General features: G+C 40.5%; 5 protein-coding genes across 7 annotated transcripts; 2 read left to right on the top strand and 3 right to left on the bottom strand.

Moving 5' to 3' along the window:
• Window positions 1–2,508: 2,508 nt before the first annotated feature.
• On the bottom strand, window positions 2,509–29,077 carry porb (P450 (cytochrome) oxidoreductase b). Of its 2 annotated transcripts, XM_085245352.1 has the most exons (16): window positions 28,957–29,077; window positions 25,422–25,606; window positions 11,492–11,540; window positions 10,794–10,922; window positions 10,393–10,545; window positions 9,495–9,619; window positions 9,244–9,333; window positions 8,897–8,995; window positions 8,578–8,694; window positions 8,319–8,437; window positions 7,671–7,852; window positions 6,376–6,525; window positions 5,976–6,243; window positions 5,572–5,717; window positions 4,803–4,888; window positions 2,509–4,050 (listed from the first exon to the last, which is right to left on the bottom strand). In XM_085245352.1, the coding sequence occupies exons 2-16, from the start codon at window positions 25,595–25,597 to the stop codon at window positions 3,906–3,908; spliced, it is 2,034 nt and encodes a 677-aa protein (XP_085101478.1). In that variant the 5' UTR covers window positions 25,598–25,606; window positions 28,957–29,077; the 3' UTR covers window positions 2,509–3,905. The 2 variants fall into 2 exon arrangements, with proteins under 2 accessions (XP_085101478.1, XP_085101479.1); XM_085245353.1 differs by lacking the exons at window positions 25,422–25,606; window positions 28,957–29,077 and adding an exon at window positions 21,701–22,216.
• Window positions 11,494–21,666, bottom strand: LOC146559422 (uncharacterized). The gene is made up of 2 exons (XM_085245354.1): window positions 17,801–21,666; window positions 11,494–16,915 (listed from the first exon to the last, which is right to left on the bottom strand). The coding sequence occupies exons 1-2, from the start codon at window positions 18,058–18,060 to the stop codon at window positions 16,645–16,647; spliced, it is 531 nt and encodes a 176-aa protein (XP_085101480.1). The 5' UTR covers window positions 18,061–21,666; the 3' UTR covers window positions 11,494–16,644.
• A 525-nt stretch (window positions 29,078–29,602) lies between the features above and the next one.
• On the bottom strand, window positions 29,603–41,194 carry LOC146559423 (transmembrane protein 120A-A-like). The gene is made up of 12 exons (XM_085245355.1): window positions 40,982–41,194; window positions 40,704–40,822; window positions 35,507–35,623; window positions 35,350–35,409; window positions 35,053–35,148; window positions 34,874–34,963; window positions 34,733–34,798; window positions 34,570–34,631; window positions 33,889–33,981; window positions 33,140–33,204; window positions 32,330–32,398; window positions 29,603–32,180 (listed from the first exon to the last, which is right to left on the bottom strand). Exons 1-12 carry the CDS (start codon window positions 41,048–41,050, stop codon window positions 32,067–32,069), a joined length of 1,020 nt encoding a protein of 339 aa, XP_085101481.1. The 5' UTR covers window positions 41,051–41,194; the 3' UTR covers window positions 29,603–32,066.
• A 3,577-nt stretch (window positions 41,195–44,771) lies between these two features.
• Window positions 44,772–71,158, top strand: gdpd1 (glycerophosphodiester phosphodiesterase domain containing 1). Of its 2 annotated transcripts, none has more exons than XM_085245357.1 (11): window positions 44,772–44,954; window positions 60,408–60,557; window positions 60,960–61,002; window positions 61,342–61,477; window positions 63,028–63,073; window positions 63,270–63,391; window positions 65,135–65,224; window positions 65,566–65,699; window positions 68,060–68,119; window positions 68,331–68,382; window positions 69,366–71,158. In XM_085245357.1, exons 2-11 carry the CDS (start codon window positions 60,422–60,424, stop codon window positions 69,498–69,500), a joined length of 954 nt encoding a protein of 317 aa, XP_085101483.1. In that variant the 5' UTR covers window positions 44,772–44,954; window positions 60,408–60,421; the 3' UTR covers window positions 69,501–71,158. The 2 variants fall into 2 exon arrangements, with proteins under 2 accessions (XP_085101483.1, XP_085101484.1); XM_085245358.1 differs by lacking the exon at window positions 44,772–44,954 and adding an exon at window positions 56,334–56,410.
• A 661-nt stretch (window positions 71,159–71,819) lies between these two features.
• ypel2b (yippee-like 2b) lies at window positions 71,820–86,069 on the top strand. Its single transcript, XM_085245359.1, has 5 exons — window positions 71,820–72,145; window positions 79,681–79,912; window positions 80,563–80,606; window positions 80,968–81,076; window positions 85,936–86,069. Exons 2-5 carry the CDS (start codon window positions 79,796–79,798, stop codon window positions 86,023–86,025), a joined length of 360 nt encoding a protein of 119 aa, XP_085101485.1. The 5' UTR covers window positions 71,820–72,145; window positions 79,681–79,795; the 3' UTR covers window positions 86,026–86,069.
• Window positions 86,070–108,259: the final 22,190 nt, after the last annotated feature.

A 108,259-nucleotide genomic window follows, 5' to 3' on the forward strand; every position in this document is an offset into this window, starting at 1 on the left:
ATGTCTTTGTCTGTAAAAGCCTTCGTTGTACTTGAAATATGTAGTGGTGAGGCAGAGGTCTAACAGTGTGCAGATCTGATCGGGTGTGAAGTTGGTCCTGTCCTCCAAAGAGCTGTCTTCTTGTAATCGTTTTCTGACCGTCTCCACGGCCTCCGTGGTGAGTAAAGTAAAGAAAAGAAAGAAATAATAAAGAGCTAATACATTTGGAAACATAAATCTGTTGGACTGGTAAACTAATATACTATACGGTATGAAAAATGACAAACATGAGAATTCTGTGTGTTTTCCTTCTTATCTGCAGACTAACAGTCCACAGGTTTGGTGCTCAGACTGATTTGTTTTCTGGAGATGGAGGAGAGAGAGCACAGAGGACAGCAAGGTGGAGGAGTGAAGGAGAAGGTGGTGCAGCTCAGTGTCCAATCAGGAGTGAGCAGTTCTTTCACTGCCTTCATTGTGTTCAACAAAGACAACGGCGAGGCGATCCAAGGACCTCTTGTCCAGAGAAATATTCCATCAAGTTTTTGTTTTGAGTTTTTGTTGTTTTTTGTTTTTTAAAGCAAACACTAAAACTGTCACCCACACCTCTGAAGATAAAGATTACTAATCATAAATAAAGGGAATATTATGACGATGAGGACACTATCAGAGGTAGTTGTAGAATTATTTAACAGAGGATAGAAAAAAAATACATTGTGTCAAGTTCCCTGGTTAAACGGGCTGTCTGTGTAAAAAGCACAAATGGCTGTTTGTCTTGGTGTATTGGTCTTTTGCCAGCATGGCAAACTAGATCAATCTGCTGGGACATCTGATTTTAGGACAATCACTTGCTTTTCCAAAGGACACTGACAACCAGACGTTAGATGCCACAGCCCTGGCCCACGGTATCCCCCCCCCATGCATGCGGTGGGCCTTCTGTAGAAAGAGAGCAGCTTAATGAAGGTGACAAGGTGAAAATAGGGTGATTGATGTGCCGGTGCTGTGAGGGCATGTATAACACCACCTGCCCAAGTGTTGAATATAAGGAGGCTTTGAAGAATCTACAATAATTGTGTGTTGTTTGTACATGAATCACAATGTGTTACTTCAGAGGAGTGATGTTTTCAGGGGGTTTTTTTCTGCGCTGCAGAAAATTGTAAAACTACTGTGAACTTGGTGGATCTGTCCAGATCTTTGACTGGAAACTATTTCTATGAATGAGTGGTTCAAAAATGTGTAAGTGAAAAGCTGCCATATTTCAGGTCCCAAAGTCAAACGAACACTGAGGGATCACTGAGAGCTAAAAACGGTCTAACTTCTTTCATCTTTAATAAAATGATCAGCGTTGCTGTTTTACCGGGTTTAACAATTAAGTTTAACATCCAGGCATCCAAGAAAACAGAGTTTATTCAATTTAACTGAGTTAGAGGTTTGCAGTAAGTTAGCTCGCTAGTTTCCACCTAAACATGATCATCATAAGCAGTGTTACCAATTCATACACTGGTTTATCATCTAGACTTTTTGTCTCATGCAGCACCATGATCAGGTCCAGTTTTTATTTCATCTTTGATTTTTCAGCTGCTGTGCCTGAGCAGCCTCCCAGAGACCCTTTGTTGCAGTTAGTCTTCCTCCAGAAGCCATCTGGCTGCTTGATCCAGCTCTGGCTGCTGCACCGGGAAAGAGCAGTGAGGAGGTGGATTGATAAATGAAATTCATAACAAAAATTCATAATGGACTTTTTCCATTTAGGAATAATAAAAATCAGCTTTCTTTTTAATTGCTATTAACTGACAGTCAGATAACCAGCTTTTAAAAACATATTCATAAACACTTTGCAATCAACAAAATTTACACAGAGGTTATAGATGAAATAAAAAGTATCACGTGTTTTCGTGTTTATAACTCTGTTATTGTACATATTCTGTGTTATACATCATAATCATTCCAGTCTCTCTCTTTTTTTTTTTTACTGTTTTAATCTTTATAAAACTCTTATTTATTTATTTATTTATTTATTTTTATGATTTCTGCTGCCCTATTGGTCTGGTCTCTCTTGAAAATCTGAAAATGTGATATTCATAATAAAAGGATTTAAAAGTTTACTGCCAAAAAATTATTAAACTTCATAACAGAAATGTGCTAACTGGCTTGAAATAGATTGAAACTGTTATGAGATTGCTTCAGGGAGCAGACATGACACCGTCTTTTAGGTTTCGCCATCACTTTGTATTACACTCGACTCCAGCTACATGACGCACAGCTGGAAACACTTCCCGCAAGACGAGCTGCCCGAGATTCACAGAAAATGTTACATTTTTGTGATTTATATCGTTATCAGGATGATAGAATTCTTATATCGGGATATGAGATTTTGGTCATATCGCACAGCCCTACCTGAATTTGGTTTAAACAGAGTGAATCACACCTGCTAAAAGGTGTGCAAGGCGCCTCAGGAATCCTTACATACCTCTAATGACCCCCCCTGAAAAAAAAAAAAAAAAAAAAAAAGAGAAAGAAAAACAAAACTCCAAAAATTATTCAGTCTTTTTATTAATTAAAAAAAGCAAGCCTCCATATAATCAAATGATTACATTGTAAAGAGGAATGATAAAAGTGACAGCACTGGGTAAAGTGTCTCAGATGAACTTTTCTTTCTATCAAAATATAAGCAAGAAAGAAGGAATAAACATACAATGAAGTATCCCGACTTTACTGCCAACTCCATACATAAGGCATCACAAAAAAAGAAAAAGAAAAAAGGCACTGCACTTCCACTGCCTGACTGACCTCAAACTCCCCCACACCTCCGTGACGAGCTCTGACGGACTGAAACGGGAGAACACGTTTAATGTTCGGATACGTCTGGCCACCTTCTGCGTGCAGCGGCGCACGTGTGGTCAAACAAAAAGGGGGAGAGGCGCAGAAGAGTATAAGAAAGTCAAACAGAGGTGGTTATCGTGTTAGAGTTGCCAATGCCACCCAATGAACCCACAATCCTCTGCTTTTAGGTGAATATCGCAGAAAACAACAGTCCCATGGGAGGCAGGCTCTAACATACAAAATGCTTTAAAATATCACTGGTTAAAAATATTTATTTTCTCTATGTAAAAGAAAAGAAAAGCACATAATCTCATGGTTTTTATATATGATAGTCTCCTTTTTTTCGGTGCCTCTCGAAATGTTACCATTCTTCTTTCAAATGAACAGCAACGTCTGCATAAAAGGCTAACCCCCTTGTCAAAACACAAAGGTAAACACACAATTGTACCTGCGATGCCAGTTTGTTACACCAAATAAAAACTTTAAAAACATTTTAGATATTTATTGTTGCTAGGAAACGGCTACTGAATCAGCTCAGAGAGAAAAGTCAGCGTCCATTCATGTCTCAGCCTACTCTGAGTGTTTGCACTGCAACACACACACGCACATGCACGCACGCACACACACACGCACACACAAAACTGCTGTGGTGTGACACCTTAAATCTGAGGCTAATAAAAAAAAAAAACAAAACATTTAAACAAAATCAAATGACACTCTTGTGCATCTAATACTCATGATTTAAGAATTTAGAGCGGGTGGGATTCTAGACCAATTCGTTCATTTATAAATGGGAGGCTCTTTACACTCCCCGGAAAGCACAGGGCTGAAACAATTAGGATCGTGTGAGGATCTCAAAAAACACAAGCTGTCTTTCCACAAACCAAAGTAAGGAGGTGGCTCTATTGGTTTAGTAAGATCTACTGAGGTAGAGTTTGCCTCATTTTCTTCAGTTAGCTGTCGCTGTCAAGGTGAACCAGGTTGAGTACGAACACAAGGTTTAAAATTGATTCATTTGTTTCTTTAAATCAGTCTAGACCAAGGCAGACGATAAAAAACGTTAAAACTACTACTGTATGTGCACAAAGTGAGGCCAGGTTTGAGGCTCTTTAACTCCAGACATCCTGTGAGTAGCGTCCCTTGGTCATCAGTTTCTTCACGTAATCTACAGCCTGGGTGCGCGTCATGACTCCCACCTGCTCCGCAATCTCGTAGAAAGCCGTCTGCACGTCTTTAGCCATGTTTCTTGCATCTCTATAACAGGAAAGAAATGACAGTGAGCAATGCATATAAGACAAATAAGACAGAAGTTCTTTACTGTACTTTCACAACTATTTCACTAGGAGGCGCCACATTGCTAAAGAGAATCCAGGCTTGCATCACTTCCATGTAGTGCAGAATTCCTGACTGGCTCCACAGTGTGAAAGTTCACTTAACGAGCTAACATAGTGTTTGTTAACAGTCTGAATGGCCCAGGGGAAAAAGCTGAAGGTTTGGGACCTGATTGACCTGACTGACCTGAAGGCAGCAGGTCAATCAGGTGGTGGGCGGGGTCACCTGTGATGGCCATGGTTTTCCTGAAACAGGAGGATTTGGTGATGGCCACCAGAGTTGGCTGAGGGCAGGTTTAATTACCCTCTGCGCAGCCTTTCTGTTCTGAGCAGTAGAAGGTCAGCTTATTCTCTGGACACTGAGGAAGTGCAACTGCTGCTGGGGCTTTTTAACCAGGGAGTTTGTGTTGTGGATCCAGGTGAGATCAGCAGAGATGTGGGTGCCCAGAAACCTAAAGGTGGACACAGATTCCACCTGTCGCTTCGGTTTTAAGGACGTTCAGCATTAGGTTATTTTCTGAGCACCAGCAAGACAGTTCTCCAGCGCCGCCCTCTACGCCATCTCATGTCCATCAGAGATGAGCCCAACCACAGTGGCATCTTCTGCATACTTTAATATCACACTCACTCTCTCTCACACACACACACACGTAACAACTGAAATCTGGTAATTACCCGCAGATGTAGATATGAGCGTTGTCCGTGTGAATCAACTTCCAGACATGCTCCTTATTTTTGGTCAGCAGATGCTGCACGTACACCTTTATTTTGGAAAAACAGAAAAACAATGTTTATATGTGTGCGTCAAAAACCTGCACAGAAAACAGTGTATTTATCTACAAACAGCTAAACAACCAGACAGAACTGAATGCAAACAATTTTCTTGGTAATCTGGGCTGATCTGAGTAAGACTGTGCTGTGATGAGTTTAATCGGGAAGGTACTCAAGTCTAGAATCCTGTTTGTATACGTTTGTAAATTGGATATGGCGAAAGGGACATTACACTGGAAGAGAGGAAACGTTCACAAAAATCATTACTGTACTGTATCAATGTGTAACGCTTCTTTCTGTGTCCTGTTATAGTTTTATGTTCTCTCCATGAAAGTAAGTGACATCTGTATATTTAGAAGCAGCTAGTATTATGTTAAGGTGTTGTGGATGTTGGCTTGTGTGTAATGGAGCCATTGTGCTCGCCGATCTGATGCCATGTCACGTGTCGCGTGGGTACACTAGGGTACTGAGACTGATGCTAACGGGGATCCCGATTAAACTGATAAATCAAATGATTTTCTGCTATCTTAATTTTTCATTTTACCAAAGAAGCAGTTCACATCAACTACTAACAGACAATCCAGGTACATTTCCCGATTTTGATGTAACAAGACATTGTCAACAGAGGAAATCTGATATAATGCACCACTCCGAGTCTCGTAGGCAGCTGTACCTTATGGTCCTGGTCTCTGGAGAAGGCAACATTCAGCTTTGTTAAGACTCCGTTCTTCTCTGAGCCTTCGAGCTCCTCCTGGTAGATGTAGTCCTCGTTCTTATGTCTGCAGCCGAAATACAGCACGGTCTCTCCAACCTCTTTTCCTATAATCAGATGACAGCCACAGAGCAAAGCAAATGTTAATTAAAAATGTTCCTCTTCCTAGCTCACTGCGTGCGTATGAGGCATTTAGGGGACATCCGTACATAGATACTGACAGAAAGTAACCTTGGATACACTCTCCAGGTTTGCACTAGTGATAGATGATAGCGCAACATGCTAATATAGATAGAAATTCCTTACTATAACTAGTTCATTCATCAGTTTCTTGTCAAGGTTAGACGACATTAGTCCATAAATACCTTGCTGTTTGAGCCAGCCTCTCTCCTGGATGAAGCCCATGAAAGGAGCAATTCCAGTCCCAGGGCCGACCATGATCACCGGGTTGGTGGATTTGAACGGCAGGCGGAACTGAGACTTGCGGATGTACATGGGGACGGTGGACTTGTGCCCATTGTCCGTGACCAGTTTGTTTTTCAGCCAATTGGTCGCAACTCCCTTGTTGGTGCGGCCAGTCTTGGTCTCGTACTCGACCACGACGGCGCAGATGTGGATGCTGTTGGGATGAACCTGCATAAAAGAGAAGAGTTAATAACAGCTCGCTCCTAAAAATCAGACTGCTTATTCAATTCCTTAATAAACGTTAAAACAGAAGTATATGACTTTAACTCCTTCTATTGACTGCAGAGGAAATGGATTTACTTTTGAAGAGGAGGCGATGGAGTAATAGCGAGCCTGGAGACGGGGCAACAGCTCACACAAGTGGTCGACAGGAGGCCTCAGTGATGGCATATCCTCCAGTATGGCGAGGATGTTTCTGCTGGCATCCAACACCCAGCTCTGGTAGAGGGCCTGCAAATAAGCAGAGAACAATTCATATGAGCTTTGTGATCCAGCTTCTGTTACATTAACTTGATAACAGCTACTCTAACACCACCACTAGACCTGGGGGGAATTTTGCCATGTGACAATCAGCATGAGAACGGATTCTTAGCTAGTGACAAACTCAGACACTAAAAACGCGGACTGAACAGAAGACGAACACTGCCGTCTGTGAGAAGACGTTGGGGAGGGCTTAATCATGAAAATGAGATGGCCAAGGAAGATTGGGACACTTTCACAAGTGAAAATATAACTTCGTTTGAACCAGACGACTTGCAAATCATTACCACCCAAGAAGCTATTATACAAACAGCCTTATATACCTCTCTCTGTCAGTGTCTTTGAACTGCTTTGTTCCGTTTTGACGTTTTTATGCAGAATTCAATAAAATTTGAATTATTTAAAACAAAACAAGAGTGGGGTCAAATTGGCCATCACATGCAATACATTTCCTCGAGTTACGCTGACATAGACTCTTTCAGACTGAAGGCAATCTGTCTGCATTTATAAATTAGGCAGCAATCATTTGCAAACCTTCGATAATCTGAGAGTGACTGCAGTCACACCAATGCAGGAAAACAAACAAACTACGCTATTGTCCAAGTGGCTACAACTGCTCGAGTCTTTTGTACTTCTCTGTTAAGTGCTTTAAGTCCCGTAAAACTGTGGTGGTCCACAACCTTTCAGTACGAGGACTCTGACACAGCAGACACGGAAAACAAAAGGCACTGCTCACCCCGCGCCCCGTTAACCAACTGCGCTTGTCATATAGCGTGCTGGAGAACGTCCATGTATACCGTCTCCCAAGATCCGTGGACTGCTGCTGAATATTTAACTCTGGACGGTCAGGTCCAAGCTCTTTAATTCTTTTCTTCGACCGACCAGGCTTCAATTAAAACTCAGCCTCAGGCCCTCATGACTGAAAAACCTTTGGTCTGTCCCTGGACTCCCGCTTGTCCGGCATCCGCACAAGGAAGTCAATAAATAATTATATCTGCAAGAACTTAACGCAACGATCTTTGATTACAAAATGGATTCTGGGAGGCACGTGCAGGCAACCACACATGCTGTATGCCGCCACTGCCCCGAACCACCAACTACCACCCATTACTGACCTTGCCCTCGGGTGAGGAGGAGGCCATCTTGCGCATATTCTCCTGGTCTTTGGGATCAGAGGCGTACTGCGCCAGCTCGTAGAGGACGTTGGTGCGAGGCGGGTGAGTGATGTCCAGGTAGTGAGTGAGGGCCGTGCGGTAGGTGGTAGGGCAGGGGAACGGATGCTTCTTGTTGGACTCCTCTGAAACACAAAACAGCAAGGACACTACTCTGAAAACACTTTAATGGTCAACAGCTAACAGAAAAAGATTTAAAATGTATCTGGGCATCTTCAGTGGATTTATGGGTTCATCTTTCTACCACACTAGTGGTAAAATAGCTTTAAAGTGTGGTTATAGGCCAGTTTTTGTTGTATTAATAAACTGCACGTGGTCTGAATGAGCAAGTTTCACATTTGTAGCCTTATTACTCAACTTTCAGTGATAACGAGCAGTCTTATTCACCACAACTGACCTTTATAACAACAGCTAACTTAAGTATTTATACTACCGCTAAATTACTGCTATTACATAATATAACAGTACTCCTGTCACTCAGACATTAAGTGAGCTGATACAGCAAGTTTGAATATCAAGGGTAGATTTCACTAGACTGTGGGAGGGACGAGCTGGTAAGGTCAAGGTGCTTTGGGTCTGTCAATGCCATACCATCAAGGTTATTAAGAGAGATAACCACATCAAGGTCAACCCCAAGTATCTGTCCCAGCTTGTTCACCAGCGCAGAGTCGTTTGTGGGAAAAACTGCAACGTGGTCTCCGGACTCGTATCTGAAATGAGAATGAGAAAAAAAAAAAATTCTGACTTTGAGCTGAATTCATAAAGCTAAAAATACATCAGGGCTGTGCACATCGTTGCATGAAATCAGGGAGATAAAGGTTTACTAAGCAATGATCCCATCCAGCCTCACCTGATCTTGGAGCCTGTGATGTCCAACTCCAAATGCATCAGATGTCTGTCACCAGCTTTATTTAGTTTGCGGTTGACAGTCACTAGAGCCAGGAAGGGGTTTTTGGAGTCAAAAGGCCTATGAATAAAAGAGCAGCACTTAAGTATTAAAAAGATTTATTTCTAAGAGAGTAAAAAGTTTAGGGTTGGGGTTTTTTAACCACTAGAGGGCAGAAAGGGTCACTTGTACCCAGTCTGGAGTTTGTCATAAATGCAGGTGAAATGCTAGCAGTGAATGATCGGTCTCCATTGCAGTGATTAGTTTCTGCTACGATACTCACGGCTTCTGGACCTCAAAGCTCTTCAGGCGGCCGATCTCTCCAGTGTACACTTTGTTCATGTTGATGTCAGTGTGCTCCTTCAGCTCGTACTGCCGAATGCTGAGAGACAAAACAAACTACAGTTTGCAAGCTGTGCACACGCGGAGACATAATTCAATATGGAGTGAATCACAGCAAGTCATCCTGTGTTTTGTCTTTGTAGTTTCTTTTTAGAGATGCAGCAGGACAACAGCAGGCAGGACGAGAGAAAGGTAAAAATGTCTCAAGGCAACTGTTGCACAATTGCAAAATCAAAAGTCTGAAATAATGAAATGATGATGCATGGCACAAACTGTCCCTGAACTCACCTTGATTCATCTCCTGAGGCTTCCACTCCAAAGTGCTCGCAGACAGCCGGCCAGAACTGCTCTCTCCATGAAACAAAGTCCTCTTCCAAACTAAGAGCCGAAAAAAGCATTATTATTTTAAAAAGGTTGATAAAGTCTTCAAATGTGCATCTTAAAGGGTCTAATCTATCTCAACCCCCAATAAGTGCTGCACCACCCAAAAATGTGGAGCTCACTTCTTTTAAGGCACGGAGGATCCATCAGTCACTTACTTGCCATCGTCATCTCCCATACCAAGATCAAAGATGCGTGTTGCTCCCAGCTGCTCCAGCCTTTTGTCCACATACTTCCCCATTGCATTGTAGTGTTCATACGTCTTGTTGCCCAAACCAAAAACCTGAAAACAGACCGGGACACAATGAAGAGTGGCCAGTACCCGGCTTTGGTTCAGTGCCACAAAAATAACACGCTCGAAATAATCCCGTGCAACTGTGAGATCACTGCAGATGTCCGACCGGTTTTCTACTGATGAAAACCAAAACACAGGAATGTGCAAAAGTCTTGAGTCACACCTCACTTCTTCGTATTTTGCAAAGAAAATGGGAAACAAGTGCAGGAAGTGATCATCAAAAGTCATGACTTCCAGATACTGTTCATCTGCTGTGGATAGTTTTTAGGCATGCCACTTCCTATTTTGTCCTCCACTTGACCTGCTCCCTCAAATTGCACACATGGCAAAATATACACAACAGTGAAAACAAGAAGTTCGTTACAAAAAAAAAAAAAGTTTTTCAAATTTTTCACTCAAATGAGGACATCGAGTCCCAACAATAACACAATGTCACACATGAACGGCGTGACGCAAATCCAGGCTGTGTAGCTGGTGACTCAAATTCCAAGTATCATCATCGTCGTCATCATCTCCACTTATTATTCTTTACTTTACAAAGGTCAGTTTATAACCTGACTGGGCTTTCCATCTTGACAGTGTAGCACGACTGGTAGGAAGTAACAGTCCAACATACGACAAACTTCACCGATCTTGCCCAGCGTCCATTTCACTCTCTGCGTTGTACTTTTTAAAACTTTACTTTCAACAAAGAAGTTCTCCTGAAGTCGCTTTTAATTTGACAGAATTTACACGCACCAAAGTTGAGCATAAAAACTCACAGTGTAGTTTAATCCGGAGAGATCCTCATCATCGTTTTCCTGCAGCCAGTCATAAAAGTCCTGTGCATTATCAGTTGGGTCTCCTTCTCCGTAGGTGGCCATGCAAAAAATGGCGAGTGAGTTTGTAATCTCAGACAGACGGGACAGTTCCCCCTGCAACGAGAGAGAATCGGAGACGCTGAAGTTTAAAATGGATGCAAACACTGATTCTCAATAAGCAGAGATTACATCCAACTGTGACTGGAACAACTGATGTGATGAGGTGTGTACATGTTTTATTTATCTAGGAAAGAGAAGGTTCACTACAAATCGTTAAAATCAAACATTTCATGTTTGAACAACGCAGAATAACTGCATTTATCCTCACTGTGCTGTGCATTTCATTCACTGGCAATACTTACCATGCTATACTCCTCTGGATCAGCAACCATTCCCTTCATGCCGTAACGCTGAGCGTCTTTGGACAGCCTGTTAGCAAATTCCTCTGCTGTACCCGTCTGAGACCCGTAGAACACAATGATGTTCTTTCCCTGCACACAAAGATATGTACTCATCATTTACATTACATAATGTAAATGCATTACATCACGAAGTATGTAATCTATTTAAATCTACATAAAATGCATCCTTAGACCTGCGTTTGAACTATAGGACTTCTGCATGAACATCCCCATGTGTAAATCTGTGCCATAAAATAAACTGCCACCTTCAGGACTGCTGAGACAAAAACAGGGGCAAAGTTAAACCTCAGTGGGGGCCAAAGATCCTTCCTGCCACCACGGTGGTATCTGAACTATTCTCTTCAAAAACCACATCAGCTAAACCCCAGCCTTTGCTCAGCTCTGGCTACAAAACAGTTCCACAAAAGTCAAAACATTGTTTGGAAATCAAGAGCTTAATGTGGTCACATCAGCGGGGATACCATTACAGTTATTGTATGCTTCATCCACTCCGCAAGAAGGCAACAAAACTACTCTGCAGGGCCCATAAAGATAATTATTAGCTGGTGAATAACCACAACATTAACTCTGCAAGTCTGGAGCTCACGCGTCTATACAGTGTTATTTTAAAATATATCTGATAAAGTAGCATTACTTACGGTTTTCTTCATTTTCTCAATGAAACTGGTCTCTCTTGTGGTGGGTGTCCTGGAAGAGATAATGAAATATTACAATTACAAATAAGCAGAGACGACAATCCTTTTACAAAGGTTGAAGACCATTTAGCAGTAACAACCATTGCAAAGAAGTTGATGGAGGAATTACAGCAAGTTTTCTGTCCTCCAAATGGCTGACAGCTGGAGAGGTCAAAGTACTTTTTGTTTTTTTTAAGCCTTAGTTAAATCATCAGCTGCCCACGTACTCTAAACCTGAACTGAATCAACATTCACGAGCATGACCTCATACATCTAATAGGTGGGTACAAAGATTTGTGTAGCAGCCAGAAGCTTTGGATGTTTGGGACATGAGTGCAAAACCTGCTGGAGACAGGACATTCATACAGTCAGTGGCCCCTTTGTTAGGTACACCTTGCCAGTAGCTAGACCTGTTTTTGACTTTAGAACAGCCTCAATTCTTAATGACATGGTTTAAAAAAAAAACAAAAAAAAAAAAAAAAAAACTGGAAACTTGCGCACAAGTGAACTCACTGTTATGTTCAAGAAACAGAAGAGCAGCTGAACAGGTGTACCTAATAAAGTGGCAGATGAATGTAGGTTTGCACATTGAAAGATTTCCGATGTACCATGTTCTGCCTTAACCCTTGGATGCACAACCTACCAGTACCTACACTCTTCCACGAGTCAAAAATGACCCCAAATAGAAACAATGCATTTTTCTATAAACTCTGTTGTTATTCTTCAAAAGCTTTAAAACGAAGAGTTGTGATATTTTCATATTTGAGGTATTCCTCGTAAAACATGATTGTGACATGAGGCCCTTTGCATTTTTATTTATTTTTTCATTAATTTTAAGAAATTGCAGTTTTTGTATCACTTTTGTATGCTTGCTCGGCATATACTGCAGAAGCTGGGTCTTCTCTCTGAAAGGCACAAGTTGTTCAGCCACTGTAACACAATCACCGAGCATGAATTTCTGCCTGCAGTTGACCAAGAACAGGTCCCATATGTAGCAGAAAGCTGCCATGTGGTTTGTTTTCAGTCCATAGGCTCTGGTCCTCTTGTCATCAAAGTGCAAGAAACTGCAAATATCTTTAAATCTTTGAATTGACATAGTGGCCTTGTACAATGGGTTATGCAGAGGACTCCCAAAAAGCACACCGACTGGTACATCCCAGTTCGTCTCATTTCCTGCAAGGATGGTCAATCAAATGAAGGCCAGGAGCTTATGTTTGATTACATTTTTCCGCTCTTTTCCCCTGTCTGTGGCTACTCTTCGTGCCTCCATGTTTGTGCATGTCAGCACCTCTTCTATTATGTTATCAGACATGAACATCTTCCATGCATCTATTGGGGAGACAGTACTAGACCCAAGTGCAAGCCCTGGCCGACTAATTCAGAATATTGTGGCTAGAGCAGTAAGAGGGGCTCATTCTGTTAGACTAAATATTCATTTCCTCATCAGAGGACTCCTCTGTATCTGACTGGCCTTGTTCAGTGGGGGGGACAATAGTCTTTGTCCTCTATATCTGAGATGTCAGATTCTGAGTCAGTGCCTCCGATGGGCTCTTCATCCCATCCGTCCTGGATCATTTGTAGGCCAAGGTCCACAGCTTGCCTCATAGCAGCCATGTTACTTTAAATATTAAAAATAAATAAATAAATAAATCAGAAAGGACAATGTTTGAAATGCACAGGAAACTATAAACAGGGCTGCACATAAATGGTCCGCAGGTGCGCATTTGCTGTCAAAATAAAAGACGCGTACCAGATAAGAAGTTAGGATGCTCGTTTGTGTACATTAGATGTTCTGGAGGAGGACAGACATTTGTTCAGAACTCTTAAAGATGTCAAAAAAAGCAAGCTCCGTAAGCAATTACTTTGGTGTTCCTCCACCACAAAAGAGGCACATATTCTCTGAATTTCCGGGAATACTTTTATTTTGACAGCGAATGCGCACCTGCGGACCACTTATGTGCAGCCCTGACTATAAATCATGTATGTTACTGTGTAAAAATTAATTCCTGATCCATCAGAAGTGTAAGTGGGACAGTCAGAGTTGCTAAGAATGAAAGTGCTTGGGGTCATTTTTGACCCCACTTGTGGAAGAGTGGGGTAGTGATACAAAAACTGCATTTTTTTTATAAATTAATGAAAAAATAAATAAAATGCAAATGGCCTCATGTTACAAACATATTTTATGAGGAATACCTGGAATATGAATAAATTACAACTTTGCATTTTAAAGATTTTGAAGAAAAACAACCCATGGGGTAGGGCTGCCACGATTTGTCGACTAGTCACGATTACGTCGACTATCAAAATCGTCGATGACTGATTTAATAGTCGACGCGTCGTTTGAAACTTTGTACGATCACAAAAGACGCAGGAATAAGTGGCAGGATTTAAGAGTGTAATAACGGACTGAAACAGAAGATGGCAGCATTGCATGTACAAGGATGTCAGCTACCGTTAAACCCCGAAGAAGAAGAAGAAGCAGCTGTGTCCCAGAATTCATAGCGCGGCCCAGCGCAGTTTCCAACAATGGCGGCAGCTAGTTAGTTTTAATGTTACTCTTATTATTCTTTCTGGGTCACAAAATAAACGTTTAACATATTTTCAGGCGAGAATGTAGCTGTGTAAACCTCAAATATCTGCTCAGTTTATCAGGACACCACATATTTTCAAAAGCGCTCCGACGTTTTCGGAGACATCTGTTACCCACTAGCTCGTTAGCGAGCCGGGGGCTAGGCTCACTAGCGCCGTGAGAACACCGGACTCCCCGCAAATCGTTTTCAAACCCACCGCCGTCTTTCGCTACTCAGGTTAAATATATATGAGTCACTTAGATAACTTAAAATGTTATTGTTTGGCTTTTTTTTTTAGTATTTTATTTGTTCCTGAGTGAATCAGTTTGTCTGAGATTAAAGTTATAGTTTTTACACAGCTGAATAAACATCAAGCAGACAACTGATTATCAGAAGTGTGAGATGCTCCAGAATATACTCCAGTGTCCTGTTATATTTTAGATAGCAAGGAGTTTATTAATCTTCACCGAAACAATCTGCAAATTTCATTAAAATTCAATAAACTATCATCTTGTCTTTATTTTTAGTTAGCACAGACCTTAAACACTTACGGTGTGTTCACACCGAACGCGATGGATGCGAATAGAGCGTCAGGTTTACATGTAAAGTCAATGGAAAGGCGCGATGACGCGCGATTGCGGGTCCCGCGAAAATTCGGAAGCAGATTTGCGTCGCGAAAACGCCAAAACGCGTGAAACGCGCGTCAGTGTAGCGCGTCTGGCGCGTTTGACGCGCGAATAAAACCACGCGCGTGAGTTTTTGTGTTGCACTTTGTGCATACGCGCGTTTCGCGTCTACCGCTCGAGTTGGAAAAATCTGAACTCCAGCGTCAAATCGCGCCGCGACAACCAATCAGGAGCCTGGTGACGTGGCTGTTACCTAGGTCAAAGGGGCAGATCCAGCCAAAGTCTTTCATACTTCAATGGAGGGGAAGGCTAATCAATGCAGTAGCAAACAACTCGGAGCTGTACAACACCAGCTGCTTTCAGTACCGAGACAGGAATAAAAAGGACCGAGCTTGGAGGAAGATATGTGAAGAGATCGGGCAACCTGGTAAGTTCATTCATTTCTCTTTTGAACGTTTTCACTGACCCGGGAAGCCGCACAAAAGCTAGCAACCCACCGCTATTTTCCCACTGACGTACAAATACCGTTCTGCTTTTATGCATGTTGTCATTTAGGAATATATTTTATTGTTTATTAATAAACAGCACACAGTGGTCCCGCTGTTCATCCGTCACTGCTTTGCTTTTTCGCTGATTTTTTATTGCACAGTACAGCATTGCATTCTGCAGCCTGATTGACAAATCTGCTCCGTGCCGTGTCTCCTGCGCTTGCCAAATTTATCACGTTTGGTTTTGATAACCATCGCGTCCAATAGAAAAAACAGCACAAAAACACCCATAACTATGAGCCTCATTCGGAAATAGACACCTGCACCGTGAGGGAAAAAGGCGCACGAAAGTGGCGGGCAGATGAAGACAAACCGCGGCATAATAATACTTTTACGTTTTGCAATCTACAAAGGTTTGCACTTTGAGAATCAATTGTGAGAACTGTGACCAATGTTCATGTGTGTGGGGAAAACAGTGTATAAAGTGCGTGACCAGGGGCTAGTTATTCTGAGAACCCCTGCTGCAATAAATGAGGGACCACTGTATATACTTTCTCTGATTAGATCCAACCTGTTAACATTTAATACTGTATTGATAGAACCAACTGATTCTGCAGCACAGCATCCCCAGTCCCTGAGCTCCTGCTGCTGCACCCACAGATATGTACAGCAAGCACTGATACCTTTTTAGTCAGTGGGATTCCCTTTTACTAAATATCTACAACCAATCTGATTATATCCTGTTATTGTTTTTTTTTTTTTTTTCAATGTTGAAATTAAAATCTAGTAGCAGCCTTCTCATTTCTTTGTGTTTTGTGCTGTTTTACAGGCCCACAGAGGAGGACGGCTCCGAGGCAGATGAGGGACGGGTCCCAGGACGGTCCATCGGCGGTGGAGCTGGCCATCCTGGAGTCCCTGAAGAGGCCACACCAGTCTCCAATGGAGCATTTCCTCCTCAGCCTTGTTCCTGCTCTGGAGAGCAGCTGGTCCTTTTTATTCCTGTCTCTCTGTAAATTCTTATATTTTATATATTTATGTTTAATGTTTTTCTGTTTGAGACTTTTAATATTATTTCAAATAAATGTTTATAATGACTAATGTCTCAGTTCTACTACACAGCAAATGTTGGCACACAACTTGACACATGTAGAATTTATTTCATATTATACTAATGACAAAATATACTGATACAGTGGGATGCAGAAGTTTGGGCAACCTTGTTAATAGACATTATTTTCCTGTATAAATCGTTGGTTGTTACAATAAAAAATGTCAGTTAAATATCATACAGGAGACACACACAGTGATATTTGAGAAGTGAAAAGAAGTTTACTGGATTTACAGAAAGTGTGCAATAATTGTTTAAACAAAATCAAGCAGGTGCATAAATTTGGGCACCACAAAAAAGAACTTAAATAAATATTTAGTGTATATCAATGTGTGTGTCTCCTATATGATATATGGGGTGCCTTTGTCTGGACGTGCTTCCCATCCAGAGCTGCACAGCACAGAGGAAAGTTCCAGCGCTCCTGGGATCCCTCTGTGATGGACCGCCAGTCTCCAGGTGAAGGCACAGCCATGAAGTCGTCCACTAGACAGTCCCAGATGGACGTCGCTGCCTGGGGGGTGATCTGGCTCACCGTGGACACACCGACTCTGAAACTGAACGCGATGGTCCTGAAGGAGTCCCCGGTGACAAGGAACCTGGACAAAATTGTTCAAAATCAGTATTATGTGTACTGCAGTTACAAAATACATTATTCAAATTCCAAAATACTTTTGTGATGTCATTTAAATCACAAAACTTAAATCTTACATAAAACATTTTGTAATTATAAGGATAATTACAAAATGTATATTAGATAATATCTAAAACAGTTGTGTTTTGTTTTAACTTTAACATATCATAATTTGATTGGTAGCAACTTTCACAACTACAGTGAGCCAATCACTCATAATTCCTAAACATGTCAATCAGGTAGGAATGAAGTAAGACATTAATAGAAATAAAGAGTTGTATGTTGACATGTAGCCCTTTCCTTGCTTAAATCATTAATATTTTTGAAAAATTAATCTGTGATGAGACAGCTTATCAAGATAGAACCATGTAACTAAAGATGAACCAAACTGTTCAGTTTTATCTAACTCTGTTTTAATAAAGGCTGGTGACCCCTGCTATAGAGTCTGACAGCTGCAGGGATTATATACAAATATTCAACTATCCCAGAATTAAACCAGGTCTAAATAAAAAGGAGTGAGTATCACTACAAGGTTAACTCAGTGGTGCTAATGCTACAGTTTGATATCAGCAAACACCGAGCGCATACATTGATGTGACACCACAGCCATGCTATCATTGCAAACACTGATAACAGCATAAATCGAATTAAATCGGGACTTGATGAGACCTTCTGAGTATCACTAGAAATATTATAAAGAGTCGTCTCTGTACCACAGTTTGCTTTCAGTAAACACCGACAGCATTCACTGTTAGCATAGCACATCCATGTTAGCAGTGTATAACTGGATGGATTAGCATATTAGCACAGATATCAATAAAGGACTACCGTATTAAACACTTTTACTAACCTCAGGCAGACGGACAGGCGCTCTGCAGGTGGGATTGAGCGTCTGTAGTTGGTGTCTAGGCGGGCGATGCTGGGACCGACGAGGGAAAGCAGGTCCTCAAACTGGCCGACGGTGATAGCGCTGGAATCGGCCGTCATCCAGGCGCAGCTCCTGGAGCAAGTGGTGAAACTCACCAAACTGCTCATGCCTCTGGAGGACCTGATGGACCCAGGTACGGCGAGGACGTCTTTTACGCTGCTGCTCTGCTCTCCACAGTACATAGAGAAGGGAGACTCTCTCTTCAAGCGCTAGCTCGACAGCTGCCATCTTGCAAAGATACCGGTCTGGCACAACTCCCTCCCACATTCCTCCCACATTTCCGGTTCACGCGCGTCAAAATATCATATTTTGACGCGCGATGGATTTTTCTTGGACACGCGTTGAGACGCGAATGTACACGCGTCAAATTAGGGGCGTTTGGGGCGTTTTATTCGCGTCCATCGCGTTCGGTGTGAACTAATGATAGTTATATAAGAGCAGATGCTGCTGGTGCAATAAGCTGTAGTTTTACGTCTAATGGATGATGATCTGATTAGTCGACTAATCGCAAAAATAATCGGTGACTAGTCGACTATCAAAATAATCGTTTGTGGCAGCCCTACCATGGGGTCATTTTTGACCCCACGTGTGCATCTAAGGGTTAAAGGATGACTCTCGGAAGAGGATTGGTCCAGCATGATACACAAACATACGAAAACAAATCTGTAAGTATGCTGCCCTGCCCCGAGTCAAAAATAACATCAACGCAACACAAAAACAGGCGGAGAAAAAAACAAAACAAAAACAAAACTAAAAATATAGGATCCCACATGCTAAGGAGAATTTGGTTTATCATCACAAATGAGTCGAACATAATGTATTAAAATGACTTATTACAGCAACAGAATTTGAATTTAGTTTGAATTTAATTGTATTTGCATCGCATATTTAACAACAACAACAACAACAACAGGTGCCTCGAAGTGCTTTCTATTGTAAGACTCTACAATAATGCAAAGAAAACAGAAAACCCCAAAAATCACTTGACCCCCTTTGAGATTTGGCAACCGTGGGAAGGAAAAACCCCCCTTTAAGAAAAGCCTCTGGGAGGCGCGGCCGGCCGGCATCTAGACTGAGCTCGTCACTGAGCAAATATTACCTACGGAAATAGGGAACGATTATACACTTAGAGCCTACAGGTGGATACTGGGGTAGTGGAGGTGTTGGTAAAACACCCAACAACGCAGGGTGGCAGAACCACTTAAATACTTTGAGGAGAATTAAGTGTGTATGACACTCAGTGCAGCGTCACTTCACTCGATTACTTAAAGGCTTCTCATTTCTGTTTCATACTGACTATTTTTAAAGATGGGGATTTTTGTTTTACTTAAGGACACATTTTTTAGCTTAGTAATGCATTTACTGTAAGCTGACACAGTTTAAAAAGAAATGTTTCGCAAGTCTTCACCAGTCTCAGTTGATGCAATCCTTACATCAGTGAGAAGGCAATTACACAAGCATTGCTCAGACCAATCATCTGTAGACCCACAGATGCATTCATTACACAGTGCTCAATATATAATGTGTTACAGCAGATGATTTAAACTCTGGGTTCATATTCACCAAGTCAGTCACTAATGGACTGAAACATTTAAAAAAACAGCAGCACGCAGCAAAATGAAAGGCAGCACAGCTTCATTCAGCATCAAAGCCCTGAGTGGACATCTGCACTGATAAAGGAATACGCAGGCCACACATGACTACGAGCATAAATACTAATGCAAGATGAACACACTGTTCGATTTCCATGATTCAGGAGGACAAGACCTACAGCAAAGCCATTAACGCTGAGCAGCAACATATTGATTTGACAAACTCTATGACGTAAGACAGGTTTCCAAAGTACACTGTACTCCCAACAAAGGGCACAAAAAACCCAATACAACCTCAGTGAACCTAACCCCTGCAGTGTGTGTGGGATTAACGTTGAACGTGTAATTATATATTAAAGGAGAAAAAAAAAGTTTTTCCTCTGAACCAAATTGCTGATCAAAATTAAAAACAAGCCTTTGCACTGAAGCGAAACCCTTCCTGACAGCTTCAGCAGGATCCGTTAGACGTGTTATCAGTTCTGAACCACCCGCCAAAAGGAAGGATTTCTGTGTGAAATTGCAAAACAGCAAGGTTACGGGAGTTCAAAGTCAATGCAGCGCCCGGTTACATTATAATACATCAGATATACACACGCAGCAAAGGCTGTGACTATGAATCAATCTCCCCACCCTTGTAGCCTAAAACACAAATGATATCAGATAAAATGAGACGATCAGGATCAATCACCAACTGGTGTGGTGGATTTACTAGCCAGCTGAGGCGTAGCCTCAGAGCCTCGACCATATTTTAAGGATGGCCGTAGACACTCACTGCATCACTTTCAACCTCTTCCTTAACACAATGACGATGACTTGATCCAAAGACCTGCCACCGATTTTCACTCTTCAGTGAACATCTCTCAGGTTCGGTGTCAGGTCTTTGCTGGATTTGCTCCATAAGAGATGCTGTACATCTTGTGTAGATAGGTATTGTTTAGACACACGTCTTTTGTTTTCCCACTTACCCAGTACTCTCAGATTTTTAACACAATGCAGAGCACATGTGCCAATTTTTAGCTCTTTGAGAATCTGTCAAACTGTTATTGGCATTTTGTGCAGAGTCAACTAAAGAAATGGGAACAAAACTGGTTCTTTGTGAAGATGTCTACCACATGTAGACAACACTGGCTCATCCCTTATTATGCTTACAAACAAAAAACATTCCTCTGAAAATGGTCAGAAACAGACACTGGATTGAAAATGACCGAAACCCCCCCAAAAAATCTTGAAAAACCTGGACAACTATCGCCTGAGACGACAACAAAATAAAATGCAAGGAAGTCTGGCTTCTTGAGCCACGGGGCGATTGTGGCTCAACAGTTGGGAGTTCGCCTTGTAATCGGAAGGTTGCCGGTTTGAGCCCTGGCTTGGACAGTCTCGGTCGTTGTGTCCTTGGGCAAGACACTTCACCCGTTGCCTACTGGTGGTGGTCAGAGGGCCCGGTGGCGCCTGTGTCCGGCAGCCTCGCCTCTGTCAGTGCACCCCAGGGCAGCTGTGGCTACAATGTAGCTTGCTATCGCCAGTGTGTGAATGTGTGTGTGAATGGGTGGATGACTGGATATGTAAAGCGCTTTGGGGTCCTTAGGGACTAGTAAAGCGCTATATAAATACAGGCCTTTTTTTTTTTTTTTAACCATTTCTTGTGTCAAAACAAACCTCCAACCTGCTGCTCAGTAATTAGCTGCACAAATAGAAATTAAGATAAAGAACCAATCCAGGAAGTTTTCCCCTGATCTTGATCTTATGACGCCACAACCAATGAATGACATGCATTTCCATTCCTTTCTATTTAAATGTGCCAGTAACATGGAAACCGAGCCGTATGCAAAGTTGATATAAAGAACTAAAGCAAACAAGACTGTAAATGTGCAAGTGACCTGTGCGGTAAAGGGAAAACAAGAAACAGAGCAGCCAATAATCAAATTGGACTCGCAGTCAAATAGATATTATCTCCGTCTTACATAACCTCCAGAAACAACGTATAGCTTCTTATAGCACTCGCTTTAACGTCTTGAAACAGACAGCTAAGCTTTGTGTGCAGAGATTTAACTGAAAACAAGCTACTACTCAGTGCTTACAAATTACTTCCAAATGTGGTCGGTGCTATCAGCCTAATCAGCAGGCAGCCAGTGGCAAATGTTACAAAAAATGTTACATCATCCTTCAAGTAAGCAGTATTAAAAACACACTGCATCATGCTTTGAAGCAGTAAATCAAACATGTCACTGACCTCTCAGCAGCATCTCTCCTGTCCTCTGGCAGGGAGAAGACGCAGCCCATGGCATGCAGCCCTGTAGCTCACCACTGCCACTAGCACTGCTGGCTAGGTAACACCGGGAGCCGCCACGCTCGAAAAAAATAAAAAAAATAAAAAAAATAAAAAGGGCAGGACGGTCCAGAGGTGCGAGATGGAAAAGTAACACCAGCCCAAAAAGTCAGAGAGATATTTACAGGTTTGTAGAGCGGCCCGACTTCCCCTTAGACGCTTCAAACACAATCTGAACTCAGCTTCTTCCTGTACTGCTCTGTGAAACCAGCAGCTCTACACAACTCCACAGACACACACATGCACGAGCACAGCAGCTTACAAGCCCTTAGAGTGTCTGGCAACCGCTGAGAACACAATGGTGGGAAACTGACTTTCCCATAAAATCCAGCCGAGCTGCAGACCCACACGTTTGACTCACACACAAACACACTGAAGCGATCTCGGGCTGAAAATGCCTTCCTGCTCATCCCCGCCCCTCTTCCTCTCCAGCCTCAGAGGTGTTCGGAGCAAAAAAGTCCAATCTGAGAATTTGGCTGGTTATCAGAGCAACTCTTCAGTGGACCACTAAAGGAGAAAAGAGAAGGAGGAGGGGGGGGGCAATGAATGGTATGTTTTTCCCCTGAAGTATCCCCTACCCCCACCTAACAGGAGGAGAGAGGAAGGGGGGGGGGGGGGATGTCATTTCCATGGCAACCTCATTTATCATAAAAGGATTTCATTTGTGACATGGCCCTCCAATGGTGGAACAAGCTCAGAGCGCACCCACACACAAACACGCACCCACGACGAGGGGAGGGTAAGAAGCAGCGGTGGGGATGATTTAAAAGAAAGAAAGAAAACTAACTGTGGACAAAGAATGGATTGCTTGTCTTCAGCCTCAACTTTCCACCTTTGGAGAGGGCTCACAAAAGGGAACTTGGCGCGCCTGCCTAGTTCGTTCTCCAGGGAACTTTCAAAATGGGTTCAGGGCCAAAAACAAAAGCACAGGAAAGAGACAAAACTACGCCCCCTTCATAGCAGTTAAGCAATCGCTGCCCCTTTAAGGGGAGGAGAGACCAGCTTTGAGGGTTTTAGGCCCGCCCTCAACAAAAACATGTTCTCCAGGGGTCATTACCTCCTTTCCAACCAAATTCCTGCTTTAACACAAATGGTCAGGATTTCCTTTTGCTTCATTTTCTTATTTTTTTTCCCCTTCACCAAAAAATAAAGTAAAGAAAAATAAAGCTTATGCCTGGAAGTGGACGAAAAAATAAGAATAAAAATAAAAAAATGTGGCCAGTGCAAGGCAAGTCCAAGCCTCCATTACGCCATCATGGGGGAGAGCAGAGTGAGTAGTCTCTACAGAAAATGAATGAGCCTTCCCCAACAGCTGTGGTCGGATGGAATCACTTTAACTGTGACCCTAACTCAACTGGATGTAACTTGAGAGGAACGCCCACTCGTGGTCTGCACAGGCTTGTACCTGGAGTGAACAGAGTGGGGTGGGGAGGGAGGGCTCAGAAGAGAAGCCAGACAGAAAGCCTGGGTGAGTTTATGGGAGGACAGAAACTGTGTGAAAGGAGAGGGTGAGAGAAAACAAAGGTCACGAGTAGCGAAACATTTACTAGAGAGTCCTCGGCTGCTCTACAATACATTTTTTCTAGGGGTGGGTTTTTATAATCGATTCATCGATTAAAATCGATTCATTAAAATCCTGAATCGATTTTTTTAATATAAATTTCTCTCTCTCTCTCTCTATGTGCAGATACCGAGTACACAGCTAATATCAGATTAAAGTATGTGAGGAAGTGGCTGGAAATCATCCTGTGAGAGGAAACATCAGACACCTGAACTACAAACCAGGATAATAGCTTATCCAGACTTAATCCTGGGTTTCCTGTACTAGGAAGGTGGTTCCCTTCTTAGCAGAGTATATCGCTATAGAGCCCTCCCGCTCTGGAGTAGATTATGTTGCAGATTAGAGAGCAACAGGTATGAAAATCCCACCTGCAGACCAATCAATTCTCTAGAAAACAGAGTCACTATTCGTAGAAGACCCCTCAGAAGCCTGCGAAGAGAACGTGTCAAGTTTTTCAGCTGCATCTAAGGTTTGTGTTTTTTCTGTTGGCAGCAAACATTTGATCATTTTATTTTACTATAAGTATATGATCCTACAACAGGACATCCAAACTGTACTTGCTGACATGTCAAATTTGTATGTAGAGTAAGCCCATTTGATATATTTACTTCCAAGCCCTTAAAAACAGCAGCGAGTCTGCAATTAAGAGAATAAAACTAAAACTGTCAGGAGGTTATGTCCTAAGTTTCGGTTTATAATCATCTGGAAGCACCACGTTTTCACTTATTCTTTTATTTAAAATATCTGTTAGCCCTTTCATGCATGAATTATAACAACCTCAATCAGGATTTTTTTTCTTAAGCAAAGTTAAAAGATATATATATTTTTTTTTACTTTTAAGATGGGACAGTAAGCTTCAACGTTTAAATGTATGCAGTTTAAAGTTTGAGACATCTAATGCGCAGCCGTCACCTTAGAAATCAAAAGCAGCACAGACAACGCACTCTGCCATAAAATAATTAAACAGAATTAAAATGCTTATTTTATTGCTCTGTACACTAGCAATTCATCTCTTGTTCTTTTTACAACAGTGTTGCAGTTTTTTTATACTCTTTATAGATTTTTAATCACCATCTAATAACATCTCTGGAGCAGGTGGCGCTCATAGGGATCGTTTTCTGCAGAAAATGAGTCATATGTGAAACACCCCTTAAAAGTGATTACTTGGTGCAACACCACCCCGGTCATGTGAACGTGTAAAGGTAACCCTGGGTTAACTTAGTGATCTGATAACTGGCTTCGTTCTACCTTAATTGACCAGGCCTTATTTGGATCAAACTGAGAGTCAGTGAATGGATCGTGTATCGACCCATTGTAATTGACAACCAATCAAGCTTTCTGGGTCAGCATCATACCCACTTAAAATATACCTGAAGAGATGTAATAAAAAAACTAACTAAAAAAGAAGCCTATGTTTAATCTTCATTTTCACTGTGCATTTGTAAATTCATATCAATCTTTAAATGTTTAGAATTAGGTCTAAAAAACAATAAGTTACTAGATAAAGATTAAAAAAACAAAACAAAAAACAGATGGCATATAACACAGATAACTTATGCAATATAGTCCAACACATTTTTTGCCAGGTTAAGGTGATAAGAAGCTGAAGTCTGCCAACACAAGACACATGATTAGTTTAAAGACCAAAGGTTTATCCACCAGCACAAATCATCTGTGTGTCCCAGTAAATGTCCTCGTTAATGAGCTCATTCAGCAAACAGCATCAGACCCAGTCCCTGGATACATAAATGCAACTGCAGCTAGAAAGAGCAGCAGCTCTTGATGAGGACCTGCCTACATATGACGCAGCTTGGCTTCTGAAAGCAAACTTTGACTCACGAGTGTCCAGCTGTACAGTTTAAATGTGCATCTACGCATGAAGATAATTTACAATACAGCACCATTACCTCTACAACAATTTAAAACTGTGACTGAAGATAAAAATAAGCTATTGAGCAGATCTACTAAAGTACCCCGACTACTCCCGTTTATGAGCTTCAACTCGTTAACCTCATGTCATGTGTTCGCGTCCCAGATGGAACCTGAAAGCTGATGGATACTCACGGTGTGTCGAGCTTTTTGAATTCGGGAATGGGCTCAGGCTTCTTACGGGACATGAACCAGTAAACTACAAAGCCGACAATGACGGAGAACAGCAAGAGGTCCATGGTGCTGAAGAGAGATGCCTCTTCATCCACTGCGGGCTCGGTGTGGGTGGTCTCGGGGTCCATGTCTGGCATGTGGGTCCTCTGCGTGAGGAAACACAGAACACAGCTAAAGTGAGAAAAGAAAAAAAAACAATACAAAAAACAAATAATTGACTATTTTTCCTGGTCATAAATTTATTTTTTATGTATTTGGGGTGGGACATCATTCAGTTACTGTTCAACACACCACAGATTTCACAGATTTAGATCCAAAACAGCCCATTAACTACAGGCCCATGGTTTACAGTGAACATGTCACTGACATGAAGATGCTGCTATCGATCTGTGAAAGTCACATTTTAAAACAGGCTGCATGTTAAACTCCAAATAAACAAAGCTTATGAAGGCTAATGCACACAGACAACACCCTTGCTAACATATGTAAGCAACCTGCTATGCATTATAGCACACAATGACACCTTGTGTTCACACAATAGTAGACAACTACGATTTGCATTTGGCTCAGGATACTCTGGCACTGTAAACCACCGCCTTCGGTGCATGAGGAATTTCTTGTCGTGCAGCAACAGCACCGGCTCTTTTCATACCGAGGTCGAGAGGACCCAATGCTCTGAGCGTTCAGGTTTCAGTTTGGTTCACAGACCGAAAACAATGACACTAAGCTTCTTTGATCCTCCAAGAAGGCTAATGAACAGCTAGCCCTGCAGACATTCACTCAGTGCTACCATGCACACTAAACTACACCAAGTCACTGGTTTATTAAGCAAACTATTTCATAGGTAGCTCAGCCCTATCACAGTGTGTACAGGAGTCACGGTGATAAAAGTCACATGACAGCCCAACATAATAAAAAACATTATCAACCAATTCCTAAAAAGGATTTTTTACAAATCTTTAAAGTATTGTAGTGTGATTGCATCTAATTTAATCTCAGATAAGTTCATGTGAAGTTAGGAAACTTCCAGTGAGATGAAAACATCAATTACATAGATAAATTAATCAAAAACTGATGAAAATTCATCAAAGACTAATGAAGATAAAATGCTCCAAATGATCCACACCCTTTAAAAACACTTGAAAATATAAACAATCCACATATATGGATGTTTTCCAAGATATAAAAATATATAAATCTTTGATTGTTTAAGTAGAACTAGCTAAAGGTCTTATTTTAAATAAACTCTTTCAAACCCTTTTAGTGAACAGGTTATTCAAACAGGTAGCGTTATCAGAAGCCAAATGTCACTGAGACTATACAGAAAAAAAACAAACTCCACAAGCAGTATCCAAGTTAAACACCCCAGAGGCACCCCTCCAACAACATAGTGACTTCCTGGGAGGATCAGAGAACTCAACCTGAGAGCAAAACCCACGCCTTCTCTCAACGTCACAGTGAGTTACATAAAGGTCGATTTATCACAAAGAAAACGGTTACCTAAAAAGCTACTTTCAGCAGCGCACTTAGTGACAAAGTGTTGCAACGGCAGGTAGCTACGCATGTTTGGCAACTTTTTTTACTTTAACTCCAGCTTCCCTTCCTGATGCAAGCCAGGAGAAATTTATGTCTCCTCCCCAGCTTAAACTTATGCTCTTTCACTTGTTAGGTGTGTAAATCCCTACATAATGGAGCCACATAGAAAACTCATGCCAATTTGCTTCAGGCTAAAGACACGAGAAAACAGTGACAATTCACCAAATATGACTAATAACTCATAAAATCTCTAAACATCCACGCTTACTTGTTCCTTGCTCATTTCTACAACTGCTGAGTAAGCGCAATGTGGAAAATGAAGTTACACATTTGGATGAACCTATTCTCATATTTAGTCTAAAAGCTTTACCTTTACTCCCAAAAAGTGGCTGCTGCCCACTCCACTCAGTGTGTAAGGGGAAGGGCCACATATGCTGACCCAACACTCTTACCCTCAAGTTACAACACAAACCGGTGCCAAGCCCGGTTGAAGGTTAATACCATGTATTAACCTTCAACCTGGTAAAAAGCCAGACAAAAAGTAATTTTAAAACCAGGGATGTCAAACTAATTTTACATCATGGGCTACATACAGCGACTTCAAATCAGCCGGACCTGTGAAAATCCCCTTTCTGTCAGTGTAAAGAAGTTTAATCCATCATATAGGAAAAGTTCAACAGTACATATCAGTTTTTCTACGTGATAAAGAAATACTGCTGTCTCTTTGGGCTCAATTCACAATACATAAATAAAATTAACAGAAAAAGTTCTGTAGCTAATCTCTCAGAATGTTTTATTATCAAACAAGGTTTTTCTAAATCTCAAGTTTGTAACTGTGGATCTACTGTGAAAAACAGATAGTAGGAAGGACTGAAAACGGAAAAGTTAAAAAACTGAACCTCCACATTTTGTGTCCTCCTTCACACTAGTGGGCCAGATTGGAGATTTGCGGGGCCGATTCTGGACCCCTGGACCTTTTATTTGACACATCTGTTTTTATAAAAGAATGACGACCTAATCTTGGTATTTATTGTTAGCTTTACTTTCCTGTGACAGAAAGAAGACATCTACAACTCACAAGGAGCCAGTTCAGTTATTGCGTCATCATAGGTGATCTTTTTACACAGTAACTTTCTAATGACCTGTAATGTAGTCATAAAAGAAAACCTTGGGTAAAACTATATGAATAACGCTTTTTATTTTCCTATATCCTCACCCATATCAAACACATGTGCCCTAAAAGATCATTGACTTAGATGATTTATGTGGTTGTTTAAAAGTACAACCACATAAAGTGAGTTGTTAATTTGGGGCAAAAATGTCCAACAACACCAGAAATCTGATAAAAGCGAAGCAGTTCAATGTGGACATCACTACGGTCCAGCTCTTTCACCTAAAATAAATATGCGTTTCAGTCACGAAAGCGTTATCGGCTGTGGGACAGTCCAGATTGACCCACGAGTGTGTGTGTAGTACCACACGTAATGTCACGCTACACACCGGTTATACTAGTTATGAGTGTCAGTTAGCTCCGTTATAGCAGACTTAATCCCATTTTACACATTACAAATTAATAAATAACGATAGAAATAGTAGCCAGCGGAACCGGGCTCTGACTATGTTCTGGAGAGTGACAAAGGTGGCTGTAAACACATTACAGAAAATACCGGTGAACGCAGACACGCAATAGTTTTATAAATTGCACGTTTAAAGATGATCAGATTCTACTTTAAATTGTTCGTGGCTTAAAGATTATACAAGTTGACCTCAGTTTGCGTAACACTGTAGTCGGCTGTAGTCTACAGCTAATATCTGATGTAAAAGCGTAATATTGGCTCTGTCTTACAGGTTTCTAGTGATGGTGTAAGTCCGATATCGCTTAGGTTTGAGTCTCCGCACACTGCCACAGAGCGCTAGTCGACGTAAACCAAATAAAAGGCAAGTTTTCTCAGCATCTTACCTTAACTGCCTCTCTCCTCTTTGTGCAAGCCTCTCGCACAGCTCTCTTCTTCTTTTCCTGGATTTACGGCAGACTCTTGGCGTGCTCGACGCGGAAGGAAACTTTACGCCGTGCAGGATCAAACCAACTCCGTCCTGGAAGCAGGGGGGTGTCAGGGGGTGGGGTTTGAACTGTGAAGGCCAGTTTAGCCTCGTCATCTTATTTTTTTGGAGAAGTTGAGTGTCTGTGTTTTTTGAAGACGTGATTCAGCTTAAAAATGAATGATGTAAAAAAAAAAAGAAAGAAAGAAAGAAAAAGAAAAAACCCCACTTAATTTTATTTATTGTATGGGTGTTTTTTAATTTAGACTCGCCCGTGCATATCTAGTCTGGCTCAGTAAATAGCAGGCGAGGTGCAGCAGAGGAAGGGTCAGGGTTATGTAATACAACGAACAGAACAAGCTCCATATATCTATAAGAGACTGAGAGGTACTCTCATCAAACGTGACCTCGCAAGTTTAACTTTATGTTCACAGTGCCAAGGACACGTGACAGCCCCGCAATCCGTCAGGATTTCTGCCTGCGTGTTCAGCTACTTTCATTAGGTACACTCACAATGAGAACGGTTTTAAATTTATTGACAAGTAAAATTCAATAAAAAGGTTAAAGAGTACTCGAGTACAAGAATAGCAGTAGTAGTAGTACAACTCCTGCACTGTTTGGAAAAGAGTGTATTTGTTCATGTACACTATGGTACACTTTTAAAGTAAACAAGATTTTTTTAAAAAAAATAACAACAACAAAAAAAAGCAAACAAACTGGCCTTTGTACACAGTTTAATTATTCCAGCCAAAACCTGTTGGTAGTAAAGCAAACTTTACTTCTGCTGTGTCCAGTCACCGAGGCCTAACTCTATCTTTGTCCACTGAGTGAATGTTTATTAGGCAAGGCAAGGCAAGGCAAGTTTATTTGTATAGCACAATTCAACAACAAGGTGATTCAAAGTGCTTTACAGAGACATTAGAAACAAGAACAAATAAAAAGCATGATTTAAAATTGAATAAAACAAGCAAATAAACTAACTAACTAATTAACAAACAAACAAACAACAGTATATAAAATCAAAACAGATAAAATCAGAACAGTAGATAAAATCAGTAGTTAAATGTAAGTTTTGAAATTTAAGCTTAAAGTGTGGATTTGGTGCTTTATTCAAATGCAGCTGAGAACAGGTGAGTCTTCAACCTGGATTTAAATAAACTGAGTGTTTCAGCTGATCTGAGGCTTTCTGGGAGTTTGTTCCAGATATAAGGAGCATAAAAGCTGAATGCAGCTTCTCCGTGTCTGGTTCTGACTCTGGGAACTGATAAAAGACCGGATCCAGATGACCTGAGGGATCTGGATGGTTCATACTGGGTCAGGAGGTCATTGATGTATTTTGGTCCTAAACCATTCAGAGCTTTATAGGCCAGCATCAGAACTTTAAAGTCTATCCTCTGACGGACAGGCAGCCAGTGTAAGGACCTCAGAGCTGGACTGATGTGGTCCACTTTTTTGGTCTTAGTGAGGACTCGAGCAGCAGAGTTCTGAATGAGCTGTAGTTGTCTGACTGATTTTTTAGGTAGACCTGTAAAGATGCTGTTACAGTAATCAAGCCTACTAAAGATGAATGCATGGACTAGTTTTTCCAGGTCCTGTTGAGACATCAGATCTTTTATCCTTGATATATTCTTGAGGTGATAGTAAGCTGACTTTGTTATTGTCTTAATGTGTTTTTCTAAGTTTAGGTCTGCATCCATCACTACACCCAAATTTCTCGCCTGGTTTGTGGTTTTTAGATGTATAGATTGAAGTTCTCTGGTGACCTGTAATCGTTTTTCTTTGGCGCCAAAGACTATTACCTCAGTTTTGTTTTTGTTTAGCTGGAGAAAATTGTGGCACAACCAGTCATTGATTTCCTCAATGCATTTACCAAGAGCCTGTACAGGGCCTCGGTCTCCTGGTGACATTGTGATATATATTTGTGTGTCATCTGCATAGCTGTGATAGTTTATTTTGTTGTTGTTTATAATCTGTGCCAGTGGGAGCATGTAGATGTTAAACAGAAGGGGTCCCAAGATGGAACCTTGGGGAACTCCTCATGTGATACTTGTCTGCTCAGATGTGAAGTTACCTATTGATACAAAGTATTTCCTGTTTTCTACGTATGTTTTGAACCAGTTTAGTACAGTTCCTGAAAGACCTGTCCAGTTCTCCAGTCGTTTGAGTAATATGTTGTGGTCAACTGTATCAAATGCTGCACTGAGATCCAGTAAAACTAAGACTGACATTTTTCCACTGTCTGTATTCAGACATATGTCATTAAACACTTTTGTCAGAGCGGTTTCAGTGCTGTGGTTCTGTCTAAAACCTGACTGGAAGGCATCGTAGCAATTATTCTGTTTTAAGAAGTAACTGAGCTGTTGGGAAACTGCTTTTTCAATGATCTTACTTAAATAAATAAATACACAATTTCCTTCTAATCTGTTTCTATTCAGATGAACTGTAGGATTTTTTTTCTCTACTCATTAATACAAATAACTGAAGGCTTTTTCAGTTACAGTTACTACAAACAAAATTGCAGAAAATCTGTAAAATAATGACTTTATTGGAGAGTGATGCTTGTCTCTGAACATGTAAGTGATGTGGATCATAACTGAACATTTAACTGCGAGTGATTAGTCATTTTACACAATACAATGCATACAATACAAGGCAATACACTTGTAATAAGTCTATCCATCCATCCATTCGCTTCCGCTTATCCTTTTCAAGGTCGCGGGGGGCGCTGGAGCCTATCCCAGCTGTCATAGGGCGAGAGGCAGGGTACACCCTGGACAGGTCGCCAGTCTGTCGCAGGGCTAACACACAGAGACAGACAACCATTCGTGCTCACATTCACACCTATGGTGTAATTTGGATTAATCAATTAACCTATCCCAGCAATCTGCATGTCATTTAATGGTGGGAGGAGTACCAGGAGGGAACCCAAGCAAACACGGGGAGAACATGCAAACTCCACACAGAAAGACCCCGGTCTGATGGTGGAATTGAACTCAGGACCACTGTGCCTCCTTGTAATAATTTCCTGCATCACAGGCTCTTTGGCTTCTGATTCCTGGTCTTTAACTTCTGACGAACGACTGCAACAGTGGTGAAGAAGTTTCCCGCGAAGAGAATAAGGAAGCAGAGCCCACACACTGAAACCTGGCATGACATTAGAGCATAGAGAACATGAGTAAGCAGAAGAGGATGAGTCGTATCCTAAACACACAGTTACCAGCATGTAATCTGTGCTAATGGTGACTGGATGTCACATAGAAACTGTAAAACCTGGTGTGTATGAGACCACTGACCTGCCATTCTTTACACTCTGGGAGCTGAGCCATTCTGAATAGAGACAGCCCGTTGAAGAGCTGCCAGAACTGAGAGACAAAACACGAAGCCTCAGGGTTTGTAGTAGTAGTGATTGTAGTACGCAGACACAGAGGAATGCTAAAGATCGAGTTGCTATCAAGATCAGCAAAAATCCAAACACTGTCTCCAGCTGCCTAAATACAGTCGATATTAAGTCTTACATGACATCAGCATTTTTATCAGTGCCTATTCCATCTAAACCAGGAGTGTCAAACATGAGGCCCGGGGACCAGGAAAGGCCCGCAAAAGACCTGAAACAGGCCAACTGGACATCTTGAGAAAATGTGAGGGAGAGAATATTTTTTAACAGCTGTCTCACTTGTCATAAGTTTTACAGTTTTTCCCATTGATAAAGACACCCCCCACCTTGCCATTCACCTTACACCAAAAATAATTAAATTACCTGTTTTTCCATTATGATGGAAATGTCTCTTTTTTGTTTGCTTCTTTTTGTTTTTTGTTTGATTTACAGTGAGTTAGCAGTAAAAAATAATAATACATTTTTTTTATTATTATAGGACAGTCTGGGTAATGAACCAGCAGAACTTTTTCTGTAATTTTACACACATTATTCATGTTTTTGAATGGTCCTGCCCATTTAACATCAAAGTAGCCTGTATGTGGCCCACGGTGTAAAATGACTTTGACATTCCTGATCTAAACCATGACAAAGCATGATTTTTTTTTCTTTTTAAAAAAATGCAAAATAAGAAGAAGAAGCTTGTCAGTGTCACACAGACTGTACTCACATGACCAAAAAACAGGAAGGGTAAAAGAAACGTCAGCCCTTTCCACATCCAGGACTGAAATCCCTCTAAATACAGAAAACACACAACAGTTTTCTATTTTTGTAGGTCTGTTTTTACTTCCATATATGATTACAGCGAGGCCTGTGGTCACATTTCATTTAATGAATATAAAATCTTTTTTTTTTTTTTTGCCTGTCCCGTTTGGCTCTTTTGCCATCAGAATTATTGTCTAAAGGCGAGGAAAGATGCCCAACGGATTTACTTTACCAAATGGACCATCCCAGCCTTGCCGTAATGGTCTATTTGATTCACCTTTTATTGTTTATTTTATTTATTTTTTTATTTTCACTTGCTAGATACGGGACAGACTTGAATGAGGAAAAGAAAAGGGAGAAAGGAAGAGGGGGAAAAAACAGCGGAGAAGAGGGACGGGGATAAAGGGCAAAAAAACAAAAACCAACTAAATAAGCAGACAAAAAAAAATACATATATCAATCACCTGGACCACCTGTTGAGAAAGAAAAAAGAAAACAAGCAGAAGAAAACGAGAGCAATACAATAAGCAACATCACGATGATCTACGGGAATATAACAGTAAATACTAAATATTAAACATTATTGTGCAGCACGTAATATCGACAGCGCACAGTGTGCTTTGAGGTAGGAGCCAAAAAGGGTGTAGTTTGTGTGTGTGTGCACCTGTGAGAATGAATAATGAATATAAAATCTGCCTGCTACGAGTGTCTCACCAACAGTCAGATCCATGTTGTGTCTTTCTCCCAGGGCTCGCAGTCTGTACAGACATCCGCTCTGATAATAGCACTGCAGACACTGAACGAAACCTGAAGCAAACAGTGATCATCAGGGTTTTGTTTGGTTTGAAAAAGTGTTAAGAGATATGTTCTAAAACACTTCTTCAGCTGAGAATCAGATAGGAAGAACACACAGTTTTACTTGTTGCTTAGCAAGGGCAGCTCTGAGCTCTCGCACGAGAGTGAGTGGGTGTTTGTTCCTTACATTGGAATGTGGAGGTGTATATGTATGTATGTGTGTGTGTGTGTGTGTGTGCGTGTGTGTGTCAGAGTGTGACCCTATAAACGACTTCCCTAAACCTGCTGGTCTGGAAAATCCAACAGTTCATCTATATGTAAAAAAGGCACATAGACTAAAACTGACATAGCTACGTTTATCCTCCCGTAAAACAATAAAAGAAGGTACGACCTTTCCCGTGCTCCCAGGATGTGGTTGTGAATGCAAGAGCACTCTGCAATGCACACAAAGCCTTTGCAGAGTATTAAAGATCGCACATCCTATCACTACCATATGTAAACTTATGATATTAAAAGATTATACTGACTACTAAGTACAATTTTCTATTGACAAAAAGAAAAGAAAAGAAAAGCTGGAAGTGTGAAATAAATAAGACTTACTTTGATACAGAGAGTAGGCGAGGAACTGGTTCCTGAACATGTGGTACAGGTTTCCCTCTGGCCTTTGAGGATTAAAGGGAGGGCATTTGTAAATAAAGATTTAGAGTTTAAATGTGTTTTAAAGAGCATCAGGGTTTTGTTTTTTTTAACCTATTCTACTCACCAAGTCAGCATTACACTGGACAAAACCGCTGATATGTAGTGATGAAAAACCCACCAACCTTTGATTCTGTAATGCACAAGTTCTTTAATAAATAGGTCGTAGCAATTTATGAAAAAGATGATCGTGATTGGAGGTGCTGACCTGGAGCCATTGGTGATGAGGATACTCTCCCTGATAGTTAAGGTACAATAGTACCACACCAGCAGAAAATTGAGGATTACGTCAGAAAATCTAAAGCCAAGTGTTACGTTTAGAGAAACAGTGTCAGCTTGTATCTCACACAGTTGCATTCAGCTATTAATGATGACATTACGCCTTACCTGTAGCTCACAAAGAAATAGCAAATGAAGGAGAACAGCAGCAGAAGGACTGTGAGGTACAGCTTGAACTTCTCATATTCATCTTTGTAAGCAAATCTGCAAAAGCATAAGTTCGGGAAGAGTGAAGGATTGTCGAAATCCAGCAGCTGAGGACAGCTGTGCCAATGAAAGCACTTATCTGAATATTAGAGGTGTGGCTGGATAAATAAAAGTGGTGCTATAAGAGTGAATCAACAGAGAAAAATGCAAAAGTCAAATAATTATACTCGGCGCTTTGGGTTTGATGGTCAAACTTACTTTGACTGCTTGTTGAAAAGCGTGACATTCACATTTCCAAGAACCAGACTGAGGTATAGGCTGTAAGATCAAACAACCACATGATTTTTTTCTCTTTAGGTTAAAAAAGTGTTTTATTTAATGAAAGTCAGCTTATATTTCAAAAGCTATTGATTACCTATTTTTCTTGGGAAGGAAAGCCTCCATCTGAAAGAAAGCATTTGGTCGAATCTTGATTTTCTCTTTTATTTCATCCAGAATCCTGGCATCTTCTTCTGATGACCCTTTGCTGGATCTGACAAGTGACATAAGAGCACAAGATAACTTTGCATCATTGAATTGTCTCAGCCACTTCTAAAACCAAAGATATGACTGTTGTTGTTTATTTCTTCGCCAGTGAGGACACGTCAAAACTACTGAGTCTAATTCATAAAACCTGGTGGAAAGTTGGAGCAAATGCAAATTAAGGACCCAAAATGAACTGCATGGCAGCATGCACTCCCTAAATGTTTTCCATCATACTGTCTGTGACGATATGTGTGTAACCTGACTGGCTCTATTTTTTCCGTAGGCTAATTCACTGTAAAAGTCCGTTTCAGTCGGAGGTTCTGAAACGGGACTTTACTGGATTACTAAATACTGTAAACTCTCTGAATGCAGCTGTATTCATCAGTGGACCTGTACCGCCGGTCAGAGGAGGAGACGAGAGATTCAGCAGGTTGTTTACACTGAATAAATGGCTTATATCAGCATGTGCTGACCACTCAGTGCATTTTATCGACAACTTTAATATTTTTTGGGAACGCAGGCATCTGTTCAAAGCAAATGGATTTAATTTTAACAAGTCAGGGGTGAAACTGTTCACCTCCAACTTGTTTTATTCCATACGTCATCCATCCGTGCTTGGTGCCAAGGCTGAGATAAACGAGGAGTTATCTCATAAAGAGGAACAAACAGTACTGCAAGAACAGACAAAGCCCAGCAGAAACCTTGAGGAGGAGCTCCATTTGCCCCCACCCGGGAAGAGCCTCAGAAAGGAGAGACATCCATGGCATCTGAGGAAGAGCCTCAGAAAGGAGAGACATCTAAGGCAAGAAGAGGGGTCCCTATTTGCCTCCAACTCTCTCAACAACACCAACGACCAGGACAAGGGACCACGACCTTCCCCAGTCCCCCAAACCCCTGACAGGCCATCACCCTCCTCCCCCTCCCTTTCTCCCTCCTCCCCACACCTGAAATTCACTGAGGAGATGATGGAGCGGGTCAATGCTGGGCTCAGATCTACCCCCCGTCCCAATCCCTTTTTGTCCCCCATAAACCCCCCACCAGAGCGGCCAAAGGTTCGCCATCGAGCCCCACCCTCAACAGAGCAATCGAAGTCACATTGCCCAGCCTCGCCCCCCTTAGTTCCTCTTCATGCCCTGTCTCCGCAGTCTGATATGTGATATGTGAAGGGTCCGGGCTGTGAGGATTATGGCAGTGATGACTTTTCCCAGGAGAAGCTGGGACCTTGTTTACTAGAAGGTTTTAAAATTTCTGTACTTTTAGGTGACAGGAGACATGTGGCCTGGTCAAAACACAGAGAGCTGCACTCTAAAAGATCTTTAAACATAGTAAACATACCTTGTGTGCCACAGACTGCTCCCAAACACGAGGGGACAAGTAATGCCTCTAAAACACTTAAGTTGGCTTTATTAAACATTAGATCTCTAGCTGGGAAAACATTTTTAATTAATGATTTAATCACTGAGCACAGCCTTGATTTTATGTTTTTAACTGAAACTTGGTTGGACCAAAGTAACAGTGGAGCTGTTCTCATCGAGACGACCCCTCCTAACTACAGTTTTATCAGTGAGGTCAGGGCGAGCAGGAGAGGAGGGGGGGTTGCTGTCTTATTTAATGAATCATTTCAATGTAAGCAGCTATCTCCTGGAAGTTTTCAGTCTTTTGAATATGTGGCTTTACAGCTGAAGGCCCCATCCAAAGTTGTGTTTCTTAATGTTTACAGGCCTCCCAAATACTGCACAGACTTTTTTAATGACCTCAGTGAACTGCTGTCTGTGATCTGTGTTGATTTCGACTGTGTAATTATTGCTGGGGATTTTAACATCCATGTGGACAACCCTCAGGACAAAGGGACTAAAGACCTGAGTAACACTCTGGGCAACTTTGGGCTGACTCAGCATGTAACAGAGGCCACACATAATAGAGGACACACTCTTGACCTACTGATCTCCAAAGGCCTGAGCATTTCAAAGGTTACTGTGTCTGATGTGGGCCTGTCTGATCATTACTGTGTTTTCTTTGAAAGTAAAATCTCAGCCCACACAAATATATCAACAACAGTGATCACAAAACGGTGTATAACTGAACACAGTAGTGAGATATTTAACCAGGTCTTCCCATTAACACCTGATCTGTCCAGAGGGTCAGTCAATGAGCTCATCAATAGCTTCAATGCTAACATGTTAAATGTAATGGACACTATTGCTCCCATTAAGGTGAAGGTTATCTCTGGAAGGAAAAAGTCTCCATGGAGAAACTCCACACTGGTGAAAAATGAAAAAAGAGAGTGTAGGAAAGCTGAGCGCAGATGGAGAAAAACAAACCTCCAGGTTCATTATGACATTTATAAAGAGAAACTTCACAATTATAATTTACAACTGAGGAGTGCAAGGAGGTCCTACTTCTCTGACATCATCACTAAAAACAGCCATAATGCTCGGGTCTTATTTTCTACAGTTGACAGGCTAACAAACCCTCCTGTGTCAGTGGCAGCTGAACTTCATTCGACCATGGCCTGCAATGACTTTGCCAAATTCTTCACTGAAAAAATCCAAAAAATTAGACAAGCAATTGGTACATCAACAGCAGATCCAGGATATGTACTGTGTCCACCAAAAAACTGTTTAAACACCATGAAACAGTTTCAACCTATTAACAGCAAAGACCTGGAGGACATCTTAGGTCAACTGAACTCCTCCTCCTGCTGTTTAGATGTCCTGCCAACAAGTTTTTTCAAAAAGGTCTCAAAGACTTTAGAGTCAGACCTGTTACAGATCGTCAACTTTTCTTTATTATCAGGTGTGTTTCCAGAATCACTAAAAACTGCTGTAATTAAACCTATACTGAAAAAGGACAATCTTGACATGACACAAATGAACAACTACAGGCCGATCTCAAATCTCCCGTTTTTAAGTAAGATCATTGAAAAAGCAGTTTCTCAACAGCTCAGTTACTTCTTAAAACAGAATAATTGCTACGATGCCTTCCAGTCAGGTTTTAGACAGAACCACAGCACTGAAACCGCTCTGACCAAAGTGTTCAATGACATAGGTCTGAATACAGACAGTGGAAAAATGTCAGTCCTAGTTTTACTGGATCTCAGTGCAGCATTTGATACAGTTGACCACAACATATTACTCAAACGACTGGAGAACTGGACAGGTCTTTCAGGAACTGTACTAAACTGGTTCAAAACATACGTAGAAAACAGGAAATACTTTGTATCAATAGGTAACTTCACATCTGAGCAGACAAGTATCACATGTGGAGTTCCCCAAGGTTCCATCTTGGGACCCCTTCTGTTTAACATCTACATGCTCCCACTGGCACAGATTATAAACAACAACAAAATAAACTATCACAGCTATGCAGATGACACACAAATATATATCACAATGTCACCAGGAGACCGAGGCCCTGTACAGGCTCTTGGTAAATGCATTGAGGAAATCAATGACTGGTTGTGCCACAATTTTCTCCAGCTAAACAAAAACAAAACTGAGGTAATAGTCTTTGGCGCCAAAGAAAAACGATTACAGGTCACCAGAGAACTTCAATCTATACATCTAAAAACCACAAACCAGGCGAGAAATTTGGGTGTAGTGATGGATGCAGACCTAAACTTAGAAAAACACATTAAGACAATAACAAAGTCAGCTTACTATCACCTCAAGAATATATCAAGGATAAAAGATCTGATGTCTCAACAGGACCTGGAAAAACTAGTCCATGCATTCATCTTTAGTAGGCTTAATTACTGTAACAGCATCTTTACAGGTCTACCTAAAAAATCAGTCAGACAACTACAGCTCATTCAGAACTCTGCTGCTCGAGTCCTCACTAAGACCAAAAAAGTGGACCACATCAGTCCAGCTCTGAGGTCCTTACACTGGCTGCCTGTCCGTCAGAGGATAGACTTTAAAGTTCTGATGCTGGTCTATAAAGCTCTGAATGGTTTAGGACCAAAATACATCAATGACCTCCTGACCCAATATGAACCATTCAGATCCCTCAGGTCATCTGGATCCGGTCTTTTATCAGTTCCCAGAGTCAGAACCAGACACGGAGAAGCTGCATTCAGCTTTTATGCTCCTTATATCTGGAACAAACTCCCAGAAAGCCTCAGATCAGCTGAAACACTCAGTTTATTTAAATCCAGGTTGAAGACTCACCTGTTCTCAGCTGCATTTGAATAAAGCACCAAATCCACACTTTAAGCTTAAATTTCAAAACTTACATTTAACTACTGATTTTATCTACTGTTCTGATTTTATCTGTTTTGATTTTATATACTGTTGTTTGTTTGTTTGTTAATTAGTTAGTTAGTTTATTTGCTTGTTTTATTCAATTTTAAATCATGCTTTTTATTTGTTCTTGTTTCTAATGTCTCTGTAAAGCACTTTGAATCACCTTGTTGTTGAATTGTGCTATACAAATAAACTTGCCTTGCCTTGCCTTAATGCACTAATTTTAATTTACACAGGTCTTTTAAATTTCTTTGTGGTGTCATCCACCACAATTAATATTTAACTAATTTAGTAAGTAAGTAACACTTGTGGTGAACTGGTGAGTGTGCCAACGCTATAAAACGTTCAAATCATAAATTTAGAACTGCGATAGTATTTCAGTTATGTTCTGTCGAGGTTCTTTTTTGCTTGTTTTTTGTGGAAATGTGATTTTTAATATTTGTATGGCTATTTAAAACAGTTTAGGATTATAGGCTGTGACCTGGACCCCTGCAGGGACTAAAGACTTGCAGCCAGTGTTAATGCTGCTCAGCCATTGGTCTTGTAGCAACACACTGGATGAGGGTTATGGGAATGTGGGACGAGGTATAAAGCCCAAGTTTCTCTTGGATGTGTTCATTTGAGTGTGAGTGTTAGAAAGAAAGCACTTAGGTGTAGGAAAGTTTTGTGTGTGAATGAGGCATGTTGTATAAAGTTCTCTATATTAGTTGTAAGACTCAATTTAAGGCTTACACACCTGAAATGAGCAGAACTCCCCACAATTCTTATGATGCAACTCAAGATATAATTTACGTTGTTGTACATCTGTGTACGTGTGTATCTCTAGTTGTGACTCACACTTACTTTTTCACCAGTTGGGATATCTCAGTCAGTCTTGTCCTCTGACGGGAGATAGAGGAAGAGCAGTTGTTTTGCAGTTTGGAAAGTTCATCCAGTTTCTTTAAATACATTCTGTGTGTCTCCTGCAGGACATTAAGAACACAAGGTTATAAACAACAACACAGGAAACATATCAATTAGAAGCAATATTTCAACTTTTTCAGCTTTCTGTGGATCTGTAAAAGAACATCATATATTCAATATACAGTGCAAGGCTGTCCCGATTATGGGCAGTTTCTTACCTGAAGTTGCTGATACTCTTCTTCCAGACCTTTCCATTCCCCCAGGATGTTTTTCAAATTTTCTGACATTTTGTAAACAGTAGCGCTAAAAACAGCACATCAGCTTAGGGTCGATGGTGTTCGAGCACCATGAAATGAGTTGAAATGTGATGGCGAAGTATTCCCAGGGTGTGGATCACGTCTCCATGTGCAGTTGATTGCATAAAGTGAACTTTGACTGGTACAAATGTGCAAGATTTTGTCTTGGACATTAATCTCTTTTTATCACAGTGTTAATTTATCACCTGCAGAGCTTAAGGTGGCAGGTCATTGTTAACTGCATTGCAGTCTTCACTTTTGCCATAGTACATCCAGCTCCATGCTATTTAACACACTTATATTGCTACATGTTAGCAGCATCTAGTGGATTGTATTGGACTACTGCAAGCCATACTTGTGTAATTTTATTGTGACATAAGTTGTATTTTTGAATAATCTTCTTCTTTCCTGGCTGCTGCCACACAGAATCATGCCTCCATCTCACCGTATCACTACGATCCCTCTGTGTGCCCTTCTTTACTAGATCCATGAATCTTCTCTGTGGTCTTCTTCCTGACTGGTGGCTTCATCAGCATCCTTTGTCCAATATATCTACCATCCCTTCTCTGCACATGTCCAAAGCATCTCAGCCGAGCCTCTCAAACCTTTTCTTCAAATTAATCAACCTGAGCTGTCCTGATCTACTCATTACTACTCTTGTCCATCCTGGGTCTTCCTCCTGTCATTTTAGTTGTGCCACTGTCTCCAAACTATACATCATAGCAGATGGTCTCACTACCATCTTGTAAACCTTCCCTTTCACTCTTGCATCCTTCTGACGCAAATCAACCCTAACCCCTTCATCCACTCTGCCTGCACTCTCTTTTACTCCTCTTTTGTGCACTGTGCTTGTTGCTTTGGATGGTTGACCCCTGGAATTTAAACTCATCTACATTTACTACCTTAAATCCATGCATGTTTACCCATATCCCTGTAATTCACAGTGTTGGGCAAGTTACTTTGAAAAAGTAATTAATTATAGTTACTAGTTACTTCTTCAAAAAAAGTAACTGAGTTACAATATTCTAAAAGTAATTAATTACTTGAAAAGTAACTATTGTGTTACTTTAAAGAAAAATGTTTAACCCTCTGGAGTCCAGGGTGTAACTGGCCATTTTTAACTACTTTTGATTTGACTTCTACATTTCACCTTTAAAAACAGTTTATTTGCCTTGTTTGGTATCATTCTTTTCAGCACAACCTCACGTGTCTGAATTTACAGTCATGTTTTCATTTTGACACACCGTATTAACACAATTGATCTAAAATCAGACAAAAAACATAAAACCAGAGTAGAAAAGGTTATATTTTTTACTGTAACAACCACACACATGTTTAATGAATCATATTTCATAACTTTAAATGCAAATATAAATTGTCAATTTTAAAATCATATGTACAAGTTTTGCAAACAACAAAGTTACTTGCAGCCATTTATCTTTTACCTTTTAAAAAAAATAACCATTTCAAACTATCTATATAACAATCAGCTGTTCTGCATTCAATAAGATGCCACACAAATTATTTGTGCCACTCCAAAAAAATAATTTCTGTCCACTATAAAGAACATCACAGCCTGATACCTGCAGGTCTGACAGCAGCAGCAGTATCACTCCTGTTTTCATTCAACAGTCGCCTCATTGTTCTGACACACAACACAAAACTATCCACAACACTACACACTAACTACACAAGACAAAACATTAACTACACACTCTAAACACACTAAACGTCACAAATCTCACACATCTCAAAACTCGCTCTCTCTCTTTTTCTGCTCTCTCTCTCTCTCTGGCCATCACGCCTAAAACTTCCCCCTCTTCCTAAACAACCAAATGTGATGTTGTATCATTTTTTTTGATTGGTCGACACGAACGGGTTGTTTTTTTGTTTTGTTTTATTATTTTTTGCTCATAAGCAGAGAGTGATTGCTAGCGCTGTCCTTAGACAGTAAACGTGACGAAATTATTGAGGAAAAAACGCCGCGTATATATTGTTTATCATGACTCTAGTTTTACGAGGCCTATCGACACAATTTAAAAGCTAGCATATATCACCTTATTGGTTTGTCATCTTGAAGTGGTCGTGTGATTGGCTTACCACGACTACTTTATTCTTCCTCAGTCAAACAGCAGCACCCATGCGATTGTTTTGCCCCATTAGCTCCAGGTGTTGTGCCAAAAAGTGATCGTCGGGCAGATCGTCGGGCTCCCTGCGGGAGCTGCTTAAAGCTGTTGCCAAGTTCTTGCTCAAAGGCGGTTGTTTGATTGTGGAGTCTTTGCCTTATAATATAAAGCACCTCATGACAACTGCTGTTTTGATTTGGCACTATATAAATAAAATTGAATTGAACTCAGTTGAATTGCCTCAGTTGCACGGAAGTAGCAACTGAGGAACTAGCAACGGAACAACTAAGAAGCAGTAAGCTGAAGACAGCTTCAACCATCTGTTTGCTGAAAAATATTTTCTTGTAACGGTAAAGGCGTAACGATAGGAATAGTAATTAGTTAGATTACTCGTTACTGAAAAAAGTAACGCCGTTACTTGTAACGCCATTATTCCCATCACTGGTAATTCATGCATGTAAATGAAAGGAAGAAACATTGTTCCATGAGAAATCATGATCAGAAGTCCAATTCCCAGCCACTTTAAGCAAATGAATCACGGTGTGTCTAGTCTGAGCTACAGTGGTATTGAGCATGTACAACTCCCCAAAACAGGAGGTGACATTAACACTCTGCTTTTACACTCTGCATGAACTTTTTAAAATTTTGTATATTGTATATACTGTATGTGACACATTTCAGTTAACTGGGTCAGTGGGTTTGAAATCTTTCTAATCATACAATGCAATAAATAAGGAAACAGGTGTTCTGCTGTGTGCAAAGCCTTAATTTCTTCTTCTGCCTTCCTTCATTTTTCTTCTCTGCAGAGCATACCTCCACCTCTTCAGGCTCTTTTTCACCTCTTCCCTACTCTCACTACATATCACCATGTCGTCTGCAAACATCATACGCCACAGAAACCCCAGCCAGACCTCATGTGCCAACCTGTCCATCACCACTGCAAACAAGAATAGCCTGATGTAATCCTATCCCTGTCTTCAACCCATCTGTCACTCCTACCACAAACCTCACCATTGTCTTGTTGCCCTCATTCATTTGCCGCACCACCCTCACATGCTTTTCTGCCACTCTTGACTTCCTCGTGCAGTACCACATTTCCTCTCCTAGTACCCTATCATATGCCTTCTTTAGACCCACAAAGACACAGTAGACCTCCCTCTGACCTTCTCTGTACTTCCCCATCAACATTCTTTAAGCAAACATCTCATAAGTAGTGTGCTTTCTCAGCATGAAGCCATACCGCTGTCACCTGATTGTCACTTCTTTTTGTAACCTAGCTTCAGACATATTTTTGATTATATCTTCATAGTACCAATTTGATCCCTCTGTAGTTACTACAGCTCTGCATGTCCCTCTTATTTTTAATATTTGCTACCATACACTTCTTTTTTCATAAGCAATAATAGCTTTTAAAACAGTGAATCTAAGACATTTTGTTTAAAAATAGTGTCAACTAATACTTAGGTTTGATGATAACAAAATTAAAAAAAAACAAACAAAAACAGTGGACTTTTCTTCGTGACGTTTCAATTTTATTTTGAAATATCCGAGAGGAAGTGAAAATAGTCCCCAAGCCGGAAGTAGCAAAGTGCGCATGGGCACGACAAAGTGGCCGGCTAGTGGTGGTGTTTTGTTTTTTTCCAAGCTCAGTGAGACTGCAGACGAGACGCTAGTTCATCACTTTATCGAACTCGCTTCACACACACGTGGACATCGCTAACTTATTTAACACAACTAAGAACAACAGTCCGAACAATTTGATGACAAAGGTAAGAGGGTCATGTTGTTAGCTCGCCCCTTTCACAGCTAACGTTAGCACAGTTTAGCTGGTGTGCAGTAAGCTGGTTTTAGAGATAATGAATGTCATTGTTGTTATCTGTTACTTAAACTGGTGTCAAGCCAGCCTCCAATTCGAGACTTGCAGTCAAGCCAGCCTCCAGTTGATTTTACGTTCCCTGTGTTTTCAAAGTATTACGGGAATGGATGTGGAAACCAGATTTCAAAATAAAAGCCAACTTCGAGTGAATTAACAGATATGTTAAGAACATAATAACATATAATTTAGGCTTTTTTTTTTTTTTAGAAACTCTAATGTTACATCTACATGACACAGCCTTGTACCCTAATTGTGCCCTGTCAAGGCCATCTTATTTTGGATTTCAAAGTAAAAGCCCTGTGAATCTTCATTTTTGAACTACTCTTTCAATGAATTCATAATGCTCTTAAAAGCAAAAGTCGTATTTCCAAATACTATTTGAACTTTGCATCAACACTTTCCAACCGCAGTCTTTTTCACAGTAATACCATATCAAATAAATTCTTTCTGATTTTGCTTTTCATAGTAATGGCCCTTTGAAATTGCCGATATTTGACTTAATCTCCTAACGATTCAAAATGCTCTAAAATGAAAAATTCTTGTTTCCACAGGGTAATTCCACTTTAGATCAACAGTATACAACCCCGCAGTGATACCATATCAATATCAAGTCATTCTGATTTTGCTTTCAAAAATAAAAGCCCTTTCAAATTGTCCATAATTGACCTAACTTTCAGTGATTTCAAAATGCTCTAAAATGGAAAATTCCTGTTTCCACAGGGTAATTCCACTTTAGATCAACAGTATACAACCCCACAGTGACACCATATCAATATCAAGTCATTCTGATTTTGCTTTCAAAAATAAAAGCCTTTTCAAATTGTCCATAATTGACCTAACTTTCAGTGATTTCAAAATGCTCTTAAATAGAATTTTGCTGTTTCCACAGGGTAATTCCACTTTAGATCAACAGTATACAACCTCACAGTGATACCATATCAATATCAAGTCATTCTGATTTTGCTTTCAAAAATAAAAGCCTTTTCAAATTGTCCATAATTGACCTAACTTTCAGTGATTTCAAAATGCTCTTAAATAGAATTTTGCTGTTTCCACAGGGTAATTCCACTTTAGATCAACAGTATACAACCTCACAGTGATACCATATCAATATCAAGTCATTCTGATTTTGCTTTCAAAAATAAAAGCCTTTTCAAATTGTCCATAATTGACCTAACTTTCAGTGATTTCAAAATGCTCTAAAATGAAATATTCTTGTTTCCACAGGGTAATTCCACCTTAGATCAACAGTATACAACCCCACAGTGACACCATATCAATATCAAGTCATTCTGATTATGCCTTCCAAATTAAAAGCCTTTTCAAATTGTCCATAATTGACCTAACTTTCAGTGATTTCAAAATGCTGTAAAATGGAAAATTCCTGTTTCCACAGGGTAATTCCACTCCAGATCAACAGTATACAACCCCACGGTGATACCATATCAATATCAAGTCATTCTGATTTTGCTTTCAAAAATAAAAGCCCTTTCAAATTGTCCACAATTGACCTAACTTTCAGTGATTTCAAAATGCTCTAAAATGGAAAATTCCTGTTTCCACAGGATAATTCCACCTTAGATCAACAGTATACAACCCCACAGTGACACCATATCAATATCAAGTCATTCTGATTATGCCTTCCAAAATAAAAGACTTTTCAAATTGTCCATAATTGACCTAACTTTCAGTGATTTCAAAATGCTCTTAAATAGAATTTTGCTGTTTCCACAGGGTAATTCCACTTTAGATCAACAGTATACAACCTCACAGTGATACCATATCAATATCAAGTCATTCTGATTTTGCTTTTCATAGTAATGGCCCTTTGAATTTGCCGATATTTGACTTAATCTTCTAACGATTCAAAATGCTCTAAAATGAAAAATTCTTGTTTCCACAGGGTAATTCCACTTTAGATCAACAGTATACAACCTCACAGTGACACCATATCAATATCAAGTCATTCTGATTTTGCTTTCAAAAATAAAAGCCTTTTCAAATTGTCCATAATTGACCTAACTTTCAGTGATTTCAAAATGCTCTAAAATGAAAAATTCTTGTTTCCACAGGGTAATTCCACCTTAGATCAACAGTATACAACCCCACAGTGACACCATATCAATATCAAGTCATTCTGATTTTGCTTTCAAAAATAAAAGCCCTTTCAAATTGTCCACAATTGACCTAACTTTCAGTGATTTCAAAATGCTCTAAAATGGAAAATTCCTGTTTCCACAGGATAATTCCACTCTGTATTTACAGTATACAACCCCACAGTGACACCATATCAATATCAAGTCATTCTGATTATGCCTTCCAAAATAAAAGACTTTTCAAATTGTCCATAATTGACCTAACTTTCAGTGATTTCAAAATGCTGTAAAATGGAAAATTCCTGTTTCCACAGGGTAATTCCACTCCAGATCAACAGTATACAACCCCACGGTGATACCATATCAATATCAAGTCATTCTGATTTTGCTTTCAAAAATAAAAGCCCTTTCAAATTGTCCACAATTGACCTAACTTTCAGTGATTTCAAAATGCTCTAAAATGGAAAATTCCTGTTTCCACAGGATAATTCCACTTTAGATCAACAGTATACAACCCCACAGTGACACCATATCAATATCAAGACATTCTGATTTTGCTTTCAAAAATAAAAGCCCTTTCAAATTGTCCATAATTGACCTAACTTTCAGTGATTTCAAAATGCTCTTAAATAGAATTTTGCTGTTTCCACAGGGTAATTCCACTTTAGATCAACAGTATACAACCTCACAGTGATACCATATCAATATCAAGTCATTCTGATTATGCCTTCCAAAATAAAAGACTTTTCAAATTGCCAAGATACGACCTACTCTTTTAAAGATTTCAAAATGCTCTAAAAGTGAAAATTGCTGTTTCCACAGGATAATTTCACTTTAGGTCAACAGTATACAACCTCACGATGTTACCATATCAATATCAAGTCATTCTGATTATGCCTTCCAAAATAATGGCCTGTTGAAAATGCCCATAATTTACCTAACTTTCAGTGATTTCGGAATGCTCTAAAAAGGAAATTTTCTGTTTCCACAGAATAATTTCACTTTAAATCAACAGTATACAACCTCACGATGTTACCATGTCAATTTTAAGTCAGTCTGATTTTGCTTTTCAAAATAAAAGCCTTTTCAATTTGGCCATATATGACTTACTCTTGGAGCGAATTCAAAATGCTCTAAGATGGAAAATTGCTGTTTCCACAGCATAATTCCACTTTAGATCAATAGTATCCAACCCCACAGTGATACCATATCAATATCAAATCAGTCTGATGTTGCCTTCAAAAATAAAAGACTTTTCAAATTGCCGATATACGACCTACTCTTTTAAAGAATTCAGAACGCTCTAAAAATGAAACTTGCTCTTTCCACAGGATGAATCCATGTTAGATCAAAAGTGTACATCCACACCATGGTACTACTTCAATTTCAAGTCATTCTGATTTTGCCTTCCAAAATAATGGCCTGTTGAAAATGCCAATAACTTACCTAACTTTCAGTGATTTCGGAATGCTCTAAAAAGGAAATTTTCTGTTTCCACAGAATAATTTCACTTTAAATCAACAGTATACAACCCCACAGAGATACGATGTTAAGATCAAGTCACTCTGATTTTGCCTTCCAAAATAAAAGTATTTTCAAATTGCCCATAGACGACCTACTCGTTTAACGATTTCAAAATGCTCTAAAATGGAAAATTCCTGTTTCCACAGGATAATTCCACTTTAGATCAACAGTATCCAACCCGACAGTAAAACCATGTAAATTTCATGTTGGTCTGATTTCGCCTTTCAAATTAATGGCCCGTCGAATTTGTCCATATGTGATATACTCTTTCAATTATTTCAGAATGTTTTAAAAATGAAAATTGCTGTTTCAACACATATTGGGTTTTCATTTTGAAAAGCAAAATCAGACTCAATTGATTATGACAGAATTGAATTATAAAGATGATGTAAAAGGAAGCTGAAATTGCCACTAGGTTGTAATTGATAGTACGTTTATATTTTAAGTCTGTGGAAAGATGTCATTCTAAATAAAGAAATTACAAAACAGCTTGCAAACCAACCATGACATCTTTCCACAGACTTAAAATATAAACGTACTATCAATTACAACCTAGTGGCAATTTCAGCTTCCTTTTACATCATCTTTATAATTCAATTCTGTCATAATCAATTGAGTCTGATTTTGCTTTTCAAAATGAAAACCCAATATGTGTTGAAACAGCAATTTTCATTTTTAAAACATTCTGAAATAATTGAAAGAGTATATCACATATGGACAAATTCGACGGGCCATTAATTTGAAAGGCGAAATCAGACCAACATGAAATTTACATGGTTTTACTGTCGGGTTGGATACTGTTGATCTAAAGTGGAATTATCCTGTGGAAACAGGAATTTTCCATTTTAGAGCATTTTGAAATCACTGAAAGTTAGGTCAATTGTGGACAATTTGAAAGGGCTTTTATTTTTGAAAGCAAAATCAGAATGACTTGATATTGATATGGTATCACCGTGGGGTTGTATACTGTTGATCTGGAGTGGAATTACCCTGTGGAAACAGGAATTTTCCATTTTACAGCATTTTGAAATCACTGAAAGTTAGGTCAATTATGGACAATTTGAAAAGGCTTTTAATTTGGAAGGCATAATCAGAATGACTTGATATTGATATGGTGTCACTGTGGGGTTGTATACTGTTGATCTAAGGTGGAATTACCCTGTGGAAACAGGAATTTTTCATTTTAGAGCATTTTGAAATCACTGAAAGTTAGGTCAATTATGGACAATTTGAAAGGGCTTTTATTTTTGAAAGCAAAATCAGAATGTCTTGATATTGATATGGTAACATCGTGAGGTTGTATACTGTTGATCTAAAGTGGAATTACCCTGTGGAAACAGGAATTTTCCATTTTAGAGCATTTTGAAATCACTGAAAGTTAGGTCAATTGTGGACAATTTGAAAGGGCTTTTATTTTTGAAAGCAAAATCAGAATGACTTGATATTGATATGGTATCACCGTGGGGTTGTATACTGTTGATCTGGAGTGGAATTACCCTGTGGAAACAGGAATTTTCCATTTTACAGCATTTTGAAATCACTGAAAGTTAGGTCAATTATGGACAATTTGAAAAGGCTTTTAATTTGGAAGGCATAATCAGAATGACTTGATATTGATATGGTGTCACTGTGGGGTTGTATACTGTTGATCTAAGGTGGAATTACCCTGTGGAAACAGGAATTTTTCATTTTAGAGCATTTTGAAATCACTGAAAGTTAGGTCAATTATGGACAATTTGAAAGGGCTTTTATTTTTGAAAGCAAAATCAGAATGTCTTGATATTGATATGGTAACATCGTGAGGTTGTATACTGTTGATCTAAAGTGGAATTACCCTGTGGAAACAGGAATTTTCCATTTTAGAGCATTTTGAAATCACTGAAAGGTAGGTCAATTATGGACAATTTGAAAAGGCTTTTATTTTTGAAAGCAAAATCAGAATGACTTGATATTGATATGGTATCACTGTGAGGTTGTATACTGTTGATCTAAAGTGGAATTACCCTGTGGAAACAAGAATTTTTCATTTTAGAGCATTTTGAATCGTTAGGAGATTAAGTCAAATATCGGCAATTTCAAAGGGCCATTACTATGAAAAGCAAAATCAGAATGACTTGATATTGATATGGTATCACTGTGAGGTTGTATACTGTTGATCTAAAGTGGAATTACCCTGTGGAAACAGCAAAATTCTATTTAAGAGCATTTTGAAATCACTGAAAGTTAGGTCAATTATGGACAATTTGAAAAGTCTTTTATTTTGGAAGGCATAATCAGAATGACTTGATATTGATATGGTGTCACTGTGGGGTTGTATACTGTAAATACAGAGTGGAATTATCCTGTGGAAACAGGAATTTTCCATTTTAGAGCATTTTGAAATCACTGAAAGTTAGGTCAATTATGGACAATTTGAAAAGTCTTTTATTTTGGAAGGCATAATCAGAATGACTTGATATTGATATGGTATCACCGTGGGGTTGTATACTGTTGATCTGGAGTGGAATTACCCTGTGGAAACAGGAATTTTCCATTTTACAGCATTTTGAAATCACTGAAAGTTAGGTCAATTATGGACAATTTGAAAAGTCTTTTAATTTGGAAGGCATAATCAGAATGACTTGATATTGATATGGTGTCACTGTGGGGTTGTATACTGTTGATCTAAGGTGGAATTACCCTGTGGAAACAGGAATTTTTCATTTTAGAGCATTTTGAAATCACTGAAAGTTAGGTCAATTATGGACAATTTGAAAGGGCTTTTATTTTTGAAAGCAAAATCAGAATGTCTTGATATTGATATGGTAACATCGTGAGGTTGTATACTGTTGATCTAAAGTGGAATTACCCTGTGGAAACAGGAATTTTCCATTTTAGAGCATTTTGAAATCACTGAAAGGTAGGTCAATTATGGACAATTTGAAAAGGCTTTTATTTTTGAAAGCAAAATCAGAATGACTTGATATTGATATGGTATCACTGTGAGGTTGTATACTGTTGATCTAAAGTGGAATTACCCTGTGGAAACAAGAATTTTTCATTTTAGAGCATTTTGAATCGTTAGAAGATTAAGTCAAATATCGGCAATTTCAAAGGGCCATTACTATGAAAAGCAAAATCAGAATGACTTGATATTGATATGGTATCACTGTGAGGTTGTATACTGTTGATCTAAAGTGGAATTACCCTGTGGAAACAGCAAAATTCTATTTAAGAGCATTTTGAAATCACTGAAAGTTAGGTCAATTATGGACAATTTGAAAAGTCTTTTATTTTGGAAGGCATAATCAGAATGACTTGATATTGATATGGTGTCACTGTGGGGTTGTATACTGTAAATACAGAGTGGAATTATCCTGTGGAAACAGGAATTTTCCATTTTAGAGCATTTTGAAATCACTGAAAGTTAGGTCAATTGTGGACAATTTGAAAGGGCTTTTATTTTTGAAAGCAAAATCAGAATGACTTGATATTGATATGGTATCACCGTGGGGTTGTATACTGTTGATCTGGAGTGGAATTACCCTGTGGAAACAGGAATTTTCCATTTTACAGCATTTTGAAATCACTGAAAGTTAGGTCAATTATGGACAATTTGAAAATTCTTTTATTTTGGAAGGCATAATCAGAATGACTTGATATTGATATGGTGTCACTGTGGGGTTGTATACTGTAAATACAGAGTGGAATTATCCTGTGGAAACAGGAATTTTCCATTTTAGAGCATTTTGAAATCACTGAAAGTTAGGTCAATTATGGACAATTTGAAAAGTCTTTTATTTTGGAAGGCATAATCAGAATGACTTGATATTGATATGGTATCACCGTGGGGTTGTATACTGTTGATCTGGAGTGGAATTACCCTGTGGAAACAGGAATTTTCCATTTTACAGCATTTTGAAATCACTGAAAGTTAGGTCAATTATGGACAATTTGAAAAGTCTTTTAATTTGGAAGGCATAATCAGAATGACTTGATATTGATATGGTGTCACTGTGGGGTTGTATACTGTTGATCTAAGGTGGAATTACCCTGTGGAAACAGGAATTTTCCATTTTAGAGCATTTTGAAATCACTGAAAGTTAGGTCAATTATGGACAATTTGAAAGGGCTTTTATTTTTGAAAGCAAAATCAGAATGTCTTGATATTGATATGGTAACATCGTGAGGTTGTATACTGTTGATCTAAAGTGGAATTACCCTGTGGAAACAGGAATTTTCCATTTTAGAGCATTTTGAAATCACTGAAAGGTAGGTCAATTATGGACAATTTGAAAAGGCTTTTATTTTTGAAAGCAAAATCAGAATGACTTGATATTGATATGGTATCACTGTGAGGTTGTATACTGTTGATCTAAAGTGGAATTACCCTGTGGAAACAAGAATTTTTCATTTTAGAGCATTTTGAATCGTTAGAAGATTAAGTCAAATATCAACAATTTCAAAGGGCCATTACTATGAAAAGCAAAATCAGAATGACTTGATATTGATATGGTATCACTGTGAGGTTGTATACTGTTGATCTAAAGTGGAATTACCCTGTGGAAACAGCAAAATTCTATTTAAGAGCATTTTGAAATCACTGAAAGTTAGGTCAATTATGGACAATTTGAAAAGTCTTTTATTTTGGAAGGCATAATCAGAATGACTTGATATTGATATGGTGTCACTGTGGGGTTGTATACTGTAAATACAGAGTGGAATTATCCTGTGGAAACAGGAATTTTCCATTTTAGAGCATTTTGAAATCACTGAAAGTTAGGTCAATTGTGGACAATTTGAAAGGGCTTTTATTTTTGAAAGCAAAATCAGAATGACTTGATATTGATATGGTATCACCGTGGGGTTGTATACTGTTGATCTGGAGTGGAATTACCCTGTGGAAACAGGAATTTTCCATTTTACAGCATTTTGAAATCACTGAAAGTTAGGTCAATTATGGACAATTTGAAAAGGCTTTTATTTTGGAAGGCATAATCAGAATGACTTGATATTGATATGGTGTCACTGTGGGGTTGTATACTGTTGATCTAAGGTGGAATTACCCTGTGGAAACAGGAATTTTTCATTTTAGAGCATTTTGAATCGTTAGAAGATTAAGTCAAATATCGGCAATTTCAAAGGGCCATTACTATGAAAAGCAAAATCAGAATGACTTGATATTGATATGGTATCACTGTGAGGTTGTATACTGTTGATCTAAAGTGGAATTACCCTGTGGAAACAGCAAAATTCTATTTAAGAGCATTTTGAAATCACTGAAAGTTAGGTCAATTATGGACAATTTGAAAAGGCTTTTATTTTTGAAAGCAAAATCAGAATGACTTGATATTGATATGGTGTCACTGTGGGGTTGTATACTGTTGATCTAAAGTGGAATTACCCTGTGGAAACAGGAATTTTTCATTTTAGAGCATTTTGAAATCACTGAAAGTTAGGTCAATTATGGACAATTTGAAAGGGCCATTACTATGAAAAGCAAAATCAGAATGACTTGATATTGATATGGTATCACTGTGAGGTTGTATACTGTTGATCTAAAGTGGAATTACCCTGTGGAAACAGCAAAATTCTATTTAAGAGCATTTTGAAATCACTGAAAGTTAGGTCAATTATGGACAATTTGAAAAGGCTTTTATTTTGGAGGGCATAATCAGAATGACTTGATATTGATATGGTGTCACTGTGGGGTTGTATACTGTAAATACAGAGTGGAATTATCCTGTGGAAACAGGAATTTTCCATTTTAGAGCATTTTGAAATCACTGAAAGTTAGGTCAATTGTGGACAATTTGAAAGGGCTTTTATTTTTGAAAGCAAAATCAGAATGACTTGATATTGATATGGTATCACTGCGGGGTTGTATACTGTTGATCTAAAGTGGAATTACCCTGTGGAAACAAGAATTTTTCATTTTAGAGCATTTTGAATCGTTAGGAGATTAAGTCAAATATCGGCAATTTCAAAGGGCCATTACTATGAAAAGCAAAATCAGAAAGAATTTATTTGATATGGTATTACTGTGAAAAAGACTGCGGTTGGAAAGTGTTGATACAAAGTTCAAATAGTATTTGGAAATACGACTTTTGCTTTTAAGAGCATTATGAATTCATTGAAAGAGTAGTTCAAAAATGAAGATTCACAGGGCTTTTACTTTGAAATCCAAAATAAGATGGCCTTGATAGTGACAGGGCACAATTAGGGTACAAGGCTGTGTCATGTAAATGTAACATTAGAGTTTCTAAAAAAAAAAAAAAAAAGCCTAAATTATATGTTATTATGTTCTTAACATATCTGTTAATTCACTCGAAGTTGGCTTTTATTTTGAAATCCGGTTTCCACATCCATTCCCGTAATACTTTGAATACACAGGGAACGTAAAATCAACTGGAGGCTGGCTTGACTGCAAGTCTCGAATTGGAGGCTGGCTTGACACAAGTTTACTTAACAGGATTTCCAATGTTGAAAATATGACAGCAGCGTCAACTTTGACTTGAACAAGAAATTAGAGGTTGCAACAAAAAGTAAACAAGCATTTCTCTTTCTCCTATATGTGGAGCTGCTGTTCTGGTAGATCTCTTATCTTTTGGAGCTAGATTTTTCTGATAAAAATATGTGAAGGCATTTTTAATTCCCATTTTCTGTGGGTGGGCTCCCAGCATATGCATCACATCGCTATATTTTGTCTTTTTATTTAAGAAACGCTTTTGATATGTGCTGAATCCTTCATCATTTCTTAGATGTTAATTCTTTTGTCCTTGGATCAGTTATTCACTTGCACTGCTTTTCTCAACTGAAATTATAAAGTATTTCAGTTTTTGGGATAGAGTACCATGTAATAGTAAATTCGTAACACATTTGACAGTATAAGGTACTTCATTGCTACTTCTTTATATCTATTCGTCTTTATAAAATAGGTTTAATGGAAGATGTATTCTGTGCTGGAAATGTAAAAGGCATGAAGGTACCTTTATCCATGTAAAATGTGAACTTGCCCTTTTGGAGTAAGATAATCAGAGCAATATAGGAATGGCTCAATACACCAGCACCTCAGTCAGTTCAACTTTGCCTTTGGTGGGTATAGGTCATGTTTGCCCAAAGTGTCTAAACCAGCATTTTCTCTAGCGGGTGATTTCTCAGCCTGAAAAGTCTGGCTCATGACTGAAAATGCTTCTTTTGAATTTGCAAAACTGTAAAGAGTCTTACTTGCTTTTCATTAGTCAATTTCACGTAAATATGTGTTTTTTGTTCTGTTTTCCTGCCAACACACCCACCAGTCGAAGCAGATGGCTGCTCATCCCTGAGCCTGGTTGTGCTGGAAGTTTCTTCCTATTAAAAGGCAGTTTTTCCTTCCCGCTGTTGCCAAGTTCTTGCTCAAAGGCGGTTGTTTGATTGTGAAGTCTTTGCCTTATAATATAAAGCACGTCATGACAACTGCTGTTTTGATTTGGCACTATATATAAATAAAATTGAATTGAACTGAATATATGAAAATGGAAAAAATTTTGGATATATGTTTTATTTGTGTCAGTTTTGTTTACAATGTTTTTAACTTTTAAAATGTAAATATACAGACTTTCTTTGACTATGTAGGCTGACGATGTCTCCGCCCAGCCTTTTTTTGTGGGCCTGACCTGCAGCATGTGTTGTTTTGTCATTTAAATAGGAGCTCATGCTCAGCCAGGGGTGTTTTTTGGTTTGTTTTTTTGAGCTTGTAAGGAAGCGTGCTGTAAGTAACTTGCTGTAACTCTGTTTCGTTTGTGTATTTGGGTTCATGTTTTGGTCTAATTTTGTTGTGTCTTGTTTACTGTTTTCCTGTTTTCTTTCTTTCTTTTAACTTAAACTCAAAAATTTAAGCGATGCAAACATTTTTTAGTGAGAGGGCATATTTTCAATTCCTTTAATTCCTAATCAGTATTAACTAGCTTTAGCTGAACAGTGTTTTGAGATTTCACATGTTATTAAGACAAAACTTGCATTTTAGGACCTCACATTTGTACATTTATGGAATTTATTTTAAGAATTGCTCAGCTGGAGATATTAGTGACATACTCAACAATGGTCCATGTAGAGTTCAAATGTTCAGTTTGAACATTATTTGTCTGAGATCTGTGTTTTCCTGCCTTTCCTTTTCTTAGTATTTGATAAACAAAAATGTAGATTATACAGTACTGTGCAAAAGACCTGAGTCACCCCAATTATACTGTGCTTCCAGCGAGCCATACTTTCTTGTAATTTTTAAAGAATTTGTCTTAAGCAATAGTTCTCCCGGCTTTCTGAAGGTCTTTCAAAGTTTTTTGTTTGACATCGGCTGCTTTTTCACTCATTTTCTGTTCAGTCCATGAACCTGGTAATTTTTAGAGAAATGGTTTCTTTTCTTCAGGTACTTAACACTGACCTACGAGTCATTCTAGTCATTCAAAAGGCACCTAACTCAAGGGATTAACTACTGCTGTGTTTACAGAAAGCAGGCAACTTTGCAAAGAACCCTTTTTAAATAGTATCTTTAGGTATTTTGTTACCAGCAGCCTGTATGAAAACACATTTTTCCCTCTCATTTCTGTAGCTGAATCCAACGATAACATAGTTTGACAAGCGCAGACATGTATTTAGTATTTTTTTAGTATTTATTTATTTATTGTCATTGTCAAGAACAATGAAATTGCGTTTGGGGCTTCCATACAACCCAAAAAAAAGAAGAAAATAATAAATACCCCTTAAAACCCAAGTGTACATATTTAACCCAGTGTGACTCCAATGCAATAAGACAATCCTTAGCAATAATGTTCGTAGAAATTCAGACAAAGACCTGAGAAACATGACAAAATACAACAATGCAACCCATTCAATATTATTGTACTGTGAGATATGATATCAGATATGATAGTTATCTATTTAAGAAAGAGGGGGGGGGGGGCAGGAGGGGGAAGAGAATAAAGATATGATGCACCAATGCAGACCAGTTCATTGCTATTAAGAAGTTGGATATGGTTATTGTCCGTGAGAGGGGGGCAGAGAGTTCAGGAGCCTCACAGCCTGTGGATACAGGCTGTTGGCCAGTCTGGATGTTCTGGCCTGTATAGACCTGTACCTTCTCCCTGAGGGCAGCAGATGGAAAAGGTGGCGCGCAGGGTGATGTTGGTCCCGCAGGATACTGTGCACCCTCCTCAGACAGCGAGTGGGGAAGATATTACTGATCTCTGGCAGACTTGTTCCAATAATTCTGCCAGCTTCTTTCACCACCCGCTGGAGTGCTTGCTGATCGGCCTTGGTGCAGCTGGGGAACCACACTAGAAATCCATACGTCAGAACGCTGCTGATGGCACAGTTGTAGAAGTTCAACATCAGAGATCTGGGAATGTGTGCACTCCGCAGTCTCCTCAGGTAGTAGAGGCGCTGTTGGGCCTTCCGTACAACTGAGGTGATATGGTTGCCCCAGGACAGGTCCTCGGTCACAGTTACCCCCAAGAATTTAAAACTGCTCACCCTCTTCACCGCCTCACTGCCAATGAAGAGAGGCAGATGGTTGTTATGACCCCTCTTCCGGAAATCTACAATGATCTCCTTGGTCTTTTTGGTGTTTAAGACCAAGTTATTGTCGTGGCACCATGACTCTAGTTGTTGCACCTCTGTCCTATAGTTTGTCTCATCATTGTTGGATATAAGTCCGAGCACTGTAGTGTCATCTGCAAACTTAACAATGAGATTGGACGCGCAGGAGGAAATACAGTCATGGGTGAAGAGAGTGTATAGCAGAGGGCTCAGAACACACCCCTGAGGGGCACCGGTGTTGACCACAAGGGTGGAAGAGGTGTTCTTACCCACTCTGACACTCTGTCTACGGTTAGTGAGGAAGTCCACAATCCAGTTGCACAGAGAGGAGTTAAGTCCCAGTTGGTGGAGTTTGGGACGGAGTTTGTATGGCCGGATGGTATTAAAAGCCGAGCTGTAGTCTACAAAGAGGAGCCGTGCATAGGTGTTCCTGTGTTCCAAGTGCTTCAGTAATGTGTGCAGCACTGTGGCGATCGCATCCTCGGTTGACCGGTTCTCCCTGTATGCAAACTGGTGCGAGTCCAGGGATGGTGGAAAAGCAGCTCTGATGTGTTTAATGACCAGTCTCTCCAGGCATTTGGCGGGAATGGGGGTGAGTGCCACAGGTCTGAAATCGTTCAGACATGTGACATTTGACTGTTTTGGGATGGGAACGATGGTTGCTGCTTTGAAACAGGATGGTACCAGTGAACAGGACAATGAGGTGTTATATATAGAGGTGAAGACGTCCGCCAGGTCCGCAGCACAGTCTTTTAGCACCCGGCCCAGCACTCCATCTGGCCCGGCCGCCTTCCTGGTGTTAATGCTCCGGAACACACGCCTCAGCTCATGAGTGCTCAGGACCGGAGCAGGGTCGGTTGAGGGGAGAGGGGACAGGACAGGGTCGGTGTTCTCCCTGTCAAAACGGGCATAAAAGAGATTTAGATCCTCAGCCAGAGTAGAACTGTCGGCTGAGGGTGATGGTGTTCTTCTTTTGTAGTCCGTGATAGCCCTGATGCCCTCCCAGACCTGCCTTGGGTTTGTGTTGTTCTCAAACCTGGCCTCGATACGCCTCCTGTGCTGCTGCTTGGCAGTCTTGATGCCTCTTCTCAGGTTGGCCCTGGCAGCACTGTATGCCTCCTGGTCCCCGGATTTGAAAGCGTTGTTCCTTGTTCGAATAAGTTGTTGAACTCCGTGTGTCATCCAGGGTGGATTATTAGGGAACACACGGAATCGTTTCCAAGTTGTTACATTGTCCACACAGAAACAGATGTAGTCCAAGACAGTGGAGGTGTAACTGTCCAATGCGACACGATTGTCAGTGTCCTGCACCTTGAATACATCCCAGTCTGTGCAGTGGAAACAGTCCTGAAGCATCGGAATAGCATCCTGCGGCCATGTTCTCACGGTTTTGGTTGTAATCCCAGTGCTCTTGATCTTTTGTGTGTATATTGGGTGTAGCAGAAGGGAGAGATGGTCTGACAGACCCAGGTGGGGATAAGCCTGGGCTCTGTACGCATTCGCCATGTTGGTGTACACCTGGTCCAACGTTCTATCTCCTCTGGTAGCACACTTCACATTACGGTGGAAATTGTGAAGTACAGATTTCAGGTCCGCGTGGTTAAAATCCCCAGCCGCAATAAAGACACTGTCCGGGTGTGCTACCAGGCTGTTATTGATGCTGCTGCTCAATTGTGCTAACGCTAGCTTAGCATTAGCATCTGGTGGAATGTAAACAGCGCAGATGTAAACGGCAGAAAATTCCCGAGGGAGATAGAATGGACGGCACATGGGCACCGGCAAAATGATTCTGAAATAGTGAAAAGTTGGTATATGTTGGCACAGTGTGCTGTGTGTCCTTAAAAACAAGAACTAAAAAATCAGAGGAAAGGCTTTGAATATCCTGGAGAACTGTTCCTGAAGACTACTAAGCAAATTATAAGAAAACTTGCTAAAGAAAATCCAGGCTGTGTTAAAGTGTGTTAATCTCTTCATGTATCAATAATTCACTTGACCTATTTCCTGTTATCCTTGCAAAATATGAAGAAAATAGGTTTGTTTTTGTTCAGTGTTTGTGATTAAAAACGTTTGGTGAGTGGGAAAAATGTATCTGCATTAAAAAAAACACACAAAAAACCCCACACATTTATCTGACAGACACAGCCACTGCTAAATGTCTGGTGTTTGTTCTGCAGGGGACTGATAGAAGATGTGTGCTGCTGTGTATGTCCTGTCAACGGTAACGGGCTACGTGCTCACCTCTGCCCTGCTGCTAAAATGCCCAAATCTGTTACATCGAAAGAAGCGAGAGACTTTTGTCAGCAAGCACATTTCTCACCGTGGAGGTAGGTCACCAGTTTTCTTTCTTAAGAACAGCCCTTGACTTAAAAGGTAAAAGGTGCCACTTAATCCCAACTTACTTTGCTTCTTTTAGGTCCCACTAACAGCTAGTTACTTACTCACGGGTAAAAACAGGTTTGTTATTCAGGGTTTTGACTGTCACATTTCTCTTCTATAGTTTTGATCCTATAACCATCTATTTGTTACTGGGCAGTAGTTGCAGAAATGAGTTAAAGATAAAAATTAGAAAAACTTACACATGAACCACAAGCAAAATATCAGAAACCCCCCGCCCCCCGAGAAGATACTTGTTATGCCCACATCTGGAGTGAAGGCACTCTTTCAGACATGTGTTTCACAGCAAAGCAGGTAAAAAGAAATCTGAGTTTTTATTTTTCCGATTTCAGGGGCAGGTGAAAATCTGGAAAACACTATGATGGCTTTCAAGCAGTGAGTAGAAACTTCAAAGTCATAAGACACAGCTCTTTCTTTGGGATTTGCACTTGTGACTGTGGACGGTGTGTGTCATCTGAGATGTTGTCTTAGTTCTTTTACCCACAATCGAGCTTGTGAATTGGTGCAATATGTACAGTAACTGTTCGTGTAAAAGATAACCTTGTGGTTCTCCTTTGTTTGATTAGTTAATCAGACAAGAGGTGGACTGTTTTATGCATTTATTGAATCTGTGTGTGCTATACTGCATGGTTAGGGTCCAAATTTCAATGCTAATGCTTGTGTGCTTGAGATTGCGGCTGAGTCTATATGCGTACTGTGTGTCGGATCGTGCAGCGCTGTGGATGTCGGCACAGATATGCTGGAGCTGGACTGCCACCTGACAAAAGATGAACAGGTGGTGGTTTCACATGATGGCGATTTGCAGAGGACCTGCGGCATCGACACCAACATCTCCGATGTGACCTACGCTGTAAGTTTGAACTGAGTTTGATCAAGCGCTGTGCATGTTTAATTCTTTGCATGAAAAAAATTACAAATATAACACTGAATTTTAATTTTACATATATGGCAAAGAGCTCGGTCAGACAGAAGTGTCGTGAACTAATTTTTATTTATTTATTTATTTATTCATTGAGAATTCAAACAAAATTTACATAAATTCAGTTGTTTTTAAAAGTCATTAAAGATCATTCCACCCTGGAAAAACAACAGTTGAAAGGAATCATTAAAAGCCCCAAATCATCATGACACTCATGCTCATCATGATTGGGTTGAAACGTCTGACCACAACTGTGAATGTGGTTTGTGTTTAGACATGATATGAGCTTTGATGGATCATGCGCCTTGATCAGGGGAGGTCAAAAACAAGTCATCTGATTACGTCACGTGATTTTAAAAAACTCTTATCCAGCTACATTCCTTGTGAGTAACTTAGGATTTTGGCTAAGCTCTGCTCTCCTCTTTAAACATTTGGTAGTCTACACATTTAATGCTTATTGGAAAAAAAAATGCTTTTGTCTTGCAAAGAAGCCTTACAACATTAAACTGAAGTATTTTTGTGTGTTTGTAGAGGTTCTTGGGTCAGAGATCCCATCTACAAGTTAAATTTTATATTTTGGAACTGAAGATGAGGCTTAGTGGGTTTTAATGGTCTTTGGCCTTGTTGTAGACATAAGCACAGACCTTGGTGTCCAGTAAGGTTAGACTCATGAACTTTAGTGGCTAGTACTCTTGAAGGAGTAGAACTTATAAATCAGCATAAATATCCAGATACAGTGATCCTAAGAGTATTTCCCATATATGGAATAAATAAAGTACTTCTTATCTTTCCTGATCTCATCTAAACAATGATACCAGCCTTCCTGACTGATGGCTGGCTGTTGGCAAATAAAATGAAAAACACCAGTGTCAGTGGTTGATATGGTGTGTTACTTTACAGTATATATAAATCACATCAATCTGTGCTTAAACAAATGAAAAAGAAGGTGGAGGTAAGATTGAAGTTGTCTTATATAAAGAATATTTCTCTGTTTCTCCTGCACAAAAGAGGTAACAAAGAAATCAATATATATTTAAAACAACAAGACACTAAAATATGGGCTTCAGTTATTGGCCAGAGTATTATTTTAAACATTTATTAACATTCTTATTGACTCTTTTTATTCTTGTTCTTAAAAAATCTTTCAGTTAATATGCATGAACAACATTTCTGAAATCCCTACAAAGACAATAAAAAAACACCCAGTATACTCAAACAAATTATTGTCATCATTTGCTTTGATGGAACAGGAAACAGTTGTTCCTGCCATAAATAAAAACACATTTTAGTGACTTGTGCAACGGTCAGATTTAAAGGTTTGTCTGCAGAGGATTTTCAGATTTCACAGCTGACCTCGGAAGTCTTAAGTTTGGGAATGGCTGCTCTAGAGAAAACTATATCAGAAATCCTGGATTTATTTTGAGCATGACTGCTTTGTTTCCAGAAGCTCTGAAGTTGTGTCTGTCGTGCTTTCTTTGCAGGAACTCCCTCCATACCTCTGCAGGCTGGGTGTAACCTTTCAGCGAGGTGAGCATCACGTATCCGTCACTTGTGTAATTACCACGAAGCAACGTATTTATTCAATAGGTGACACAAATCGACATTTTAGGTTATAACAGTTGACAGCTGACGGGCAGAAAATTACCGCTAAAAATACAAGTGCGCACAACCCGGCGTCTAATCTGAAGCTGATGGTGTTTTTAACCTGTCCTTGTCTGTGCAGAGTGCTTCTGCGAAGGAGGAGAGGACAAACGCATCCCTCTCCTCAGGGACGTGTTTGACGCATTTCCCAACACTCCTGTTAACATTGACATCAAGGTTAACAATGACACGCTCATCAAGAAGGTGTGTGTGTGTGTGTTTGTCTGTGTGTGTATCTCCTGTTTTTATTCTTTCAGTTCTCTGACCCCTGACTGAAACTTGCTTTACTGTATTGATGACATGCAGCTTGTGGTTATTTCCTTGTGCAGGAAACAGTGTACAGTTAGCCTTATAGCTTTTTGGACAGTGACACCATTTTTGTAGTGTTGCCTCTGTACGTCACTTTAGTGGATTTTAGATCAAACTGCAGTTTTAATTCGTGTTTTTTGGAAAAATTTGTATTAAAACATTTTAGGAATTGCAGCCATTTTTATACATAGTTGATTTTCAGTGGCTCAAAATGAACTGGACAAACTAACATCATTTTAGATTGTTTTAATACTTCAGTCAGTGACTGCCTGGAGTCCAGAACCCATAAACATCACCAAATGCTGTGTTTTGTCCCTTAAAATGCTCTTCTAGGCCTTTACTGCCTCTGCCTTCAGTTGCTGCCTGTCTGTGGGTCTTCTGTCACTGTTGTCTTTGGTTATTGAAAAACAGGCACCTTTGAGTGGGATCAGGTCACTGACTTTAAAGAATATCTCATTTCTTTTCATTGAGAAACTCTTGGTTAGCTTTTACAGGATGCTTTACGTCATTATCACTTTGTACTGTGAAACACTAACCGATCAGTTTTGGAGCCTCAGGCTGAATCTGAGAAAAGAGTACATGCCTGTACATTTTACAGTTCATCATGCTGCTGCTCTCAGCCATTACGTCATCAATAAACACCAGTGACCCGATTTCACTGGGAGCCATAACACTACCTCCGCCGTCCTTGAGTTGTTCTTTCCTTCTTCATACTTTTTGCAAGTTCAGCACTTGGACTCAAATGCAGATTTTGTGTCTCTTGTGGAATCACGAGGGACATCTCATCACCTGTTCACTTACTTTTAGGCTACTGAAGAAGGCAGTGTTTAAAAATGGCTATAATTCCAAACGGTGAACTCTTTCTCCCATAAAGATTAAATTTGGCCTCCCCTGTACACTAATGATGGGTTTTGACACCTATTATGTATTAATAAAAACGTGTTTTGACATTAATTAGAATAATTTCCAGGTTTTTCCAAGATGCACACCCAGTCATTTTGTGCTGGAAGCAGGCCTGCAATGTGACAGAGAAGAGCTTCAAGGATTACTTCTAGTGGGCTTTCAGCGAGTAATGAGTTAATGCAATGCTTTTGTTAAGACTCCTGAATTAGGGCTGAAGTCGCCGCTTCAATCATATCTTGATTTAAAATAAGCTGTGATGACAACTAAAAAAAATGTACCCTTGTCCGAAAATGTATCGACTTAACAGCCTGTTTAAGAAAAACAAAAAGTCCTCCATAGTTACAAAGCCCATGGTGCCTAGTAAAGGAAAGGAAAGTGAAGCATTTCCTAAAGTACGATGGTTAGATAACCAAGACTGAGATATGTTTTTAAGTCCCTTTTATTTGTCTGTCACCACAATCATGCATAAAGTAACAGTACAAACCTGATGAAGAGGGGAGAAAATGTAGACAGAGGAATAACCTGTTCACATCCTGAACTGATCTAATTTAAGAGGACGTTGGCCTTGTTATTGGGACTCTGCCCTCCAAGTGTCCGTCTAGAGACTTTACGAGTTTTGCCGCCGTCTTTTCATCAAAAAACTAATTCTAAGTTTTAAATATTGGCAACAGGACAGAGCAAAAGCAAGAGAAAATGTTCTGTTTCATAGTTTCATTGAGTTTTCAATCCTTGCAGGTCTCCGAGCTGGTCGTGAAGTATGACCGAGCGCATCTGACTGTCTGGGGCAACGCCAGCAACCAGATTGTGAGAAAGTGTTACAAAGAGGTACGTTTATATGCTGCTTCACATTACTTTGGTGAAATGTGTGTAGCTATTTATAAAATTTGTTGTTATGAAATTACAGAATTTCATAACAACAAAGGAATAACCTGCTACCAGCAGGCCTACAGGAAAAGTGCTAAATCCGTCCCATATAGCAGTATTTTAAATGCACTTCTTTGTGGAATCACTATTCATCTTTTTGTCATGTTTCTAAAAATGTTCAGACCCTTTGAGGGAGTTTTAGAGGAAACACTTTTATCGTCATACTCCATCATCATCCTCTTCGGTGAATAAAAATGACTTGGAACTGCTTGTAAGTCTGGTCTGGTTGGTTGTTTTTGCAGAACCCTCATATTCCAGTGTTGTTCAGCTTGCCCAGAGTGTTGCAGCTGTTAGGCCTCTTCTACACCGGCCTCCTGCCCTTTGTTCCAATCAAGGAGCAGTTCCTGGAGATCCCCATGCCCTCCATTATCACCAAGTAAGTGCAATACAAATAAGCTCAAAGGCCACTTTATTAGGTACGCCTGTTAATACAAATATCTAATCATCCAAACACATTACACCAACTGAATGCATGTAGAAATCATCAAGAAGACCTGCTGACATTCGAATAAGTCTCTACGCTCTGGACTGATGACAGTTGAGAGGCTGTTTGGTATTCTGACAGGGCAGTGAGCACACAGGGAGGTGGATTTGCATCCACTACAGTGAGCAAATAGAAATATATTTGAGTTTCCTTCACACACAGTCACGCACCCAAATCACTTGCACTTTGTTGTTCATGTAACCAAATACTAGTAATAAGCTCTATGGACACTTTATTAGGTACACCTGTTCTGATGCAGTGATTTGCTGCCAATCATGTGACAGTATAACAGTATAAGCAGTATAATGCAAAGCTCAGATTATCTCAAACTTCTTGAACTTGGCAGTTAGTTCTCTGCTCTCAGACGGCCTCCACAGTCATCAGATCTCAGTCCGGCAGAGCATCTTTGAGATGTGGTGGAACGAAAAATTCTCAGTATGGATGTGCAGCCGACAAATCTGCTGCTGCCATGGGATGCTATCTGAGGGTCGTTTACATGACCTTGTTGAATCTATGACATAAAGAATTAAGGTAGTTCTGAAGGAAAGTGGCCAGGGAATGTGGTACTAAAGAAGTAAAAGGTGCATGTCAGGAACTTTGATAAACAGTTTTCAGGAAAGGGTTAGCTCAGCAGCATGCTTCCACCCTCACTAATACAGTCACAAAACAAGCCCTACATGAAATAACAGAGCAGGGTTAAGGTTTTCTTTTTACCCTAACTAACCTACAGTTTAGTTAACATAAATGATTAAAGTCATCTATGCTGCAGTGTCAACACAAACTATTAATAATTAGTAGTGTAAAATCTGGCAGCATTGTGTTTTAGCTGCTGCTGGTTTATTGGCTGGAGAAAGTTGTCAGCGCTGTGGTTTGATCTCAGTTTGCAGGTGAAACTGAAATGTCGCTGTCTGACTTGCAACAGTTTAAAGGTTCTTTATTGACCTTGATGATTATCGTTGGCTGTGTCCCAATTCAGGGTCTGCACGCTTGAAGTACGCGCACTACGTACGGTGCGTACTACAAGTACGAGAAGTGCGGAAGTGAGAGGCCTGTGAAATGGGACGGTCTAGCCTCCGTCGCGCTGTTCAGGTTGCCTAGCAACCATGATACTAACCGCGAGAGACGTTATATTCAGCTTTATGTGACAGAAATGATGGAGAAAAAATGTTTTGTTGGTCATTCATTCTTGTCATGACAACACTTTGATTAGTTGAGTATCTGAGGCTGAGACCACGGGACTGTAAAACATGATTGCTGGGCTTCATTTCTGTGCTGAACAGTCATTTCAAGATTAGTTATGTTCATATATATATATTTTTTTTAAAATAAAATTATTATTATTTTTTTTAACTTTTTTTACTCTTTTGGCTCTCAGCGAAGGCGGTCGCACTTTTCTCCTCTCCTGCCCTTATCTTCCCTGCTTAGCTTCTTATGTCCTTGTCTTGTCTTGTGTTTTTACTTACTTTTCCCTGGAACACTCTCTCACAGTCTGTTCTCTAAAACCTAAAAGAGGAATTCTGATAACGACTGTGTTTAGACTGTTCCCCCCATTCCATACAAGGCCACCTGGGTTGGCTGGAAGACTGTTTACTTAGCCTGGCAGGGCGAAGGACACTGTCTCAGCTGAACTCTGGAGACACACACACACACACACACACACACACACACAAACATTGATATGCACACACTGATCCCCCTCCCTTTCCAAACGCTAATAATAATAATTTAAACATACTTTAACTTTGAATTGGGGCTTTAAAGCCTTTTCACAGTACCTGGCTCAGATTCACTCCCCTGGCTGCGCTGGTGTCCTTTCTGTCTCTGTTATCTGCCTGAAGGATGATCTTTGAAAGATGAACTCACTCACTAATTAGGTCATTAGAAGAAACGTTTGCGTAGCTTGGCCTTGTGAAATGTGTGCTAGTGGATCATGAGGATCATGGTCAAAGAGCAGATTATTCTTGCCCCAACGCTCATTAAGGATTAACAGAATTTTTTTTATTGCACTTCTAAAGTGTGAAGTTCTTGCTTTAAGACTGCAACCATAAATTGTGTTTATTAAGAGATCGACTTGATTTCTTGTGCATATTTAAACACACTGATTTATTAATTTTCTTGGGTAGATTTCAGAAATTTCCTAAAAATATGTTGTCATGCTGTTATAGCATCAATCAAGTGCCCTTTGTTTTTGTTTTTTGTTTTTGTTTTTTACCATTTTTAATTATTTTACTTTTCTGTGTGAATTTTTTCAGACTGCAGGATCCCAGCAGGTTAACTAGAGGTCAGCGATTTATCGCCTGGCTGGCAGACACGTAAGTCGCTTTCTCCTCCAAAAATGTAAAATCTCTTTGATTTTTGTGGTTGAATCAGCAGAAAATTCAACAAAAGATAAACCTGCAGCAGCACTAGGCTTTTTTTTGTATTTCTCTGTGTTACTGAGATGTAGCTGTGCGATCACGATTAACATAGAAAGGATTTACAGTCACACACCTCAGCTGATTAGTGTTTATTTTTCTCTTGCAGTTTGCTGATGAGGAAAGCTCTTTTTGACCATTTAACAGCTCGGGGAATTCAGGTAAAACTGCAGTTCCTTTAAAATTAAGTTGATTCAGGTTCCTGTGAGGAACCGTTGGCCAGTAAATGAGGAGCTATGGAGGTGTTTTAGAGGTTAGAATGGATGGCTGGTTCATTGGAACTTCCTTACCTGATTACATGGATACAAAAGTCTTCCTGTTGTAGCATGTTTTTCCTTTTCTTTGGTCTCAGTCTCTATGGTCACTTAGCCTGTGGTAGCGATAGGCAGATGGCACATCTTCTGGCAAGTTTTTATTTGCAGTCCTGGAACAATTTCCAAGATTGGTTGACGTAAAGGGGATGGTTGCGCGTTGGTCTTAATCAGAGCCTACGCACAGGTTTGTATGTTGTACTTGAGTACTGTCACCAGGGGGCAGTGTCACAAACAACCAGCCAGCCACAAACAATGCTAACTGAGGGTTTTTTGTGCTTCCTGGCTTTCAAGCTACACACAGCATCATCCCCATGGTCTTTTATAGTACTGTGCACTTGTATGTCTGCACAGGTTAATAACTGAAAAGCAAGATAAAATGGTAGTTTCATGAATCCCACATTAAAAACCATGGTTTAGTCCTAGTGCATGTATGGAGGAGGTCAAGAGGTACAACACTGAGAGTCTACAGCCATCTGTAAAACATGGCAGTGTGGGATCATGTTGACAGAGAATAGAGCAAACGGTGGCCAACATCCAAAGAAGAGCTTTGAATGTCCTTCAAGAAGCCGGGAGAACTGTTCCTGAAGACTGCTACTACTACTGTCACCACTTTCCGTGTGGCTTGTTTTGCTCCAACAGTGTGTAAAACTTTTGTAAAAGGCCAGAACTAAGCCTGTGTGTGTGTGTGTTGTAGTTACACTGTGGTTAAAAGCAGTTACTGGAAAGGTTCCTACCAGATCAAATATAGACTAGAGTACAGAAACATTCCTGTGTGTGACAGCCTCTGACCGCGTGTGTATTAACTGTACAAATCCCTCATGTGGTTTCAGGTGTACATTTGGGTGCTGAATGACGAGGATGACTTTCAGAGGGCGTTTGATTTGGGAGCCACGGGAGTTATGACAGATTTTCCCACCAAGCTTAAAGACTTCATGGACAGGAACAGCCTTTCCAAAGCGGAGTGACCTGCCAAAATCTACCTCACCCCACCTCTCACCAGTGATTATCCTTCAGGGCCACTGACCTGCCAGACCAGCCCCCAACATACACCCGCTTTTACTGCAGGCATTCCAGCACAGCTACTCTCACACTGTGTTTTACAGTCTGTAGGAACTCCAACATGCTCTGTATTAGGAACCGCGTGTTGTACATGTAGTGGTAGCACATACTCCTGTTTTTCATTACTCATACTAAACAGTGTGATCATATTAGAGCTTGACTGATATTGGGCCCCGTCACAGAGACAGTATATCGCCACAGGCTTACAGATTTTCTGATATGACCCAAAATGAAAACGTATTTGGGTAATTTGGTTTACAATCCTCTCAGCAATGACTGCAGCAGATGGCGGTGCAGTCATGCGATGTCTTCACAGTAAGTTGGTAAGTTACGACTGAAGTATATTTCGAAAAAGTTAATAAGAATTGTTGCCATTATAACACAAATATACTGCATGCATTTACAATATTTTAGATGCATAAATGATGAAATCTGAATGTTTTCTTTTAGTCACAAAAAATCCTGGCTCATTATTATTAGTAGTAGTATTATTAGAATTATCCATGGTGCGTTCGCTTGCACACACATGCACAAACATACCCATATAACAGTATGATATTTCTGCTAGGAGCACACACTTAATTGAAACCACTGAATTTTTTTTTACAAAGAGCTAAAAATGCCACTGAAATATTGTGCTTTTAAGTTTCATCAGTCTCAGATGCCATAATAGATTCATGGTCCTTGACATGACACTTTCTGTAAGGGTTTACTTGCGCAAAGTCGATCCTTTTTGATGCTTTCAAGTTAGTTTGCAGTATTACTGCATCATGCTAGGGGTAATGTGCAAGCACCAGCAGATGCAGCTCGATGATGTCATGTTATTTTCGACTTGTTTCATATATATATATATATTTTTTTTTTTTTCTCATTGTTTTGGCTCATTATTATTATTTTGATCAGCCTTTTGATCAGATAAAATAATAGAGGCATACACTGCCTGTTTTATGAGGAATTTTGCACAAAATAGGAAACCTTATCTGGTTTCTTTTACCTGTGTCAGTGTGATTGCAATCAGCATTGAACTTTATATGACATATGTGTATATTTAAAATATTTTACAGCCTAGTATAAGCAGTGATGCAGACTGATCGCTTTACTGCACTCATTTAAAATTCAAATGTGTTAATGAAAGTAGTTTACACATAGTTCCTTGCTTTAATATACAAATATATGAAATGTTATGATGCTCGGTGGCGGTCTCTAATCGAATGAATGTGGTTTTGGCTGAATGTACTGTACGTTGTTTGGGATTTTTGCAGTCAAAACAATGTTAGGTTTGTTGTGGGGCATTTTAAATCACTTATGTGTGATGTTTTACACTGTTTTTACAAATGTTCTTGAAGATTTCTTTTAGAGACTTGATCCAACAATCACATTACAAGTACTGGGATTTTTCTGATTATACTACTTGTGCTGTCCTCAGTGTACTTTTATTTTGCATGTTTAAAGCTGTTGTGTGTGTTGAACTGAACTTTTTTGGGCTCATCTTTAGATTTGATTTGCCGAGAGCAATTTTTTGTATCTGTATCAATAAACACTGTATGTACATCATTATATAAAAGTGGTATTTGTCGTTTTTTAGGGTTGTGTTATGTCACAGTTTATGTAACTGGCAGGAGGTGGCGCTGCAAACTAAAACGACGTCAGAAGTTTTTACTGTCGCAAAAAGTTAATGATGCCGGACATGTTGAAATAATAATTTCCTACTTTTTCACAAGAACAGGTGATGCCTTCGCTGTGTTGTCCTGCTCGAGGCAGCTTCATTAAACAATATTTGCAGGTAGCTGAACTGCTTTCTAGAGAATTCATTTAGAAAAAAAAACCCCGTTAGAATCCGGAAAGATCATTGGTTCATCGTTTCTACTCTTGACCAATCAACACGGTGTTGCTATGCTTCATCTGTTCACTGATTGGCCGATAAGCCTGTCATTTATTCATCAAGCCTTAAGGACAAGTGTGATTTGGGACCAAGAGTATCAACTCAAGATGATTCCCGTTTTTTCAGAGTTTGTGTTTTCCAGTTTTGCAATTTGGATGTTACTAATTGCACTGCAAATAAGTAGAACATCTAAGTTTTACAGTAACCGTGAATGTGTTTAGAAAAGAAAGGATGCTGTTGGAGGTTTTTCCCCTAAATGCGGCATACCTTTTAGCTAGTTTTCCATGTTGCGGCTTATAAAACGCTTTTGTTAAAGCACATAACAGTAAATATAAACAAAACTATATATTTAAAGAATCCCCGTCATTTATAAATTCAGTCTGTAAAATCAAAACGGTTTACTGCGAACACGGAAGTAGATAGGAGGGAATGCTCTCGCTCCGGCTGGAAGTTCCACTGCTCTCTGTGGCTTTCTAAACTCTGCTGGGCATCGTTGCGCGTCAAAACATTGCGTCTCTGCAGGACTTGCCAGGGCCAGAGAGGAGAGGAAATTTGCCTGGGAAGGAATGCGAAAGAGGTTTTAGGATTGGCACTGCCACGAGGAAAAACGAGGACGTGCCACATTTTCTAGGCTACGTGGAGGAGACCCGCATTTTCTTCCTTTCAAAGGTAAGATGATTTCGTCTGCGTTATTTTTCATCTCCGGTGCATTTGTTACTTATGGTTTTCACACTGCTCTCTTAACCCATTTCAAGCATCGACCTATTTATGCTCAACGCCTTTAACCAAGTCAACTTTTAACTGCAGACCCACGTGCTGTAAAATGACAATATAAAAGAAAAGTTTATGATGTCTTGCGTTGTTTACGTGCATTAGGTAACTGTTGCAGGTTTGTTCTTCCTGTTTGCTTTGCGGACGGGATGCTGAAGAGTTGCTCTCTGTGGTTACAGTATCTACTACAGTATCTAGTATTTTATTTATTATTAGGACACATGCTGTTTTTGTTGTGGCACTGCTGCACGTCTGCGCCATCATCCCCGTGCGCGCGCCCCCGGCCGTAGCGGTGCACGTCAGCAGTGATCGATGCGGGTTATCGTGTAATGTACGCTCACGTGATCACATGCTGACGACAATCACCTGCTAAAGTCACTGCGGATTTTAAAGCTTTAAAGGCGGTGTGTATGTGTGTGTGTGTGCGTGTGTGTGTGTGCGCGTGCGTGTGTGTGTTTGTGTGTGTGAGTGAGTGAGAGAGTCTTGCTGAGCCGAGGCATCCCCGCCATCTGTGCTCTGTGTGGTGGCTGAAGTTATGCCCCAGATAAAGTGCGCCACTGCCTGTGACCTGATTCATACACACATCCACACTGTAAACCCTCATGTTTTTACTTAGGTGTTACCTCAGGTGATGAGACACACATGACTGAGCCTCACCTGCAGGTGGGGGGTGCCTCATGTTAATCCCAGAAATCTAGTAAATAACGTCCGCGAGAGTTCATACGGAGGAGATGAAGATCGGGAACCCCATATCGAGGCACAGCCTTGTTTTCCACTGTTTGCGATCTATTTTCATTGCAGCGTGCGCACGCACATCCCTAATGATTCTGTGGGGGCTCGATACCCAGGGATCGAAGAGGAGGGTCAGAGTTGCAGGCCTTGAAAGATGATCCTGCCCGGACGAAAGTTGTGCACATTGTGTTATGCCTGCAATTGGCCAGGTTTGACTTACAGGAAGAGCTTTAGAAATAACATCTACACATCAAGCACATGAAACCAAGCCAAAGAGGGGCAGGAGAGCAGCTGCATGCATATGTGTAAGAGTCTGAGAAGCAGGAGCATCACTTCCATCAATGTGGTTTAATGAGATGGTGGGAGTAGTCAGTGATGTCATGCTGCTGTAAGCTGTGTGGCCTCTGTGTAACAGTGAATGGAGAGCAAGATGAAAGTACACAAAGTACAGAAATCGTGACGGTGCAGCTCGTGGGCAGCAGCGAATCATCCAACACCACCTCTTCCCTTTTTTCTTCACCCTTCCCTTCAACCCTCTGTCCAAGTCATTTTCACCTGGCATCGCTCCCCCCCCCCCCTCTGGTTTTCTCCTGCGCGATCACTGTCAAAGACAGCAGCAGCAGCATCAGTGTGTTACATAACAAAGGTTGTTTTTTTTGTTTGGATACAAGGGCCCTTTTGGCTGGTGAGACTCGCTGCACGTAGCCTTTTGTGATGACACCCAGAAATGACCAGAATGGACAACTCGGTGACCTCGAACGACCCGTGGCGGATCAGAGAGGCATAGAGTCAGATGAAGGAGTAGATAAACTTGGGTTTTCTTTCTGACATTTACGCCACCGGAGCCTGTCTGGATGGCTGCGATCAGCTCTTCCAGTCATCTGATCATTTATGCAATTTGTTTTGTTTTGGTTTTTTTTCCTGCCAGAGAGGTTTTATTAGTGCAAACATTCTGCGTCAGCAGTTTCTCTGAACGTCAGCATCCCGCAGACAATGCTGCTTTTGCAAAAATGACTTACAAGCATGTCCACCCACCAGCATGAGTGTTGTTCTGTTTTGGGAAGCTGTTTGAAAATGTCAAACACCGTCACTCTCAACCCCTCGAACAGCTTCACTACGTCTTTTTTTTCATCTGTTTAATTTGGTTCTCCAGCTTGTGCCTGCTTTCACTCTTTGATGTATTCCTGTGTGGTTATTTTGTACGTATTCTGTATGTTTTTATTATTCATCATTCCTCCATAAGAAAATATCTTAGCTGTTTTAAAGCCTTCACCATACTCTAGATTTAATTTAGTAAGCACAAAACCACAAACATCTGCCACTGACACTGTTAAAGGACAATATCAGCTTAATTTGTTTCCAGCCTTGTGGTTCACTTATTAAAGGAAAACAAAAAATCGAACCAAGCCTTCTATAACCCCTCTTGTGTCTCTATAATTTTACCAAACTGTAATCATCAAATTCCTACATCTGATAGAGGTTAGGATCATTTCAGTTCTTCTGCTCATTAGATTTCCAGTTTATTGGTCTTTTAGCTTAAAGATGATTAATTAGTCTTTAATAATAATATGTTTTTTTGTTTAGCACATTTTTAAAGTGCACAAATTGCTTCACAGTTTGGATAAAACATACATGAGAAAAGTGTTTGTGTAGTACATGAAAATACAGAGTCAGATGTATGGTTATCCAGCTTCTCAAGCATACTCTTACTTCCATACACACATTAAATGTGAACTATAGCCAAAGGTAAAATAATTAGTAAATAGTAAATTAGTACTAGTCGCTGGTTAGTAGAGGATGCACTTTGTCTGAAACAATGGCCACATCATTTTACCTTTTAAATATAAATACATAAGGCCTCAGTCACACAGGGCTAGAGACTGGTCAGCAACTCCCGGGAAACTACTGATTGCTAGGGAAAAATGGTTATTCCTAACAGGTGAGTGGGTTCTGGTAGTTGCTAGGTGATATTGGTTGTGATTGCGGCACTAGCTGCTGAACGGACATCTTTTTTTCTTTTTTTACATTAGTGGCGGATCATGGAGCCTCACAATAGTTCCAAAAGTTAGCAACATATGCTAGCTGCGCCATAGAAATATAGCAGCAGATAGGTTTGAGATGCTGTTTTAAGAAGTTAAAAAAGAAGTCTGTTTAATCAGCACACATTCAAACTGCCTGCTAAGCACTTGGGGTAGCTATTTGAAGGTTACATGACCCAGTGGAACGACCGCGAATTCTGAACCAGTCATGACTCACGCAGGGACTCACTAGCAGATTGTGGTCACCTAAGTTAGCATGAAAAACAACAGCTTGTCTCCAAACAGCCTTCAGCTACTTGCTGAGTCGTAATAAGACTGAAAAGTGCGACAAAAAAACCTTACTGCTGCTACCAACACATTTCAGAAGCTTTGAAGTCAAACAGTCCGTTTCCAGTTTGTGTCACGCTTCAGCTTTCGCAAACATTATTTGCCAAGTGGTTGCAGACAAGTCAGCAACTGTAGCAATCTGCTAGCAACCAGGTTAATCCCAGGGATGGTTTTGGTGCAGAGCCTGCACCATCAATGTGGGAAATACCAGTTGGGAAATAAATATTTTTCTCTAGCAGCCAGAGGTTGTCAGGGGCTTGCCAACTAGGCATCTCAACCCCCCCTAAAAAAAGGCAAGTACTGTTTGGGCTCTAGCAGTAGTAGACTCTAGAGTCTTGTTTTGTCTATTGTAAAAAAAAAAAAAAAGTTGGTTATTTAACTAATGAAACTAACTAAATCTCACATTTGGTGAGCTTCAACCAGACAATGTGGGTGTAATTTTCTGAAGGCTTTACAAATACTCCAGCCTTGGCACATTCCCCTCCTGTCACTGCACTGATTTCAATCTAAAGCCACTGACATGGACTTGTACACAGTTAAGGCTGACATTAAGTGATCTTTCATCAGAGAGATTATACACAAAGAGACCTCCACGTGGATTAAATATGGCCTATGAGTAGATGCATAGCATTGCCTGTATAATCCTGCCCCTAAAAATCAGCCCACAAGGGCACTTTAATATCATAGCGTGCTATACGTCAACAATAGCTGGAACAGCATCCCACAGAGCCTTTTTCTGGCACCTGATCCATGTATCATATTTTCACTTCATGCATTCAGCTGGTCCTTTCAGACTGAGTGATTTGCAACAAATGCTGCTGCAGAGGCTTAAAAGCAGAAGCTTAAATTTAATGGAATTAAATTTGAAGCCCAAGGTTGAAGCTTACACTCCTACGTGAGACTAATTACTCAGCTGTAATCTGGCAGCTTTGTGAAAAATTTCTTAATTGATTGATTATTTGGTCTGTAATTTGGTTTGAAAATGGTAAAAGCAAACAAACAAACGTGAGTTTGTGGGTGCAGCAGTCATTCCAGTTGGATAATCTGTACCTGTGTCCATTTGTTGATTCTGTACATCAGGACTTAACGTTTTGAACAAGTGTTGGAGGACTGGATGATGCATAAACTTTGTGAGAGGATGAAACGTGCTTTGGGTAAAACATCAGTCTGTATGTGTGTGTGTCAGGGGTCAGCTCTGACAACTGTACTGAATGTGTCTTTGTGCCCCAATCCCACGCTGCTGGCATCGTGTCAGAGGAGAGAAAACAAGGGCACATCTCATTGCCTTATTTATTTATATCCCCCTCCCAGTCCTTCCCATCAGCACTCGAGCCTTTATCAGCCTCGCGCTGACACTAAAAACAATCATATTGCAGAGCAGCAACGTAAAGAGGCGCCTCTCTCACTCTCAGCTCGTTATTTTGTGTGTCCTCAGTTCACAGAGGCCTCCTGTTCCCAATCACTATTTTATTCGTTTTTCCAGATGGTTGGGTAAAGACAGACAGGAAAGCGTGGAGACATAGAGACAGATTGTAAAGGTGAACAACTAAAAAAAAGGATTGCGTTCAATAACCCATAGAAAGGATAGTAGTTAAAGGGGAGACTGTGAAAGTTGCATATTGTTATGGAGGTGTTAAGCAGCACAGGGGAATAAAACAAGATTGCTTTTGGGATTGATAGGGTTTGTTTTGCAGCAGAGCTGCAGTGCTGAAATCACAATTAACGTTGCATTAAGCAATAAAACCTCAAAGATTATTACTGCATCAAAAGGTAGGCCTCTAACTATTGAGCTCTTCCTGTACAGTTAGTCTAAACACACTCCTGTCCTCTCTGCCCCTCAGCCCCTGGGATGGGTTCCTGGGTCAGCTCTCTAATCTTCTCAGTCACCAGGGCACACCAGCAGAAGTATTTTAAGGCCTCGATCCATTTGGATATCATGGAGCGAGCAGAGCGCAGTCCTCACAGTTGTGCTTGGCTAAGCAGATTATCTCTGCAGCCTCAGAGAGCGAGCAAGGACTGCTGCTGCCTGTGGGCACTGGCAAAGCTGGAGTCAGGCTTTGACTGCATGTTAACTGTGGGGAAGAAGTGGCTTTATTAATGACTAGTACTGAATACCTGTAAGATATATATGTTGTACATTTGTTGTTCGATGATATCTTCAGACATCTGACCTGCAATCGAAAACAGGAAAAGCACGAGGCAGTCCTGAAATCTGAGACGGGTTTTACAGCAGAAATAACCTAGCACTTCTAAACATTCGGATGTTAGTCATCTGAAATTAGCATTTAGCACTGCTGTAAAAGCAGCCTCACAGAGCCTGAGTTTAAACTTCTCTCAGCCTCAGGTACATCATGTAACAATGAAACAGCTTAATTTTCTCCTATAACAACAAAACAAAATGGTTCTTTATCAGAATCAGAATCAGAAAGGGTTTTATTGCCAAATGTTGAGCGGGTTTACAACATTAGGAAATTGCTGCGGTGCTTCAGTGCAAACATACTGTTATAAATTAAGCTTAAATAGACATGAAAATATAGTTCGAACCATTAAATAATTACTAGAAAATTCCAATATTTTTGAAAATAGTGTTTACTGAATTCTTGTATGCAAATTCAATATTAATTTGCATATATGTGTTTTAATTTGTATAATATTTGCTATATCTGGTCATTTCTTTTCATTTTATTGCTCAAAAAATAAATGTTGCAACTTATTTTGGGTTTTTTAGTCTGAAGTCTCAAAAAGCCAAATGTATCAAATATAATAGTAAGACAAGCGTTTTCTCCTCTCTCCACCACTTCTGTCCAAGATGTCTCTAGTCTTGGACAGATGTTTTGCTTTACGTTGCTAGGCAGCAGGAGCCTCGAGTCCTTCAAAGGTTGTGGCCCCTGAATTGGGTCCAGGCTGCGAGTGATGACAAGTACACTCAAGTATGCATATTGAGTATATTATAACGTATTTTTAAAATTAAATTAGTATGCGCAGTAGTCTCAGTCTATGCATCCCTCTCCAGACACAGGTGACACATTCAAACCTAATAATACAAACAGTGTAACAGAATTAAATCCCATTTGCACTTAACATCACTATTTAATCTGAAATAAGCTGAACAGCACAAAATACTGTCAGTAATAAATAAACATTCTGCTTCGATTAAGGCATTTTTGCATCATCTGCAGCTCGTGGCCCCTCTTTTACCCACACTCGTGCTGAGAATGAGGCGACTGTCTTTATTTATTGAGCTTAACACCAGACTTTCAGTCTGAGAGTCGATAAATGTGTGAAAGGGGCTCAGCCCTGTAACACTTTTTGCACCTTCGTGGACTTCAAGTTCAGCCTTGTGATTGATGCAGTGAATGACGGTCAGGTTGGGGTGGATCTTTTTCACTAAGGCGTGTGGCTGCTCCTCTCTATCAGCAGCTGCTGCATTACTGGCAAAGTCAGCAGCCCTGGTCCACAGCTGCTTTTCATCTTTTGTGGGTAATTCTTCTGTCAGCAATCAGGCAGTAGGAGTATTTCTAACATTGTTAGTGAGTTTTCTGAATCAGCCCCTTTTTGTTTCTCTTTTTTTAGTGAAAAGTAGTTTTGGGGATCATCCTGCACCGGGCATTGTCATGTCTGCTGTGATGGGATTGTGAACGCTGAACGTGAAAGTCATCCTCTAATATGATTGTTGTTTGTGCTGTGGACTGTTTCACGATGCAATGCTAAAATCAGATGGGGACTATAAATAATTTTGCAGAGGCAGGGACACAGGCTGGGGCAGTGAAATATATAATTATAAATATTCATTATACTCAGTATGGATACTAGTGTTTACTGTGTGCTTGTATCATGGTCAGTCACTGTCCTGCAGGCCCGTTGGTACATATTGGACAGCCGTGTGCCTCTTCTATAAGCATTTTTTAATTCAGACAGGTCATTAAGCAGTAACATATCTGATTTCACCAGTCAGCAGATGTTTTCCTAAAAAGTCCTGTAGTAGAAAAGCCAAGCTTCATCCGAAAACTGCCTTCAAACAAGGTAATAAATGGCTTACAGTAACACGTTATCAAATATTTACCAAAATGAGTCTTTGTCCCTGCTTTGGTGGCTCAAACGACCACTAAGGGTTCCTCAGGTCATTAATAATGCACACTGTCTTGTCCCACCATAGCTTTTTCAGGTTTTATGAGTTTCACAGATGCGACCCAGCTGGAGAATTCTCTCAACCCGCAGAGCAGTGATCACTTTATTCCCATCAGCACTTATGCACCTGTAGGTTGGGATTGAGGAGGCAGCTGTTACAGTCGCATGTCATCAGTAGTTGCACTTTTATCACCTCTCTGCGCTCAGGTGTTCACCTCCCGACCCACCGCCCACCACGGCCCTCACCTGTGTGTTGCGGTGCTTCCCCTGTGAGCCGACCTGGGCTGGCAGTCCCTTCTTGCACCGCCCGCCAACCCCGCCCATGGTCAGGATGACGCGCTCCAAGACCTTCCAGGCGTACCTGCCGAGCTGCCACCGGACCTACAGCTGCATCCACTGCCGAGCTCACCTAGCCAACCACGACGAGCTCATCTCAAAGGTATCCAACGGCAACAGTGGCGTGATTGCGCCCTGTGCTGCCATTCAGGCAGCTAATTATTGCAGGTAGATTCAGATTATTTACTGTTTTACTTCAGTTACACAGAAATAAAGACGACTGTTTAACAGCACTTAAAAGGACAAGTACTGAAAAAGCATAAAACAGGAAGAAAGGATGAAAATAAACAGCAGGCTGAACACCTGTACGCTTGTGTCAGCCACCACCTCACTATTGCCTGTGGGCGGATTAGGTTATGGATTAGGTTATAAGCTGGTTAGTGAATTGGATTATGAATGTGTTATCACTTTTTCCATGTGTGATTACGGAAACATGCTCACCTGTGTACTAAGGCCTTCTGCCTGTCGTAACACAGCTGGCTGAATTAAATATGTTTAATTTGGCGCGTCAGTGCGAGCTTTGGCCTTACTGTAAATAAAAGCCAGGTAAAGGTAGGCCTATTAAAACAGCAGTCAACCACGATGTTATCAGTAATAAACAGACCACACAGGCTTTAATATAAGCTCTTCCATGACATACGAGCACTATTGCAGTATAATAGCATGCTTATATAATCTTACAGAGTTATTGCACTGTATGGACTAGTGGATTTTTCTCAGTCTTCTCATTTTTGTCTCATCTTGCCTCTGCAGTCGTTCCAGGGCAGCCAGGGCAGAGCCTACCTGTTCAACTCAGTGTGAGTATTGATTTAGGAATAAAAGCCAGTGCTCTTGTTGCATTTCAGTCTACCTGTAGGCACAAGGCGTCGCAGGAAACCTGCATGCTGGACTTGAACAGGAAGCAGATGATGTGCCAGGTTAATATTGGGGTGTGTTTGTTTTTGTTTTTTAAGGCCCCAGTGTAGATAGTGCCAGTTTGTGCCTCAGAGCGGTGTTATTACTGGCTGAATTGAGTGTGAAAATGATGCTGCTGCAAAGCCTGGTGGCCTGTCAGTGCACCCTCTGTGCAACACCCTCTGTGCACATTATGCACAACATCTTTCACACTTCTTTTTTAAAATATTTTCTCTTTGTCTTTGCTTTGTCTCTTTCTCTCAGGGTAAATGTTGGGTGTGGCCCTGCAGAGGAGAGAGTTCTGCTCACGGGCCTGCACGCTGTAGCAGATATCTACTGTGAGAACTGCAAAACGACCCTTGGCTGGAAATACGTAAGTACCACAAACCACATCCAAGTTTAGGGGCGACAAGCTGAGAGTTTGTTATTATAGCGTACTCTTATTTTATTTGTACCCTAATTATATTTAGACTCCAGTTAATTACTGGGGTATAATTTGGTTCTTTCTGTATTTTATACCTCTTTCTAATCTGATTTTACTACAGATCTGAGGGAAACATATTGACACATTGATATAAGGACTAAAAGTACAATAAATTATCATGCAGTCAATTAAACTACCAGGCAGCATATTGAATGAATAAGATTGCATTCAATTTTTGTTATAAAACAGCCTTGCATTACACCGATAAATGGACACACTCTGTTACATAATGTGGATATAATGCCAGGTTGTGTGTGTCTGATGTTTCGCAATAGAAAAACAAACTCAGGAAAAACAGAAAACAAACAGGTGGAAGGTTTTAGATTTTGCTATAAAAAGAGAGACTGTGGACTTGGTTGGTGCGATGGTTAGTACTGCTCTCCTGGTTCAGACCTCTACGTTTGTGAGTTCTTTCTGTATGAAGTTTGCATTTTCTCCCGTAGCCTGCATTGATTTACTCCCAATTTCCTACCACAGTCCAAAGGCATGAATGTTGTGGTAATTACTGATTCTAAATTGGCCACGGATGTGAGGTAGTTTAAATGCTGTATGATTGTATAGTAAAATGTGATCTGGAATTTAAAACCATTCGAGCAGTTAATAAGTCTAGAAGACTTCCCAATTCAAGTGCATAATCCTAGCTATGGTGGCCACTGTGGGGAAACCTAGTTTAGCCACCATTCATACTGTATGTAGTGAGTATAGGCTGTCACTTTTTGCCTCAGTTCTCAATATGCCAGGGGTTTACCTCTGTTTACTCTTTAATAGGCTGTAAAACTTTGACTACTTCTGACCAACGACAGTGATACCGAGTTGAGTTATTGGCTGATATCCTGAACCTTTCTGTCTGTAAGGCTGCTGTTTTTGCCGTCTTTAGCTCATGTTAGCCTCTGTTAGCCCCTATTAGCTTCTCTTAACTGCTGTTAGCCAGCATTAGTGAAACTTTCTTTGCAGAGGAGCTAACATTGTTTGACTTTAATAAACTCTGTTTAAAGAATGTAATCAAACTTTACCTGAGTTCAGGTGTCATTTTTAGGGCATCTGAGCTTAACATGAGCTGGGATAATGTTAAATTATAACCAGCTGTTGTTGTTTAGCTAGCTTGGCTCATTGTCAGCTGTCCGGAGATGGGAGGTTTGAATGTCTAATCTCCTGACGATAAGTAATTGTGTCAATGTTGGGAATAAGTAAGCATCTTAATGCAGGCTTTCGTGTATTAAAACCCTGACTTCAGTTCACGAGATGAGGATGATGTGGAAATGAGGGAGGAGAAAAAATAATGAGAAAGAGATGATGAAAGCGTGCAAATACAAATGTGAAATGGACATAAATAGTTTGAAGGAGCTATTTGTGATCTATAAATTAAAAGCCACATACATAAAACAGGATTAGGCCACTGTAGACACTGTATTCAAGATGGTGGTACAACAATGGTCATACAATCCAGCATGCACTTCTGTGTGCTTTTATTGGATTATTTCCGTGTCTATGTGAATGCATCAGTTTCTTTATTTACTCACCGATTGATTTATAGTTATTATTCCAACATTTTTTAATCTATTAAATAAGCTCAAAAACTTAACTGACTGTATCTTTAAATAAATGTGACTTGGGTACCAAAAAAACCAAAACAGCTGAACGTCACTTTTGAACTTTCCAGAGTTTTTTTTCCTTCTTATCCTCAATAGAGTTTCCACATTTACTCCGGCTGTTCCAGCATCCAGCTACCTGGAAAATCTACCAATAGCTCTGCTAGGAAACACAAACACAAAGTTCTCTTCTTTTTGTTTTGGTTGCACAATCGAGCCTTTATTTTCCTCAGTGGCTAACGGTCTTACATAATGACATCAAGAATTGGAGGCAACAGGCCTAAACACTGAAGATGTCATTATTCTGTAACCACTACACTGTGCAGTTAATGTTCACGTCATAAAAAGAAGCAAAAGCATTGCCCCTTGAAGGTTCGGAGTATAGGACTTTAATAGAAGTCTGGGTTGTTGATGGTTCAACAGAAGACTTTTCCCCTTTGTTAATCAAACAGAAGCTTTACATGGAAAAGTAGTTTCTTTAGGAATCTTTTATCTAGTTTAAAATAGACTCAGATTTGATTGGAACCGTTTTTGAGTTTAAAACACATGTAGAGTTGAAGCGTCTGTAAAGCAGTGATATTGTATGTCAAAATACATGTGCGGTATGTTTTTAGGACAGGCAGTTTTTTAGGTCACATGTCAGTGAGAACCTAAACAGGATCCACACGTTAGCAGTCTTCGTATGTCAACAGAGCATGTGCATTTGTCCATGGTGAACCCTGGAAGTGAGAGTTTACATTATAGGGCACGTGGCTACATCCCTGAAGAGTTCAACCAAACATGTGCACGCAGTATCCTTTTTCTGAGAAAGGTCCATTGACCAGAACTCTTTGCTTAACCTCTAACTTTAACATTCACGACTACCTCTATAACCTTAGACCTTATTCTTTAACCTCTCCGCCTAAAAAAGTACCCTCCTTATGGCACATGTTAAACACCTGGTATACCAGCTACAGAAGTAGCTCCATCTCTCAGTAGTTTCTATTCCTGTCAGGACCTCACAAGGCAGAGAAAACAGAGGTCACATGTATGCAAAAGCGTGCAGGCACTAGATGGGGCTTAAAGGAGAGCTTCCATTAATATCCTTTGCCGGCAGCAGTGTAGATTTTCTGCAGTGTTCAAAGTTCTATTGAGAGGCTTGACCTACTGCACTTCTACACCGAGAAATCTGATAGCATGCCTCTGCAGGTCTGAACCAAAATAGCCAAAGACAAAACAAGGTACAGGCGATCGTAAAAGAACATTTGTATCGGCCTACACCGTGACACAACTCAGAGGGTCTCACAGTGAGTGAATGTCCTGCACAGAAAGCAGAATATTACTGTTTTGTGACACGTTTAACAATAATCAACTCTTTCTTTGGAACATCAGATGGATAAAAACAGCTTTCCATACTTTTCAAAATAAGAGCTGTGCTAAAAGGATTTCATCAATGGCTGATTGAGACATGCCTTCAGTGACGTCAACATGTTTGCAATGGCCTCACTAATTTTAAGCAAATGAAGTAAAATAAAAGACTATAATAAATGTCATTTTAGACATTAAGACAGAAGCACACACTAGAAAAGGCACACAATGGAGAACAAAGGGCTTGGGAGTAGTGCAAATGGCTTGGTCTGACTAGAGTGTGTATGTTATGGGCCTGAATGATGAAGGATACTCAGCCCATGGCTCAGATTGGTGAGGTGGGGTGTGGGTGGATAGTGTTTGGTGACAGTCGGAATTGTCCAAGGGAAGAAGCTGTTTCAGTGTACAGTTGAGAATGATGCAAATGCCATTAGTATGTACTTACAAACTGGTAGCTTATCCAATAGAGAAATTAGCCAAGATCTAGGTCATAGATCCCCACTGGTTGATGACTGGTTGGCAAACCGATTGCTGAGTGGTCGCTGGAGTTTGGTTGCTGTTGCTTGGTGAACTTGTTCGAAAAAAAGGGGGCTGTATCAGAAATCCTCTTCTTGCTTTGGCCGCCTGTCGTTTGCATGGAAGATGCCGATTTGTCTGCAAACATTGCTAACTTGCCACGGAGTGGTAGTGAAATGCAAAGTGCAATCTGAACTGGAAACAGAGAACGTTCAGCTTCTTTGCCAGTTGAAGATGGACGTTCTCTTTCACAGTTTCACTGTCACTTGGAGAGTGTTTGCAGTGTCTATCCAAGCCTCCCTCAACCACTTGTCAAGGGAGTGGCTGATCACTCATTAGCTAGACTAGCGACCAATCTAGCAAGTGTTTCCATAGCAACAGACATCAACCTCATGTAACCAGTCAGGGAATGCTAATTTTTCCCCAACTTCCCCAATTGGCCATTGCCAGTTTGAAAATTTAGGCTTACATACTGCCTTTCTACTCTGGAGAGCACTCAGACAGTCTTTCTACTACAAATGTCATTGACCCATTCAATCTCTCAGTCACACATTCATGCAGCATTTCTATTCAGTATGTTGCCCAAGGATACTTTGGCATGCGGACTGGACAGTGGTAGATAACCCACTGTACCACAATAGCCATTGGCTGAGACCTTAAGCATTTATCTGGCTCAAATCTTTTTGCCATTTCTGGACTCTTTTTGGCCGAGTTCCCAGCATTTCAGTAAGCTAGCCCAAGCATGCAGACTTCCTTTTTGAATGATAAAAGGATCAGTCAGCAAAGAGTCGGTGAACTGGATAATGGCAGAGGAAGAATGAGCTGCACAGTTACATACACGTTTGTGTGTTTACTTAGCTTACCAACACTGCAAGCCACTAATAATCTATGTAGCTAAGACTTGTACTCTGGTACTTTTTCTAAATCCATTCATATTTTCCTGAGGAATTTTGGATCACACACCCAAGCGAGGAAAAGCAAGCTTTAGCTTGCAGAGTTTGCCCTGCATTGGCTGCAGCCTGTGTTCATTTGGTGTCTCTACTGCTTAGAGACTCAGTCCTGCCAATGTAAGGCATGACAGTGCAGTCTGGTCAGGGTTTTGGATCTGCAGGCTCCTCTGCAGTGTTTAGTGACTGATTGTTATATAACCAGCTTCCCCGGAGCCAGGAGCAGAGACAGGCCAGGATTTTTGCACAGAACTGAAAAGACTGCATTAGCCTAATCTCCATATACATGCTGTTACATTTGAAATAAACGCAGCCTCTCTTGTCTTTTGTCCTCTGCCACTCCCTCCAGGAACATGCTTTTGAGAGCAGTCAAAAGTATAAAGAGGGCAAATTCATCATCGAGCTGGCCCACATGATCAAGGACAACGGCTGGGACTGAGGGGCGAGCAGCCGGGTGACAACCGCAGCGGAGGAGGAGGAGGGGAGGGACTGGGTAGAGGGTGGGAGCGGGGTCGTGTGTGGTGGGTGAGTGTGTGACTTTGGTTTGGCTGATTTACCATTAACCTTTGTAACTTACTACCCATCCCTCCCTATCACACCTCTCGATGTACACACACAAAAACACACGCGTCAAAGTCCCAGACATCCCAGTTTGACAGAGAGACGGACTAGGCAGGCTTGTACGCAGCTAGCAGGACTAGGTGACTGGCCAGCAACAGTATACGAGGCAAGATGTCTAATTTCTTTTTCTGAGCCTTTAAAAAAGACAGCCGCACTCCCTCTATACCTGCTAGGAGACGTCTCCACTGTGTGAAGTATTGTACCTTGTCTAATAATGACTTTAAAACCATTTGTTAACGGGAAATTTAGCCAGAACGAGACCGGGTGGCCCAGCCTTCAGGCGTTCGATGGCCTTGAATGAGGAGCTGACGAACGTCCACTCCGTCCCCGACGTAAAAGAGATGACCTAATATGATTATAGCAAATCCAGCTGATCGGGGCCATGCCAGCTGGGCCATTGATGAGGCCTGGCGCTAAGGCTTGGCACGGAGGCCCTAGCACATGGGGCGCTGAGTTGGGGATGAGGGGGTAGAGATTGCTACCCACTGGGCCTCTCACTCCAAATAGTGGGAGAGGGAAGGGTCCTGATCCATTTATGTTGAGGCTCTGATGGTTTCTGGCTGGGATCCACTCCATGTCATGCCAGTGATGCAGCTCAGGACGATCAGGGTGAGCCGAATGTGGAAGAGAGATAGAGATGGACAGCCACCAGCTTGTTCCAAAACCTCATAGGAATTTGCCCTCACAGCAGCAAAGCAGCTCTCCCGGGTTTTATTCATCCTTCAATACACCAAAGTCGTGTAAAGCGATCTGCTGATCGTTCCCCCAAGCTCGTCTGGTGTCCGCGGACCCATCGCTGAGACCACCTTTGTTACAGGACCAGACTGAATTGCAAAACGTAGGCACGTCTCAGGTCAGCACCTTTGGCCAGAGTTCCTAAAAGATTTGCAAACACTGTGAGCATCTTTCTGCTGCTTAGAGGAAGAGCAAAGGTGATGAGGCGATCAGTCAGATGCAAACACATTTGAAGAAGCCAACCAGCCAGTGGTTAGAGAGCAACTGGTTTCATGTGTCAAGAGAACATGAAAATATACTTTTAACCGAGTTATACATGACTGCAGATTTTCAGTCATCGCTCAAAGGCTCTCTTTCAGTCTGGGATGACTGCTGTTTAACTGCTGTTACCCTGATCGTTAACTAACTGTCCCTTGTTTAAAAAAGGAGAAACTAATGGGTAACATTTTGAAGCAATGTATGAGATTCACTTTTTTTTCTAAATGCGCCGACACATGATCTACCTAGCTTACTAAATACTCCTCATCCACTAAGGGTCTTGGATTAATCACAGTGCGAGGTAACCTTACTGGAAAGCGTTGCTCAGGTTCATTGATGCTAACTTTTCTTTGCTAAGGCCAGCATCCTACAAAACGAGCTAGGTGTGTTATTCTCCGATGGAAATGTATTGTTTTCAAATGAGAGAATCCATTACAGCTGCCTCCATCCCATGCAAATGCACTGTTAATGCATGCACGGTATAAAGTTTTCTGACTAGTTTTGTGCTAGAGATCCTCATGATGTTTGTTTTTTATTTTTTGGTGAAAAACAGCATTTTGTGCATATTAAAGTTCCAATTAAACCTTGTGCTGTAGCTTGACACCTAGTCAGCTTCATCTCAGTCCGTTTGAGCTGTGAGATGTATCGCAGATTAAATGTGATCCTGGTTTAGAAAAGTAAAAATGAGTTGCTCTGTTTTGTCACAGACACAGTTTCCTGCGAACATTGCTCTAGAAGTTTCCCCGTAGGTGAAGAGTCCTTTTCAGTTACAACCAAACCTTAACGGTTAACTCTTGTCGGTAACTCTCACCGCTCAGTCTGAGGCTGCAGCGTTAAAAACCCAGCACTACCAAAGAACCCACCCATTAACAATAAATTGACCAAACAAAAGATTTCATTTTGCTTGGGCAAAGTGTTGCATAACAAGGGGTGTGCATATAGCTGAAAGCCAAGGTTGTGGATATCCTTTCTCTGTGATATATATAATATACATACATGCATTACTTTGATTTTGTAAACAGATCTTAATATATGAATATATTCTATTTACTGTATTCATCATTCATGTCAACCTCTGTGTTACAGATTGTAAACAGTGTTAATGTATTGTGTTTTATCTATGATCCTTACGATGATGAATGAATATGATTTAGGTCATGTCATGCTTTCTCTCTGGTACCCCACATTGGCTGTACGATACTACTTTTTTTACTGAAAATGTTTCAATTTTAATGTCTTTTTTAAAGGAGGATGCTGATGTTGACTATATATCATTGGATCTTCATCTAATAAAATGCATCACGGTATCTGTAAGGGTCGTTGTGTTTTTGTCTTCTCGCGCTACCTCGCCCACTCCAGCAACTGAGTTTGAAGTGTTCGGACAAATGTGAGATAACCTTGAGGATAGCACATACGTACAAGCCCGATTCTAAAAAGTTTGGGATGCTGTAGAAACAGAACACATTGCTCTCGTAAACCCATGTTTTATTCACAATCTAACATAGAAAATCTAGGTTTGAAGTGAGAAAATGTACCATTTTAGGAAAAAAGCAAGCTCGCTTTCAATTTGATGGCAGCAACACGTCTCTAATAAGTTGGAAAAAGGCCTTTTTTACCACTACGTAGCAACCACTCTTCTTTTAGCAACAGTCTTGGAACTGAGGAGTTCAGCTGCTGGACATTGATGATATAGGATTCTAGATGCTCAACAGTCCTGGGTCTTCTTTGTCATATTTTTCATTTCATGTACTGTGAAGCCATGCTGTTGTAATAGATGCAGTTTAGCATTGTCTTGTTGAAATATGTAAGGCCTTCACTAAAATGATGTCTGGATGGGAGCATATGTTACTCTAAAACCTGTATATACCTTTAAGCATTGATGGTGTTTTTCCAGCTATGCAAGCTACCAATTCCATATGTACCTCTATACCATCAGAGATGCAGGCTTTCAAACTGAGCACTGATAACAAGCTGTGTTGTCCCTATCCTCTTTAGTCCAGAGGATGTGGTGTCCATGTTTTCCTAAAAGAATGTTAGGAAAACAGCTTTCCACTTTGCCTCAGTTTATTTTAAATTAGCTTTGGCCCAGAGAAGACAGCAGTGTTCCTTGGATCATCCTCACATGTGGCGTCTTCTTTGCGCTTTAACCCGCCTTTGTGAATGGCACGGTGAACTGTGCTCACAGTAATGATTTCTGGAAGTTTTCCTGAGCCCAAGCAGGGATTTCCATAGCAGCAACGTGCCTGTTTTGCATGCAGTGCTGCCCTGGGACCTGAAGATTCTCAGAATCTTTTTGTGACATTATATACTGTAGATAAGAGATTTAGTTTTCACAATTTTATGTTGAGGAACATTATTTTAAAATTGTTCCACAATTTGCAGACAGTTTTTTCCAGATTGGTGAATCTCTAAAATGCTCTTTTTATACCCAATCATGTCCTGCAACTGTCTCTTTTAAGTACCACTTACTTTTCCAGCTTTTTGTTGTCCCTGTCCCACGCTTTTTAAAATATGTTGCTGCCATCAAATTCAAGGTGTGTTAATGTTTAAAAAAAAAAATACACTTTTTCAGTTAAAACATTTGATGTTTGCTTTATTTGGAATAGATTGAGATGTGCAAATCATTGCATTTTGTTTTCACGGAATTGCGTTTGTAAAAGCAAGATTGTAGATTTGGCTATAATAATTTGACAATCATTTAATTTGATAATTATTAAGTTTGACAGTTTTAAAATATCTTACCTAAAACATATACCAAATATATAAGTAAGAAACGTGATTTGAAGAAAAGGGAATAGCAGGAAATCTGGGAAATACCACTGGAGTCAAGAGTCTGCAAAGATCGCCTCATAGCGCTAAAGCAAGTTAGCATTTTAAGGTCTGGGTTTTAGCTGCAGGTTATCTCTATATCAAACATTTAGCTTGTGTTTTAAATATGTGGCATTACACACTAATATTTAAGCTGTTGAATCATTAAATTGCAATGTGTTACTTTTTTAAAATCTAGAAAATGAGAAGAAATGGTGAACAAATAAGTTAGAGGTATCTCTGCAACTAGCTTAGCTAGCAGGAGTGCAGGTTTTGCCTGCCTTTCATATTGCTCTCCAGTCATTGCACAATGTGCTATATTGGGTGAAGTAATATTGTGTGGTCATGCACATTTTTAAAATTTGGATTCAGGCAGTTTTGACCAAGTGGACAATTGACTCAGTTAATAAATAAGTGAAAATATTAATTTAAAAAAAATCTTAAAACGTTTTTAATAAAAATAAAGTAGATAGTTACTTAATAAAAGTCTAACAAAATCTGATACAGAACTGTACAGTCATGTTCAAGCAACCAGTTTGAGATGATTTGAGCTTTATGACGAGGTGTGAAGCAGCCATCAGAAGATGGGTACACTTTGGTTATAAAGGGATGATATGGTCAGCAATATTCTAATATGACATACTATATTCTGACCCTACCAACTTTTATCTTTATATAATGTATATAACTCACCCACTTGCTGCACGTAATGTCCTCTTTGTATATAGTCATTCACTGTATATAAAGTTCGAGTCGAGGAGCGTATCAGGTCACATTTCACTGCGTGAAATACTCGGAACTCGGAACAGCCTGACAACACCAACAGTGATGCTACATTTTGCTAACAAAGTGGCCAGTAAGTGTATGGCAGATAATCTCTTAAACAAAACTATCCTAACCCCAACCCTGAAACAAGATTATTCCTATTTCAGTCTTTGTTCCTCTGTTTTACATTGAAATATTTGTTTCCAGTTTCCTGGTGTTGGCATTATATAAGCAAATGTTCTGTGCAGATAAAACATGAAGCGCACAGTCTGAACTTAATCACATTACATGTTACAGTGTCAACCTAATTTGAATAGAAGAGATAAAAGAAAAGTGTGACTGTTATTCTAAGTGCAGTTTGAAAACCACAGACAGTACCAAAATAAAGGGACAAAAATTTGAGTTGTGATCATTTTCTATTAGAAAACACGTCGATTAAAAGCTTTACAATGTGAATTTCTTCATCTGCATGTGACGTGACAGAAAGATACATTTGTGGATAGTTGTTTCAGTGTCCATAGAGCCATGTGACAGAAACAGAGGGTCCTTCTTTTTAAAGCTTTGCATTATAAATGAGGATTTATTGTGTGGGCATAAAAGGCCCCAGTCACCTAGAGCCAACGCTGTACCGTAGAGTTACAGGACTGTAATGACTGTTGTGCAGTTTCTTCCCACTGATACTGTTCTTGTGTAATTAAAACGCGGCTCCAATGTTGGTAACGGTGAGAAAAATGACTCATTATCAGGCGTGTGTTTGTGTGACTCGACGGAGGACGTGGGCGCGGAGCCCGCTGCGACTGAACGGTGATATCTGCTGGTGATGACATTTTATGGTTCCCATGGTAACAAGTGCATCATCTGTTACTACTGGAGAACCGAGAAAACGAAACAGCAGCTTGGCATCGCCTTTATGAGTGTTTATCACTCTGATACAGAAAATACGTGCTGATGGTTCGCCTGATGTTTTCTGTGAGATTACGTTTGAAAGTGTGTGTGTTTGTGTGTAGGCGCAGGAGGATGACTATAGGGGCTGGTATAAGAGTCACACCTGTTAGTCATGCAATAATCGAGCTCCTCGTCATGTTTATAGTACTTTCCAGTACTTCCTCCGTGTTGTCCGCTCCACTCATATCCCGCATTCCTTTTCTCCCTTTCCACCTCCCATTATCAGCCTGGATCCCGTGCTCTCCTCCCGCTTTCCCGCTCCCTCTTGCTCCCTGTAGCCTCGTTTCCAGTGAACCTCCTGACTTGGCTAACCCACTCCAAATCTCACTGCAGCAGATGGTGCTGTGTTTGCATTGGGCCAGGTCTCCTAGCAACCCCGTCTCACTCCATCTCTCTTTCCTAAACCGGAGCAGTGGAGGAGTTGGTGTCATGCACTGTCTGGGTCTGCCGTGCCCACCCCTCTTCTGTCTCTCAAACTGACCTGGCTGCCTCTCAGTGTTCATGTCTATGCAAAAGTAGGGCAGCGGCTGACTGTCTGGATGACTATACGTGTGCAACAAGCACATCGGATGTGAAAAATGGGCAAAGCAGGACACAGCATATGATGTGACTCCCACATACACACACATGCACACAGAAAAAAATGGGATTTGTAACCCCATGTGGCCTAGATTTTACAGATGTTCACATATGTTGTGACGGGAGAGAGATCGCATCTGGGTCATGTTGGGTACAAAGACGTTTATGGTATTTTAAACTGCTGGAAACTTACAAATGTACATTATATCTCGGTGTTGGTATTTTCTTTATTACCCCATGATCTAATATCCTGCCAGGGAGGCTTCTGAAACAATAGATGCCGGAATATGTAACAGTAGATGCAATCTGCCAGGCTGCAAAAACTCCGCTCTGGCCAAACAACCACCCACACACTCTACTTTATGAGGAGGGCAAATGAGGACTCTCATCCTGACATCACAGCGGTCCAGTAGACTTACACAGCTGTGTCTGCATACATACTGTGTACTGATTAATCTTTAAATAGATTCCCACAAGGATTACTGAAGTACAAAACCAGATACACCACACACTGAACTCAATATTAAGGTGAAAGTGCATCCATCCATTAATTTCTGCTTAGGGCCAGGTTGTAGGGGCAGTAATTTAAGTTGAGAAGTCCAGACCTCCGTCTCCCAAGTCACCACCTCCACTAAGGCACTAAGACATTCCCAGGCCAGCTGAGAGATATAATCTGTCCGATGCATCTGGACCTAACCTAGGGCCTCCTCCGGGTAGGACATGCCCAGAACACCTCACCCAGGAGGTGCCCAGGAGGCATTCTTGTCAATATAGAGGAGTAGCAGCTCTACTCTGAGCCTCTCTTGAATGACTGACCTTCTCAACCTGTCTTCAAACAGGAGCCCAGCCACCCCAGGTGAAAACTAAGTTTTGCCGCTTGTATCTATGATCTTGTTCTTTCAGTTACTACCCAGAGCTCGTGACCACAGGTGAGGGGAAGGATGTAGATCAACCAGTAAAACAAAAGCTTTACTTTTACACTCAAGACTCTATTTACCTTGACAGACCAGTGCAATTTCCAGATCACTGCAGCCAATCCATGAAAGTAACAGAGCAAATCCCAGGAAACAAAATGGAGCTGAAGAAAGGGCAATATTCCTATTTATCATAAATAATTATTATTTTCATCCTTTGGTTTCATGGATTTAAAAAAGCAATGCAAGGTGTTAATCGTTGAGGTTTAGAAGCCCTAAAACACGCTAAGGTTCACATTTACTGCAGAGACATTAAAGTCTTACTGACTTTCTGAACGCACTCTTATTTCCACAAATTTTTCCTTTTTTTATGGGTTTTTTATGGCACAAGTTTGCTGCCATGCTCTCGAGTCTCTAATGGCTCACAGAAAATCATCCATCATGCACAGATAAGCAAACCCACCCAAACACACACACACCGCTGTGATACTTAAGTGTAGCCGAGGGAGAACACACAATACAAATGGCAGCTCCAAGCCATGTTATGATGCCCCTGTCCCTGATTAATTGCTTTAATTTACTTTTCCAGCTGTGGCACACAGACAACACAAATGATTAATCCTTCTCCTCCAAGTGTGGTAGCATGAAACTCAACAACCCACAGCTTCACAAGTGCAGTGCTGTGTAACTTTTTGTTCACTTGCCCTAAATAAAATCATGCTGTCTCATGTCTAAAATGCTCTGTGGTGCTGGTAATCAATAGGAAGACATGAAGTGTCGACAGCAGATTGTTTGCACCAGCATCTAAAAGCACCTTCTGTGGTTTTTCCTTCTTTTTGGAGGAAATTGCTGCCCCCCTTCAAGGGAAGCAAAGTGCCGCCTACTTGTTTGTTTGCTTGGGTAGAAGTACCCGCAGGCCCCAACAGAGCAAGGAAGGTTTTTTCCTTCCCCACTCATATCTGTATCAGACACACAGGCCAAGGCTGGAGAGGAACAAGGGAGGCGAGCACGAAACAATGAAAAGGCCTTCAGTGAGGCTGGTCTGAGTGATGACATTTGCTGTTAAGGGACCTGACAGTCTTGGTCTGCAAACAGCAAAAACATTGAGACAGTTTTCCAACACAAGAGCAGTTCGTCTCAGAAATCTTCCACAACTTTCACTGCACTGCACTGAGGTCATGTAAAACCTGGGCAATCTTTATGGATTAAAGTCTGGATAAAGTGGGGCGCCGACAACACATAACAGTCTTCTTCTAATCATGAGTTATTTGATGATCTCACTCACTCACTTGTTTTGTAGCAGTTAAACTCAGGTGATATCCTTCTGTGATCCTGGATCACACACATATTTTTTTTCTCCAGGTTTTCTGAAGGTCTTTCAAAAACGTTCTTGTTAAGCCACTTAACACTGACTGATGAAACATTCAGCCACAAACAAGGTTAACTCCACTGTGTTGCTAGCAGCTTCATCATCATTTGCTCCCATTTCTTTACCTGAATCTATGAAAAATGGCAAAGATACCACAGTTTGACAGGTATACAATTTTACTTTTGCACCAAGAAGGTAATTTCCAAAGCGCTATTAACTGAAAACATACAGCATACCTCAGCATAGTGTGCAGTGTATACTTAAACAATCTGAGGAAGTGTGCTAACAGGCCGTTCTTAAGGAAGGAGAATCAGACAGAGAAGGCTGATGTGGGCCGAACTACATAAGAACTGGACAGAAAATCAGTGGCAGCTGGTCTGATGAACTGATGAATCCAAATTTGAAATCTTTTTTCTTCAATTCAATTCAGTTTTATTAATACAGCGCCAAATCACAACAACAGTCGCCTCAAGGCGCTTTATATTGTAAGATAGGCACTACAATAATACATACAGAGAAAAACCCAACAATCATATGACCCCCTATGAGCAAGTACTTTGGCGACAGTGGGAAAGAAAAACTCCCTTTTAACAGGAAGAAACCTCCAGCAGAACCAGGCTCAGGGAGGGGCGGGGCCATCTGCTGTGACCGGTTGGAGTGAGAGAAGGAAGACAGGATAAAAGACATGCTGTGGAAGAGAGACAGAGGTTAATAACAGATATGATTCAATGCAGAGAGGTCTGTTAACCCTTTAAAACCGGCCAGAGCGGGCACGCTCCGTTTTGCGTAACTAGTTTTAAATCCTGGTAGCACTGCAACCACATGAGCTAGCGCAATAATTTCTTTTGCATATGAAACCGGAGGAGTTGTACTTACATCTTATGCCATCAGCTTGTCCTAGGTCACAGTTTCCTTCCACATATAGTTTTGCAAAAACTGCATAAAAAGCGCTTGCAGCAACAAAAACATAATATTCCAGAAACAGGCTTTGCCGATCCGATCAGCTGTTCATAACACTTCCTACGTCCATCAGCACGAACTATCGCATGTCCGCCATGACCTGCCCGAAACCGGAAGTGACGTCATTTTCACGGAAATGTAGTTTTTTCCCCATCAAGGCCATCAAGGCCTGGTGTTTTTAAAAGTTATGTTTGACTTTATGACTTTCTGTGTCGTTTCTGGGATGCTTAGGACTCATATTGCACTGCTGGAAATAGTTTATTTTGATGCATGTGCTGCTTTTTTGCAAATTTGCAGTATAATATTTATTTTCGTTTTTCCTGCAGTGTATAGAAATTGGTGTATTTCAAAAATAAAACTATGAAGACACTCAAAATAAATTTCCTGTGGTGGGAAACTAGTTTGTGCAACTTTTTTGTATTTACAGTTTTGAGGGATAAGCCTCTTAAATTTCTCTAACTAGAAATATATGTAAAAAAAAAACAAAAACGATTTTCAATTTTTTTATAGTTTATTGCACTTTTTTGCAATTTATGTAATTACTATGCACTTAATGCATGCATATTATTAAAATTTAGGCTGTAATGGTTGTATTGATGTATAGCAACTTGAAATGCTCCCAAAAATGGCTCCACAACATGTAAAAATATAATATAAGCTCTGGCGGACTTGGTTCTATGGTAGGTCTTAATACATAGTGAGCGAGAAAGGTGACTGGAAAGGAAAAACTCAATGCATTATGGGAATCCCCAGCAGCCTATGTCTATTGCAGCATAACTAAAGGAGGATTCAGGGTCACCTGATCCAGCCCTAACTGTGTGCTTTAGCAAAAAGGAAAGTTTTAAGCCTAATCTTGAAAGTAGAGATAGTGTCTGTCTCCCGAATCCAAACTGGAAGCTGGTTCCACAGAAGAGGGGCCTGAAAACTGAAGGCTCTCCCTCCCATTCTGCTTTTAAATACTCTAGAAACAACAAGTAGGCCTGCAGTGCGAGAGCGAAGTGCTCTCATGGGGTGATTTGGTACTATAATGTCATTGATTGGTTGAGATCAGGAGAAAGGTACATCAGTAAATGGCATCTGTGAAACACAGTGGAGGCTCTGTCGTGGTTTGAGGTTGCATTTCACCCGGTGGTGCTGGAGCTCTTAAAGGAATTAACAATGCAGAAAAGCACCATCAGAGTTTGATCCAGCATTTAGTTTTTTCAGCGTGACACTGATACCTGAATAAGAGAACACACATCAGATCATTTTGAATCATAGATTGGCCTCAACATCACTGATGCACTGTCTGTTTGCACGTGTCAATAAATCGCTGCACATATTTTCTATTTTCCTAACAAATATATAAAGAAGTGAGGGGTAGGTCAAGACTTATTTGGATTTAATGTTTCATTTTATATAACTGGTGAACTGAAATAAGGACTGAAATGACCTCCGCCCAAAACAGTGTCTAATTTAATGAGCTACTTTGAGAAGATTAAGTTAAGTTTGTGTCTTTTTAATGCTCTTCGGTGAATGTATTTTGCTTAAATATGTTTAAAATGAACTGCAATCTTCAGAATGACCACAGCTGCTTACAGAGCTAAACAGCTAAATGACTAATCCACACAAACAGTATCATGCTATAAATAATCCTCCTAGTGGGTCACACTGAAATTGCTGCCAAAAATAATGAGTCACTCGAAGTGTTTTCTTGTCTTACTAACATGTCAGCAGCCTGAGTCTGCCGGCCTGCTCGTCTCTTCTCTTCATGAAAGTATCGTCAGGCAAACGTGAAAGGGAAACTGCTCCACAGCTCGTACAGTCAGCTGTTGTGATGTGGCCTGAAGTGTGTAAGAAGGTGAATAATGCCAAAGGTTATGAAGCAGCACAGGCCTAAATCGAGCTCAGTGCACTCTCTGACCGCTCATCTCTAAGTCCCAGCACACAACGTAGCAACCATCGAGTACAAAATAGCATTTTAAAGAGCCCATAAAACTAAAATAAAATGCAACCTTTCTGCCACAGCATGAATTTTAATTACAGATTTGGAGAAAGCTGGCCGACTCTGGTGCTATGCGATCATGTTGCTCTCATTTTGTTGTGACAGCTTCTGAGGGGTCAGGGAGGCTGCTGGGAAAAGCTGAGCCTGCTGACAAAGGCAACATTGACTCTGTCAACCACAGAAATAAATCATGTGATAGAATTGTGTTTAGAAGATGATAATAGACTGTGGCTGTTTACTCTTAGATAGAAAGTGTGATTTATGAGTCTGCTTATTACAAAGACTGAAGACAGCCTGCGTCCAAAGGTAAGTAAATCGACTAACATCTTCAAACCTAACTCTGTGTGAACCCCCCCTCCACATAGTAAACTACTATATAAGACATAAAACATAAAAAGAGCACTTAACCTTCTTTCTTAACCTTCTGCTCATAGCCTGTACATAGCTTGTACACTCACTACAGCCTGTACATACTTAAAGCTATAGCATATTCATAATATACCTTCATACCGTGTACATTGTAACATACCCATAATAGACCCATATTTTGTACCCTCATACCTATAATAGTATAATAATAATAATAATAATATCTATATATCTATATTATTGCTAAAGCACTTTCTGGATGGATGCAAACTGCATTTCGTTGCCTTGTAATTGTGACATGTGCAATGACAATAAAGTTGAATTCTATTCTATTTTATTCTATTCTATTACCATTGAAAAAAATATCATGTTCTCCCTGTATTTAAATCTGAGAAATGATATGAGTGTTATGACAAGTGTTAGGTAAAGAAGGACATAGGGGAAGTAATGTCATACTTTACATTGACTATAGAGAATATGAGTTCTAGGAGTTGTAGATCTGCAGCAAAAATGAGTAGTTGTAAAAACTTGAAAACATAATTACAATTTAAATGGGTGGTTTCCCTGGTAAAATCTGTCCTCCTGGGAACAATGGATGTAGAGAAAAAGTTCCACAAAAGTACTTAGGAGAGTAGTTGTTACTAATGTAACTCTAGTTCTATGAGTAAGTTTGTGAAAGTGCAGACTTTTAACTTTAATTCAAGTAGTTTTACAAAAATGAAATATGCATTAACTGTTTAGGGAATCAAGGCCTTTATACATTAAAATTCCTGCAAATATTTTGTGTGTGCAAAATATATTTTGGACTCATATTCTTGATGCAGCCATTCACACGAACCACATAATTTATTTGCTTTTGCAGTATTCTTTGAGTCATCATATTATTTGCACTATGAGATGCTGTCTGATCAGTTGTGGAATGTTTGGCTGAATTTGAGCAGAACGTGTAGCCCTGTGTGATGGCTGCACTTACAGCCACACAGTGGTAATACCCACCATGTTAGTGTAGAGGCTTATAAGTAATATTGCATTCACATTTCTTTCTTTAAATATAAGAATTTATTTACAGAACAATAAATAACTGGTTTTGGTTTAGAATTCATTCACATATCCACATAACGCTGCATTCTAAAATAAGTGCGCACATTTTAGTTTACACTGTTATGTATGATTAATCTTTTGTTTTCTGAGTTACCTTAGTTGCAGCTGTTCCAGTCCCTTGATTAAGGAGCCAAGAGGTGGAAAAGGGGCGGAGCGAGCTTTAAAGGAAGGCTACAAATTGGTTCACGCCATAACTCAGGACCATGGGGGGGAATTGGAGTTCATTATGTTTGGTTTAGTTAGGTTTTGTGTGTTTTACCCCTTTTCCTGTTTTTGTGGGCTGATCAGCCACTATTTAAGTTTCCCCTTTGTCTCATTAAGTTAGGTCAGTTTGTTTGAGTTATCAGTTGTGTTGTTAACTTTGAGTAGAGTTTTGTTAGTTTGACCTCTTTTATGGGCCCAAGATTTTGATTCTTTTTGCATGAGTTAACCAATTATGTTTTTTGGGTTAAATAAAAAAATCATTTTTTGGACTTTAACCTGTGCCTAAGTTTCCTTCACTGCTCGGTCCATCACAAGTGGTGTCAGGAGTGGGATCAGCAGTTGAAGGCACAGGATTTTTTTTTCTTTCTCTTTTTTTCCCCTCTTCACTCATCAAGCCATGCACAGAATGGGAAGGAGTGGCAGAGGAGCAAAAGGAGATTGTCAAAACCAGCCAGTTGGAGTTGTAGAGCAAGTAGGAGGAGAGGAAAATGGAGCCTCTGGAGGGGTGGATAGTACTGAGAGCCAAGGTCAGGAGCCGACAATGTCAGAACTGATTTCCATGCTTCGTTCTCATATGGGTCAGCAGGAGGCCCAGGAAGCAAGAAGAAGGGAGGAGTTTACCCGCCAGGAACAGCGCTTTAGAGCACTGCAACATCAGTTTCAGCTGTTGCAGGTAGAAGTGCAAGCTCGTACCTCCCCGGTCCCTGAGCCTCAAATGGAGGTCTCTGAGCCTCAAATGGAGGAACCTGAACAACCAGAGGTAGAGTCCTTTGAAGAGGAGGATCCTCCCTGTGCTGGCTCCAGTAATGAGCAAATACATCCTCAGTCAGGTCAGTCTCGCTTTTATGAACCCAGGCTGGAAAAATTGACAGAGGAGGATGATATTGAACATTTTTTAACAACATTTGAACGCATGGCTGTAGTTTGCCGGTGGAAAAAAATGGACTGGGTTTTTCATCTGATTCCTTTACTCACTGGCAAAGCAAGAGGTGCGTATGTTCATATGGATATGGATGACTCTCTAGACTATGACAAAGTGAAAGCAGCTATCCTTCAAAAATATGACATTAATCCTGAGACATATAGACTGAGATTCCGTTCACTGGAGGTAAAACCTGATGAGAATCCAAAAGAACTATATGCAAGATTGAAAGAGTTATATGAGAAGTGGGTGAAGCCAAAAGGAAAAACGGTGCATGAGGTTAGTGAAATATTAATTTTAGAACAATACTTGAGAATGCTGTCTCCTGAGTTACAGATATGGATTAAAGAACGCAATCCAAACTCTGCAGCGGCGGCTGCAGAGCTAGCTGATGTGTTTGTGGCAGCACGGAGAAAAGGACAGCCATGGAGCCACACAGCATGGAAAATGAGAGATGGTTCAAAATCTGTCCCTCACTACCAGAAAGCAGGGGTGAGTAAACCTCCAAAGAGCCAGTCTGTCAATATGCCGTCAAGACCTCCACCCAAGACTGTGATTTGTTATTTGTGTGGGATGGAGGGCCACACAAAACCTATGTGCCCAAAGAATGCTACAAAAATAACGCAGATGTGTTTTGTGCCCCGACAAAGTGTGGAGCCTAAAGTGGAGTTTGAGAATGGTTTCAAAATGACCTTAGTTGAGGTTGATGGGAAACCATTAAAGGCCCTTGTTGACTCCGGAAGTACTCAGACTCTTGTGCACCGAGACTTTGTACCCGCAAATAAAGTTAATGTGGAGACAATCCCTGTTCGCTGCATTCATGGAGATGAGAGATCATATCCAACAGCAGATCTGTACATTAAGGTACAAGGACAAACGTATATTCTAAATATTGGTGTTGCAGAGAATCTGCCATTTCCAGTAGTGCTGGGTCGAGATCTGCCTGTGTTGTTTGACTTGCTGAATCCTAGTCATACATGCAATGTTGCAGTAACAAGAGCTCAAGCTAAGAAGAAAGAGGAGTCCCTACACCCACTCCGTGCCTTGCCCTTCTATGATGCGGACATAGAGACTGCACCCGGGAAGTCTCGTAAGTCACGTGGACAGAGAAGGCAAGAGAAGTTTCTACATACTGCTGTTCGAGAAGCTCCTAGCACAGAGCCGGAGTTACCTTTGGGTTTCAAAATCCCTGTTAATATTATTGAAATGCAACATGACGATCCATCTCTAACATCTCTGTTCCAGAAAGCTGCAGAGAGGAACCAAGGAACTAAGCAAGATTTGAACAGCAGGGGGGAGTTTCTGCTGAAAGATGGCATTCTGTATCGTCAGCAGGGTTCAGCATTGCAGTTGGTGGTTCCTAGAGCAGTCCAGAAGGTGGTGCTCTCCTTGGGACACTCCATTCCATGGGCTGGCCACTTGGGAAAGCACAAAACCATGGCCCGCATTAGAAAATATTTTTATTGGCCTGGTGTGCGCTCGGATGTAACACTGTTCTGTAAAAGCTGCCCTCAGTGCCAGAAGTCTTCTCTTAAAATCCCCTCCAGAGCTCCTCTCCAGTCTCTACCAATTATCAGCACTCCATTTGAAAGGCTAGGAATGGACATTGTTGGTCCTCTAGAAAGGAGCAAGGCAGGCAACCGTTACATGCTGGTTGTGACAGATTACGCTACAAAGTATCCAGAGGTCTTTCCTTTGAGATCAATAAAAGCCAAAGCAGTCGCCTTCTGTCTCATACAGTTCTTCTCAAGGGTTGGTTTTCCTCGTGAGATTCTTACTGACCGTGGCACTAACTTTATGTCCACTTTGTTGAAGCAGGTGTACCAGCTCCTTGGGATTAAGAGCCTGAGGACAACGCCATACCACCCTCAGACAGATGGCCTAACAGAGCGCTTCAATCAGACTCTGAAACAAATGTTACGCAAATTTGTCAATGAAACTGGTACAGACTGGGATCAGTGGCTGCCCTACCTCCTCTTTGCATATAGAGAAGTACCCCAGGCTTCTACAGGTTTTTCACCTTTCGAACTATTGTATGGCCATGAGGTACGAGGCCCCTTGTCTCTTCTAAGGGAGACTTGGGAGGGTGACCAAGAAAGATCACAGGCTGTCAATGTTGTCTCTTATGTTGTCCAGATGCGGGAACGGTTGGAGAAGATGACGGAGCTGGCCCAAGCCCACAAAGCGGAAGCACAGCAGCACCAGAAGGCCTGGTACGACCAGTCAGCTCGGCAAAGATCCTTCAGTCCTGGTGAGAAGGTGCTGGTGCTTCTTCCAAGTGATGACAGTAAGCTGTTAGCAAAGTGGCAAGGGCCATATGAGGTCCAAAAGAAACTTGGACAAACAACCTATAAGGTCGCTATTCCAGATCAGCCCCGCTCCAGCAGAGTACTGCACATTAACCTGCTTAAGGAATGGGTGGAGAGACCAAAAGCAGATGTCTTTCTGATCCGGGAGGTTTCGGAGGAGGAGGAAGTGGATGATCAGTATCTGCCAAAACCCACTCCTCAGGACCTGGATCTAAACCATCTTCCTGAGGAAAGACAGGCTCAGGTGAGAAACCTGTGTAAATTAGATGTGTTCAGTGAAAATCCTGGTAGAACGGACATTGTGGAACATGACATTGTGTTGAAAGATGGAGCTTCTGTGAGGAGAATGAGTTACAGGATACCTGAGCGTCTACTGATCCCGTTGAAAGAGGAGATCGACCTGATGTTGTCACTAGGAATCATTGAAGCCTCGAAGAGCGAGTGGTGCCACCCGGTGGTCCTGGTGCCAAAGAAGGATGGCAGTATCCGTTTCTGCATAGACTTCAGGTACCTGAATGCAATATCACAATTTGATTCATATCCAACTCCCCGCATTGATGACATGGTTGAGCGTCTTGGGAAGGCCAGATACCTGACAACAATAGACCTCTGCAAGGGTTATTGGCAGGTACCACTGACTAAGCGCTCAAAAGAGCTGACTGCTTTCCGGACCCCGTGGGGCTTGTTCCAGTTTAAAGTCATGCCCTTTGGACTGCATGGTGCCCCGGCAACATTCCAGAGACTGATGGACCAGATACTGTCTGACATGTCTGATTTTGCTGCAGCCTACCTTGATGACATAGTGATTTTCAGTTCTACCTGGGAAGAACACCTGAAACACCTGGAGAAGGTATTGGGGCGTCTTCAGTCTGCAGGGTTGACTGTTAATCCAGCTAAGTGTGCCATTGCCAAGGCTGAAACTGAGTACCTTGGGTTTGTGATTGGAAATGGAGTAATAAAACCTCAAGTCAATAAGGTCACCGCCATAGAATCCTGTCCTTTGCCAGAGACCAGAAAACAGCTGAGATCATTTTTAGGTATGGCAGGATTCTATCATCGGTTTATCCCTCATTTCTCCGCCAGGGCAGCTCTTCTGACGGATCTGACTGGTGCCCGAAGTCCCAATAAGATCACCTGGACAGAGGAGGCTAAGATGGCTTTTCAGGACCTACGACAATCTCTGAGTAAGAGCCCAGTCTTGCACAGCCCTGATTTTGAGAGAAATTTCATTCTTCAGACTGATGCCTCAGAGAGAGGATTGGGAGCTGTTCTGTTACAGGGACCGCCTGGAGAGCGTCATCCAGTGGCCTTCATCAGCCGAAAGCTGTTTCCGAGGGAAGTGCGATACTCAACCATCGAGAAGGAGGGACTTGCCATCAAATGGGCCCTGGACTCCTTTAGGTATTATCTTCTCGGACGGGAGTTCATATTGGAAACAGACCACAAGGCTCTTCAATGGATAGAGAGAATGAAGGACACAAATGGAAGGATCACGCGATGGTACCTTGCAATCCAGCCATTCCGGTTCACCATCAACCACATCCCCGGCAAGGATAACTGCACTGCAGACTGTCTCTCTCGCTGTCCCAGGGAGAGATCTGAAGAGGGGGAGTGTGTGATGGCTGCACTTACAGCCACACAGTGGTAATACCCACCATGTTAGTGTAGAGGCTTATAAGTAATATTGCATTCACATTTCTTTCTTTAAATATAAGAATTTATTTACAGAACAATAAATAACTGGTTTTGGTTTAGAATTCATTCACATATCCACATAACGCTGCATTCTAAAATAAGTGCGCACATTTTAGTTTACACTGTTATGTATGATTAATCTTTTGTTTTCTGAGTTACCTTAGTTGCAGCTGTTCCAGTCCCTTGATTAAGGAGCCAAGAGGTGGAAAAGGGGCGGAGCGAGCTTTAAAGGAAGGCTACAAATTGGTTCACGCCATAACTCAGGACCATGGGGGGGAATTGGAGTTCATTATGTTTGGTTTAGTTAGGTTTTGTGTGTTTTACCCCTTTTCCTGTTTTTGTGGGCTGATCAGCCACTATTTAAGTTTCCCCTTTGTCTCATTAAGTTAGGTCAGTTTGTTTGAGTTATCAGTTGTGTTGTTAACTTTGAGTAGAGTTTTGTTAGTTTGACCTCTTTTATGGGCCCAAGATTTTGATTCTTTTTGCATGAGTTAACCAATTATGTTTTTTGGGTTAAATAAAAAAATCATTTTTTGGACTTTAACCTGTGCCTAAGTTTCCTTCACTGCTCGGTCCATCACACCCTGACACTTTGCAGTTCATCCTGCAGCTTCTATCAGCGGTCACATCATCTATAAACACTAGTGACCTGCTTCCAGTGGGAGCACAGGCCCATACCACAACACTTCCTCTGCTATGTTTGACAGATGATGTGGTATGTTTCAGAACACAAGTCTTTTACCAAACTTTTCTCTTCCCATCATTCTGGTACAAGTTCATCTTCATGTTATCTGTTCAAAGATTATTTATTTTCCTTTACAGGACTGTGCAGGCTCTTCTATATGTTTTCTGGTAAAGCCTAATTTGGCCTTATTCTTGAACTAACTAACTAACTACTGATTTGCACATGTTGTAAACTGTATTTATGTTTATGAAAGAGTCTCTTGATTGTAGACTTTGATTATTCATGCAAATATATCATGTATATTGTATTTTTAATGCAGCCGTTCACACCGATCGGCTAATTTTACAGGATAAATTTGTAGCATTTATTTTTTCAGGCTGACCAATCAGACCACAACTGTGCTCTGGGTCAATTGGCTCTCTGAAATAATTTTTCTGCCTCCTCAGATGTGGTCTTAACTCTGCCAACAAGAGTTCAAACTCCTCCTCTCACATCCTGAAATATGTATAAAAGCAACTGTGATAAAACTTCAACTCCTGGATCAAACTATGAAATTCTCCCTGCTGCGGTTTTCTCCTGACAGGCACATGAACTCATATTTTCCATTTTTTCTGTTTGTTGTTTAGAAACATCAGGACCAGCTTATCATCACCTGATGTTGACTCCAAAAGCTGCTTTGAGAACCCTTTTGACTGGGTTTGCAGCATGTTTTAAAACATTATATTATTTGCGTTATAAAGCTTTTTCTAATCGGTTCTGCAGTATATTTCTGGATCTGAGCAGAGAGATTTTAAATTGGTTAGATTTTAAGGATTTCCTTCTTAACCATGGAAATAATTCTGTGATCATCCACTTTAGTTGTCTTCTGTGGTCTTTCAGGTCTTTTGGTATCGCTCAGCTGCTCAACCAGACTGTTGATTTGGCAGCTGAAGGCTTTAATTTTGGTTGTTCAGCCTAATGACGGCCTCCTTTGTTTGTACTGCCATCTTTTTGGATTTGCTTACTGAGAGCTCCAGTAAGCAAATAACAAATACAAGATAATGGGCTTCACATGGCCATGCAACTGCCTCTCAATGAGTTACTGTTGAGACTGAAAATTGACTGTAATTCTTAAATAGTTATTGCGATTTTGTTATTTTAATCTGTTAAAGTGTTTTTTGTTCCACCCCTTGAATTATAAAAAACATAGAAAGAATTATCCAAAAACCAATCGACCTAACTGTGTGTAATGTGCACAAAAATAAAAACAGATTTGTACAAGACCAGCTGTGATGCAGCTTTAAGGGAGAGATCTGCACTGCATGAGGCCTTCAAATGAGAAACTAATGAAGCACATTAGCAAAACAAACACATGAAAACACACACAATCGAAAAAAGAAAATGTGAATCACCACCACGTGCACAGGGGACAGCAGTGGCTTTAGTTTCATGTGCAAAGGATGGATGCAATTATATGTCACCAGCAGCTCTTTGGAAAAAATAAGTTTCTCTGAAACCACTATTGTTTACTAGTTACTCTTCTTGCCAGTTTCACAAAGCTTTGTGCAGAACCTGCTATATGCTGTATGCTTTCTTCTTGTATAACCTACTACAGTTCAGTCTATCTCCATCTGTGTGAACCATCGTGCTGAACCTGTCAGTGTAAACACTGATCTAAAAAATGCTGCATACGTGGGGCTTCTTGGTCCCTGCTGAATCCTCAGACAGACCGAGGCTGTGCTGCTGCTGCTGCCAGGAGACCTGTTGTAAGAGACTGCAGAGGCTATAAATAGCTCAGCCCTGTCTTTCTCACAGGCACCACCCACTACATAACCCATGTGACACAACAGCAGCACAAAGCAAAACAGTTCAGCACCGCTGCACACTGAGCCACTGAGAGGGGAGTGGAACAACATGTACTGATGTAGGGCTCTTTAAAGAGAGAGAGCTGCTTTAATGACATCTCTTTGTCTGTAGAGACAGCATAACATTTTTATGCATGCATTTTAACATTAGTGAATTTAGGCTAAGGTGTCCTCTAAGCTTTATTGCCATGGTAACAACTAATGCTAACAATAAAAAGTGAATATTTGTCATTTCAACAATAATGTTGAACAACCTTTGAGAGGACAGTTTAAAGGCTTTTGGAAAGTTCATTTATTAAATGTGCTTCACTTGTACATGACATGTTGTTTCGGTCTCAAAGTGGAGATGACCGAAGCGTGCACCAGACAGAAGGGTCACTTCTTTTTGTATAGACACGTTTTAAGATATTCAGAAACATGTTTTGCACATCTGACGAACGTCTTTGTGCGCACTGCCCTTTGATCTGCTGTTCTGCCCTGATTGTATTCACCGTATTTTTGATTGATCCTCAGATGTCACGTGTCGCTATGATTAGCTGTGTGCCGCTCTACAGATCCTCAGCCTGTTGCTGTTGTTGTTGCTGCTGCTCAACACTCTCAGCTTACAGGATTTACTGACCTACAAAAGGGTTACTGCTGTTTTGGGCCTGCAGGTTTACAGTCGCTGCTGACTGTAAACAGAGCACACCTGTGGCCTGTCTGCACCTGACTGCAGCTGTGACCGTCACAGAGAGGGGATGCATTTCTGTAGCACACCTGTACACTTTGAAATTAAATAAATGTTTGAATCACCCTCAGCAGACACTTTATTAGATACACCTTGGTAGTAATAGAGACGTTTTTTGCCTTAATTCTTTGTGGCAAAAATTCAACAAGGTGCTGGAAACAGTCCTCAGGTTTTGGTTCATGTTGACATGATAGCATAAAAGAGTTGCTGCAAATCCATCATGTGAATCTCCCGTTCCATCACATCCCAAAAGTGTCTCTCTTGGATTGAGATCTGGTGACTGTGGAGGTTTATTTGAGTACAGTAAACTCACTCATCATCATCTGACCAGTGTTACATGGTGCATTATTATGCAAGAAGCAGCCATAAGAAGATGGTTGGACTGCGGCCATGAAGGAATTGACACGAGCAGCAACAGTACTCATGTAGGGTGTGATGTTTAAATGATGCTCAGTTGGTACTAAGGAGTCCCAAGTGTGCAAAGAAAATATCCTGACACCATTACACCACCAACCTGATCTGTTGGCACAATCCATGCTTTCAGGTCCTTTACACCAAACTGACCCTACCGTCCAAATGTTGCAGCAGAAATTCTGATCAGAACAATGTTTTTCCAATCTTCAGTTGTGCAGTTATGGTGAGCTGAATTGTGTCCTCAGTGTTCTCACCTTAGCCGACAGGATTGTGGTCTTCTGCTGCTGTGGCTCATCTGCTTTATGAAACATGTTGCATGTTCAGAAATGCTCTTCTGAATACCTTGGTTGTTATTCAAGATGCTGTTGGCTTCCAATCAGCTTGACAATCTTCCTCTGACACCAAAAGGATATTTTTACACAGTGAACTGCCGCTTACTGGATATTTGGTTGGAAAAGGAGACCT

The sequence above is a fragment of the Mchenga conophoros genome, linkage group LG14 (genome assembly GCF_057382185.1).
Source record: "Mchenga conophoros isolate Kocher_MC1m ecotype Shallow Benthic linkage group LG14, M_conophoros_male_GT1.1, whole genome shotgun sequence".
Classification (NCBI taxonomy): Eukaryota; Metazoa; Chordata; class Actinopteri; order Cichliformes; family Cichlidae; genus Mchenga; species Mchenga conophoros.

Coding starts and splice junctions, on each gene's coding strand:
- LOC146559422 (XM_085245354.1), bottom strand. CDS start 18,060: ATGTACTGTGGAGAGCAGAGCAGCAGCGTAAAAGACGTCCTCGCCGTA. Junction 16,916..17,800: donor CGCCTGTCCGTCTGCCTGAG/GTTAGTAAAAGT, acceptor AATTTTGTCCAG/GTTCCTTGTCACCGGGGACT.
- porb (XM_085245352.1), bottom strand. CDS start 25,597: ATGCCAGACATGGACCCCGAGACCACCCACACCGAGCCCGCAGTGGAT. Junction 9,334..9,494: donor ATGGGAGATGACGATGGCAA/GTAAGTGACTGA, acceptor TTCGGCTCTTAG/TTTGGAAGAGGACTTTGTTT. Junction 4,051..4,802: donor GCTCATATCTACATCTGCGG/GTAATTACCAGA, acceptor TTCCTGTTATAG/AGATGCAAGAAACATGGCTA.
- LOC146559423 (XM_085245355.1), bottom strand. CDS start 41,050: ATGTCAGAAAATTTGAAAAACATCCTGGGGGAATGGAAAGGTCTGGAA. Junction 35,149..35,349: donor CTTTTCAACAAGCAGTCAAA/GTAAGTTTGACC, acceptor ATGCTTTTGCAG/ATTTGCTTACAAAGATGAAT. Junction 33,205..33,888: donor CAACATGGATCTGACTGTTG/GTGAGACACTCG, acceptor TTCTGTATTTAG/AGGGATTTCAGTCCTGGATG.
- gdpd1 (XM_085245357.1), top strand. CDS start 60,422: ATGTGTGCTGCTGTGTATGTCCTGTCAACGGTAACGGGCTACGTGCTC. Junction 61,478..63,027: donor TCTCCGATGTGACCTACGCT/GTAAGTTTGAAC, acceptor CTTTCTTTGCAG/GAACTCCCTCCATACCTCTG. Junction 68,120..68,330: donor ATCGCCTGGCTGGCAGACAC/GTAAGTCGCTTT, acceptor TTTCTCTTGCAG/TTTGCTGATGAGGAAAGCTC.
- ypel2b (XM_085245359.1), top strand. CDS start 79,796: ATGGTCAGGATGACGCGCTCCAAGACCTTCCAGGCGTACCTGCCGAGC. Junction 79,913..80,562: donor ACGACGAGCTCATCTCAAAG/GTATCCAACGGC, acceptor TTGCCTCTGCAG/TCGTTCCAGGGCAGCCAGGG. Junction 81,077..85,935: donor CGACCCTTGGCTGGAAATAC/GTAAGTACCACA, acceptor CACTCCCTCCAG/GAACATGCTTTTGAGAGCAG.